Source organism: Marmota flaviventris, chromosome 18 (genome assembly GCF_047511675.1).
Source record: "Marmota flaviventris isolate mMarFla1 chromosome 18, mMarFla1.hap1, whole genome shotgun sequence".
Taxonomy (NCBI): Eukaryota; Metazoa; Chordata; class Mammalia; order Rodentia; family Sciuridae; genus Marmota; species Marmota flaviventris.
The window spans coordinates 25829599-25973777 of NC_092515.1; positions in this window are offsets into that span (position 1 = coordinate 25829599).

Consider the following 144179-nt stretch of genomic DNA (forward strand, 5'->3'; position numbering starts at 1 on the left):
GAGTATGGATACTCCTGCTTGTTTCCGAAGTCCATATGAGTGATATGATTTTTCCCAACCTTTCACCTTCAGCCTATGTATGTCTTTTCCTATCAAATGCGTCTCCTGTAGGCAGCATATTGTTGGGTCTTGTTTTGTGATCCATTCTACTAGCCTGTGTCTCTTGATTGGTGAGTTTAAGCCATTAACATTTAGGGTTATTATTGAGATATGGGTTGTTCTTCCAGCCATATTTGTTTATTTATGTTACTAAACATGGTTTGTTTTCCACTTTGATTATTTTCCCCCCTTTAGTGTCCTACCTCCCACTGTTGGTTTTCATTGTTATTTTCCATTTCGTCTTCCTGTAATGTTTTGCCAAGGATGTTTTGAAGAGATGGTTTTCTAGCTGCAAATTCTTTTAACTTTTGTTTATCGTGGAAGGTTTTAATTTCATCTTCCATCCTGAAGCTTAATTTCGCTGGAAACACAATTCTTGGTTGGAACCCATTTTCTTTCAGTGTTTGAAATATGTTATTCCAGGATCTTCTAGCTTTCAGAGTCTGTGTTGAAAGATCAGCTGTTATCCTCATTGGCTTACCCCTAAATGTGATCTGCTTCCTTTCTCTTGTAGCTTTTAAAATTCTCTCCTTATTCTGTATGTTGGGCATCTTCATTATAATGTGTCTAGGTGTGGGTCTCTTATGATTTTGCACATTCGGCGTCCTGTAGGCTTCTAGGATTTGGGGTTCTGTCTCATTCTTCAAGTCTGGGAAGTTTTCTCGAATTATTTCATTGAATAGATTGCTCATTCCTTTGGTTTGAAACTCTGTTCCTTCCTGTATCCCAATGACTCTTAAATTTGGTCTCTTGATGTTATCCCATATTTCTTGGATGTTCTGCTCATGGTTTCTTAACAGTCTTGCTGAGGTGTCTATGTTCTTTTCAAGTTGAAATACTTTATCTTCATTGTCTGATGTTCTGTCTTCTAAGTGTTCTACTCTGCTGGTAGTATTCTCAATTGAGTTTTTAAGTTGGCTTATTGCTTCCTGCATTTCTAGGATTTCTGTTTGTTTGTTTTTTATAACCTCTATTTCCCTGTATAGTTGATCTTTTGCTTCTTGGATTTGTTTATGTAATTCATTGTTGAAGTGATCTTTCATTGTCTGATTTTGCTGTCTGATGTCTTCCTTGAGACTCCAGATCATCTGAAGCATGTATATCCTGAATTCTTTATCTGACATTCCATCAGCTGCAGCTATTACCTCTTCTAACGTTGAGTTGACCTGCAATGCTTGTGGTCCTTTCTTTCCTTGTCTCTTCATACTGTTTGCATTCCTTTCTTCTTGGTGAAACTGTTGTGCTATTGAATTTTCCCCCTATATATTTATATTGGTCTTGTATAGTTGCAAAGTCTCCCTCGCAGGCGCGGGCGGCGGCTCTGCCCCTCCTCCAATTGGGGCAATGTGCCTACCATGCCGGCAGGCCGATGGGCCTGCTATGCCAGTCGGTAGCAGGTCCGCCGACCTTGCAGGCGCGGGCGGCGGCTCTGTCCCTCTGCGGGCCGCTAGGCTTGTTCTGTCGGTGGTCGCAGTTCTGCCTACTTTGCAGGCGCAGGCAGCGGCACTGCCCCTCTGCAGGCCTCTGGGGCTGTAGTGCCAGTGGGTCGCAGGTCCGCCTACTTTGCAGGCGTGGGGGGGTGGGCGGCTCTACCCTTCCTCAGGCCACTGGGCCTGTTCTGTCTCTCGGTTGCAGGTCTGACCTGTTCTGATGGTGGTCTCAGTTCCGACTACCTTGCAGGTGCGGGGGGCAGTGGGCGGCTCTGCCTCTCAGCAGGCCGCTGCTCCTCTTCTGCTGGTGGGTCGCAGGCCCGCCTACCTTGCAGGAGTGATTGGAAGCTCTGTCCCGCCGCGGGCCACTGGGCCTTTTCTGTCGGTGGTCACAGTTCCCCTACCTGGCAGGCGCGGGGGGTGGGGGGCGGCTCTGCCCCTCAGCAGGCCGCTGGGCCTGCTCTGTGTTTGGTCCCAGTTCCCTCTACTATGCTGGCGCAGGGGGAGGGGGCGGCTCAGCCTCTCAGCAGGCGGCTGCTCCTCTTCTGCTGGTGGGTCGCAGGCCCGCCTACCTTGCAGGAGTGATTGGAAGCTCTGTCCTGCCGCGGGCCACTGGGCCTTTTCTGTCGGTGGTCACCCTTCCCCTACCTGGCAGGCGAGGGGGGTGGGGGGCGGCTCTGCCCCTCAGCAGGCCGCTGGGCCTGCTCTGTGTTTGGTCCCAGTTCCCTCTACTATGCCGGCGCAGGGGGAGGGGGCGGCTCAGCCTCTCAGCAGGCGGCTGCTCCTCTTCTGCCGGTGGGTCGCAGGCCCGCCTACCTTGCAGGAGTGATTGGAAGCTCTGTCCTGCCGCGGGCCACTGGGCCTTTTCTGTCGGTGGTCACCCTTCCCCTACCTGGCAGGCGAGGGGGGTGGGGGGCGGCTCTGCCCCTCAGCAGGCCGCTGGGCCTGCTCTGTGTTTGGTCCCAGTTCCCTCTACTATGCCGGCGCAGGGGGAGGGGGCGGCTCAGCCTCCCGTATCCCTAATTCTTACCCTAACCCTATCACAAAACCTAACCCACACCTAGACTTAATCCTAGCTCTAATTTGAATCCTATCCCTAACCTTATCATTAACACTGATCCTGACTCTGACCCTAACACTAACCCTATATCTAATCATCTTCCTAAACCTAAACCTAATCTAAACACTAGACCTTGACCTAGACCTAATGCTGTCTCTAAAACTAACCTTAATCTTAACTCTAGTTCTTACAACAGCCATAGTCCTTTCTTATCCTTAACCTAACCCAAAACCTAGCCCTAATCTGAACCCTAACCCCAGCTTTAACCCTACCCCTAACCCTAAACCTAACACCAACACTTAACCCAAACCTAACCCCAAAACTAAACCTTAAACTAACCCAAACCATGGCCCTAATCCTAACCATAAGTCTAGCTAAACCCAAGCTCTAATCTTATTTTGTACCCTAACCATAATCCTAAATGAATTCTAACCCTAGGCCTAAAACTAACCATAGCACTTATCTAACAATAAACCCAGCCTTAACTGTAGCTCTAATCCTATCCATTACCCTAACCATAACCCTAACTGAATTCTATCCGTAGGCCTAACCTTAACACTATCCCAAATCCTAAGGCAGTCCATTATCCTAAACCTAAATTGAACCCTAAACCTAACCATATCCATTACCCTAACCCTAATACTAAACCTAATGCTAATTTGAGCCCTAACACTAAACCTTAACCTAACTCATACCCTAAACCTGATTCCAAACCTAATAATACCCTAGCTGCAAAGCTGACCGTAACACTCACCCTAATGCTTACAATACATGTGGATATTAACCTAACCCTAATTTTTTTCCTAACCATAACCCTAGACCTGACATTAGCCCAAGTCCTAATCCTAGCCCTAACCCTAACACAAATCCTAGACTTAATCCTAGCACTAAGCCTAGCCTTAATCCTATCCATAACTTTAAGCCTAGCCCTATTCATAATATTATCCTTTGACCTAGATGAAAATGTAGCTATAACATCATACCTTACCCTAACCCTAGCACTAAATCTAGGCCTAAACCTAACACTAACCCAAGCACTAATCCTAGCCCTAATTTAGCCCTAAGCCTAAACCTAACCCTATCTCTAGCCCTAAGACTAACTAACTCTCACCCTCACCCTATCCCTTGTTCTAAACTTATCCCTTATCATAACGCAAACTCTAGCCCTATCCCTAGCCCCAACCTTAGCCCTAACATTTGCCCTATCCCTAAATGTGAATCTAACCCTAAAGTTAAGCCTAATTCTTAACCTAACACTAGCCCTGAACTTAATGCTAATTGGAAAACTAGCCCTAACACTAACCCAGGGCTAAAAAAAAAAAAAAAGACTGAGCCATAAATCTAACCATCACCCTTAACATAAATGAAACACTAACCCTAAACCTAGCCCTAAAACTTGCCATAATTTCATAATTTGAGTGCTAACCCTAACCCTAGAAGTATCCCTGACAGTGACTCGGATCCTAACAATAACCCTAGCTCTATTCATTGCCCAAATGCTAACCTTAGAATTAGCCCTAATCAGAAACAATTTTTTTTTCATTAGCCATAGTCCTAAAGCTAACACAAATCCTAGTGCTAAACCAAGCTCTAACCCTATGTTTAATCCTAAGACTAACCCTAACCTTAACCTTAATTCTAGCCCTAAACCTATCCCTAACCCTAATCCTACCTCTAAACCCATCCCTGTCCCTAAGTCAAACCCTCACTCTAATGTTACCTAGTCCTAACACTAAACTTTAGCCTACCCTAATCCCCAACTCTATTACTAGTTCTAACCCTAGCCCTCATTCTAGCTGTAACACTAACCCAAAACCTGACCCTTATTCTGACTCTAACACTAACCCTAGAACTAAACCTCACACTAACCCTAAACTGGACCCTACCCCTAACCCTACTAGTAAACCTATACCTAAACCTAACAGTAACACTAGCACTAGACCAAACCTAATCCTAAATATAGTCATAAATCTAGCCCTATCCATAAACAAAAACTTTGCACTAGCCCTAAAAATAACCCTTAACCTAAGCTAAAGACTAACCCTTTTCCTTGATCCAACACTAGTCCTAAATTTGGCCCTAACTCTAACCCTAACCCTAACTCTAACCAATAGCCCTAATGCTAGCCATAAACACCACACAAACCTAGCCTTATCCTAGCCCTTAACCTAGCCCTAATCATAACCCTAAACATAACCCTAGCCCTAACTCTAAACCTAACCATCTCCCTAGCACTAACACTAGCTCATACCCTAACACTTACCCTAAACCTAACCCTAGCCCTAATCCTAACCTTAACCCTAGCACTAACATTAGCTCTAACCCTATCCATTACGCTAAAGAAAAGCCAAACCCAAATGCTAACCCTAGGCCTAATGATAACCCTAACACTAATACTAACCCTATCCAATACTCTAAACCTAACCAGAACCATAAACCTAATTCTATCCATTACTTAAGCCTAACCCGAACCCACCACAAATTCAAGCATTAACCCTAAATCTTAACCTAAACCAAACCCTACCTGGACCCTGATCCTAATAATACACCTAGGTCTAAACTTGACCCTTACCCTACACCTAAACCTTACAAAAGATATAGCCATAACCAAACACTAAAACTAATACTAACCATAAACCTATACCTGACATTAGCCCTAGCCATAGCCATAACACAAACGCACAGCCTTGCCCTAAACCTAGCCTTAATCAAACCCCAAAACCTACATTAGCCCTAACCCTAATTTTAACTCTCGCCCTGTGCTTAAATCTAGGTATAACCCCATCCCTTTCCCTAAACCTAACCCTATCCCTAACACTAACACTAACCCTAACCCTAGCCCTAACCCTAACCCTAACCATAACCATAGCACTAATCCTAGCCCTAATTTAGCCATAACCTTGAACTGACCCCTAACCCTAGCCTTAAGACTAACTCTAACTCTCGCCCTAGCCTATTTCTAGTTCTAACCCTATCTGTTATCATAACCATAAAACTAGCCCCAACTTTAGCCCTAACCATAGCCCTAGCCCTAAACATAGATCTAACCATAAAAATTAATATAAGATTTAATCTCACCTTACTACTAGCCCTAACATTATCACTAATCCCAAAACTAGCCCGAACCCTAGCCCTAGATCTAAAACAAAACTGAGCCATAGCCCCAACCCTAATGCTAACCTAAACATAACCCTAGACCTGACATTAGCCCTATCCCTAATTCTTACCCTAACTCTATCACAAATCCTAACGCTACACCTAGTCTTAACCTTTGCCCTAATTTGAGTCTTTTACCTAATCCTAAAAGTAACACTGATCCTGACTCTGACCCTAACACTAACCCTATCTCTAATCATCCCCCTAAACCTAAAACTAATATAAACACTAGACCTGGTCCTAATGCTAACCCTAATACTATCCCTAATCGTAACCCTAATTCTTACATTAGCCATAGTCCTACACTAGCCCTAACCTAACCCAAAACATAGTCCTAATCTGAGCCCTAACTCTAGATTTAATCATACCCTAACCCTACCCCTAGTCCTAACACTTAACCTAAACCTAACCCTAAACATAGACCTTCTCCTAACCCAAAACCTAAACCAAAACATAGCCCTAATCCTGACCATAACACTAGCCCTCAAGCTAGATATAATTTTATCCATTACTCTAACCATAACCCTAAGCAAATTCCAACCCTAGGCCTAACCCTAACCATACCCCTAAACTAACCATAACCCTAGTCCTAACTGTAGCTCTAATCCTATCCATTACCTGAACCATATCTTTAACCAAATCCTATCCCTAGGACTAAATCTAACCCTATGCCTTACCCTAACCCTGTCCATTACACTAAACCTAACCTGAACCTGAAACTTAACCATATCCATTACCCTAACTCTAATGCTACTTTTAGCCCTAACCCTAAACCTTAACCTAACCCATACCCTAACTCTGACTCTGACCCTAATAATATCCCTACCTGTAAATCTAACCCTAATGCTCAATGTAACACTTACAATAGAACTGGCCATAAACCTAAACCTAAAATTATCCCTAATCATAACCCTAGAACTAATCCTAGCCCTAACACTAACACAAACCCTACCCCTAAACCTAGTCCTAAGCCTAGTCATAATCTTAATCCTAACCTTAAAAGGAGCCCTAACCTTAATTTTATCCCATACCCTAGCCCAAAATGTAGCTGTAACATCATACCTTACCCTAACACTAATGCTAACCCTAACCCTAGACCTAACTCTATGCCAAAACCTAACACCAACCCTAGGTCTAATCCTAGCCCTAACTTAAACCTAATTTTAAACCTAATACTCTCCTTAGGCCTAAGACTAACTCTAACTCTCGCCCTAGCCCTATCCAAAGTTCAAAACCTATCCCTTACCATAACCAAACCTAGCTTTATCCCTAGCCCCAACCCTAACTCTAGCCAACACCCTAGCCCTAAACCTTGTTGTAAACCATAACCTTAAGCCGAAACCTTACCCTAACACTAGCCCTAACCTAATGTAATTGGAAAACTAGCCCTAACATTACCCTAGCCCTAAAAGAAAACTGAGCCATAATCCTAACCCTAAACCTAAATGAAACACTAACCTTACACCTATCCCTAAACTTAGCCCTAATTTGAGTCCTAACCATAACCATAGAAATAACGCTGACTCTGAGTCGGACTCTAACAGTACCCCCAGCTCTAAACATTGCCATAACGCTAATCCTAGAACTAGCCCTAATCAGAATACTAGTTCTTTCATTAGCCGTAGCCCTAATGCTAACACAAATCCTAGCCTTAATTCAAGCCCTGACTCTAACCCTAACCCTAACCGTACCTCTAAGCCTATCCCTTACCCTAAGCCAAATCCTCTCGCTAATACTACTTTATTCCTAAACTTAATCCTTAGTCCACCCAAAACCTAACTCTATTACTAGTCCTAAACCTAGCCCTCATTCTAGCTTGAACCCTAATCCTAACCCTGACCCTTATTCTGACCCAAACACTAACCCTAGATCTAAAACTGACCCTAACCCTAAACCGAACCCTAACACTACCTCTACCAGTAAACCTATACCTAAACCTAACAGTAACATTAGCAATAGACCAAACCTAATCCTAAATATAGTCATAAATCTAGCCTTAACCCTAAACAAAATCCTAGCACTAGCCCTAACAATAACCCTAAATCTAACATAAAAATTAAATCTATCACTAGACCAAACACTAGTTTTAATTGTGGCCCTAACGATAATGCAAACAATAACCCAACAATGACACTTAACCTAATAGAAACCTATGCCTTATCATAAACCAAAACCTAACCCTAAAACTAGGCTTATCCATAACCCTGACCCTAACACTAGCCATAACCATATACCAAGCTCTTACATTACCCATAGCACTAATTTTAGCCCTAAACATCACACAAAACATAGCCCTTATTCTAGCCCTAAACCTAGCCCTAATCATAACCTTAACCATAACCCTAGACCTAAACATAATGCTAAACCTCACCCTAGCCCTAACACTATCTCAAACTCTAATCCTTAGTCTAAACATAACCCTAAACCAAAACCTAACACTAGCCCTGACTCACACCCTAACCCTCGCCCTAGCCCTAATCATAGCTCAAATGCCTAGACTTACCCTAAACCTAATCCTAAGTGTAACCCTAGCCCTAACCTTAGCTCTAACCCTATCCATTATTTTAAAGATAAGCCTAACCTAAATGCTCTCCCTAGGCCTAATGATAACCCTATCGCTAACACTAACACTATGCATTACTCTAAACCTAACCGGAACCATAAACCTAATCCTATCCATTACCCTATCCCTAACCCTAACCCTAAAGGTAATTCAATCCTTAACCCTAAAACTTATCCTAAACCAAACCCTACCTGGACCCTGACCCAAATAATACACGTAGCTCTAAGCCTGACCCCTACCCTAAACCTAACCCTTATACTAGACATAGCCATAACCTAACACTAAACATAATACTGAACATAAACCTAGACCAAACATAGACCTAATCCTAGCCCTAAACCTAACACAAACCTTCAGCTTAACCCTAAAACTAGCCTGAATACAAACCCAAACCCTAACCTTACTCCTAACCCTAATTTTAACCCTAGCCCTAACCCTAATTTTATCACTTGTCCTAGCACTAAACATAGCTGTATCATCATACCTTACCCTAACCCTAATGCAAACCCTAACCCTAGCCCTAAACCTAGGCCTAAATCTAACACTACCCCTAGCACTATTCCTAGCCCTAATTCAGCCCTAACAGTAAACCAAAACCTATCCCCATCCCTAAGACTAACTCTAACTCTCACCCTAGCTTTAACCCAAATGCTAGCCCTATCCCTAGCCCCAAACTTAGCCCTAACCTTCGCCCAAGGCTTGAACCTGAATCTAAAACTACACTTAAGTATAAACATCACCCTAACACTAGCCGTAACCCTAATACTAATTAGAAAACTAGCCCTAAATCTACCCTAAACCTAAAACAAAACTGAGCCATAACCCTACACCTTAAACTAAAACAAATTCTAAAGCTACATCTAGCCCTGAACCTAGCCCTAATGTGAGTCCTAACCCTAACCCTAGGAATAACCCTGACACTGGTTCAGCCCCTAACACTAACCGTAGCTCTAAACATTGCCCTAACACCAATGCTAGAACTAACCCTAAGCAGAAATCTAGTTTTTTCATTAACCTTTATCATTAGTTCTTATCATAGCCCTAATAATAACACAAATCCTAGCCCAAATCCAAGACCTAACTCTGTTTTTTAACTCTAACCCTAACCCTAACTCTAGTCCTAAACCTAACCCTACCTTAAACCCTATCTTTTTCCCTAAATCAAACCCTCACTCTAATGCTACCCTAGTCCTAAACTTAATCCTTAGCCTAACTCAAACCCTAACTCCATTACTAGTTCTATTCTAGCCCTCATACTAGCTTTAAACCTAACTGTAACAATGACCCTTATTCTGACCCTAACACTAACCCTAAGTCTAAACCTGACCCTAACCCTAAACCGAAAACTAACACTTCACATAACAGTAATCCTATATTTAAACGTAACAGTAACACTAGCACTAAAGGAAACCTAATCCTAAATATATTCATAAATCTAGTCCTAGCCCTAAACAAAAACCTAACACTAGCCCTGACAATAACCATTAACCTAACTTAAAGACTAAGCCAATTCCTAGACTCAATGCTAGTCATAATTCTGGCACTCACCCTAAATCTAACCCTATCCTGAACAATGACCCTTAACCCTAAACAATCTCTAACTCTAAACCTTATCATAACTCAAAACCAAACCATAACACTAGACATATTCATAAACCTGACCATAAAATTAGCCATAAACATATTCCTAACTCTTATATTTCTCATAGCTCTAATGTTAGCACTAAACCTCACACAAAACCTAGCCCTTATCCTAGCCCTAAACCTAGCCCTAATAATAACCCTAACCATAACCGTAGACCTAAGCCTAATCCTAGGCTCACCCAAGATCTAAACCTAGCTCAAACTCTAACCCTCACCCTAAACATAACCTTAACCCTAACCCTAGACCTGACTCTAAACCTAACCCTCGCCCAAGACCTAACCCTAGCTCAAATGCTAATACCTAAACTAAAACTATCCCTGACACTAACCCTAGGCCTCACCCTAACCCTAGACCTAATCGTAACCTTATCCCTAGCCTTAGCCTTAGCTCTAACACTATCCATTACCCTAAAGATGAGCCTAACTTATGCTAATCCTAGGCACAACGCCAACCCTATCGCTAACACTAACCCTATTCATTACTTTAAATCTAACTTGAACCCTAAACCTAATCCTATCCATTGCCCTATCTGTAACCCTAACCCTAAAGCTAATTCAATCCATAACCCTAAAACTTAACCTAAAACAAACCCTACCTGGACTCTGACCCTAATAATACACCTAGCTTTCAACCTGACCCTTACCTAAATCTAACCCTTACACTAGACCTAGCCATAACCTAACCCTAAAACTAACACTAACCATAAATCTAGACCTGACATTAGCCCTATCCCTAATCCTAGCCCAAGCCCTAACACAAACCCTCATTCTAGCACTAAACATAGCCTTAATCCTAACTCTAGCCCTAACCCTAATTCTCACACTCGCCCTAGCCCTAAACCTAGATATAACCCCATCCCTTCCCCTTCCCCTAACCCTAAACATAGCCCTAAATATTGCACTAATTTAGCCCTAACCCTAGTCCTAAGACTAACTCTAACTCTCGCCATAGCCCTATCTAGTTCTAACTCTATCCGTTAATAACCATAACACTAGCCCTAATCATAGCCCTAAACATATCCATAGCCCTAAACCTAGATGTAAGCATAAGAATATTTCTAAGCCAAAACCTCAGAAAACCACTAGCAGTAACACTATTGTTAATACCAAAAGTAGCCCTATCTGTAAAATAAAGCTGTGACAAAGCCCTAACCTTAACCCTAATCAAACCATAATCCTAGACTTGGCATTAGACCTACCCCTAATTCTTACCCTAAACCTTACACAAATCCTAACTCTAAACCTAGCCTTAACCCTAGCCCTAATTTGAGTCTACCCCTAACTCTGATCAGTAACACTGATCCTGAGTCTGACAGCAACACTAACCCTATTTCTAATCATCACCATAAACCTAAAACTAATCTACACACTATATTTAGACATAATGCTAAACTTAACAGTAGCCCTAATCATAACCCTAGTTCTAACATTAGCCCTAGTCATAAATAGCCCTAACCTAACTCAAAACCTAGACCTAATCAGAGCCCTTACCTTAAGTTTTACACTACTCCTAACCCTAACTCTAGCCCTAACACTTAACCTAAACCTAACCATAAATAAAACCTTGTTCTAACCCAAACCCTAGCTCTAATTCTAACCATAATCCTAGCCCTATCCCTAGTTCTAATCTTATCCATTACGCTAACCATAAACCTAACCAAATTTTAAACCTAGGCCTAACCCTATCCATTGCTCTAACCTAACCATAACACTAGTTCTAACTGTAGCTCTAATCCAATCTATTACTCTAAACATAACCCTAACAGAATTCAATTCCTAGGACTACAACTAACCTTATCCATAACCCTAAACCTGTTTATTGCTCCAAATCTAACCTTAACCCTAAACATAACCCTATCCATTACCCTAACCCTAATACTAACCCTAAAGCTAATTTAGCCCTAAGCCTAATCCTTAACCTAACACATACCCTAACCCTGGCTCTTACCCTAATAATACCCCTAGCTGTAAACCTGATCCTAACCTTCAACCTAACACAATAGATCTGGCCATAATCCTTACCCTAAAACTATCCCTAACCATAAGCCTAGACCTTATATTAGCCCTATCCGTAATCCTTGCCCTAACCCTAAAACAAATCCCAACCCTTAACCTATCCCTAAGCCTAGCCTTAATCCTAACCCTAACATTAACCCTAGCCCTTACTCTAATTTTATGCTTTGCCCTAGCCCTAAATGTAGCTGTAACATCATACTTTACCCTATCCCTAATGCTAAACCTAACCCTAGCCCTAAACATAGGCTAAACCTACCACTAACCGTAGCTCTAATCTAGCCCTAATTTAGCCCTAACCCTAAACCTAACACTATCCCTAGCCCTAAGACTAACTCTAACTCTCACCCTATCCCTATCCCTATTTCTAAACCTATCTGTTACCATAACCCAAAACCTATCCCTATCCTTAGCCCCAACAATAGCCCTAACCTTCCCTCTAGCCCTTAACCTGGATCTAACCCTAACTTTTAGCCTAAAGCTCACTCTAATACTAGCCCTAACTCTAATGCTAATAAGAAAATTAGCCCTAACAGTACCTTAGCCCTAAAACAAAATCAAGCCATAACCCTAACCCTAACCCTTAACCTAAACAAACACTAACCCTACAATTACCCCTAATTTGAGTCCTAATGCTAACCCTTGAAGTAACCCTGAACGTTACTCGGACCCTAACAGTAACCCTAGCTCTAAACATTGACCTAACACTAACCCTAGAACCAGCCCTTATCAGAATCCTAGTTTTTCATTAGCTGTAGCCCTAAAGCTAACACAAATCCTAGCCTTATTTCGAGCCCTAAACCTAGGTTTAACCCTAAACATAACCCTAACCCTAACCCTAACCCTAACTCTACATCTAACCCTATACCTTACCCAATGGCAAACCCTCACCCTAATGCTCCCCTAGTCCTAAACATAATCCTTAGCCTACCTGAAACCCTATCTCTATTATTAGTCCTAACCCTAGCCCTCATTCTAGCTCTAACCTTAACTCTAACCCTGACACTTATTCGGACCCTAACACTAAACCCAGGTCTAAACCTAACACTAACCATGAAGTGAATGGTAACCCTACCCCTACCGGTAAACCTATACTTAAACCTCACAGTAATACTAGCACTAGACCAAACCTAATCCTAAATAGAGTCATAAATATAGCCTTAGCCCTAAACAAGAACCTAGCACTAGCCCTAACAATAAATGTTAACCTTAAGTAAAGACTACCTCTATGCCTAGAACCAATGCTAGTCCTAAATCTGGCCCTCACTCTAAACCTAACCCTAACCCGAACAATGACCATTACCCTAAAACAAACCCTAGCTCTAAATATTATCCTAACCCAAAACCTAACTAGAACACTAGACTTATCCATAACCCTAACCCTAAAACTAGCCATAACCATATTCCTAGCTCTTACATTGCCCATAGCCCTAATGCTAGCCATAAACCTCACACAAAACATAGCCCTTATCCTAGCCCTAAACCTAGCCCTTATTGTAACCCTAACAATAAGCCTAGACCTAACCCTAAACCTAACCCTATCCCTAAACCTAATTCTAGCTAGAACTCTAACCTAAATCTAAACATAACCCTAACCCTAACTTAGCCCTGACTCTAACCCTAACCCTATCCCTTGCCATGAATCAAAACTAAACCTATCACTGAACCTAAATTTAACCATAACCTAAAATTAATCCTAAACTTAATCTTACATCTAATCCAGTACATTACTCTAAAAATCACCTTAACCCTAATGAAAACTCTAGCCCTAACCCCAAACCTAACCCTAACCATAACCATAACCCTAACCTAGACATAACATTAATCCTAACAGTCCTCTTAGCCCTACCCTTAGCTTAAATCCTAACCCGTACCCTGACCCTAACCCTAGCCCTAGCCCTAATCATAACCCGAACTCTAGCCCTAACCCTAATATTAAACCTTGCCCTAATACTAGCCCTAGTAAAGCCCTATATCTAACCCAAACCCTAACCTTAGAATTAAGACTAATTATAATTCTAACACAAGACCTATCCCTACTTCTAACCCTATCCCTTATCATAACCCTAACCCAAGCACTAACCCTAGTCAAAACCCTTGCCCTAGCACTAACTCTAGATCGAAACCTATCACTAAAACTAACCCTATTTCTTCCCATAACCCTAACCAAGCCCTAACCCTAGTCATAATTCTTAGCACTAGTACTAACTCTAGATTGAAACCTATCTCTAAAACTAACCCTAAACTGAAGTCTCAGCCTAAACCTGAAACTAGCTCTAACCCTAATGCTATTCCAAAAATTAGTCCTAACCCTAGCCCTAGCACTAAAACAAAACTGAGCCATAACCCCTAACACTAACTCTTACCCTAGAACAACCCCTAATCCTACACCAGTCCTAACCCTTGCCCTAATTTGAAACCTAACCATAATACTAAACCTAACCGTGACACTGACTCATATCCAAACACCTAGCTCTAAACATCACCCTAACCATAAACCTAACACTAACACTAGACCTACCCCTACACTTAACCCTAAAACTAACCCTAATCATAACCCAATTTCTTACAATAGCCATAACCATAACACTAGCCCTAACCCTAATACAAAACTAGCCTTAATCCAAGCCCAAACACGAGCTTTAACCCTAAACCTAACCCTAAACCTTGTCCTAACCTTAGCTCTAACCCTATCCCTTGCCCTAAGCCAAACCCTCATACTAATGATAACCATATTCTTAGCACTAATCCTTAGCCTAACCAAACCTAATTCTATAACTAGTCCTAAACCTAGCCTTCATTCTAGATCTAACCATAATCCAAACCCTAACCCTATCCCTGATCATTATTCTGACCCTAACACTAATATTAGGACGAAATCTAAACCTAATCCTAAGCTGAACCCTAATACTAGCCCTATTGGTAACCTTATCCCTAAACCTAACCCTAATATTAGCCCTAGACCTAAACCTAATCTTAAATATAGCCATAAATATAGCCATAAATATAGCTCTAGACGTAAAGACAAACTAGACCTATCCTTAACAATAACCCTTAACCTAACCCAAACTCTAACCCTTCCCCTAGACCTAACCCTAGACCTAATTCTGGTTTTACCCCTAACCATTACCCTACCCGAACACTGTCCCTGACACAAAACTAACCCTAGGTCTAAACTTAACCTTAACCCTAAAACTAACCCTAAAAATACACCTAGCCCTGACATTAACCATAAAAGTAATCTTAATCATTACACTAGTTCTTCCATTAGCCATAGCCCTAAACTATCACAAAACCTAACCCTAATACAAGCACTACTTTAGTTTTAACCCTGAAGCTAACGCTAACAATAACCCTAGTTCTAACTATAACCCTAAGCCTAACCCGAGACCTAATCCTAACCATAAACATAGACCTAACCCTAGCTCTAACCCTATTCATTACCATTAGATAACTATAGTTCTTATGCTAATCCTAGGCGGAACCCTAATCCTAGCACTAGCCTTAACCCTATCCATTAACCTACACCTAACCTGAACCCTAAACCTAACTGTGTCATTACTGATCCCTAAACATAAGACTAATTTGAGCCCTAAACCTAAACCTTAACCTAAACTTAACCCTAACCTTGACACTGTCTCTAATAATACCATAACTCTAAACCTGACTCTAACAAGAAACCTAAACTTTACAATAGACCTAGCCATTAACCTAACCCTAAAACTATACCTAACCATACCCTAGACCTGACATTAGCCCTAGCTCTAATCCTAGCCTTAACCCTAATACAAACTTAGCCCACATCCTAGCCATGAATTTCTCCTTAATCATAACCCTAACAATAACTTTAACCCTAACCTTAACCCTGAAACTCACCCTAGTCCAAAAATTAGCTATATTCTCTTCCCTTACCCTAAACCAAACCCTAACCCTTAACCTTACACTAAACTAGCCCTAACCCTAGGCTTAAACCTAACACTAACCCTAGCCCTAATCTAAGCCCTAATGTAGCACTATCCCTAACCCTAATCCTAGTCCTAAGACAACCTCTAACTCTCACACTAGCCCTATACCTAGTTCTAAACCTATCCCTTACCATCACCATAAACCTAGCCCTAAACCTATCCTTATCTAAAAACCTAGATCTAAACCTGACTCTATATCTAACCTTAACCCTAAGACTAAATTTAGCCATAACTCCTATCCCTAACTCTTAACCTAAGCCTAAATCTCACACTTACACTATCCCTAACCTAAAACTAATCTTAATACTAGTCCTAACCCTAATCTCAGCCCTAAAACAAAACTGAGTCATAGCCCTAACCTTAACCCTTAACCTAAGCCAAACCCTAACACTACAACTAGCCCTAAACCTATCCCTAATTATAGTCTAACCATAACCCAAAAACTAACCCTGACCCTGACTCTGATCCTAATACTAACCCTGGCTCTAAACATCATCATCTCCATAAACCTAACCTTAACACTAGAACTAGACCTAACTCTAACCCTATTAATAGCTGTAATCATAAACCTTCTTCATACATTAGTGGTAGCCTTAACCCTAGCCCTAACCTAACCCCAAACCTAGCCTTAATTCTATTCATAAAGCTAGCTTTAACCCTAAATTAAACCTAACCCTAACCCAAACACTAGCCTTAATCCTGTACAAAGCCCGAGCCCTAAACTTAGGGCCAACCCTATCCATTACCCTAATGATAACCCTAACCCTTCTGATAACCCTAGGCCTAACCCTAACACTATACATTACACTAAACCAAACCTGAACCCTAAACCTAACCCTATCATTAATCTAACCCTACATCTAAAACTAGTTTGAGCCATGCACCTAAACACTAACTTAAGCCAAACCCTAAACCTGATGTTGATTATAAAAATAACCCTAGATCTAAACATGACCCTAACCAAAAACCTAACCCTTACACTGGTCCAATCCATAAACATAACACTAAATACATCCCTAAATGTAACCCTAGACCTGACATTAGTCATAGCCCTGATACTATCACTAACCCTAAAACAAAACCTAGTCCTCATCGTAGCCCTAAACATAGCCTTAATCATAACCCTAACCCTAACTCTAGTTCTAACCCTAATTCTAACCCTCACCCTTGCCCTAAACCTAGCTATAAACACATCCCTTACCCTAAACTAAACTGTAACTCTAACCCTAGCCCTAGTAATAAAGCTTGCCTTATCCTTATCCCTAGCACTAACCCTAGATTGAAACTTAACTCTAAATCTAACACTAACTCGATGCCTAAGCCTAATCATGAAACTAGCCCTAACTCTAGTCCTAACATAACTCTTGCCGAAATTTAGCCCTATATTTAAACCTAACCCTAATCCTACTCCTAGGACTAACTCCCTGTCACTCATTCTAACCCAATCCCTTTTCATAACCCTAAACCTAGTCCTAACTCTAGTGCTAACCCTTTCCCTATCTTTATCCCTAGAACTAATCTTAGGCAAAATGTAACTCTAAATCTAGTCCTAACCAGAAGCTAAGCCTAACTCTAACACTAGCCCAAACCATAACACTAATCCTAAAATGAGTCCTAACTCTAGCCCTATTCCTAAAACTAAACCGAGTCATAGCTCTAACCCTAACCATTAAAGTAAACCAAATCCTAACCTTACACTTAGACATAACCCTAGCCCTCATTCGAATTGGAAGCCGAAGCTTAAACGAACCCTGAACCTGACACTGACTCTAATACTTCTAGCTCTAAACATCACCCTAAGTGTAAACCTAACCCTAACACTAAACCTAGCACTAAAACCCTAAAACTAGCCCTAATTGTAAACCTAGTACTTGCATTAGCTGTAACCCTAACCCTACCACTAACATAACCAAAAAACTAGCCATAATCCGAGCCCTAACCCTAACTTTAAACCTAACCTAAACATAACACTAGCCCTAATTGTAACCATAACTCTAGCCTTAAACTGATCTCTAAATCTATCCATTACCATAACCATAACCCTAACCATAATGATAACCCTAGGCATAAACCTAACCCTATCCGGAATCCTAACACTTCCTTTACCCTAAACCTAACCTGAATCCTAAAACTAACCCTATCATTACCCTAACCCTAATTCTAAAACTAATTCCAGCCCAAACTTGAAACCTTAACCTATCCAAAACCCTAACCCAGAACTTTACCTTAATAATGCCCCTAGCTCTAAACTTAACTGTAACCCAACACCTAACCCTTAGCCTAGACATAGCCTTAAACCTAATCCTAAAACTATCTTAAACCATAATTCTGAACCTGAAAATTTCCCTATCCCTAATCCTAGTTCTAAACCTAAAAACAAACCTAGCCCACATCCTAGCCTTAAACCTAACTTAATCATAACCCTAAGTCTAGCCCTACACCTAAACCTAATTCTAACCCTCACCCTGCCTCTAAACCTAGTTATAATATCATCCCTTGCTAATTTTAAACCTAACCCTAACCCTAGGCTTAAGCTAAACACAAAACCTAGCCCTAATTCTAGCCCCCTATTTATCTCTATCACTAACCCTATCCTAACCCTAGCCCTAAGACTAACTCTAACTCTTGCCCTAGCTTCATCCCTATCCCTAGTTCTATCTCTATCTGCTACCATAAGCCAAACACTAGCCTTAAAATTTGCCTAAAAGTTAGTCTCAGCTCTAACCCTAACCCTAATTTAACATTAAACCTAAGCCTAAGCCTAACAGTAACACTAGCCCTAACCCCAATGATAATGGTAAAACTATCCCTAACCCTAATCCTAGCAGTAAACCAAAACTGAGCAATAGCCCTAACCCTAAACCTTAACTTAAACCCAAAAATAACACTACACCTAGACCTAAACCTAGCCCTAATTCGAGTCTTAAGCCTCACTTTAAAACTAATCCTGACCCAGACACATATCCTAACACTCACTCTAGCTTTAAACACCACCCTAAACTCAAACCAAGAACAAACAAGAACAATAGCCCTAATTTGAGTCTTAACGCTAACCCTAAAACTAACCCTGATCCTGACTCCTATCCTAACAAGAACTGTAGCTATAAATATAACCCTAACATTAAACCTAACCCTAGCACTCAAACTACCCCTAACCCTAACTCCAAACCTAACCCAATGGTAACCCTAGTTCTTACATTAGCCATTACCCTAATCCTAGCCCTAAACCTTACACAAAAACTAGCCTTAAACCAAGCCCTAAACCTAGTTTTAACTCTGATTATATCCCTAAACATAGCCCTAACCCTACATGTAAATCAATCCCTTACCCTAAGGGAAACCCTAAATCTAAGAGTAAACCTAGACCTATCGCTTGTCCTTAGACTAAATAAAACCTATCCCTATTAATAATCCTAACCCTAGCCTTCATTTTAGATCTAACACTATCCCAAAACCTAACCCTAACCCTGACCCTTATTCTGACCCTAACACTAAACTTAGGTCTAACCCTAACCCCAACCATAACCCAAAATTTACCATATTCCTATCCCTAGACCTAACACTGAACCTAAATCTCAGCCTACCCAAAGCCATAGCTCAGAACCTGACCCTTACCCTAAACATAACCCTAAACCTAATCATAGTTCTAACCCTCACCTTAACCCTAACACAAGACCTAATTCTAACTATAACTCTAGCCCTAACCTTAACTCTAACAGTATCCATTACCCTAAACATAACCATTACTATAATGCTAACCCTAGGCTTAAATCTAACCCTATTGCTTTCCCCAAACCTATCAATTACCCTAAACCTAAACCTATCATTACACTAACACTAAACCTAATGTAAATTCGAGCCCTAAACCTAAACTCAAACCTAAACCAAACCCTAAATTGACCATGACCCTAATAATTCCCCTAACTATAAACCTGGTTCTTACCCTACCTAACCCTTACACTATACCTAGCCATTAAATTAACCTTAAAACTATTCCTAACCTTAACCCTAGACCTGATATTAACCCTGGCCATAATCATAGTCCTAATGCTAACACAAACCCTAGCCGTTATCCTAGCCCTAAATATGGCCTTAATTTTATCCCTAACCCAAACCCTAGGCCTGACCCTAACACTAATCCTAGCCCTAATCTTAGCCCTAATTTAGCCCTATCCCTAACCCTAACCCTAACCTTAACCCTAGCCCAAATACTAACTCTAACTCTCACCCTAACCCTAACTCTAGTTCTAACCCTATCCCTTACTAGAACCCTAATCCAAGCCCTAAGGATTGGTTTAACCCTAGCCCTAATCATAGCCCTGGCCATAACCCTAAATATAACCTTAACTCTAAATCTAACATTAATCCTAAGCCTAAACCTAAACGTAAACCTAACACTAGCCCTAATGCTAATGCTAATCCTAAAACTAGGCCTAACACTAGCCCTAGCCCTAAAACAAATGGAGCCATAGCCGTAACCCTAAAGCTTAACTTAAACCAAACAGTAATCCTACACCTAGCCCTAACCATATCCCTAATTCTAGTCCTAACCCTAACCCCAAAACTAACCCTAACCCTGACTCTTACCTGGACACTATCCCTGGCTAGAAACATCATCAACGTAAACCTCAACCTAACACTAGACCTATCCCTATCCCTAACCCTATAACTACCAATAATTATAACTCTAATTCATACATTTGCAGTAGCCTTAACCCTAGCTCTAACCTAACCCAAAACCTAGCTTTAACTGAGTCCTAAACCTAGCTTTAACCCTAAACTTAAACCTAACCCTAACTCAAAACTAGGCCTAATCCTATACATAACCCTAGCCCTAACTTTATGTCTAAACCTATCCATTACTCTAACAATAACCCTAAACCTTAAGCTAACCCTAGGCCTAACCCTAATCCTATCCATTATACTAAACAAAAACAAAACCCTAAAACTAACCCTGTCATTACCCTAAACCTAAACTCTAACCTAACCCAAACTCTAACCATGATGCTGACCCTAAAAATAATCCTAGATATAAAACTGAATCTTACCCTAAACCTAATCCTTATACTGGACCAAGCCATAAACCTAACACTAAAACTAGCCCTAACTATAACCCTAGACCTGACATTAGCCCTAGACCTAATACTATCCCTAACCCTAACAAAAACCCTAAACCTAATCCTAGCCATAAACCTAGCCTTAATCATAACCCTAACTCTAATTAAGCCCTAAACCTAATACTAACCCTTACCCTAGCTCTGAACCTAGCCAAAACCACATCCTTTACCCTAAACGTAACCCTAACTCTAGCCCTAAAGCCCTTTCCATCACAATTGCCCTATCCTTAGTCCTAGGTTTATAACTAGATCGAAACCTAACTTTAAATCTAAACCTAACTCGATGCCTAAGCCTAAAACTAGCCCTAAACCTGATGCTAATTCTAAAACTAGCTCTAACCCTAGTCCTAACACTAACCCTAGCTGTAATTTATCCCTATCCCTAAACGTAACCCTAACCCTAGCCCTAAGAATAACTCTAACTCTCACATTGGCCCTATCACTTGTTCTAATCCTATCCCTTCCCCAAAACCTAACTCTATCCCAAATTCTAGTCCTAACCCTTGCCCTATACATAGCCCTAGCACTAGCCTTGGATAAAAACCTGACTCTAAATTTATCCCTAAACCGAAGCCTAAGCCTAAATCTAAAACTAGCCCTAACCCTAACACTAATCCTAAAAAAAATCACTAACCCTAACCCTAGCTCTAAAACCAAACAAAGCCAAAGCTCTAACCATAACCCTTAACTTAATCCAAGCCCTAACCTTACACCTAGCCCTAACCCCAGCAGTAATTCGAGTTTTACACCAAACCATAAAACTAACCTTGACCCTTACTCTGAAAATAACACTAACCCAAAATCTAAACATCACCCAACCCTAAATCTAAACCTAACATTAAACCTAGCCCTAAAATTAGCTGTAATCATAACCCCGTAGAGCTTACATTAGCTGTAACCCTAACACTAGCACTAACTTAACCCAAATTCTAGCCCTAATCATAACCATAACACTAGCCCTAAACTGATTTCTAACTCTATCCATTAACATAACCCTAACCCTAACCCTAATGCTAATTTGAGCACTAACTTTAAACCTTAACCTACCCCAATCCCTACCCCATAACTTGACCCTAATAATACCCCTAGCTCTATACCTGACACTAACCCTAAATATAACCATTACACTAGACGTACACATAATCATAATCCTACATCTATCTTTAACCATAATTCTGGACCTGAAATTAGCCCTAGGACTAATCCTAGACCTAACCCTAAAAAAAAAAAAAAAAAAAAAAAAAAAAAAAAAAAAAAAAAAAAAAAAAAAAAAAAACTGTCCTCATCCTAGCCCTAAACCAAGCCTTAATCATAACCCTAACACTAACCACAGCCCTAACCCTAATTATAACCCTCACCCTACCTTTAAACCTAGCTATAAAGCCTTCCCTTACCCCAAACTTTGCCCTAACTATAAACCTAAACTCTAAACTCTAATTCTAACCTCTAACCCTAACCCTAACCCTAACCCTAATCATAAACCTAATCCTAGGCTTAAACTAAACACTAAACCTAGCCCTAATGCTAGTACTAATTTAGCCCTGTATGTAACCCTAACCCTAACCCTAGCCCTAAGACTAACTATCTCCCTAGCCTTATCTCAATTCTAACCCTATTCCTTACCATAACCCTAAACCTAGGCATAACCCTTGCCCTATCCTTAGTTCTAGCCCTAACCCTAGATCTAAACCTAATTCCAAACTTAACCTAACACTAAGCCTAAGCCTAACACTAACACTAGCCTTAACCATAACCCTAGGACTAAAACAAAACCGAGCATAATCCCTAACCGAAAACCTTAACTTAAATTGAACACTAACAATACTACTAGACCCCAGCCCTAGTTCGAGTCCTAACCCTAAGCTTAAAACCAACCCTGACACTGACTCATATCCTAACACTCACCCTAGTTCTAAACACCGCCCTCTCCTTAAACTGAACCCTAACAGTAACCCTAGCCTTAATTTGAGTTCAAAATCTAACCCTAAAACTAAGCCTGACCCTGTTTCCTATCCTAACACGAACCCTAGCTATAAATATCACCCTAACCTTAAACATAACACTAACACTAAACCTAACTCATACCCTAACACTAAAACTAACCCTAATGGTAACCCTAGGTCTTACATTAGCCATTGCCCTAATCCTAGCCCTAAAACTAACAGAAAACGTAGGCCTACTCCGAGACCTAAACCTAGCTTTAACTCTAACTCTAACCATAACCATAGCCCTAACCCTAGCTTTAAATGAATCAATACCCAAAGCAAAACCCTAAACCTAAGGGTAACCTTAGACTTATCACTAATCCTTAGGATAACCAAAACACTAACCCTATTAATAGCCCTTACCATTGTCCTCATTCTAGATCTAACCCTATCAAAAACCCTAACACTAACCCTGACCCTTTTACTGACCCTACCACTAATCCTAGGTCTAATCCTAACTCTACCTCTAACCCAAAACCTACCATAATTCCATCCCTAGACCTAATCCTGAACCTAACTCTCAGCCTAGCCCTAACCATAGCTCAGAACCTAACACTTACACTAAACATAACCTTAAGCAAACCCTAGTTCCAACTCTCACCCTAACCCTGAATCAAGACCTAATTCTAACCATAACCCTAGCCCTAACCTTAAGTCTAACTGTATCATTACCCTAAACATAAACCATTACCCTAACTCTAAACCTAACCCTAATTATAATGCTATCCCTAACAATAAACCTAACTCTAACCATAAATGCAAACCTAGACCTAAACCTAAGCCAAAACCTTGCCCTATCCCTTACCCTAGCTCAAAAACTAACCCTTACCCTAACTAAACCATAACCCTATCTCTAAACCTAACTCTTACCCTAACACTAAAACTTATCCCAAATCACACCCTAGCGCTATCCCTAAACCTAGCCGTAATCTGACACTTAATCCAAACAATAACCTAGCCCTAACCCTAGCTCTAAACCTATCCATTACACTAAATATAACCCTACCCCTATTGCTAAACTTAACCCGATCGCTAAACCTAATCCATCCATTACCCTAAACCTTAACTAAAACCTAAACTAAATTCTATCCATTATGCTACCCCTAAAACTAACCCAAATGCTAATTCGAGCCCTAATCTTAAACCTTTAGCTAAACCAAGTGCTAATCCTGACCCTCACCCTGATCCTAATAATAACACTAGCCCTAAAGCTGACCTTTAATCTAAACCTAACTCTTACACTAGACCTAGCCATAGCCTAACCCTAAAACTATCCTTATCATTAACCCTAGACCTGATATTAGCCCTGGACCTGGTCCAAGCTATAACTCTAACAAAAACCCTAGCCCTTAACCTAGCCCTAAACCTAGCCTTAATCCTAAAATGAATGATAACCCTAGGCCTAATCCAAATTATGCACCTCACTCTAGGACTAAAGCTAGCTATAACCCCACTCATTCCCCTAAAATTAACGTTAACACCAATGCTAACCCTAACTGAAGCCCAAACCCTTGGTCTAACCCTAACACTAACCCTAGTTTTAATACTAGCCCTAATTAAGCCCTAACCTTAACACTAACCCTAGCCCTAATACTAGCCCTAATTTAGCTCTAACCTTAACTCTAACACTAGCCCTAATCCTAGCATAATAGAGCCCTAACCCTAACACTAACCCTAGCCCTAATCCTAGCCTTAATTTAGCCCTAACCCTAGCACTAACCCGAACCCTAATCCTAGCCCTAATTTAGCCCTAACCCTAAGTCTAAATCTAACCCTAACCCTAAGCCTATACCTCAACCTAACACCAGCCCTAACCCTGATGTAATCCATAATCTAGCCATAAACTTAGCCCTCGACCTAAAACAAAACCAACCTAAATCCCTAACCCTTAACCTAAACCAAACCCAAACAATAAACCTAGTACTAACTTTAGCCATAATGCGAGTTCTAACCCTAACCCTAAAACTATTCCTGACTCTGACACTGACCCTAACATAACCCTTGCTCTAAACATCACCATAACCCTAAACCTAACCGTAACACTAGACCTAGCCTTAACCCTAACCCTAATACTAGCACTAATTGCAACACTAGTTCATACATTACCCATATCCCTAACCCTAGACCTAACAAAATCCCAAACCAAGCTCTAATCTGAACCTTAACCCTAACCCTAAACCTAAACCTAACCCAGAACCTAGCCCTAAACCTTACCATAACACTAGCCAAAATTCTAACCATAACCCTAGCCATATCACTAGCTCTAACCCTAGTCATTACCCTAACCATAACTATAACTCTAATGGTAACCATAGGCCTAACCCTAAATTTATACCTAACCCTAACCTATTTTATTAACCTAAACCTAACCTGAACCTTAACCTAACCCTATCATTACCCTAACCCTAACCATAATGATAATTCAAGCCCTAAACCTAAACCTTAACCTAACATAAACCCTAACTCTGACCCTTCCCACGATAATATACCTAGCTCTAACCCTGACCCTAACCCTAAACCTAACCCTTATACTAGATCTAGAAATAAACATAACCCTAAAACTATCCCTAACCTTAACTGTAGACCTGACATTTGCCCTAGCAATAATTCTAGGCTTAATCTTAACAAAAAACAAACCCATCACCCTAACCCTAACCCTAGCTCTAACCTATCCATAACCCTATCCCTAAATTTATCTCTAACCCTATCAATTATCCTAAACATAACCTAATTATAATGCTAAACCTAGGCCTAAATCTAATCTTATCCCTAAATGTAACCCGATCCATTATGCTAAATCTAACCTGAAACCTAAAACAAACCTTATCATTACCCTAACCCAAACCCTAATGCTAATTCGAGCCCTAACCCTAAACTCTAACCTAAACAAAATCCTAAACCTGACCTGGACCCTAATAATACCCCTAGCTCTAAACTTGACCCTTACCCTACACCTAACACTTAGACTAAACATAGTCATAAACCTAACCCTAAAACTCTCCCTAACCATAACCATATACCTGACATTGGCCCTAACACTAATACTATCCCTAACCCTAACACAAACCCTAGCCCTCCTCCTAGCCCTACACCTAGCCTTAATCATAACTCTAATGAAACCCTAGCCCTAACCCCAATTCTAACATTCACCCTAGCCCTATCCCTAGCTCTAACCCCATCGATTACACTAAACCTAACTTGAAGCCTAAAACTAACTCTAGGCCTAAACATAACCATAAACCTAGCACTATTACTAGACCTAATTAAGCCCTATACCTAGCCAAACTCTAAGCTTAGCCGTAAGACTAACTCTCACTCTCACCTTTGCCCTATTCCTAGTTCTAACCCTATCCCTTACCATAAGCCTAATCCTAGCCATAAACCAAGACCTAACTGTAGCCCTATCCTTAGCCCTAGACCTAACCCTATATTTAATCCTAAATCCAAATCTAACTTTAATCTAAGCCTAAACCTAAAGCTAACAGTAGCCTTAAACCTAATGCTAAGCCTAAAACTAGCCCTAACAATAGCCCTAGCCCTAAAACAAAACTGAGCCACAGCCTGGACTTTATAACCTAAACCAAATCTTAACCCTTCACCTAACCCTAACCCTAGCCCTAATTCGAGTCCAAACCCTAACCCTAAAACTATTTTGTCCTTGAATTTGACCCTAACACTAACCCTAGCTCTAAAGGTTATACCTAACCCTACCACTAGACCTAGTCCTAACCCTAATCCTATAAATAGCCCAAATCATAACCCTAGTCCATAACTCTAAAACCAGCCCTAACTCTAACCAAAACCTAGTCTTAATGCAAGACCTAACCCTAGCTTTAACCCAAAACCTAAACCTAACACTAGCCCTAACCCTAACCCAAAACATAGCCCTAATCCTAACACTAATTCTATCACTTACCGTAATGCTAACCATAACTTTAATGGTAACCCTATGCCTAACCCTAATCCTTATCCTAACCCAAACCCTCACCCTATTACTAGTCCTAATCCTAGCCCTCATTCTAGTTCTAACCATAACCTAAACACTAAACCTAACCCTGACACTTATTCTAACCCTAACAGTGACCATATGTCTAAACCTGACCCTAACCATAAACCGAACCCTAACACTAGCACTGGCAACAAACCTATACGTAAACCTAACCATAACACTAGCCTTAGACCTAAACCTAATTCTAAATCTAGCCATATCTCTAGCCCTAGACCTAAAGAAAAACCTAACCCTAGCCCTAATGATAAACCTTAACCTAACACAAACAGTAACCCTACACCTAGACCTATCTCTAGTGATAATTCTGGGTTTAACCCTAACCCTAACTATAACCTGAACAATGACCCTGACCCTAACACTAACCCTAGCTCTAAACATCATGCTAATAGTAACCCTAACCCTAACACTTGATCTAGTCATAATCCTTACCCAAAAGAGCCCTAATCATAATCCTGGTTTATACTTTAGTTGTAGACCTACCACTAGCCCCAACCTAAGCCCAAACATGGCCCTAAGATGAGTGCTAAGCCTAGTTTTAACCCTAACCCTAAAACTAGTCCTAATCCATACCCTAATCCTAGATCTATTCCTAGCTTTTACCCTATCCATTACCTTAAGCTAAACCACAAACCTAAGGCTGACCCTACTCTTAACACTAAACCTTAGCCTAACCCAAACCCTAACCCTATTACTTGTCCTAACACTAACCTTCATTCTAGCTCTAACCCTAACCCAAACGCAAACACTAACCCTGACACTTATTCTGACCCTAACACTAACTGCAGGTATAAACCTAACCTTAACTCAAAACTAAACCTTTACATTAGCCCTACCAGTAAATGTATGCTTAAACCTAAACCTAACACTAGCCCTAGACTTAAACGTAATCCTAAATCTAGCCATAACTCTACCCTAGACCTGAACAACAAACTAGCCCTATCTCTAACAATAACCCTTAACCTAACCCAAACACTAACCCTACACCTAGACCTAACCCTAATCCTAATTCTGGCACTAACCACAACACTAACTATAACCTAAACACTGGCCCTGACCCTAACATAACCCTAGCTCCAAAGCTCACCCTAAACCACAACCCAATCCTAACACTAGACCTAGCCATAACCCTAACCCTAAAACTAGCTCTAATCATAACTCTAGCTCTTACATTACCCATGGCCCTAACCCTAGGCCTAAACTAACACAAAAACTATCCCTAATCCTAGGACTGAACATGGCCCTAAGTATAACCCTAAACTTTACCCTAGCCCTAACCCTAACCCTAAGTCACACTTTAGACCTAACCCTAGCTCAAAGCCTAACCTTTACCCTTAATATAACCCTAGCCTTATCCCAAACACTAATCCCAAACTAGTTCTAATCCTAACATTAACCATAGCCTGAACCATAGCTCTAATTATATCAACTACCCTAACACTAGCCCTAATCCTAACCATAAACCTAGCCATAACTCTAGCTCTAATTCTAACCATAATCCTAACCCTAATGCTAACCCTAGGCTTAACCCTAACCCTGTCACAATCCTTAAACCTATCCATTGCCCTAAAACTAACCTGAGCCCTAATCCTAAGCCTATTCATTACCCTAACCTTAACTCTAACACTAATACTAATTCGAGCCCTAAACCTAAAACTTAACCTAAACCAAACCTTAAGCCAAACAGTGACCCTAATTATACACATAGCTGTAAACTTGATCTTTACCCAAAATCTAACCCTTACACTAGACCTAACCATAAACATAACCTGAAACCTATCCCGAACCATAACCCGAGACCTGACATTAGCCCTATGCCTAGTCTAGCCCTAACCCTAACACGAACACTAGCTCTCATCCTAGCCCAAAACCTTGCCTTAATCATAACCCTAACCTTAATTCTAACCCTTTCCCTAGACCTAAACCTAGGTGTAACCTCATTACTTACCCTAAACCTAAACCAAATCCTATTCCTAACACTAAAACTAACCCTACCAGAACCCTAATACTAACCCTAACCCTAATCCTAAACCTAATCCTAAACCTAGCTTTAAGACTAACTGTAACTCTCGCCCTAGCTCTAGCCCTAATTCTAACCCTATCACTTACGGTAACCTTATTCAAAGCCATAGCCTAGAATAAACCTAGCCCTAGCCTTACAACTTGCTCTAACCCTAGATCTAAACCTAACTCTAAAACTAACACTAATTCTACACCTAAACCTTACCCTCACACTAGCCTAACCCTAATGCTAATCCTAAAACTAGCCCTAAACACAGGGTTAGCCCTAAAACAAAACTGAGCCATAATACTAACCCCAAACTTTTAAATAAACCAAAATCTAACCTTATATCCAACCCTAAGCCTAGCCCTAATTCCAGTCCTATTTTTAACCATAAAACTACCCGCAATCTGTCTCTATAATTAACACTAACTCTACCTCTAAACATCACCCTAAACATAAAACTTAACCTAACACTAGACCTGGTCCTAACCCTAATTCTAAAACTAGTTATAATAATAACCCTAGATCATACATTAGCCATAACCTTAAACCTAATGCTAACCAAAAACTAGCTCAAATCTGATACCTAACCCTACCTTTCACCCTAAACCTAACACTAACCCGAACCCTAGCTCTAACCCTAGCTCTAACCTTATACTTTACCCTAGCCAAAACCCAATCCTAATGCTAATCGTAGTCCTAAAACTAATCCTTAGTCTAACCCAAACACTAACCCTATTACTAGTCTTAAGCCTAGCCCTCATTCTTGTTATAACCATAACCCAAATTCTAACCCTAACCCTGACCATTATTCTGACCATGAATCTAAACCAAACCCTAACAATAGCCCTACCAATAACCCTATATCTAAACCTAACCCTAACACTAGCCCTAGGTTAAACCTAATCTTAAATTTAGCCATATCTTTAACCAAGACCTAAACAAAATCTAGCTCTAGCTCTAATAAAAACCCTTAATCTAATCCAAACACTAACAATACTCTAGACATAACCATTCCTAATTCTGTCTCTAGCCCTTAACCTAACCATAATCCAAACACAGACCCTGACACTAACACTTACCCTAGCTATAAAACTGACCCTAACCAAAAGCTAAACCTAAGACTAGACCTAGCCATAACCGTAAACATAACCCTTACATTACCATAGCACTTAAACTAGCTCTAAACCTAACAAAATCCTAGCCCTAATCCTAGGCCAATCTTTAGACTAAAGCGTAACCCTATCCCTAACCTAAACTTATCACTTACTCTAAGCCTAACCCTCACGCTCACCCTAACCCTCAACATAGACCTAACCTGAGATAAAACCCAAAACCAAACCCTAAACATAACCCTAGCCCTATCCCTAAACATAATCCTAATTCTAGCCCTAATCATAATGTTAACATTAGCCCTAATACTATCTCTAAAATTATCCTTTACCCTAAACTGAACCTTAACCCTAATGATAACACTAGCTATAATCCGAAATGTAAAAATAATCCTAGACCTAACCCTAAACCCAACCCTCATCTTAGCCTTAACCCTAGATAAAACCCTAACCATTACTCTAACACTAACCCTACCCCAAACCCTAAAACTAACCCTAAACCTAAAACTACCCCTAACCCTAACCTGACATCTAACCCTATCCATTACCCTAACTCAAATGATAATCTTAGACCAAACTTTAACACTAACCCTAAACCCAACACTACCCCTAACCCTAACCCAATATCTGACCCTATCCATTAACCTAACTCTAAAGATTACCTTAGCCCTAACCTTAACACTAACCCTAACCTTAATGGTAAATCTAACCCTAGATATAATCCTAAACCTAACCCTTACCCGAGGACAATCCCTAGCTCAAAATTAACCTGTACCCTAAACCGAAAGCAAACCCTAACCCTAGCACTAGCCCTAACCCTAACCCTAACACTAGCCCTAATCCTATCCAAAACCCTAGCCCTAACACTATCTCTAATGCTATTCATTACCCTAACAATAACCCTAACCCAAATGCTAACCCTAGGCCTAAGCCTAACCCTATCACTAACCCTAATCCTACGAATTACCCTAATTTTAACATGAATCCTAAACCTAAATCTGTCCATAAACCCAACACTAATTCTAACCCTAATGCTAATTTGAGCCATAATTCTAATAATTAACCTAACACAAACCCAAAACCTGACCCTGACCCTAAAAATACACCTTCCTTTTAACCTGGGTCTTACCCTAAACCTAACATTAGACCTAGCCATAAACCTAACCCTATAACTATCCCTAGCCATAGCCCTAAACCTGACATTATCCCTATCCCTAAAATTAACACTAATCCTAACACGAACCCTAGGCCTCATCCTAAGCCCAAATCTAGCCTTAATTCTAACACAAACCCAACCCTAGACCTAAACCTAATTCTAATCAATGCCCTAGAACTAAACCTACATATAACCCCATCCCATCCCCTAAACCTAACCCTAAACCTAATCTTAAACACAGCCCTAATAATAGGCCTAACCCTAACACCAATCCTAGACAAATTCCTAGCCCTAATTTAGCCCTAAACTTAACCCTAACCCTAGCCTTAAGACTAACTCTAACTATCGCCCTAGCTCTATTCCTAGTTCTAACCCTATCCCTTACTGTAATCCAAACACTAGATCTAACCTTATCCCTAACCCTAGCCATAGCCCTAACCCTAGAATTAACTATAACTCTAAATGTACCCCTAATCCTAAATTCACCCTATCACTAGCAATAACACTAACATTAATGGTAGAACTACGCTTAACTTTACCCTTAGCCCTAAAACATAATGAGCCATAGTACTAACCCTAAACTTTACCCTACACCAAATCCTAACCCTACATCTAGCCCTAAGCCTATCCCTATTTTGAGTCCTATCCCCAAACCTAAAACTAACCCTGACCCTGACTCTAAACCTAACACTAACCCTAGCTCAAAACATCACCCTGAACGTAAACCTAACCATAAAACTAGACTTAGCCCTAACAATAACCCTAAAATTAGCCCTAATTATAAACCTAGTTCTTACATTAGCTGTATCCCTAACACTAGCCCTAATGTAACCCTAAATCTAGCCCTAATGTGAGCCCCAACCCTAGCTTTAACCCTAACTCTAAACATAAACCAAGTCCTAACCCTTACCCTAAACCTAAAACTAACTTTAGTCCTTGCACTAACGCTAAAGCTAACACTAAACCTAACACTAACACTAACTATAACCCTAGCCCTAACCCTACCTCTAACCCTATCCATTACACTAACCCTAACCCTAATGCTAACGCTTGGCCTAACACTAACACATTTTCTAACCCTAACCTATCCATTACCCTAAACATAACCCTAACCCTAAACCTAACCAAATACTAAACCTAGACAAAACACTAACCCTAAAACTAGCCCTAATTGTAACCGTAATTCTTACATTAGCCATAGCCCTAGAGCTAACACAAAACCTAGCCTAGCCCTAATCCAAGCTCTAACCCTAGCCCTAACCCCTACCCAAAACCTAACCCTAAACGTAACCCATGACATAACCTAAAACCTAACCCCAAGAATAGCCTTAATCCTAACCATAAACCTAGCTCTAACCCAAGTTTTAACTCTATCCATTACTGTAATCCTAATCCTAAACCTAATGCTAACCGTGGGATAACCCTAAACCTATTCCTATCCCTAAACTTATACATTAACTTAAACCTAACCTGAACCCTAAACCTAACCATATCCATCAATCTAATCCTAACCTTAATAATATTAACCCTAAAATTATCTCTAAACATAACCCTAGACCTGGCATTAGCCCTAGCCCTAATGAAGCCCTAACCCTAAAACAACTCTAGCCCTAATCCTAGCCCTAATCTTAGCCTTAATCTTAACTCTAACCCTAACTATAGACCTAACCCTAATTTTAACACTCTCCCTGGTTCTAAAGCTAGCTAAAACATCATACCTAACCATAAGCATAAACATAACCCTATCCATAAACCTAGGCTCAGCCTTAATAAAAACCATAGCTCTAATCCTAGCTCTAATTAAGCCCTGATTCTAACCCTAAATCTAACCCTGACAAAATAACTCTAACTCTCACCTTAGCCCTATCCCTAGTTCTAACCCTAAGCCTTATGAAAACTCAAACCCTAGCCCTACCATCACTGTAGCGCTAAACTTAGGTCTAACCCTAACTCTAAGCCTAAACCACATCTTAACACTAGCTCGAACTCTAACACTAACTTGAAAACTAGCCCTAACCCAAGCCCTAGCTCTCAAGAAAAACCGAGCCATTTCACTGACCCTAACACTTAACCTAAACAAAACCCTAACCCTACACCTATCCCTAACCCTAGCCCTAATTCGAGTCCTAACCCTAACCCTAGAACTAATACTAACCCTGACTCTGACCTTAATACTAACCCTAGCTGTACACATCACCCTGTCCCTAAACCTAATCTTAACACTAGACCTCACCCTAAACCTAACCCTAAAACTAGCCCTAATCCTAATGCCAGTTCTTAAATTAGCCATAGCACTAAACCTAACACAAAATATAGTTCTAATCCAATGCCTAACCCTAGCTTTAACCTTAACCCTAACCCTGGCCCTAACTCTAACCCTTATCCCTAGTCCTAATCCTAGCTCTAACCCTATTTCTTACACTTATTCAAACCCTCACCCTATTGCTACCCTAGTCCTAACCTTAATTCTATGCCTACACCAAACCCTAACTCTATTACTAGTCCTAACCGTAACCCTCATTCTAGCTCTTAACCTAACCCAAATCCTAAACCTACTGCTGACCCTTATTCTGACCCTAACACTAAACCTAGGTTTAAACCTGACAAGAACCCTCATCCAAAACCTAACACTAGCCCTAACATTAACGCTAAATCTAAACCTAACAATATCACTAGTCCTAGACCTAAACCTAATCCTAAATACAGCCATATCCCTACCCTTAGCCCTAACAATAACCCTTAAAGTAAACCAAACACTAACTCAAAACCTAGACTTAACCTTAGTCTTAATTCTGGACCTAACCCTAAACCTAATCCTAACCTGAACCCTGATACTTACCCTAACAAAAATCCTAGCTCTAAACCTTATCCTAACCCAAAAACTAACCCTAACATTAGACAAACTCTAAATCTAGCCATAACCATAACTCTATCTCTTACATTACCCATGTACCTAATACTAGACCTAAACCTCATACAAAACCTAGCCCTAATTAAAGCCCTAAACATAAACCCAAGCATAACTCTAACCCTAAACCTAACCGTCATTCTAGCCCTAACCCTAGCTCAAACCCTAAAACATACCCTAAAAACCCTAAAACTTAGCCTAAAATAACCCTAGCCCAAACCCTAAACCTCACCCTAAGTCTAGCCCTAATCCTAACTGTAACTGTAACCCAAATTCTAACACTAATTCTATCCATTACAATAACAATAACCCTAAAACTACTGCTAACTCTAGCCCTAAACCTAACCTTAACCCTACCCTAGCTCAGACTGTAAGCCTAACCCTCGTCCTAGCCCTAAACCTAGCTCAATACCTAACCCTTACACTTAACCTAACCCTAACACTAACACAAGGCCTAACCCTAAATCTAATCCCAGACCTAATCCTAACCTTAACCTTAGCCCTAACCATAGCTCGAACCCTAACCATTACTCTAACCATAAACATAACCCTAATGATAACACTAGACCTAAAGCTACACCCACACTAACCCTAAACATAAACCTAACCATAGAAATATCAGTGAACCTAACCCTAACCCTAAACCTAAGATAGCTCAAAAGCTAAACCTAATCCTAAACCTAAACCTACCGCTAACCTAAATCTAAACCTATCTTTAACTTGACACCTAAACCTACTACCCTAACCCAATGATAACCCTAGCCCTAACCATTACACTAACTGTGACCATAACGGTAGACCAAACCCTAAATTAATCTTAGCCATAGCAAAATTCCTAGCTCAAACCCTAAACCATACCATAAACCTAATCCTAAGTGTAAGCCCCGCCCTAACCTTGACCCTAAACCTAACTGTAGCCCTAATCCTAACCATTATCCTAGCCCTAACCCTAGGTCTAACCCTATAAATTACCCTAACGATAACCATAACCCTAATACTAACCCTAGGCCTAACCCTAAACCTATAACAAACCCTAACCATATCCATTACCTTAAACCTAACCTAACCCTAAACCTAACACTATCCATTACCCTAACCCTAATTCTCACCTTAATGCTAATTTGAGCCTTAACACTAAACCTTAACCTAAACCAAACCTGAAGTCTGACCCTGACCCTAATAATACCCCAGATCTTAATGTGACCATTTACCTAAGCATAACACTTTAATTTGACCTACCCATAAATCTAACCCTAAAATTATCACTAACTATAAACCTAGACCTGACATTAATCCTAGCCCTTTTTCTTGACCTAAACCTAACACAAAACCTAGCCCTAATTATAGACATATATCTAGCCCTAATCCTAAACCTAACCATAACACTAGCCCTAACCCTAAAGCTAATCATAAAACTATCCCTAACCCTAACCATAGCACTAAATCAAGACTGAGCAACAGGCCTAACACTAACCTTAACTTAAACCAAACCCCAGTACTACACCTAGATCTAACCCCAGCCCTAATTCGAGTCCTAATCATAACTTTAAAAATAACCCTGAACCTGACTTATATCCTAACACTCATCCTAGCTCTAAACACCACCCTAAACCTAAATCTACCTTAATCATATCCCTAGACCTAACCCTAAACCTAGCCCTAATTCTAGCTCAAAACCTAACCTTTATGCTAAACATAACCCTAAACCTAAACCTAACCCTAGTTCTAAGTCTAACTCTAATCCTAACTCAAGGTATATTCCTAAGCATAACTCTAGTTCTAACCCTATAAATTACCCTAACCATAACCCTTACCCTAATGCTCACCCTAAGCCTAACCTTAGCCCTATCACTAATGCTAACCATATCAATTACCCTAAACCAAACCTGAACCTTAAAACAAATCCTAACTATACCGTAAACCTAACCCTAATTCTAATTTAAGCCATAAATCTAAATCCTAACCTAAGCCAAATCCTAATAATTCCCTGAGCTCTAAAACTGACCCTTATCCTAAACCTAACCCTTACACTAGACATAGCCATAAGCCTAACCCTAAAACTATCTGTAACCATAACCCTAGACCTGATATTAGCCTTAGCACTAATCCTAGCCCCGAATCTAAAACAAACACTAGCCCTCATCCTAGCCCTAAACCTAGACTTAATCCTAACCGTAACTCCAACCCTAGCCCTAACCCTAACTCTAACCTTCACCCTACATCTAAACCCAGCTATAACACCATTCTTTATGCTAAACTTAAATGTACACCATCCCTACCACTAGGCCTAAGATAAAGACTAACCCTAGCCTTAATCCTAGCACTAATTTAAACCTATTCCAAACCCAATCACTAACTCTAACTCTAACACTAACCCTATCACTAGTTCTAGACCTATCCCTTATCATAACACTAACCCTGGCCCTAACCCTTGCCCTATCCTTAATCCTAGCCTAATCCTAAATCTAAACCTAACTAGAAATGTAACTCTAACCCTAAGTCTAAGCCTAACTCTAACACTAGCCCTAACCCTAATACTAATTGTAAAACTAGACCTGACCCTAACCCTAGGACTAAAACAACACTGAGCAATACATGTAACCCTAAACCTTAACTTAAACCAAACCCTAAACTACTACAAGAACTAATCCTAGCCCTAATCAAGTCCTAACCCTAACCTTAAAACTAACCCTGACCCTGACTCATATCCTAACACTCACTCTAGCTCTAAACATGATGCTAATCTTAAACAGAACCCTAACAGTAAACCTAGCCATAATTTGAGTCCTAACTCAAATCCTAAAACTAACCCTTACCCTGACTCCTATCCTAAAAATAATCTAGCTCTAAATATCAACCTAATCTTAAATCTAACACTACCACTAACCCTAACACTAAAGCTAACCCTAATTGTAACCCTTGTTCTTACATTAACTGTTTCCCTAAACCTAGCCCTAACACTAACACAAAAACTAGCCCTAATCTGAGCCCTACACGTAGCTTTAACCCTAATCCTAACCCTACCCCTACCCCTAACACTAGCTCTAACCATATTCCTAACCCTAAGCAAAACCCTAACACTAATGGTAACACTAGACCTATCCGTAACCCTCAGTCTAATCAAAACTCTCACCATATTAATAGTCCTAACCCTAGCCCTCATTCTAGTTCTAACCTGATCCCAAAACTTAACACTAACCCTGACCCCTATTCTGAGCATAACACTAACCTAGATCTAAACCTGACCCTAACGCTAGACCAAACCATAACACCAGCCCTACCAGTAACCTTATACCTAAATCAGAACCTATCACTAGCCCTAGACCTAAACCTAATCTTAAATCTAGCCTTAACTCTAGCTCTACACCTAAACAAAATCCTAACCTTAGCCCTAATAATAACCCTTAACTTAATGCAAAGACTAACCCTAGCCCTAGACATAAACCTAGTCCAAATTCTGGCTTTAACCTTAACTCTAACTCTAACCTGAACACTGACCCTACTTTTAACACTAAATCTATCACTTAACCTGACCCTAACCGAAAACCTGAACCTAACACTAGACATAGTCATTACCCTAACCTACAACTAGCCCTAATAATAATCCTAGCTCTTACATTACCCATAGCCCTAACTCTATGCCTTAACCTAACACAAAACCTAGAGTGAATTCTAGGCCTACATCTAGCTCTAAGTGTAACCCCAACCCTAACCCTAAACCTAACCCTAGCCTTAGTCTTAAAAGTTACTCAAAGCCTAACACTTACCATAAATATAAACTTAGACCTATGTCTTATCTAAACCTTAACTGAAGCCCTAACCCTAAACTTAACCCTATCCCTAAACCTAGATCTAATCCTACATGATACCCAAACCTACACATAACTGTACTGATAACCCTAGCCTTAAGCCTAACCATAACAATAACCCTAACCGGAAATCTAATGATATACCTTATCCTAAAACTAACACTCTCCATAGACCTAACCCTAGCTCAAAACCTAACCCGTACCATATACCTAAACATAACCCTTGACTTAACATTAAACCTAAAACTAAATCTAACCCTGAATCTAAACTTAAACCTACATCTAACCATATTCATTACTGTAACCCTTATCCTAACCCTAATGATAACCCTAGCCGTAACCTTCACCCTAACCCTAAACCTAACATAATCCTGTCCTAAGGCCTAAGGCTGAACCTAATCCTCGACCTAGCCCTAGCACTAACACTAGCTAAAACCCTAGGCCTTACCATAAACATAACCCTAGCCCAAATCCTAACCCCAATCCTAGCCCTAATCCTAACCCTAACCATAACACAAACCCTATCTCTAACTCTATCCATTGCCCTAACCATAACCCTAAACCTAAGGCTAAGCCTAGCAATAAACTTAACTCTAACCCTAACTCTATCACTAGCCCTGATTCTAAACTGAACCCTCAACCTAGTCCTAATACTTACTCAATCCCTGTACCTTACCCTTAATTTAACCATAAGAAAATGATAAGCCTAAACCTAACCCTAGCCCTAATCCTAAAATTAAAACTAGGCTTAACCTTAGATCTAACCCACTCATTACCCTAACCCTAACTATAAACCTCATGATAACCCTCGCCCTAAACCTAAGCCTAATATAACCCTAACTGTAAACCTAACTCTAGACCTAACCATAAACCTAGCCCTTGCTGTAGTCCTAACCCTAGCTCAAACTCTAACAATTATGCTAAACTTAAAACTAAACCTAGTCCTAAAACTAAACCTAACCCTAACCCTAACCCAACATCTAAACCTGTTCATTACCTTAACCCTAATGATAACCCTAATCCTAACCCTAGATGTAATCCTAAACCTAACCCTATCCTTAGAACTAACCCTAGTTCAAACACTAACCCATACCCTAAACGTAACCCTAGCCTTAACACTAACCCTAACCCTAAATCTAGCACTAATTCTAAACATAACCCTAGCCTAAACCTAGCTATACACCTATCTATTACCCTAATGATAACCATAAACCTAATGCTAACCCTAGGCCTAACAATAACCCTATCCATTATCCTAAACCTAACCTAAGCCCTGAACCTAACCCAAAGCCTAAACCTAACCTTATGTATTACCCTAACGCTAAATCAAACCTAATGCTAATTTGAGCCATAAACCTAAACCTTAACCTAACCCAAACCCAAAACCTGATTTTGACTATTATAATACCCCTGGCTCTCAACGTGAAAATCACCATAAAACTAACTCTGGTTCTTATTTTTAAGTCTATTGATGTGGTGAATAACATTTATTGATTTCCGAATATTGAACCAGCCTTGCATTACAGGGATGAATCCTACTTGATCATGGTGCACAATTTTTTTGATATGTTTTTGTATCCGATTCGCCAGAATTTTATTGAGGATTTTTGCATCTAGGTTCATTAGAGATATTGGTCTGTAGTTTTCTTTCTTTGAAGTGTCTTTGTCTGGTTTAGGTATCAGGGTGATGTTGGCCTCATAGAATGAATTTGGAAGTTCTCCCTCTTTTTCTATTTCCTGAAGTAGCTTGAAAAGTATTGGTATTAGTTCCTCTTTAAAGGTTTTGTAAAACTCTGCTGTATACCCATCCGGTCCTGGGCTTTTCTTAGTTGGTAGTCTTTTGATGGTTTCTTCTATTTCCTCAATTGATATTGGTCTGTTTAGGTTGTCTATATCCTCCTGACTCAATCTGGGCAGATCATATGACTTAAGAAATTTATAGATGCCTTCACTATCTTCTAATTTATTGGAGTATAAGGATTCAAAATAATTTTTGATTATCTTCTGTATTTCTGAAGTGTCTGTTGTGATATTGCCTTTTTCATCCCGTATGCTAGTAATTTCAGTTCTCTCTCTTCTCTTTGCTAGCATGGCTAAGGGTCTGTCGATTTTGTTTATTTTTTCAAAGAACCAACTTTTAGTTTTGTCAATTTTTTCAATTGTTTCTTTTGTTTTGATTTCATTAATTTCAGCTCTGATTTTAATTATTTATTGCCTTCTACTTCTTTTGCTATTGTTTTGCTCTTCTTTTTCTAGGATTTTGAGATGAAGTATGAGATCATTTGTTTATTTTTTTTTCTTTTCTTTTTTTAAGGAATGAACTCCAAGCAATGAATTTTCCTCTTAGAACTACTTTCAATGTGTCCCATAGATTCCAATATGTTGTGTCTGTGTTTTCATTTATCTCTAAGAATTTTTTTAATTTCCTCCTTGATGTCTTCTATAACCCATTGAACCATATGATCATCTTGATAGATGTGGAAAAAGCATTCGACAAAGTACAGCATTCCTTTATGTTCAAAACTCTAGAAAAACTAGGGATAACAGGAACATACCTCAATATTGTAAAAGCAATCTATGCTAAGTCTCAGGCTAGCATCATTCTGAATGGAGAAAACTTGAAGGCATTCCCTCTAAAATCTGGAACAAGACAGGGATGCCTTCTCTCTCCACTTCTGTTCAACATAGTTCTCGAAACAATGGCCAGAGCAATTAGACAGATGAAAGAAATTAAAGGCATAAAAATAGGAAAAGAAGAACTTAAATTATCACAATTTGCAGATGACATGATTCTATACCTAGCAGACCCAAAAGGATCTACAAAGAAACTATTAGAGCTAATAAGTGAATTCAGCAAAGTGGCAGGATATAAAATCAACACGCATAAATCAAAGGCATTCCTGTATATCAGCGACAAATCCTCTGAAATGGAAATGAGGACAACCACTCCATTCACAATATTAAAAAAAATAATAAAATACTTGGGAATCAACCTAACAAAAGAGGTTAAAGACTTATACAGTGAAAACTACAGAACCCTAAAGAGAGAAATAGAAGAAGATCTTAGAAGATGGAAAAATATACCCTGTTCATGGATAGGCAGAACTAACATCATCAAAATGGCGATATTACCAAAAGTTCTCTATAGGTTTAATGCAATGCCAATCAAAATCCCAACAGCATTTCTTGTAGAAATAGAGAAAGCAATCATGAAATTCATATGGAAAAATAAAAGACCCAGAATAGCAAAAACAATGCTAAGCAGGAAGTGTGAATCAGGCGGTATAGCGATACCAGACTTCAAACTATACTACAGAGCAATAGTAACAAAAACAGCATGGTACTGGTACCAAAACAGGCTGGTGGACCAATGGTACAGTGTTGAGAGCCACAGCCGAAGGGGCCCCAGCAAACTTCCAGCTGCCAGCAATCCAGCTGCCGGCTGATGATTGGCTCACAGCGGCCCCAGCAACATCTAGCTGATTGGCTCCTTGGCCCCAGCAACATCTAGCTGATTGGCTCCTCTGCGGTGATGCTCATTGGACTGTTTCCCTGCCCTTTCAGACCACGGAGCTGCTCATTGGGGGACTTTTTGGCTCTGCCCACGTGACCCAGCCAATCGGCCTCAAGAGCAGGAGGATTGTGGGAGGTGGAGAGAAGCTTGTGGGGGGGAGAGACAGGCTTGTGGAAAGCCGGTGGTGGCAGTTGAGGCTCTGAGGGGTTTTTCCTGAGAGGCTGTTTGTTTGGCGTGTTTTGTTCTAAAAATAAAGTTAGTTTCTTTTGACAAGTGGCTCCTGATTGTGCCCAGCCAGACTGCGGCAGTACAGAATAGAGGACACAGAAACCAATCCACAAAACTCCAGCTATCTTATATTTGCTAAAGGGGCTAAAAGCATGCAGTGGAGGAAGGATAGCATCTTCAACAAATGGTGCTGGGAAAACTGGAAATCCATATGCAACAAAATGAAACTGAATCCCTTTCTCTCGCCATGCACAAAAGTTAATTCAAAATGGATCAAGGAGCTTGATATCAAATCAGAGACAGGCCGTCTGAGAGAAGAAAAAGTTGGCTCCGATCTACATATTGTGGGTTCGGGCTCCAAATTCCTCAATAGGACACCCATAGCACAAATGTTAATAACTAGAATCAACAAATGGGACTTACTCAAACTAAAAAGTTTTGGTTTTCTCAGCAAAAGAAACAATAAGAGAGGTAAATAGGGAGCCTACATCCTGGGAACAAATCTTTACTCCTCACACTTCAGATAGAGCCCTAATATCCAGAGTATACAAAGAACCCAAAAAATTAGACAATAAGAGAACAAACAACCCAATCAACAAATGGGCCAAGGACCTGAACAGACACTTCTCAGAGGAGGACATACAATCAATCAACAAGTACATGAAAAAATGCTCACCATCTCTAGCAGTCAGAGAAATGCAAATCAAAACCACCCTAAGATACCATCTCACTCCAGTAAGATTGGCAGCCAAACAACAATAAGTGCTGGAGAGGATGTGGGGAAAAGTGTACACTTGTACATTGCTGGTGGGACTGCAAATTGGTGCAGCCAATTTGGAAAGCAGTATGGAGATTTCTTGGAAAGCGTGGAATGGAGCCACCATTTGACCCAGCTATTCCCCTTCTCGGTCTACTCCCTAAAGACCTAAAAAGAGCATGCTACAGGGACACTGCTACATCAATGTGCATAGCAGCACAATTCACAATAGCAAGACTGTGGAACCAACCTAGATGCCCTTCAATAGACGAATAGATAAAAAATGTGGCATTTATAGACAATGGAGTATTACTCTGCATTAAAAAATGACAAAATCATAGAATTTGCAGGGAAATGGGTGACATTAGAGCAGATTATGCTAAGTGAAGCTAGCCAATCCCTAAAAAACAAATGCCAAATGTCTTCTTTGATGTAAGGAGAGTAACTAAGAACAGAGTAGGGACAAAGAGCAGGAGAAAAAGATTAGCATTAAATAGGGATGAGAGGTGCGAGGGAAAGGGAGAGAGAAGGGAAATTGTATGGAAATGGAAGGAGACCCTCAGGGTTATACAAAAGTACATACAAGAGGAAGTGAGGGGAAAGGGAAAAATAATACAAGGGGGACAAATGAATGACAGTAGAGGGGGTAGAGAGAGAAGAGGGGAGAGGAGGGGAGGTGAGGGGGGATAGTAGAGGATAGGAAAGGCAGCAGAACACAACAGACACTAGTATGGCAATATGTAAATCAATGCATGTGTAACTGATGTGATTCTGCAATCTGTATATGGGGTAAAAATGGGAGTTCATGACCCACTTGAATCAAAGTGTGAAATATGATATATCAAGAAATTTGTAATGTTTTGAACAAGCAACAATAAAAAAAAAAATAAAAAAACTAACTCTGACACTAGACCTAGACATAAATCTTACCCTAAAACTATCCCTAACCATAACCTTAGACCTGATATTAGCCCTAGCCATAATTCTTGCCATAACCCTAACACAAACCCTTGCCTTCATCCTAGCCCTAAACCTAGCCTTGATCCAAACCCGAACCCTAACTCTAGCCCTATCTGTAATTTTATCCCTCGCCCTAGTACTGACTTGCTACAACCTCATTCCTTCCCCCAAATATAACCCTAACTTTAACTCTAGACTTATCCTTTACACTAATTCTAGACCTGATCCTACCTCTAATTTAGTCCCAAACTTACCACTAGCACTAAGAGTAACTCTCTCACCCTAGCCCTATTCCTATATCGAACCCTATCCCTTACCATAACCTTAACACTTGCCCTAACCTTAGCCCTAACACTTGCCCTAGCCCTAATTTTAGAACTAACCATAACTCTATGTCCAAACCTAACCCTAAGCCTAAACCTCACACTAAAACTAGCTGCAACAATAACATTAATTCTAAAACTAGCCCTAATCTAGTTCAAGCCCTAAAACAAAACCGAGCCATATCCCTAATCCTAACCCTTAACCTAAATCAAAACCTAACCCTACACCTAGCCCTAATCTTAGCCCTTATTCCAGCCTAACTTAACCCTAAAACTAACCTTGAGCCTGACTCTGACTTTACACTAACCCTAGCTCTAACATCACCCTAACAGTATACCTAACCCTAAAACTAGAACTAGCCCTAACTGTAACCCTCAAAGTAGCCCTATCATAACTCTAGTTCTTACATTAGCTGTAGCGTGATCCTAGCCCTAACTTACCACAAAATCTAGCCATAAACTGAAACCTACATCTCGTTTATAAACATAAACCTAGCCCTAGCCATTATCCTAAACCTAAACCTAACCCTAAAACTGGTCCTAATCCTAAACCTAACCCTAGACTTAATCCTAACCATAATCATAGCCCTAACTGTAGCTCTAACCCTTGCCATTAACCTAAACATAACCCTAACGCTAATGCTAAACCTAGCCTTAAACTTAACCCTAATTCTAAACCTAGACCTGACACCCTAACCGTCGCCCCTGCCCTAACCATAGTTCAAACCCTAACACTTACCCTAAACCTAACCCTAACACTTACCCTAGGCCTAACCCTAACCCTAACCCTAGCCCTAATCCTAACCATAACACTAGATCTAAACCTATCCATTACCCTAAACAAAAGCCTAAACCAAACATAGCTCTAAACATAGCTCTAACACCACCCATTACGATAACCCTAACTATAAACGTCATGATAAAACTAGCCCTAACCCTAAACCTACTCTAACCCTAACTGTAAACTTATCCCTAGTCCTAACCCTAAACCTACTCTAACCCTAACAGTAAACCTAATCCTAGACCTAATCGTAAACCTAACCCTTGCCGTAGTCCTAATCCTAGCTCAAACACTAACAGTTATGCTAAACTTAACACTAAACCTAGATCTAAACCTAAATCTATCCCTACCCATTTAGGCCTATCTCTAAACCTATCACTAAAATTGCCCCTATCCATTACCTAAACGTAATCTAAACACCAAACCTAACCCTATCAATTATGCTAACCCTAACACTAAACCTAAACCTAATGCTAATTTGAGCCCTAAAACTAAACCAAAACCTAACCCAAACTCTGAACAAGACACTGACTTTAATAACACACCTAACTCTAAACCTGACCCTTACCCTAAACATAACCCATAAACTAGACCTAGCCATAAAACTAACCCTAACTCTTTCCCTAAACATAACTCTACACCTGACATTGGAACTCTACCTAATTCTTGCCTTAAACCTAACACAAACCTGCGCCCTCATCCTAGCCCTAAAAATAGCCTTAATCCTAACCCGAACACTATTTCTAACCCAAACCCTAATTTCAACCCTTGCCCTAGTTGTGAACCTAGGCATAACCATATCCCTTCCCTTAACCTGAACCCTAACCCTAACATTGTCAATAACAATAACCCTTGACCTAACCCCAGGCCTAATCCTAACACTAACCATACCTATAATCTTAGCCATAATTTATTGCTAACTCTAACCCTTACTCTAACACTAGCCCTAAGAATAACCCTAATTCTAGCCCTAGACCTATTTCTAGTACCAACCTTATCTATTCCCTAACTCTAACACTAGCCCTAACTTTATTCCTAACCCTAGCACTAGTCCTAAACCTAGAACTAAACCTAACTCTAAATCTAACCCTACCTCTAAACCTAAACCTCACCCTAACACTAGCCTAACCCTAATTCTAATTTGAAAACTAGCACTATCCCTAGTCATAGCCCACAAAAAAAAAAAAAAAAAAAAAAAAAAAAAAAACTGAGCTATAGCCCTAAACCTAATTTTTAACCTAAATCAAATCCTAACACTACCCTTAGATCTAACCCTATCCCTAAAACTAATATGGAACCTGACTCTGACACTAAAACTACTTCTAAACATCACCCTAACCCTAAACTTAAACCAAACACTAGACCTAGCCCTAATACTAACCCTAAAACTATCCCTAACCATAAAGTTAGTTCTTACATTAGCCATAGCCCTAACCCTAACACAAAAACTAGCCCTAATCTGAGCCTCAACCCTAGATTTAACCCTAACCCTAACCCTAACACTAACCCAAACCCTAGCTCTAAACCTATTCCTTACAGAAGCCAAACTCTCACCCTTATGTTACCCTAGTTCTAACCCTAATCCTTAGCTTACCCCAAACCCTAACTCTTTTACTAGTCCTAACCCTATCCCTCATTCCATCTTTAACCCTAACCTGAAGCCTAAGCCTAACCCTTACACTTAATCTGACCCTAACCCTAAACCTAATCCTAACACTAGCCCTACCAGTAAACCTATACCTAAACTTAACCATAACACTAGCACTAGACTTAAACTTAATCCTAAATATAGCCATAACTCTAGCCTTAGTCCTAAACAAAAACCTAGCCATAGCCCTAAAATAACCATTAACCTAATGCAAAGAACTAGGCCTAATCCTTATTCTAATTCTGGCACTAACCATGAACCCAATGCTAACCCAAACTCTGACGCTTACCCTAACACAAACCCTATCTCTAAACCTTATCCTAACCAAAAACCTAAACCTAACATTAGACATATCTATAACCCTAACCCCAAAAAAAAAAAAAAAAACTTGCCATAACCATAAACCTAGCTCTTACATTTTTCATAGCCCTAACACTAGCCATGAAACACACAAAACCTAGCCTTAATACAAGCCCTAAACCTCGACCTAAGCATAACCCTAATTCTAATCCTAGCACAAACCCTAAACATAATGCTTGCCCTAGCCCTAACCCTAGCTCAAAATCTAACGCTTACCCTAAACATAACCCTAGCTCTAACCCTAACCCTAACCCTAATCCTATCCCTAATCCTAACTGTAACCATAGCCTAAATCCTAGCTCTAACTTTATCCATTACCTTAAACATAACCCTAACCCTAATGTTAACCCTACCCCTACCAATACCCCTAACCCTAATCCTAACCCTAGCCCTAACTGTAGCCATGATTCTAATTCTAACACTCGCCCTAGCCCTAAATCTAGCTCAAACCCTAACACTTATCCTAAAGCTAAACTTAACACTAACCCTAGGAGTAACCCAAAATCTACCCCTAATTCTAACCTTAACCTAAGCCCTAACACTAGAAATAAACCTATCCATTAATCTAAACATAAGCCTAAAACAAATGATAACCCTAGGCCTAACCCTAACCCTATCACTAACACTAACCCTATACATTACTCTATACCTAACCTGAACTGTAAACCTAACTCTATCCATTAGTCTAATCTTAACCTTAACTCTAATGATAATTTGAGCACTCACCTTTAACCTTAACCCAACCAAACCCTAACCCAGAATCTGATCCTAATAATAACCTAGCTCTATACCTAACTACTACCCTAAACTTAACCTGGCCCTAAACCTAGACTTAATCCTAACTCTCACCCTCACCCTAGCCCTATCCCTAATTATAACCCTCGTCCTAGCACTGAACCTAGCTATATAACCTCAATCCTTCCCCTAAAACTAACCCTAATCCAAGCCCTAACCATAGGCATAACACTTTTCATAGCGCTAATCCAAGCTCTATTTGAACCCTTACCTTAACCCTACCCCTAAACCTAGCCCTAAGTCTAACTCTAACTCACACACTAGTCCTATTTCTATTCATAACCCTATTCATTACTGTAACCCTTACAATAGCCCTAACCCGAGCCTTAACCCAAGCCATAGCCCTAACCCTAGATCTAACCATAACTCTAAATCTAACCCTAATCTTAAGCCTAAACCTCCTTAGACCACTAACTCTAACACTATTGCTAATCCAAAAACTAGCCTTAATCCAAGAGCAAGCCCTAAAACAAAATAAGCCATTGCTCTAACCCTAAACCTTAACCTAAACCAAATTCTAACTCATAACTAGCCATAACCCGAGCTCTAATTCGAGTCCTAGGCCTAAAACTAACCCTCACCCTGACTCATATCCAAACACAAACCCAGCTCTAAATATCACCATAACCCTAAAACTAGTGCTAACACTAGACCTAGCTGAAACCCTAACCCTAAAATTAAACCGAATCAAAACGCCAGTTCTTACATTGGCCTTAACAAAACACTAGTCCTAACTCTAACACAAAAATAGCCCTTATCCGAGCCTAACACTAGATTTAACCATAACCTTAACCCTAAAACTAGCCTTAAACCTTACCCTAATCCTAGCCCTAACTCTAGCTCGAATCCTATCCATTACCCTAAGTCAAACCCTATACATAATGCTAACTCCAGTTCTAATCCTAATCCTTAGCCAAACCAAAAAAATAACCCTATTACTAGTCCTAAAACTAGCCCTCATTCTAGATCTAACCATAACCTCAAACCTCACCCTAACCTTCACCATTATTCTGAGGCTAACATTAATTATAGGTCTAAACCTGACCCTAAACCAAAACCGAAACCTGAAACTAGCCCTACCAGTAAACTTATACCTAAACCTAACCCTAACAATAGCCCTAGACCTAAACCTAATCATAAATCTAACTATTACTCTAGCCCTTCACCTAAAAAAATCTTAGTGCTAGCCCTAACAATAACCCTTAATCAAAACCAAACACTAACCCTACCCCTAGACCTAACCCTAGTCCTATTCTGGCTTTCACCGTAACCATAATTTTAACCAGAACACTTGCCCAGACACTAATATTAAACCTAGCTATAAACCTGACCCTAACCCATGACCTAAACCTAACACTAGACTTACCCATAACTCTAACCTAAAACTAGCTCTAATCAGAACCCTAGATCTTACATTACATATAGCACTAACCCTAGGCCTAAACATAACACAAAACTTAAATAACTCTAACCCTAATCGAGGCGTAAACCTACCCTAAGCATAACCCTCATCCTAACCCTAACCCCAGTTTTAACCCTAACCCTAACCCTCACCTGAGTCCTAACACTAGCTCAAAGCCTAACACTTAGCCTAAACATAACCCTAGCACTATCCGTAACCATAACCCTAATTGTAGCCCTAATCCTATCCTTAACACTAGACCTAACACTAGCTCTAACCCTAGCCATTACCCTAACTCTAACACTAACCCTAATGTTAACCATATCCCTAAAAATAAATGAAACCCTAACCCAAACCATAAACCTAATCCTAGAAGTAACCCTAAACCTAAACCTTAACTCTAACTCAAACCCTAACTCTTACCCTAAACCCAACAGTAAACTTAGCTTAAAAACTAAACTTAAACCTAAACCTAAACTTAACCATAAATCTAAACTTACATCTAACCCAATCTATTAACCTAAACCTAATCCTACACCTAATGAAAACCCTAGCTTTAAACTCAAACCTAACCCTGACCATAACACGAAACCTAACCTTCGTCTTTAACCTAACCCTGGCTCAAACCTTACCTTTACCCTAAATCTAACACTAACCCTACCCTAAGCTAGGGTTAATAGCCCTAACCCAAAACCTAACCTATCTCTAACCGTAATCCTAACCTAACCCTAGCCCTAAACATAGATCTAACCCTATATATTATCCTTATGATAACCCTAAACCTAATGCTAACCCCAGGCATAACCCTAATCCTTTTGCTAACCCTAAAGCTCTCCATTGCCCTAAACCTAACCTGAAACCTAAACCTAACCCAATCAATTACCCTAACCCTAACCTTAACCCTAATGCTCATTTGAGCACTATCCCTAAACCTGAACCTAAAACAAACCCTAACCCTTATCCTGACCCTAAAAATACCCAAGGCTCTAAACCTGACCCTCAGTGAAGCCTAACACTTTCACGAGACATAGACACAAATCTAATCCTAAATCTACCCCTAACTGTAACACAAGACCTTATATTAGCCCTATCCCTAATTCTAGACCTACCCCTACTACAAACCCTAGCTCTCATCCTAGCCCTAAACTTAGCCTTACTCATAACCCTAACCCTAACACTAACCCTAGCCCTAACCCTAATTCTAACCCTCACCCTACCTCTAAACCTAGCTATAACACCATACCTTACCCTAAAATTAACTATAACCCTAGCCCTAACACTAGGCCTAAGCTGAACACTAACCCTAACCCTAATCCTAGCCCTAACTTAGCCCTATCCCTAAAACTAACCAAAACCCAAGGCCTAAGACTAACTCTAACTCTCACCCTAGTCCTATCCCTAGTTCTACCCCTATCTGTTACCGTAACCATAACCCTAGCTCTAAGACTTGCCCTATAGTTAGACCTAGCCCTAATCCTAGATCTAATGCTAAATGAAAATTTAACCCTAACCCAAAGCCTAAGCCTAACACTGAAACTAGCCCTAACCCTAAACCTAGGACTAAAACAAAACTGAGCAATAGACCTAACCCTGAACCTTAACTTAAATCAAACCCTAACACTACACCTAGACATAACCCAAACCCTAATTCAAGTCCTAACCCTAACCTTAAAACTTACCCTGACCCTAACTCACATCCTAAAACTGACACTAGCTCTAAAGACAACCCTAAACTTAAACAAAACCCTAACAGTAACCCTAGCCCTAATTCAAGTCATAACCCAAACCTTAAAGTTAACCTTGACCTTGACTAACATCCTAACAGTTACCCTAGCTCTAAACAAAGCCCTCACCTTAAACCAAACACTAACAGTAACCCTAGTCTTATTTGAGTCCTAACCCTAAACCTAAAACTAACCAAGATGCTGACTCCTATCCAAACAATAAACCTAGCTCTAATTTTACCCTAACCTTAAACCTAAACCTAACACTAGACCTACCCATAACCCTAACCCTAAAACTAACCCTAATTGTAACCCTGGCTCTTACATTAGCCAATCCCCAAATATAGCCCTGACCCTAACACAAAAACTAGCCCTAATCCAAGCTCTAAACCTATATTTAACCCTAACACTAACTCTAGCATTAACCCTATCTCTAAGGATATCCCTTAACCTAAGAAAAACCCTAACCCTAATGGTAACCCTAGACATATCTCTAAGGGGGACACTATTGCTAGCCATAATCCTAGCCTTATTTTATCCTTATACCTAACCCTAAACCTAACCCTAGCCCTAAGAGTAAATCTAACTCTCACACTAGCCCTATCCCTACTTCTAACCCTATCCAATAGTGTAATCCTAAACCTAGCCCTAACCCTAGCCTTAAATCCAGCCATAACCATAGTCAAATCCTCTTCCTAGTCCTAACCCTAGATCTAACCCTAATTCTAAATCTAACCCTAACCCTAAGCCTAAGCTGAACATTAACATTAGCCGTAGCCCTAATGCTAATCATAAAACTAGCCCTAACACTAAACATTGAAGTAAAACAAAACTGAGAATAGCCCTAACCGTAAACCTCAACTTAAACCAAACCTGAACACTACACCTAGACCTAAACCTAGCACTAATTAGAGTCCTAATTTTAATCTTAATACTAACCCTAACTCTGACTCATATCTTAACACTCACCCAAGCTCTAAACACCACCCAAAAATTAAATCAAACCCTTACAGTGACCCTAGCCTTAATTTGAGTCCTAACCCTAACCCTAAAACTAAATCTGAACCTCTTAACCTAACACTAAAACTAGCTATAAATTTTATCCTTACTTTAAACCTAATCCTAACACTAGAGGTTTAACCCCTAATCATAACCGTAAAACTAACCATAAAAACTCTAGTTCTTACAATAGCCATTGATCTAACCCTAGCCATAACCCTAACACAAAAACTAGCCCTAATGTGAGCACTAAACCTAGCTTTAACCTTAACCCCAGCCCTAAACCTAGCTCTAACCCTATCCCTTACTCTATGCCAAATCCTAAAGCTAATCCTAATCCGAATCCTAATGCTAATCCTTAACCTAACCCAAAATCTAAACCTATTAGTAGTCCTAATCCTAGTCCTTAGTCTAGCTCTAACCATAACCCAAACTCTAACCCTAACCCTGACCCTTATTCTGATCCTAACACTAATCACATGTTTAAACCTGAACCTAACCCTAAGCCGAACCCTAACACTAGCCGTACTGGTAATCTTATACCTAAACCTAAACCTAACATTAGCCCTAGACCTAAGCCTAATCCTAATATATCCATAACTCTAGCCCTAGACCTAAAGAAAAACCCAGCACTAATTTTAACAATAACACTTAGCCTAAAGCCAAACACTAACCCTTCCCCTAGACTTAACCCTAGTTCTAATTCTGGTTTTCACATTAACCATAACCCTAAAGTGAACACAGACCATTACAATAACACAAACCCTAGCTCTAAACATTACCCTAACCCTAAACCTAACCCTAAAATTGTACTTAGCTCTAACATTAACCCTATAACTAGCCCTAATCAAAACAAAGTTCATACATTTGCCCTAACCTATCACAAAATCTAGCCCTAACACAAGCCCTATCCTAGCTTTAACCCTAAAGCTAACCATAATCCTAACCTTAGCCCTAACCTTAAACCTAAACCTAACCCTAGACTTAATACTAAGCATAACACTAGCCCTATCACTAGCTCTAACACTATCCATTATTCTAATGATAACACTAATGCTTCTGCTACCTTAGGCCGAAACCTAATCCTATCCCTAACACTAACCCTATCCATTACCCTACACCTACCCTGAACTCTAAACCTAAAACTATCATTAACCTGTCCCTAACCATAATGATAATTTGAGCCCTAAACCTAAACCTTAATCTAATAAAAACTCAAACCCTGACTCTGACCCTAATAATACCCATAGCTCTAAACCTGACCATAACAAGAAACCTAACCCTTACAATAGACTTAGATATAAACTAACTGTAAAACTCTCTCTAACTGCAACCCTAGACCTAATATTAGCCCTAGCTCTACTTCTAGTTCTAATCCTAACACAAACCTTAGCCCACATCCTAGCCATAATCCTCACTTTAATCATAAACCTAACCCTAATCATAACCCTAATTCTAACCCTCACCCTAGTCCTAAAAGTAGCTATAATCCCATCCCTTTACCTAACCCTAACACTAACACTAACTCTAGCCCTAAACCTAGGATTAATGCTAACATTAACTCTAGTCTTAATCTCAGCCCTAATTTAGCAGTATAATTAACCCAACCCTAACCCTAGCCCTAAGACTACCTCAAACTCTCGCCCTAGACGTATACCTAGTTGTAAACTTATCCATCACCATCACCTTAAACCTAGACCTAAAGTTAGCCCTAATCCTAGCCCTATCCTTACCCGTAGCTCAAAGCCTAGATCTAAGCCTAACTCTAAATCTAGCCCTAAAACTAAGCCTAAACATCACACTAACACTAGCCCTAAACCTAACATTAATCCTAAATCTATCCCTAATTCTACCCCTAGCCCTAAAACAAAACCGAATCATAAACCTAGCCCTAACACTTAACCTAAACCAAACCCTAACCCTACACCTAGCCCTAATCCTATCTCTAATTCTAGTCCTAACCCTAACCTGAATACTAATCCGGGCCCTGACTCTGACCCCAACATTAAACCTAGCTCTAAACATCATCGTAACCGTAAAATTAAACCTAACACTAGATGTAGCCCTAACCCTGACCCTATCACTAGCTCTAATCAAGACACTACTTTGTACATTAACCATAGCCTTAACTCTAGCCCTAACCTAACTCAAAACCTAGCCTTAATCCAAGTCCTAAACCTAGTTTATTTTTATATTTATTTTTTAGTTTTCGGTGGACACAACATCATTATTTTATTGATATGTGGTGCTAAGGATCAAACCCAGTGACCCGTGCATGCAAGGTGAGCACGCTACTTTTGGAGCCACATCCCCAGCCCCTAAAACCTAGTTTTAACCCTAAATTTAAACCTAACATTAACCCAAACAAAAGCACTAATCCTGTACATAAACCTAACCCTAATCTTATGTCTAACCCTATTCATTACCCTAATGATAACCCAACTCTTATGCTAACCCTAGGCCTAACCCTAACCCTATCCATTACACTAAACCACACCTAAACCCTAAACCTATCATTTTCATTACCTTAACGCTAAACCTAGTGATAATTCAAGCCCTAAACTTAAACCATAACCTAACCCAAATCCTCACCTTGATCCTAACCCTAATAAAAATCCTAGCAGCTAAAAGTGAACCTTAGTATAAACCTAACCCCTACACTGGACCAAGCCATAAACCTAACACTATCCCTAACTGTAACCTTAGACCTGACATTAGCCCTATCCCTAATACTAGCCCTAACCCTAACACAAATATTAGCCTTCATCCTAGCCCTAAACCTAGTTTTAATCAAAACCCTAAACCTAACCATAGACCTAACCCTAATACTATTCCTTGCCCTAGCACTCAACTGAGCTATAACCCAATAACTTACCATAAATGTAACCCTAAATATAACCCTAACCTAAAGTCTAAACCTAACCCTAACCCTAGCTCTAATTTAGCCCTATTCCTAACTCTAACCCTAAACCTAGCCATAAGACTAACTCTAACTCTCATACTAGCCCTATCGCTAGTTCTAACTCTAAAACTTACCATAATCCTAAACCTAACCAAAACCCTAGTCCTAACCCTTGCCCTATCCTTAGCCCTAGCCCTAACCATAGATCAAAACCTAACTCTAAATCTAACCCTAACCTGAAGCCTAAGCCTAACCATTATAAATACATTTATATTTAGACTCTGTGTCTACAGATGTTGGCTTCAATTATTATTTAGAATATATTCATTAGTTTCATAAAAGGCATATCATTTCTGGTGGTGTATAGAGAACTGAGAGTTAGGGGTAGGATGCTATGTTAAGGGGAAAAGGAGTGAGGGTATGTGATGATTTTAACTTAGCAACTTTGGAGGAGAACTCTAATGAATAGACAGGGGGAATTTATGGCAGAATGTATAAATTGAAACTCCTTATCTGTATTTATAAAATGACCCTATATATAAATAGTAAAAGTTAGGAGGCTGAAAGTGGGATATAGGGAGAAAAAAAGAAAGAAAAATAACAAGAAAAAAAGAAAGAGAGGGAGAAAAAAATAAGAACAAATAAAGGGGTAGTGAGTTGTGGCCAATGCAATTCCTCTATATTATACTATTCTAGTTATTCAGTTCTCAAAGTCCAATTTCATGGAAAGTTCTTGGTTTCACATATGTTGTAGTTGTGAGGACGAGAGGGGGGAAAGGTAGAGGAGAATGGATGAGAAGACCAAGAAAAAAAAAAGTAAGAGAAAAAAGTGTTTCAGAACTCTGTTTTCTTTTCTTGCAGTAGGCGGAGTTGTCTATTCCTATCTTGAGTCTCTGTGCTCAGAGTGGTGGAGGTAGCCAGGGTGAGAGGGCTTGAGCTTTAACCTTGAGCCTCCCTACTGTTAGTCTCCAAATAGGAAACCAGGTGCCTGTACAGTTGCTGTTCTGCATTGATAGCTACAACCCCAAAAGCTTGTGAGAAAAATCTTGAGTTATCACAGTTGGAGGTAGGGGAGTTGGAAACCAGGTATTTGATTAGCTGCAGAATCAAGCTGGTAGCCACACCCACCAATAGATGGCGAGAAAGGTTTTGCAAGATGGATTCAATATATTACCCATGTATGGTGTTTGGTGAGGTGGGTGGTTCTTGAGTGACCTTGTGCTGTGTCCAGAACTCATTCTGGTGACCCGCAAGCAAACCCTCTGTGTTCTGTGCTGCCTTCCATTTGCACAGAGAGCACCTATGCAGCTGAGACTGTTGTCTGCGCCCAGAGAAACTGTGCAGCTGAGCCTTCCATCTGTGCTGAGTGCACACATGGGGCTTTTTTTTTTTTTTTTCAAATTTCTATGATGCTGGGCAGGATTCATTTCTTACTTAGCCTTACCTTGCTGCAAAGGATTGGGCCTTATCAGTTGAATGGTTTGCTGTCAGGAACAGTTTGTATTTTAAGGTTTCCCTTCATCATGGCTTATTAATGTGAATGAAAATTGAGCAGGAAATCAAACAGGGTTGGCAGGAGGTGCTTGAAACTTCACACAATCAGTTCTCAGTGGGCACTCTCTGGTTTTATTCTTTTGAAGGTAGGCCAAATTTAAAGCATACAAAAGCAACTATATCTGAGAGCCCTTAAGGAGAAAACAGAAAAACATGTATGTACTGAAATAAGTCTCTCAACAATTTGATCAGACTTCTTTGATGCTGTGCAGTATTCATCTTTTAGCTTGCTCCACTAGGCTCCCCAAGGTTGGGACTTCTAGGATCAATGGTTCACTAAACAGGTAAGGGTTAGTGTTACAGTGAGGGCTAGCTTTAGAGCTAGTGTTAGGTTTAGAGTTTGTTTTGTTCAAATTTTTTTGATACTTGGAAGATTTATCTTTAACCTAGCCTTACTATGTGCCCCAGTTTTGGGTCTTCTTGATTCAATGGTTCGCTGTTGGGAATAGTTTGTTTTTAATGTCTCAATTCATTTTGACCTATAAGGGTAAATGCAAATGGAGCTGGAAATCAGAGGGTTGGTGCTAGCTGGTTGAAACTTCACATACTTAATCAGTTGTTTGTGGCCACTCTCTGATTTCTTCCTTGTAAAAGTACCCATAAGCTGAAGCATGGAAAACAACTCTATCTAAGAGCACATTAGGAGAAAACAGGGCAATATGCATGTAGAGAAATGCCTCCCCCAATTATTTGGTCAAATTTCTTTGATCCTGTGCAGCATTCATCTGTAGCTTCCCCTTTAGTCTCCCCAATTTTAAAACTTTTACTATCAAAGTTTCCCTTAATAGGTTAAGCTTAGGGTTAGGTTAGAGTTAGGGCAAGTGTTAAAACTTGTGTTAGGGTTAGAGTTAGTTTTTTTCAAATTTTTGGATACTGGGCAGGATTTATCTTTTTCCTATTCTTAGTATGCTCCCCACATTTGGGCCTCCTAGTAAAAGGGTTTGCTCTCAGGAGCAGTTTTAATTTTCATGTTTCACTTCATTTTGCCCTATAGGGATGAATGGAAATGGAGCTGGACTCCAACAGTGTTTTTGCTAGCTGCTTGAAATTTCACACACCCAATAAGTTCTTAGGGCACATTCTCTCATTTTTTCTTGTGAAAGTAGCCCAAAGCTGAATTAGAAAGAAACAGCCTTATCTGTGAGCACTTTATAAGCAAGCATCATTTATTTTACATGAATTACTTTGATATTATACAGGATTCATCCTTTTCCTAGTTTTAGTAGTATCCCCAAGTTTGGGTTTTCAAGGTTTGCCAGTTCACTGTCAGGAAAAGACTGATTTTTTAGGTTTGACTTTATTATGGCCTATAGATGTGAATGAAAATTGAGTGGAAATCAAACAGAGTTAGTACTAGCTGCTTGAAACTTCACACATTCAATCAGTTCTCTGTGAGCACTCTCTGGTTGTTTCTTGTGAAAGTACCTTAAACTGAAGCATGAAAAAAATAATTTATCCAAGAGCACATTAGGAGAAAACAGAGAACTATGCTTGTACTGAAATACCTCCCCCAATTATTTGGTCAGATTTCTTTGATATTGTGAAAGATTCAACTGTTAGCCTATCCAACATGGCTCCCCAATTATGGAACTTCTAGGATCAAAGGGACTCTAAACAGGCTAAGGTTAGTGTTAGGGTTAGAGTTGGGACTAGGATTAGACCTAGTTTTAAGGTAAGAGTTAGTTTTGTTTTCCAATTTCTATGATACTCTGCAGGATCCACCTTTTTCCTATTTTGACTATACTCCAAATGTTTGGGCCTCCTACATAAAGGGTTTGCTTTCAAGAACAGTTTCAATTTTCATGTTTCTCTTCTTTTTGCCCTATAGGGATGAATGTAAATAAAGCTGGAAATCAAACATGGTTTGGGCTAGCTGCTTGAAGCTTTCACACACTCCATCAATTTTCAGTGAGCATAATCTAGTGTTTACCGTGGAAGTAGACCTAAGATTCAGTAGAAAGAAACAGCTTTATCTCTGAGTACTTTAGAAGCAAGCAGAACACCCACGTACTGAAAGAGCTTCATTTTGTTTAGTTGGATTAATTTGATACTGTACAGGATTCATCCTTGACCTACCTTAGTAGGCTCCCCAAGTTTGGACCTTCAAGCATCAATAGTTCAGTGTCGGGAACAGTTTAAATTTTCAGGTTTCACTTCATAATGGCCTATAGGTGTGAATGGCAATGGAGCTGGAAATCAAACAGTGTTGGTGCTAGCTGCATGAAACTTCACACTCTCAATCAGCTCTCTGTGGGCACTCTTTGGTTTTTCATTGTGAAAGTACCTTAAGCTGAAGCATGGGAAACAATTTATCCATGTTCCCTCTAAGAAAAAAAAAAAAAAAAAAAACAGGGAAATATAAATGTACTTCCCAAATTTTTCATCAAATTTCTTTGATACTGCACACGATTCATCTGTGACGTTGTGCTGCTAGGCTCCCCAAGTTTGGGACTTCTAACCTCATAGGTACTTTAAACAGGTTAGAATTAGTTTAGGGTTGGGTTAGATCTAGTGTTAGAGTGAGTTTTCTTCAAATTCATTGATACTTGGCATAATTCATCTTTTACCTAGCCTTACTATTTTCCTCAGGTTCGGGCCTTATCCATTAAATGGTTTGCTGTCAGGAGCAGTTTGTATTTTAAGGTTTCCTTCATTTTGACCTATACGGGCAAATGGAAATTGAACTTGAAATCAAACAGGATTGGTGCTCGCTGCTTAAAACTGCACACACTCAGTCAGTTCTATGTGGGCACTCTCTGATTTCTTCCTTGTGAAAATTTCCCAAGGATGAAGCATGCAAAAACCGCTTTATGTGAAAGTACTGTAGGAGACAACAGGGAAATATACATGTACTGAACTACCTCCCCACATTATTTGGTCAGATTTATTTGATACTGCACAAGATTTATCTGTTAACTTTCCCCACTAGACTTCCTTAATTTGGGACTTCTATGATAAAAGGTTTTCTAAACAGATTAGGGTTAGCTTTATAGTTAGGGTAAGGTCTAAGTTTAAACTTGGTGTTAGCATTAGTCAGTTTTGTTCATGTATCTTTGAACTGTGCAGGATTCATCTTTTATCTAGCCTCACAAAGTTCCCTGGTTTGGGCCTTATCGGTTTAATGGTTCGCTGTCAGGAACAGTTTGTATTTTATGGTTTCACTTTATTTTGAACTATTTTGTTGAAGAGAATTGGAGCACAAAATCAAACAGGGTTGGTGCTAGCTGCTTGAAACTACACAAACTCAATCAGTTCTCTGTGGGAACTCTCTGGTTTGTTCCTTGTGAATGTTGCACTCAACTGAAACATGCAAAGCAACTTTATTCCAGAGCACTTTTAGAGAAATCAAGGAAGTATGCATATACTGAAACACTTCCCCCAATTATTTGCTCAGATTTCTTTGATACTGTGCAGGATTTATCTGTTAGCTTTCCCCACTAGGCTCCCTTACTTTGGGACTTCTATTATCAAAGGTTCTCTATACAGGCTAGGGTGAGCTATAGGGTTAGGATTAAGGATAGATCTAGAGTTAGGTTTACAGTTGTTTTGTTCAAATTTCTTTGATACCTAGCAGGATTTATCTTTTACCTAGCTTTACTATGTTCTCCAGGTTTGGGCCTTCTAGGTTCACTGGTTTGCTGTCAGTATTTCAGTTTTTATTTTATGGTTTCACTTCATTTTGACCTATATGGGTAAAAGGAAATGGAGCTGGAAACCAAACAGGGTTTTCACTAGGTGCTTGAATCTTCACACTCACAATCAGTTCTCTGTGAGGACACTCTGGTTTTATCCTTGTTAAATTTTCCCAAAGATGAAGTATGCAAAAACAACAGTATTCGAGAGCCATTTAGGAGACAACAGGAAAATGTGCATGTACTGAACTACCTCCCCCAATCATTTGGTCATATTTCTTTGATACTTGGCAGGATTCATCTATTAGCTTGCCTCACTGGGCTCCTCAACTTTGAGACTCCTATGATCAAAGGTTCTTTAAACAGGTTAAGGTTAGCCTTATGGTTAGAGTTAGGTCTAGTGTTAGGGTTCGAGTTTGTCTTGTTCATATTTCTTTGATACTGGGCAAGATATATTTTACCTAGCTTTTCTATGTTCCCTAGGTTTCGTCCTTCTCATTTCAATTATTTGCTGACAGGAACAATTTGTATTTTATGGATTCACTTCATTTTGACCTGCATGGGTAAATGGACATGGAGCTGGAAATCAAACAATGTTGCCACTAACTTCTTGAAACTTCACACACTCAATCAGTTCTCTGTGGGCACTCTGTGTTTTGTTTCTTGTGAAATTAGTAATAAGCTGAAGCATGCAATACAAATTTATCTGAGAACACTTTAGGAGAAAACAAGGAAATATGTATGTACTGAAATAGCTCCCCCAATTATTTTGTCAGATTTCTTTGAAACTGCCCATGATTCATCTGTAAGCTTTCCCCACTAGACTCTTCAATTTTGAAACTTCTATGATCAAAGTCCCTCTAAACAGATTAGGTTTAGTTTTAGACTTAGTGTTAGGACTAAGTTTAGACCTAGTGTTAGGGTTAGAGTCTTTTTTTTTTTTTAATTCTATCATACTGGGCAGGATTCATCTTTTTTCTATTTTGACTATACTCCAAATGTTTGGGCCTCCTATGTAGAAGGGATTTCTCTCAGGAAAAGTTTCAATTTTCATGTTTCTCTTCTTTTTGCCCTATAGGAGTGAATGGAAGTGAAGTTGGAAATCAAACAGGATTTGTGCTAGCTGCTTGAAACTTCACACACTCAATCAGTTCTCAGTGAGCATTATCTGGTTTGTTTCCTGTGAAGTATCCCTAAGTGGAAGTAGAAAGAAACAGCTTTATCTCTGAATGCTTTAGGAGCAAGCAAAATACACATGTATTAAAAGAGCTTCAAGTTGTTTTTTTTTTTTTTTTTTTTTTTTTTTTTTTGGTCGGATTATTTTGATACTGTACAGGATTCATCTTTGACCAATGTTAGTAGGGTCCCCAAGTTTAGGCCTTCAAGGTTCAATGGTTCAGTGTCAGGAACAGTTTGAGTTTTTGGTTTTCACTACATTTTGTCCTATAGATGTGAATGGAAATGGAGCTGGAAATCAAACAGGGTTGGTGCTAGCTTCATGAAACTTCACACATTCAATCACTTCACTGTGGGAATACTCTGGTTTCTTCCTTGTGAAAGTACCATAAGATGAAGCATGAAAAATAAATTTATCCAAGAGCACTCTTGGAGAAAACAGGGGAAATAGGCATGTACTGAACACCTCCCCAAATTATTGGTAAGATTTATTTTTATACTGGGCAGGACTCATCTGTTACCTTGCCCTACTAGGCACCCCAAGTTTTGGATTTTTATGATCAAGCTCTATGAAGAGGAAAGGCTTAGTTTTATGATTAGGGTTAGTGCTAGTTTTAGAACTAATGTTCAGGTTAGTTTTGCTCAAATTTCTTTGATTCTGGTCAGGATTCATTTTTTTTACCTAGCATCACCATGTTTCCCAAGTTGGACATTCTCAGTTCAAGGCTCACTGTCAGTAACAGTTTGTGTTTTAAGGTTTTACTTCGTATTGACTTCTATGGGTTAGGGTTAGAGTTAGGGCTATGGCTCGGTTTTGTTTTAGGGCTAGGACTAGGGTTAGCACTAGATTTTGAATTAGTGTTAGGGTTAGGGCTAGAGTTAGGGTGAGGTTTAGGTTCAGGTTTAGTGTTAAATTTAGAGAGTGTTAGATCCAGGGTTAGGGTTAGGGCTAGGGTTAGTGTTACAGTTAAGGATAGGGTCAGAACTAGGGAAACTGCCAGGACAATAGTTAGATTTAGATTTAGAACTAGGCTTAGGGTTAGAGTTAGCATTGAAGATAAATTAGGGCTACGATTAGGGCTAGGGTTAGTGTTAGGGTCAGGCCTAGTAGAAGGGCTAGGTTTGGGATTAGAATTGGTTTTATGATTAAGTTTAGGGGAATGGGTGGGATTATAGCTAGCTTTAGGTCTAGGGTGAGTGTTAGAATTAGGATTAGTGGTAGGGTTAGTGTTTGGGTTAAGATTAAGGCTAGGTTTAGGGCTAGAGTTTCTCTTAGGTTCAGAGCTAGAAATAGGGCTAGGGCTATGTTTAGGGTAAGGGTCAGGTTTACAGTTAGGGGTACTATTAGGGTTAAGGTCAGGGTTAGCATTTGTTTAAGGTGAATGTTTAGGATTAGGACTTGAATTAATGTTAGTTTTAGGCTTATGGTTAGGATAATAGATAGGGCTAGGTTATTATTTTTTAAGTCTAGTATTAGAGTTAAATTTAGGGATAGGGCTAGGGTATGGTTTGCAATAAGTGTTAGGTTTAGGGCTAGGATTATGGTTAGGCTAGGGTAAGTGTTAGTGTTTGAGCTAGGTTTAGGGCTAGGGTGAAGGTTACGTTTATATTTAGGTCTAAGAATATGTTTATGTTTAGGTTTTGGTTTAGGGTTCGGGTTATGGCTAGAGATTTCATTACAGTTAGGGTTGGGTTAGGGTAATGGATAATGTTAGATTTAGGGTTAGGTTTAGGGTATACATTAGGGCTAGTTTTAGGATTAGGTTTAGTGTAAGGCTTAATGTTTCTGCTAGGGTTAGGGCTATGGTGAGGTTTAGGTTTATGGTTAGGTCTTGGGATACATTTATGTTTAGGGTTAGGTTTAGTTTTAGGAATAGGAAATTAGGGTTAGGGTTAGGGTTAGGGTATTTGACAGGCTGAGAACTAAAGTTTGAGCTAGGATTAAGGTTAGGATAAGAGCTAGGGTTAAGGTTATGGTTTAGGATAGGGCTAGGGTAATGGTTTGGCTTTGAACTAGGGTTAGGTCTAAAGCAAGAGTTAGTGTTAAGGTTAGTGTTAGGGCTAGGGTTAGGGTTAGCGTTATGCTTAGGGCTAATTTTAGGCCTAGATTTATAGCTAGGTTTTGTGTTAGGTTTAGGGCTATGGTTAGGACTGTGGTTAGGGTTAGGGATACTGTTAAAGTTAAGATTAGGATTAATTATAGGGTTAGGGCTAGGGTTATGTTTAGGGCTAGTATGAGTGTTAGGGTTATGGCTAGGTCTAGTGTTAGGATTAAGTTTTGGGTTATGGTCAGCTTTAGAGATAGGTTAAAGTTAGGGTCAGGGACTCTGTTCTGGATATTATTAGGGTTAGGTTTAAAGCCAGAATTAGGACTATTGTTAGGTCTAGGGGTAGAGTAAGTGTTTAGTTTAGGTTAAGGGTTATTGTTAGGGCTAGAGATAGGATTTTGTTTGTGTATATGGCTAGAATTATAGTTATATTCAGGATTAATTTTGGATCTAGATTTAGTGTTAAGGTTTGGTATAGTAATAGCTTTACCTGTAGGGCTAGTGTTAGGGTTTGCTTTAGGGTTAGATTCAGGTTTAGACCTAGGGTTACAGTTAAGATCAGAATAAGGATCAGGGTTTTGGTTAGAACTAGAATGAGGGCTAGGACTAGTAATACTGTTAGTGTTTAAGTTAGACTAAGGATTAGGGTTAGGACCACGTTTAGCATTAGGTTTAGGGTTTGGTTTAGTGTAAGGGATAGGGTTAGAGCTAAGGATAGGGCTATTGTTAGGGTTACTGTTAGGGATAGTGTTAGTGATAAGATTAGGGATTAAGCTTGGGTTAGTACTAAAATTAGGGGTAGGATTTATGTTAGGGTTAGGGCTAGGGTTATGACAACGACTAATGTATGAAGTAGGGGTATGATTAGGGCTAGTTTTACAGTTAGGGTTAAGGCTAGGTCTAGAGTTAGGATTAATTTAATTTAGGGTGATGTTTAGAGCTAGGGTTAGTGTTACGATCAGTGTCAGCATCAGGGTAATTTTTAGAGTTATGGTTAGCCTAGGTGGAGGTTTATGGTTTGGTTTAGGTTAAGGGTTAGGTTGAAGGATATGGCTTCGTTTTGTTTTATGGCTAGGGGTAGGGGTAAGGGCAGTTTTAGGATTAGCATTATTGTTTGGGCTAGTGTTAGAGTTTGGATTAGGATTATGGTTATGATTAAATTTTGAGTTAGGTTTTAATTTAGAGTTAGGTTTAAATCCAGGGTTGGGCTAGGGCTAAGGATAGAACTAGGGATAGGCCTAGGGCAAGAGTTAGAGTTAGTCTTAAGGCTAGGTTAAGGGTTAGGTTAGGACAAAATTAGGATTAATGCTAGGCTTAGTGTTAGTGTTAGGCCTATGGTTAAGGCAAGGATTCTGGTAAGGTTTAAGATTATGGGTAGGGTTATGGTTATGGTTAGGTTTAGGGTAAGGGATGTGGTTACAGCTAGGTTTAGGGCTAGGGCGAGGGTTAGAATTAGGGTTAAACCGTGGGTTATGGTTTGGGTTAGGACTAAGGCTAGGTTTAGGATTAGGATTAGGGGTAGGGCTAATTTCAGGTCCAGCTTTACAGTTAAAGACAGTTTTAGAATTAGGTTAGATGTAGTGTAAGGGTTAGGTTTAGGGTTAGAGTCAGGTTTAGAGCTAAGTGGATTGTTTGGTCATGGAAGTGATTAGTGTTTGGGATAGGTTAAGATTTAAATTTAGGGCTCGAATTAGCATAGGGTTAGGATTAGGGTAATGATATAGTTAGATTCATGTTTCAAGTTAGGTTTAAGGTAATGGATAGGGTTATGATTAGGGATATGGTAAGGTTGAAGCCTGGGGTAGCATTTGGGTTAGGATTATGGTTAGGGTAATTGATAGGTTTAGAGCTAGGGTTAGAGCTGAGGTTATGATTATTCTTAGTGCTAGGTTTAGGGTTAAGGTTAGGGTTAGGGTTAAAGCTTGTTTTAGGACTCAGATTAGGCTAGGTTTTGGGTTAAGTTAGGGCTAGGTTTAGGGTTATGGGTAATGTATGTACTAGGGTTACAATTAGGGCTAGTTTTAGGGTTAGAGTTAGGGCAATGTCTAGTGTTATATTTAGGGTTATATTTAGGGTGATGTTTAAAGCTAGGGTTAGTGTGCTAAGGGTTACGGTTAGTTTTAGAGTCCTTCTTAAAACTCGAATTAGGTCTAGGGTTAGGGATAAGTGTAGGGTTAGGGTTTGGTTTAGGTTAAGGGTTAGGCTTACAGCTATGGCTCTATTTTGTATTCGGGCTAGGACTAGGGTTCGGGCTTGTTATAGGAGTAGCACTAGGGTTAGGATTAGGTATAGCGTTAGTTTTAAGCTTAGTCTTTGCATTAGATTTAGAGTTAAGTTTAGATCTGGGGTAAGGGCTAGGGCTAAGGAAATGACTAGGGTTAGGCCTAGGGTTAGGTCTAGGTTTAGTGTTCCAGAAAGGAATAGGGTTAGAACTAGTTTGAGGACTAGGGAGAGAATTAGACTTAGTTTTAGGGCTAGGTTTAGTATTAGAGTTAGGGTTAGGGATAGGGCTAAGGAGGGTTTAAGATTAGGGATAGGGTTGGTTTTAAGTTACGCCTAGGTTTAAGGTTAGGGTTATGATTAAGGCTATGTTTAGGGCTAATATGGGCTAGGGTTTGTGTTTGGGTTAGGGCTAGGAATATATCTAGGGCTATTGTCAGGTCTAGGGTTAAGTTTATGGATAGTTTTAGGGTTAGATTTTGGCTAGGTCTAATGTAAGGATTAGGTTTAGGGTAAGGGTTAGGTTAGAGCTAGGGGAATTATTAGGGTCAGGGTTATGGTTAGGGTTTCTTTTAGGTTTGAGTTTAGGGTTAGGGCTCAAATTAACATTAGGGTTACAGTTAGGGTAATGATAAGTAGATTTGGGTTCAGGTTAGCTTTAGGGTAACTGATAGTGTTGGATTTAATGCTAGGTTTATGGTTAGGCCTAGGGTTAGCATTAGGGAAAGGGTTATGATAAGGTAATAGTTATAGTTAGAGTTAAGGTTAGGGCTAGGGTTATGGTTCAGATTAGGTCTTGAGATAAGATTAGGCCTAGAGTTAGCATTAGGGTATGGGTTAGGATTAGGGTAATGGATACAGTTAGAGCTAAGTTTATAGCTAGACTTATGGTTAAGATTAGGTCTTGAGTTAGTGTTAGGGTATGGGTTAGAACTGGGGTTAGGGTTAGTATTATGTTTAGTGTAAGAGTTAGGTTCTGAGCTATGATTAGGGTTAGAACAAGGGTTAGGTTCAGGGTTATGTTTAGGGATAGGATTATGGTAGTTTTAGGGTTAGGGTAAGGGTTAGGGAATGGTTATAATTAAGTTTAGTGTTAGGGTTAGGGTAATAAATACGGTTAAATGTAGGTTTAGGTTTAAGGATAGTGTTAGATTTAAGTTTAAGGTTAGGTCTATGGTTATGTTTAGGTTTATGAGTAAGGGTTAGTTTTGATCAATGGGTAGGGCTATAGTGAGTATTAGTTTAGGGTTAGGTCTAGGGTTAGTTTTCTGTTTATTTTTGAGATTATGGTTAGGGTTAAGGCTAGGGTTACAATTAGGGTTAGGGTTAGGTTTAGGATAATGTGTTTAGACCCAGTATTAGGGATAGGTTTAAGGTTAGGATTAGGACTAGTTTTAGGATTTGATTCAGGGATAGTTCTAGGTTTATGTTTATAGTAAGGGTTAGATTTTGACAAAGATTTAGGACTTAGGTGAGGGTTAGGTTTGGGTTAGGGCTAGGGTTAGGGTTACGGTTATGCTTAGGGCTAGTTTAAGGCTTAGGATTAGCTCTACGTTTTGTGTTAGGTTTAGGCGTAGGATTATAGCTGTGGGTAATGTAAGAGCTAGGATTATGATTAGGGCTAGTTTTAGGGTTAGGGTTATGCCAAGATCTAGTGTTAGGTTTAGATTTTCAGTTAGGTCAGGTTTAGAAGTAGGTTTACTGTTAAATGCAGAGTCAATGTTTGGGTTAGTGTTCAAGTTAGGGTTACAGCCAGAATTAGGATTAGGTTTAGGTCTAGGGGTAGGGTTAGTGTTTGTCTTAGGATAAGGGTTATTGTTAGGCCTAGGACTAGGTTTTTGTTTAGGTCTATGGCTAGAGTTAAGGCTAGATATAGGATTAAGTTTAGGTCCAGGGCTAGTGTTATGTTTTAGTCTATTGTTAGGTTCAGGTTTAGAAGTAGGTTTTTTGTTAGGGTCAGGATAAATGGCAGGGTTAGCATTTGGGTTTGGGATAAGATTAGAGCTAGAATGAAGGCTAAGTTCAGGACTATTAATAAGGTTAGCATTTTGGTTAGCCTAAGGATTAGGCATAGGTCTAGGGCTACCATTAGGGTTAGGGTTATTCATAGGGTAAAGGATAGTCTTAGAGCTAGGGTTAGGGCTAGAGTTAGAGTTAGGTTAAATCTAGGTTTAGGGCTCATATTAGGACTAGTTTTTGTGTTAGGGTTAGGGCTAATGTTAAGGCAATGGCTAATGTAAGAACTACGGTTACAATGAGGGTTAGTTTTAGGGTAAGAGTTAGAGGTAGGTCTATTGTTACGGTTAGGTTTAAGTTTAGGATGATATTTAGAGCTAGGTTTAGTGTTAGGATATGAGTCAGGGTCAGGGTTAGGATTAGGCCTTGAATTAGGAATAGGTTTAATTTTAGGTTTCAGTTTAAGGTGAGGAGCGTGTTTAGAGCTAGGGTCAGTGTTAGGATATGAGTCAAGATTAGATTTAAGGTTAGGGTTAGGACTCGAATTAAGTGTATTGTCAGGTCTAGGTGTAGTGTTAGGGTTTGGTTTAAGTTAAAGTTTAGGGTTAGCGCTATTGCTCAGTTTGTTTTACTGCTACGGTTAGGGTTAGGGCTAGTTTTACAATTACTATTAGGGTTATGGCTCTTGTTAGTCTTAGGTTTAGGGTTAGGGTTAGATTTCGAGATAGGGTTAGATCTAGGTTTAGGGCTAGGACTAAGGATAGGCCAAGGGTTAGGGCTAAGGTTAAGGCTAGGGTTAGGGTTACTGTAGTGTATCGAGTTGGAACTAAGGATAAGGCTAGTGTGAGAATTAGAGTTAGTCTTAGGGCTAGGGTTAGGGTTAGGTTTAGGTATAAAGTTATCTGTAGGGCCAGTTTTAGGGTTTGCCATAGTGTTATGGTCAGGTTTAGACCTAGGGTTTTTGTTAGAGTGAGAATAAGGGTCAGGATTAGCATTAGGGTTTGGGGTAGAATTAAAGCTACAATGAGGGCTAGGGTCAAGACTATTAATATTGTTAGGATTTTGGTTAGCATAAGGATTAGGTATAGGTGTATGGTTACCATTAAGTTTAAGGTTTCACTTAGGTAAAGTATACATTTAGAGCTAGAGTTAGGGCTAAGGTTAGTGTTGAGAGTCAGAATGATGCCTAGCATATTGCCTGAGGGAATGGTTGAAAGGTGATGCCAGTGAACAATTGAGATGATGATTTGAGTTAAGCTGTGTATAATTGCTGTGATGCTGGATTGATTGAGTTGTATATGTACTCTGCTCCGGGAATAGGATGACTCTGGGAATCTGCCTTGGGCACCCACTACTTTGGAGTTCCCATGCAGTTCTTGCGGGTTTCAGGGAGATTGGGCGCGCGGTGTGCGGTGTGTTCCTGAGTAGTGTGCGTGCAGTGCTGGTGAGAATTGGGGAATAAAGAATTGCTGTTTGAACCTACAAGGCTTTGTTGTAGCTCAGTTATTTGTGCCCAGCCAGACTGCGACAGGTTAGGGTTAGGCTTAAATCTAGGTTTAGGGCTCAGAGTAGAGTTAGTTTTTGTGTTAGAGTTAGGGCAAGGGTTAGGGCAATTGCTACTGTAAGAACTAGGGTTTGGGCCTGGGGATGAGGCTCAAGTGGTAGCATGCTAGCCTGGAATGCGTGCGACCTGGGTTCGATCCTCAGCAATACATACAAACAAATTCTACAGAAAATTAAAAAATAAATAAATAAATATTAAAAATTCTCTCTCTCTCTCTCTCTCTCTCTCTCTCTCTCTCTCTCTCTCTCTCTCTCTCCTCTCTCTCTCTAACAAAAAAAAGAACTAGGGTTACAATTAGGTTTAGTTTTAGGTTTAGTGTTAGGATAATTTCAGTGTTAGGGTTAGGTTTAAGGTTAGGGTGATAATTAGAGCTAGGGTTAGTGTTAGGATATGAGTAAGTTTCAATGTTAGGGTTAGGACTCAAATAAAGGCTAGGGTTACTTTTAGGTTTTGGTTTAAGGTTAGGATGGTGTTTAGAGGTAGGGTGAGTTTAAGATATTAGTCAGGGTCAGGGTTAGTTTTAAGGTTACTGTTAGGACTTGAATTAAGGCTAGGGTTAATTCTAGGTGTAGTTTTAGTGTTTGTTTTAAGTTAAAGTTTAGGGTTAGGGCTATTGCTAGGTTTTTGTTTTACTGCTAGGGTTAGGGTTAGGGCCATTTTTACAACTAGCATTAGGGTTAGTATTAGTGTTAGTGTTAGCTTTAGGCATAGGTTTAAGGTTAGATTTAGGTTTAAGGTTAGATTTAGATTTAGGGTTAGATATAGGCTTAGGGTTAGGACTAAGGATAAGGCTAGGGTTAGGGCCAGGGTTAGTGTTATGGTAAGAGATAGGGCTATAATTAGCAGTAGGGCTAGTGCAAGAATTAGAGTTAGTCTTTGAGCTAAAGTTAGGGTTAGGATTAGAGATAGGGCTAGAATCAGGGCTAGAATTAGGGTTAGGTTTAGTGTTCAGCTTAAGCATAGAGTTAGGGTTAGATTTAGGATTAAGTTTTGGGTAAGAGATGGTGTTATAGCTAGGATGAGAGGTAATGTGATGTTTAGAATTAGGGTTAGGGCTATGATTAGGGTTAGGGTATTGATTAAGTTTAGGTTTAGGGAAATATAAGGGCTAGGTTTTGTTTTACGGTTAGGCCTAGGATTAGAAGTATGGCTAATTTCAGGTCTAAAATTATGTTTAAAGATAGTTTCAGATTTAGGAATATGACTACATTTAGTGTAAGGTTTAGGTTAGCGTCAGGTTTACGGATAGGCCAATTACTAAGGTCAAGGTCTGGGTTAGGTTTTGGGATAGGTTAAGGCTTATAGTTAGGCATACAATTAGCTATAGGGTTAGGGTTAAGATAATGTTAAGCTTAATATTAGGATTCATGTTAGGTTTAGGGAAATGGATAGAGATAGGTTTAGAGATAGGGTTAGGTTTAGGCCTAGGGTTAGAATTAGGGTTAGGGTTAGGGTTATTATAATGGATAGAGTTAGAGCTAGGGTTAGGGCTAGGCTTATGGCTATGATTAGGGCTAGAGTTAGGGTTAGGGTTAGGTTTAGGTTTAAAGCTCAGGTTAGGGCTCAAGATTAGGGCTAGGTTTTGTGTTAAGTTAGTGCTAGGGTTAGGGTTATGGCTTATGTAAGTAACAGGGTTACGATTAGGGCTAATTTGAGGATTGAGATTAGGGCTAGGTTTCATGTTAGGGTTAGGTTTAGGGTTAGGGTAATGTTTAGAGCTGGGTTATTGTTAGTGTCAGAGTCAGGGTCAGGGTTAGTTTTAGTGTTTGGCTTAAACTCAAATTAGGACTAGGGTTAGGGGTAGGTGTATGGTTAGGGTTTGGTTTAGTTTAAGGGTTAGTGTTAGTGCTATGGCTCTGTTTTGGTTGAGGACTAGCGCTAGGATTAGCGCTAGTTTTAGGATTAGTGTTAGGCTTAGGGCTAGTGTTAGGGTTAGGCTTAGGCTTCGTGTTAGGGTTAGATTTAGAGTTAGAGTTTGATCTAAGGTTTGTGCTAGGGCTATGTATAGAGCAAGGGTTAGGACTAGGTATAGGGCTTGGTTTAGGTTTATGATAAGGGATAGGTTTAGAACTAGTGATAGGAGAGTGTGAGAGTTAGAGTTAGTCTTAGGTCTAGGGTTAGGGTTAGGAATATGGCGGAGTTAGGGCTAAGATTAGTGCTAGGGTTAGTATTATGTTTAGGGCTAGTGTTAGGGTTAGGGTTAGGGTTAGGATTACGGCTATTTTTAGGGCTAGGATAAGGACTAGAGTTTTTGTTATATTTAGGGCTAGGATTAGGGCTAGGGCTAATGTCAGGTTTAGGGTTAAAGTTGAGAATAGTATTAGGGTTATTTGTGGCTAGGTCTAATGTAGGGGTTAGGTTAGGGTAAGGTTCAGGTTTAGAGCTAGGAAAATTATTAGGGTCAGGGTCAGGGTTAGAATTTGGTTGACTTTAGGGTTTAGAGTTAGGGCTCAAATTAGCATTAGGGTCAGGGTTACGGTAATGATAGTGTTTTTTTTTAGGGTTCAGGTTAGGTTTAGGGAAATTGATAGGGTTTGGTTTAGCTGTAGGCTTAGTGTTAGGCCTAGGGTTAGCATTAGGGTAGGAGTAATGGTTAGGATAATGTATAGTGTTAGAGCTAAGGTTAGGGGTAGGGTTATGGTTAGGAATAGGTCTTGAGTTAGGGTTAGGGTTAGGGTTAGAACTACGGTTAATTTTAGTGTTATGTTTAGCATAAGGGTTAGGTTTTGAGCTAGGTTAGGCCTATGTTGAGTGTTAGGTGTAGAATTAGATCTAGGGATAAGATTACAGCACAGTTATGGCTAGAGTTAGGATTAGGGCTAGTGTCGTCATTAGGGGGTAGGTTTAGGATTAGAGTAATGGATATGGCTAGATGTAGGTATAGGGTTATGGGTAGTGTTAGATTGAGGTTTAGGTTTATGGTTAGGGCTATGGTTATGTTTAGGTTTATGGAAAGGGTTAGGGTTTGAGCTAGAGTTAGGTCTATGTAGAGTGAGGTTTAGGGTAAGGTCTAGGGTTAGTTTTCCGGTTAGGTTTAGAGTTATGTTTAGGCCTAGGTTTATCAATAAGTTTAGGGTTAGGTTTAGGGTAATGAGTAGGTTTAGAGCTAGGTTTAGGACTAGGGTTAAGTTTAGGATTAGGACTAATGTTAGGGGTATATTTAGGGATAGGTGTGTTTAAGGTAAGGTTTAGGCTTTGAGCTAGGTTTAGGACTAATCGAGTGTTAGGTTAGGGTTAGGGTTAGGGTTACTCTCAGGGCTAGGTTTAGGCCTAGGATTAGCTCTAGGTTTTGTGTTTGGTTTAGGCCTAGGGTTAGGGCTGTGGGCAATGTAAGAGTTAGGGTAATGATTATGGCTAGTTTTAGGGTTAGGGTTATGGCTAGATCTAGTGTTAGGCTTAGATATTCAGTTAGGGTCAGGTTTAGAGGTAGGTTTACTTTTAAAGGCATGGTCAGTATTTGGGATAGTTAGAGTTAGGGTTACAGCCAGAATTAAGACTAGGTTTAGGTCTAGGTGTACGGTTAGTGTTTGTGTTAGGTTAAGGTTTATCCTAAGGGTTTTGGATAGGTTTTGTTCAGTCTAGGGCTAGAGTTAAGGGTAGATTTAGGAGTAGGTTTAGGTCTATGGCTAGTGTTAGAGTTTTGTCTAGGGTTAGGCTCAGGTTTAGACCTCGGATTAGTGTTAGGGTCAGAATAAGGGTTAAGGTTAGAATTAGGGTTTGGGATAGGGTTACAGCTTGAGTGAGGGCTAGGTTTAGGACTATTAATAGGGTTAGGGTTTTGGTTGGGCTAAGTATTAGAGATAGGTCTAGGGTTACCATTATTTTTAGGGTTTTGCTTACGATAAGGGATAGACTTAGAGCTAGGGTTAGGGCTAGAGTTACAATTAAGGCTAGGGTTAAATATAGGTTGAGGTCTCAGATTAGGGCTAGTTTTTTGTGTTAGGGTTAGGACTAGGGTTAGGCAATGGCTAATATAAGAACTAGGGTTACAATTAGAGTTAGGGTTAGGGGTAGGTCTAGTGTTATAGTTAGATTTATAGTTAAGGTGATATTTATAGCTAGGGATAGTGTTAGGATATGAGTCAGGGACAGTGTTATTTTTAGGGTTAGGGTTAGGACTCAAATTTCTGTTAGGATTTGGTTTAAGTTGAGGTTAGAGCTAGGGTGATTGTTAGGATATGGGTTGGGTCAGGGTTACTTTTAAGGTTAGTGTTAGGACTCAAACTAATGCTAGGGTTACTGTTAGGGTTATGTTTAAGTTTAGTCTATTGTTTAGAGCTAGGGTGAGTGTTAGGATATGAGTCAGGGTCAGGGTTAATTTAAGGTTAGCGTTATGACTCCAATTAGGATTAGGGTTAAGTCTAGTTGTGTGTTAGGGTATAGATTAAGTTAAGGTTTAAGGTTAGGGCTATTGCTCAATTTTGCTTTAGTCTTAGGTTTAGGGTTAGGGCTAGTTATAAAATTAGTACTAGGGTTAGGTGTAGTGTTAGTCTTAGGCTTAGGCATAGGCTTAGGTTAAGATTTGAAGTAAGGGTTAGATCTAGGTCAAAGGGTTAGGTTTAGGGTAATGGATATGGTTAGTTTTAGGGTTAAGTGTAGGTTTAGGGTAATGGAGAGATGTAGGGTTTGCAATAGGGTTAGGGTTAGGCCTAGGGTTAGCATTAGGAATAGGGTTATCATAGGGGTAATGTATAGGGTTAGAGCTAGGGTTATGGTTAGGATTAGGGCTAGAGTTAAGGTTAGAAATTGGATTAGGGCTAGTAACCCTAGCTTAGAGTAGGGTTGTAATTAGGTTTAGGGTAAACATAAGGTTTGGAGCTAGGGTTAGTTCTTGGGTGAGAGTTAGATTTAGTGTTTGGTCTAGTGTTAGTTTTAGGGTTAGGGCTAGGGTTTTCATTAGAGTTAGATTTTTTAGGATTAGGGTAATAGATTGGATTAGATGTAAGGTTAGCTTTAGGGTTGAGTTTAGTTTTAGGACTAGGTTTACTATTAGGTTTAGGGTAAAGGTTAGGATTTGAGTTAGGGAGAGAGTTATGGCAAGGATTAGGTTTAGGTTTAAGTCTAGGGTTAGGTTTATGGTTTGGATTAGGGTTTCGGTTAGGGTGAGGGCTAGGGTTATCATTAGGGTTAGGGATAGAGTTAAGGTAATTCTTAGGGTTAGGGTTAGGGTTAAGGTTAGGATTAGGACTAGGGTTAGGGTTATTGTTAGTGATAGGGCTAGGGTTTTGTTTAGGCTAAGGTTTAGGCTTAGACCTAGGTTGAGGACTAAGATGAGGGTTAGGGTTAGGGTAGGTCTATGGTTAGAGTTAGGGTTAATCTTAGGGTAGGTTTAGGCCTCTGATTAGGACTAGGTTATATGTTAGGTTTAGGCCTAAGTTTAGTGCTATGGGTAATGTAAGATCTAGGGTTCTAATTGTGGTTGTTTTAGGGATAGTGTTATTGTTAAGGCTAGGACTAAGTATTTGTTTAGGGCTAGGGCTAGTTTTATTGCTAGATTTAGCAATTGGTTTAGGTCTAGGGCTAGTTTTAGGCTTAGGTTTAGGTAAAAGTTTACTGGTAGGGCTAGATTCAGTTTAGGGTAAGGGTAAGGTTTAGACCTATAATTAGTGTAAGGGTCAGAAGAAGGGTGAAAGTTAGGGTTAGTTTTTGGCTTAGGGTTAGAGCTAGAATGAGGGCTAGGGTTAGAACTAGTAATAGGGTTAGTGTTTGGTTTAGGCTAAGGATTAGGAGTAGGACTAGGACTAGCATTGTGGATAGGGTTTGGCTTAGGTTAAGGGATAGGGTTAGAGCTAGGGTTAGGGCTAGTGTCACAGTTAGGTTTAGGGATAGTGTTAGGGTTGGGTTTAGAGTTAAATCTAGTGTTAGTGCTCAGATTATGGCTATTTTCATGTTAGGGTTAGAGCTAGGGTTAAGGCTAGTGTTACGGTTAAGTTTAGGGCTAAGGTTAGGGTTAGGTTTAGAGTTAAATCTAGTGTTAGGGCTCAGATTAGGGCTATTTTTATGTTAGTGCTAGATTTTGGGTTAGGGTTATGACTAATGTAAGAACTAGGGTTATGTTTAGGGTTAGTTTTAGGGTTAGGAATTGGGGTAGGTATAGTGTTAGCATTAACTTTAGGGTTAGGATGATATTTAGAGCTAGGGTTAGTGTTTGGATATGAGTCTGGGTCAGGGTTAGTTTTAGTCCTAGGACTCAAATTTGAGATAGTGTTATGGATAGTTGCAGGGTATGTGTTTGATTTAAGTTAAGGTTTATGGTTAGAGCAATGGCTTGGTTTTGTTTAATGGTTAGGACTAAGGTTAGAACTAGTTGTAGGTTTAGCAATAGGGTTCAGCTGTTGGCATGATGAAGTTTAGGCTTAAGATCAAGGTTAGATTAAGAGTTATGGTTAGATCTAGGGTTAGGGCTATGCCTGAGGTTAGGGCAAAGTTTAGGCCTAATTTTAGGGTTACAGTAATGGATAGGGTTAGAAATAGGGCTGGGTTAAGAGTTAGAGTTAGTCTTAGGGCTAGGGTTGGGAGTTCACTTAGGGTTAGTGCTAAATTAGGGCTAGGATTAGTGCTAGCTTTAGTGTTAGGGTTAGGCCTATGCTTAGGGCTATGGTTAGGGTTACAGTTAATGTTAGTTTTAGGATTAGTTTTAGGTGAAGGATGGGGTTATAGCTAAGTTCATGGCTAGATCTAGAGTTAAAATTAAGGATAGGGCTAGGGTGAGTTTTTGGGTTAGGATTAAGGCTAGGTTTAGGACTAGAATGAGGGCTAGGGTTTATGTTAGAGTTAGGCCTATATTCGGGCTAGGGCTAATATGAGATCTAAGGTTATTATGGTTAGGGATAGTTTCAGGTTTAGGTTTATGGCTAGGTATAATGTAATAATTAGGTTGAGGGATAGGGTCACTTTCAGAACTAGGGTATTGTTAGGGTCAGGGTCAGGATAAGGGTTTGTTTAGGTTCAGGTTTAGTGTTAGGGCTCAAATTAGCATTAGGGCTAGGTTTAGGGTTAGGGTAATGGATATGGTTAGGTTTAGGGTTCAGATTAGGTTTAGGGCAATGGATAGGGTTAGGGTTATAGATAATGTTAGGGTTATCTTAGGGTTAGCATTAGGGTTAGGGTTAGGGTTAAGGTAATGGATAGGATTAGAGGTAGGTTTAGGGTCAGGATTACATAATGTAAGAGCTAGGATTATGTTTATGACTAGGTTAGTATTAAGGCTAGGTTTAGGATTACATTTAGGGTTAGGGTTAAAGCTTATATTAAAGCTCGGATTAGGGCTAAGGCTTAGATTACGTAAGGACTAGGGTTAGGGCTATGGCTAATGTAAGATCTAGGGTTATTATTTGGGTTAAATTTAAGGTTAGTGTTTGGCCTAGGTCTAGTGTTAGCATTATATTTAGGGTTAGTGTGATATTTATCGCTAGGGTTAGTGTTAGGATATAAGTCAGGATCAGGGTTAGTTTTAGGCCTAGGACCCAAATTAGAGTAAGGAGGTTATGGCTAGGTGTAGGTTTACAGTTTATGTTGAGTTGTAGGGTTAGAGCAATGGCTCTGTTTTGTCTTAGGGCTAAGGCTAGGGTTAGGACTAGTTTTAGGTTAGTGATAGTGTTAGGTCTAGTGGTAGGGTGAGGGTTACACTTAGGCTTAGGGTTAAATTTACAGTTATATTTAGGTCTAGGGATTGGTCTGGGGCTAGGATTAGGGCTAAGGTTATGGCTTTTGTTAGGGTTATGATTACTGATATGTTTAGAACTGGAAATAGGGCTAGGGCGAATGTTAGAGTTAGTTTTAGGCCTGGTGTTAGGGGTAGGGGTAGGGCTAAATTAGGGCTAGGATTAGCGCTAGGTTTAGTGTTAGGGTTAAGCCTATGATTAAGGCTAAAGTTAGGGTTAGTTTTAGGGTAAGGGTTCGGGTTAGAGTTCGAGGAAAGGATGGGTTTATAGCTAGATTTAGGGCTAATGCCAGGGTTAAAATTAGGGGTAAGTCTAGGATTAGGGTTCAGGTTAAGTTTAAGGCTAGGATGACTGCTAGGGTTTGTATTAGGGTTAGGGCTAGTATTAAGGCTAGGGCTAATGTCAGGTCTAGGTATATGGTTAGGGTTAATTTTTGGGTTCGGTTGTGGCTAGGCCTAGTGTAAGGGTTAGGTTTGGGATAAAGATCAGTTTTAGAGCTAGGCATATTATTAGAGTCAGGATCTGGTAGAGTTTGGTTTAGGTTAATGTTTAGGGTTAAGGCTTGATTTAGTGTTAGGGTTAGGGTTCACGTTAGGTTAGAGTAATGAAAAAGGTTAGAGTTAGGAATAGGGTTAGTGTTAGGCCTTGGGTTAGCATTTAATTTAGGCTTATCTTAAGGGTAATGGATAGGGTTAGAGCTAAGGTTAGGGCTAGGGTTAAGATTAGGATTAGAGCTAGTATAGGGTTAGGCCTAGGGTTAATGTTAGAGTTAGGTTTAGGGTAAGTGTTAGCATTAGAGCTACGGTTAGGGGTAGGGCAAGTGTTAGGGTTAGGGTTAGGTCTAGGGTTACAGTTAGGGTTACAATTAGGGCTAGGTTTAGGGCTAGGATAATGGTTAGGTATTGTTGGAGTTTTATGGCTAGCATTAGGGCTATGGGTAATGTAAGAGCTAGGATTATGTTTATGACTAGTTTAGGGTTAGGGTTATGGATAAGTCTAGTGTTAGGGTTATGTTTTGGGTTAGAATAAGATTTACAGCTAGGGTTTTGGCTATGGTAAGGATCACTGTTTGGGTTAGAGTTAGGTTTAGGGTTAGGACCAGAATTAGGACTAGCATTGATTCCAGGGATAGGGTTACTCTTTGCATTAGGTTAAGGGTTATTGTTAGGGCTAGTGCTAGAATTATTTTAGGGCTAGGGCTAGATTTATGACTCTATTTAGGATTAGGTTTGGTCCAGTGTTAATGTTATGGTTAGATTTCAGTATAGATTTACCGGTAGGGGTACTGTTAGGTTTCCATTTAGGGTTGGTGTCTGGTTAAACCTAGGTTTAGTGTTAGTGTCAAAAAAGGGTTAGAGTAAGGGTTTGGATTTAGGTTAGGATTGGAGCTATAATGAGCAACAGGATTAGGACTAGTAATAGAGTTAGTGTTTTGGGTAGGCTAAGGATTAGTGTTAGGACTAGGGTAGAATTAGGGTGAGGTTTCAGCTTAGGGTAAGGGATAGTTGTAGAGGTAGGGTTAGGGTTTGTGTTAGGGTTAGGTTTAGGGCTACGGTTAGGTTTAAGGTTAGGGTTAAGGCTTGAATTTGGGCTAGGATTTGTGTTAGCATTAGGGCTATGGCTAACGTAAGAACTAGGTTTATAATTAGAGCTAGTTTTAGGGTTAGCATTAGGACGATGTTTAGAGCTAGGGTTAGTGTTAGGGTCTGAGTCAGAGACAGCATTATTTCTAGGGTTAATATTAGGGTTCAAATTAAAGCTAAGTTTAGGTCTAGGTGTAGGGTTAGGATTTGGTTTAGGTTAAGGTTTAAGGTTATGGTTATGGCTAGCTTTTTTTTTTTTAGGGCTAGGGTAGGGTTAGGGCTATTTTTCCAATCAGTATTTGGGTTTGGGCTAGTGTTAGGGTGAGGTTCATGCTTAATGTTAGGGTTAGATCCATGTTTAGGGCTAGGGTGAAGGTTAGAGCTAGGGTTGGGGCTAGGGATAGGGATAAATTTTGGTTTATGGTAACGGATAAGTTTAGAACTAGGACTAGGGCTAGGGTGAGAAAAAGACTTAGTCTTAAGACTAGGGCTAGGTTTAGGTTTAGGGTTAGGCTAAATAATGGCTAGGATTAGCGCTAGGGTATTGTTAGGTTTAGGCATAGGTTTAGGGCTAGTGTTAGGTCTAGTGATAGGGTTAAGGTAAGGTATGATGTTACAGCTAAGGTTAGAGTTTAGGCAAGGATAAAATTAAGGTTATGTATAGGGTTAAGATTAGAATTAGAATGAAGGCTAGGCTCACAGCTAAAATTAGATCTAGGGTTTGTTTTAGGTTTAGAGCTAGGGCTAAGACAGGTCTAGTGTTATGGTTAGGAATAGGTTTATGGTTATGTTAATGGCTAGGTCTATTGTAATGGTGAGGTTGGGGCTTGGGGTCAGGTATACAGCTAGCATATTATTAGGCGCAGAGTCAGGTTTAGGGTATGGTTTAGGTTCACGTTTAGGATTAGGGCTCAAATTAGCATTAGCCTTGGGGTTAGCAAAATGGTTATGGTTAGGTTTAGGATTCAGGTTAGTTTTATGGTTATGGATAGGTTTAGGGTTAGTGTTAGAGTTAGGGTTAGGACTAGGGATAGAATTCAGTTAGGGTTATGGTTAGGCTAATGGGTAGGATTAGAGCTAGATTTAGGGCTAGGGTTATGGTTAGATTATGGCTATTATTACAGTTAGGCCTTGGGTTAGAATTTGGTTGGGGTTATGGTTTGGGAAATGGAAAGTATTCAAGGTAGCATTAGGGCGAGGCTTATGGTTAAAATTAGGGCTATGGTACAGGTTAGGTCATGGTTAATGTAAGGAATAGGATTATAACTGCAGCTAGAGCTAGGTTTATGGTTCGGTTAAGGCTATGATTAAGGTTAGGCATTGGATTAGAATTCAGTTAGGTTATGGTTAGAGTAATGGATAGGATTCGAGCTAGGGTTAGGGCTAGGGTTATGGTTAATATTAGGGCTATGGTTCAGGTTAGGTTTTAGGTTAGGACAGGTTTAAGTTTAGGGTTAAGTTTAGGTTAAGTGTTAAGGCCCGAGTTAGGGTTAGGGTTAATATTAAAGCTAAGGTGAGGGCTCGGATTAGGGCTAGGTTTTGGGTTAGGTTAGGGCTAGTGTAGCACTATATCTAATGTAAGATTTAAGGTTCCAAATAGGGCTAGTTTTAGAGTTACCATTAAGTCTAGGTCTAGTGTTAGGTTTAGGTTTAGGTTCAGGGTGATGATTAGAGACAGGGTTAGTGTTAGGGTCAGAGAGAGGATCAATGTTACCTTTAGGTTTAGGGATAGGACTCGAATTAGGGCTAGGGTTATGGCTAGGTGTAGGGCTAGGTTTTGTGTTAGGGTTAGGGTAAGAATTAGAAATATCACTAATGTCAGGTCTAGGGTTATGGTTATTGCTGTGGCTCACTTTTCTTTTAGAACTACGGCTAAGTTTAGGGATAGCATTAGGATTATCAATAGTGTTAAGTCTAGTGGTAGGTTGAGGTTTAGGCTTAGAATTTTTGTTATGGTTAGTTCTAGGTTTTTGGGCTAGGGCTAGGATTAGGTATAAGGTTAAGATTAGTGTTACGGTTATGGTAATGCTAGGGTTAGAACTAGAAATATGGCTATGGCTAAAGGTGGAGTTATTCTTTGGCTAGGGTTAATAGTAGGTTTAGGGTTAGGGCTAAATTATGGCTAGGATTAGCGCTAGGGATAGTGTTAGGGTAAGGCATAGCATTAGGGCTAGGGTTAGGGTTAATGTTAGGGTAAGGGTTTGGTTTAGAGTATGGCAAAATAAGGTTATAGCTAGGTTTATGACTAGGGCGAGGGTTATACATAGGGTTAGAGCTAGGGTTAGGGTACAGATTAGGATAAAGGCTAGGTTTAGGGCTAGAACGAGGATTTGTGTTAGGGATAGGGCTAGGATTAGGGCTGGGGCTAATGCCAGGCCTAGCATTATGGTTAAGTATAGTTTTAGGGTTAGGTTATGGCTGGTCTAACATAAGGGTAAAGTTTAGGGTAAAGGTAGGTTCAGATCTAGATGTATTATTACGGTCAGGGTCAGGGTAGGGATTGGTTTAGGTTAAGGTCTAGGGTTAAGGCTCAAATTAACATTAGGTTTTGGGTAATTGATCGGTTTAGATTTAGGGTTCAGGTTAGGTTTAGGGTTTGAATAGCATTAGGTAGGGATAGCAATACAATTAGGATTAGACCTATTGTTAGCATTTGGGTTAGGCTTATGTTTAGGGTAATGGATAGGATTACAGCTAGTGTTGGGGCTAGTTTTATGGTTAGGATTAGGACTACAGTTAGAGTTAGGGTTAGAGTTAGGCTTAGGGTTAGGGGTGGATTTAGGGTAAGTGTTCGGGTTTGAGCTAGGTTTAGGTCTAGGACAGGGTTAGGGTTAGAGCAGGTATAAGGTAAAAGTTAAGGTTATGGCTATGGTTACCATTAGGTTTAGGGTTAGGATTATGGTAATGGATAGAGTTAGAGCTAGGGTTTGGGCAATGGTTACAGTTAAAATTAGGGTTAAAATTATAGTTAGGTATAGGTCTATGTTAATGTTTAGGGTTAGGATTAGGGCTAAGTTTAGAGGTAGTGATAAGGTTAGAGTTACTTAATTCAAATTTCTTTGATACAATCCAGGATTCATCTTTAACTAAACCTTACTCTCTTCCCCAGGTTTAGGTCTTTTGGTCCAACTGTTTGGTATCAGGAACAGTTAACATTTTCATTTTACTTCATTTTTACCTATACGAGTAAATAGAAATAGACATGGAAATCAAACAGGGCTTATTCTAGTTGCTTGAAACTGCACACACACCCTCAATTCTTTGTGGGGACACTGTGGTATGTTCCTTGTGAGTGTAGGCCTAAGCTGAATCATGTAAAAACAACTTTATCCGAGAAGCCCTTTAGAAGAAAGCAGGGAAATATGCAAGCACTGAAATTCCTCCCATAATTATTTGGTCAGATTTGTTTAATACTGCATAAGATTCATTATTTAACTTGCCCAACAAAGCTCTCCAAGTGTGGAACTTCTCGGATCAATGGTTCTCTAATCAGGTTAGGGTTAGTGTTTGGTTGAGGTTTAGGGCTAGGGTTAGATATGGTGTTAGTGTGAGAGTTACTTTTGTTCAAATTTCTTTGATACTTGGAAGGAGTCATCTTTTACCTAGCCTTAATATGCTCCCCAGGTTTGGGCCTTCTTGTTTCTATGGTTCACTACCAGGAGCACTCTATATTTTAAGGTTTCACTTCATATTGACCCATATACGTAAATGAAAATGGAGGTTGAAATTAAACCGGGTTGGTGCTAGCTGCTTAAAACTTCAGACACTTAATCAGTTCTCTGTGGGAACTCTCTGGTTTGTTCCTTGTGAAAGTAGCCTTAAGATGAAGATGGCAAAAACAACTTTATCTGAGAGCCCTTTTGCAGAAAACAGAGAAATATGCATGAACTGAAATACCACCTCAATTATTTGGTCATATTTCTTTGACACTGCATAGGATTCATCTGATAGCTTAGCCCATTAGACTCCCCAAGTTTGGGCCTTCTAGCATCACCATCTTTTTAAACAGGTTAAAGATTGTGTTAAGGTTAATGTTAGGGCTAGTGTTAGAGCTAGTATTAGGGTTAGAGTTAGTTTTGTTCAAATTTTTTGATACATGGAAGGATTCTTTTTCTTCTGTTCTTACTATACTCCACATGTTTAGGCCTCCTAAGTTCAATGGTTCTCTGTAAGGAACAGTTTGTATTTTAAAGTTTCAGTTCATTTCGTTCTATATAGGTAAAAGGAAATGGAGCTGGAAATCAAACAGTGTTGGTGCTAGCTGCTTGAAACTTCACACTCCATCAATTCTCTGTGGGCAATCTCTGGTTTGTTCTTGTGAAAGTAGGCCTAAGCTAAAGCATGTAAATACAACTTTATCCAAGAGTCCTTTAGGAGATAACAGGGAAATATGCATGTACTGATATAATCCATCAATTATTTGGTCAGATTTCTTTGATACTGCACAGAATTCATCACTTAGCTTGCCCTATTAGGCTGCCCAGGTTTGGAAATTCTATGGTCAATGGTTCCATAAAATGTTAAGGTTAGGGGAACAGTTAGGGTTAGAGCTAGTATTAGGTTTAGAGTTAGTTTTATTCAAAATTCTTTGATACTTAGCAGGATTTATCTTTTAGCTAGATTTACTCTGTTCCGTAGGTTTAGGCCTTCTCCATTCACAGGTTTGCTGTCAGGAACAATTTGTATTTTAAGATTTCACTTCATTTTGACCTATACGGGAAAGTTAAAGGAGCTGAAAATCAAACAGGGTTTGTGCTGCTTGAAACTTCGCACACTCCATCAGTTAACTGTAGGGACTCTGGTATGTTCCTTATGAAAGTAGGCCTAAGCTTAAGCATGCAAAAACAACAATATCCAAGGGCCCTTTAGTAGAAAACAGGGAAACATGTATGTACTGAAATACTTCACATAATTATTTGGTCCGATTTACTTGATGCTGCAAAGAATTCATTACTTAGCTTACTCCAAAAGGCTCCCCAAGTGTGGGACTTCTAGGATCAATGGTTCTCTAATCAAACTAGAGTTAGTGTTAGGTTTAGGGCTAGGGCTAGGGCTAGGATTAGAGACAATGTTAGGCTGGGAGTTAGTTTTGTGCTAATTTCTTTGATACTGGGCAGGATTCATCTTTTATGTACCCTTAGTATGCTCCCAAGTTTTGGGCCTTCTCGAATCAATGGTTCGTTATCATGAACACTTTGTATTTTAAGGTTTCACTTCATTTTGACCTATATGAGTAAATGGAAATGGAGGTGGAACTCCAACAGGCATCCCTTCCCCTAAACCTAACCATAACCCTCGCCCTAAGACTAACTCTCATTCTCGCCCTAGCCCTATTCGTAATTCTAACCCTATGCCTGATCATAACCCAAACACTATCCCTAACCTTAGCCATAAACCTAGCCATAGCCCTAATCCTAGAATTAAATATAACTCTAAATCTACCCCCAAACCTAAACTTACACTATCATTAGCAATATCACTAATGCTAACTACCCTTTACTTTATCCTTAGCCCAAAAGTAAAACTGAGCCATAGCACTTACCCTAAACCTTTACCTAAACCAAATCATTATCCCTCATCTAGCCCTAAGCCTACCCTTAATTTGAGTCCCATCCCTGACCCTAAATTGAACCCTGATCCTGATTCTGAACCTAACACTAACCCTCTTTCAAAACATCAACCTAAATCTAAACCTAATTCTAAAACTAGACTTAGCCCTAATGGTAACTCTAAAAGTAGCCCAAATCATAACCCTAGTTCTTACATTAGCCGAATCCCTAACACTAGCCCTAACATTACCCCAAACCTAGCCCTAATCTGAGATCCAACCGTACCTTTAACCCTAACACTAACCCTAAACCTAGCCCTAACACTTACCCTAAAGCTAACCCTAATTTGAACCCTTGCCCTCTCTTTAAACCTAATTCTAAACCTAGCCCTAATCTTAACCATAATCCTAGCCCTAACCCTAGCTCTAACCCTATCCATTACCTTAACCCTAACCCTAAACCTAATGCTAAACTCCGACCCAAATCTAGCACTGTCCCTAACCCTAACCTATTCATTACCATAAACTTAACCTGAACCCTAAACCAAACGATATCCATTACACTAACTATAACCTTAACCCTAATCCTAATTTGAGCCCTAACCCTCAATCTTAACCTAAACCAAACCCTAACCATGAACCTGACCCTAATAATACCCTACATCTAAAGCTAACTCTAACTCACATACTAACCCTTACACTATACCTAGCCATTAACCTATCCCTAACCATAACCAGAGACCTAATATTAAAACTAGCACTAATGATAGCCTTAACAATAAACAAACTGTAGCACTAATCCTAGGCCTAACACTAGCTTTAATCCTAACCCTAAACTTAACCATAGTGATAACCCTAATTTTAATGTTCTCCTTAGCCTAAATCTAGCTGTAACAACATAACTTAGCCTACCCTAACCCTCAAACTAATCCTAGGCCTAAATCTTGCCCTAACCCTAACACTAACCCTAGCCCTATTCCTAGCCCTAATTTAGCCCTAACCTTAACTGTAACCCTAACTCTAGCCCTAAGGCCTACTTTAACTCCCACACTAGTTCTATTAATAGTTCCAAAACTATCACTTATCATAACCCAAAACCTAGCCCTAATCCTACCCCAAACCCGAAACCTAACCTTTGCCCTAGCCCTAACTCTAGATCTAAACCTAACTCTAAAACTAATCCTAAACCTAAACCTAAACCTCACCCTAACACTGGCCATAACCCTAATGCTAATCCTAAAACTAGCCCTAACCTTACACTTAACGCTAACCCTAGGCCAAACCCTAACCCTATTGCAACCCCCAAACCTATCCATTACCCTAACCCCAACCCTAAACCTAACCTAAACGTAGCTCAAACCGTAAACATTACCTTAAAACTAATCCTAACCCTAACCTAACCTGACATTTAACCCTAGCCATAACACTAACAGTAATCCAGACCCTAACTGTAACCCTAACATAGACATAAACCTAAAGCTAACCCTTGTCTTAGTGCAAACTAACCCTAGCTCAAAACCTAAACTGTACACTAACCCTAAACATAACCCTTTCCTAAGCCTAACTCTAAACCTAACTCTAGGCCCAATAGTAACAATAACCCTAGCCCTAAACCTAGCTCTAACCCTATCCATTACTCTAATCATAATGTTAACCTAATACTAACCCTAGGCCTATCCCTGACCCTATCGCTAACTCTATCCCTATTAATTACCCTAAAACTAACCTAAAACTTAAACCTAACAGTCTCATTACCTTAAACCTAACCTAATGCTAGTTAAAGCCCTAACCCTAAATCCTAACCTAAAATAAACCCTAAACCTGAAGCCCTAATAATACACCTGGATCTAAACCTGACCCTTACTGTAAACCTAATCCTTACACTAGACCTAGGAATAAAGCTAACCCTAAATCTGTCCCTAGCCATAACCGTAGACTGGACACTAGCCCTAGCCCCAATTCTTGCTATAACCCTAAAGCAAACCTTAGCCCTCAACCAAGCCCTAAACCTAGCCTTATAAACAACCAAAACCATAACCCTAGCCCTAACCATAATTCTAATTTTCTTTTTTTTCATTGTACACAAATGGAGCACAACTTTTTATTTACAATACCTTTTTATGTATTTATTTTTATGTGGTGCTGAGGATGGAACCCAGTGCCAACATGTGTGTGAGGCAAGTGCTCTGCCACTGAGAGCTACAGGCCCAGCCCTCATTATCTTCTTCTTACTGACATTATCTTTCCTTACATATCATTTTGCAGATAACCATCATCACCACCACCACCACCATCATCCAATAATGACCATATTTTGTCTATTCTTTCCCCTGGTTCTTCTCAGTTGACTCTTCTACTTTCACCTGCCACCTTCTCATGCATTCCATTCCTATAAGCTTCTTTATACCTCTGCATAGTTCTACAAGGCAGCTAACTGTCTTTATGCTTTCAAGGATCTTTGGCGTTTTCTTCTTGCTCTAGATCATATTTTTAGCCTTTTCTTGATTCACAGCATGCCAGTCATTTAATCACTCAACTGGGGATATTCACTGAGTGGGGTTTGTGTGTCAGCTGGATGTGACTCTTTGGAGATGCAGTGATGAGCAAGCGAGAAATGAGTCACGCTCTCAGGGAGCTCTTAGTCTGATGGAGTTAAATGATGGAGACATTAAACAAACAATTACAATAGTAGATGATAAATGCCTCAGGAGGGCAAGTGTCCTCTGTGTGCTCCAGGGCTCTATCCCAGGTCCTCCTTTGCTGCTGTGTGTTACCAGGTCCCTTCATTCACTCTTTTGCTTTCAGCTAATGACTCTCTAATAGAGAGCCCCAGGTCAAGTCTCTCTAAACATGCCCCGGCAATGACCACTGGATCTCTCTTCTGGGGAGTTTCACAGTCACCCTCAAAATCAACATGATAAAAATCAAACCAATCACCGCCCTCATCCTCCAACACACAGAGAAGCCCTGGTGTTCCTGTGTCCTGGTCACCATGATGTCATCATGGTGTCATGAAGCCAGCGGCCACCCACACACGGGAGCTCTGGCCTGGGCGTCCTGGTCAATCTCATCCCATTTTTTTTTTTAGCAACTGTCCCTAGTTCATATTATGTTCATTTTCTCAATTTCTTTTGCATTCTTAACTTTGGATTCTTTTCTCTTTAAATTCTAAAGTAATGGTGTAAGCAATAATGTGTATATTTATAGAGCGTCATGTGATTTAAAAAAAAAAAAATATGTGCAGACATTGTGGGAATGACTCAGTCGAGCTAATTATCCTAGTCATCCTTTCACGCTTTTGTGATAAAACATTGAAAATTTCCTCTCTTGGCAATTTTCAAATGTATAACACATTGCTATTAATTATAGCCACCCTGCTGTGCAGCAGAGCTCTGTAACTTTGTCTTCCTAACTGGGACTTCATACCTTTGGCCAGCCTCCCCAACCCTGTTCTACCCACCTCCAGGTCGTCACCATTCTTACTCTCTGCTTGAGTGAGTTGGATTCTTTTAGATTCCCCATATAAGTAAGGTCATGTGGTATTTGTCTTCCTGTGCCTCGCTGGTTTCATTCAGCACAGGGTCTTCCTTGTGGTCCATTTTGTCACAGGTGACAGGATTTTCTTCTTCTAGGCCACCTTCTCCAGGGCATCCCATTATGTGTACATACCACACTTTCTTGACACATTTATCTGTGGATGGACATGTAGGTTGCTTCCCCAGCTTCTTGGAAATTATGAATAAAAATGCAATGAGGAGGAGAGTGCAGGTTTCTCTTCAAGATCCTGATTTCATTTTCTTTGGAAGTGAAATGTATTTCCCAATAGTGGGGTCTGCTGCATCATATGATAATACAATTTTCACTATTTTAAAAGACTCTCTGTACTGTTTACCATAATGGCCAACCAACAACCAACAGCAGGTAAGGGCTTCCTATTTTCTAAATGCTTTGCACTATTCATCTTTTGATAATCATCATGCTCACAGGTGTGAGGGGATAACTCATAGCTGTTTAAATTTGCATTTCCCTGACAATAGTGATATTGAGCATTTTAAAAATATACCCATTTGAATGTTTTTATATCTTCTTTTGAGAAAAGTATATTCAGGTACTTTACCCATTTTTAATTGGGTCCTTGTTTCTTTCTGTTAAATTCTTTGGATTCCTTATATACTTCAGATAAGAACCATTTGTCAGAGGTACACTTTGCAAATAGATTCTCTCAAATACGTCAACTCTTCGTTCTGTTAATTGTTTTCTTTGCTATGCAGAAGCTTTGCAGTTTGCTGTGGCTCAATTGGTTTATTTTTGCTTTTGGTTCCTGTGCTATTGAGTTTATATCTTAAAAATTATTGCCCAGAGCAATTTTTTTCGTCTGTGTTTTTTTTTTTTATAGTTGTACAGATTCAGGTATTATGAATATTCTTTTTTTTTTAAATTTTTATTGTTGGTTGTTCAAAACATTACATAGTTCTTGATATATCAACTTTCACACTTTGATTCAAGTGGGTTATGAACTCCCATTTTTATCCCGTATACAGATTGCAGAATCACATCAGTTACACATTCATTGATTTACATATTGCCATACTAGTGCCTATTGTATTCTGCTGCCTTTCCTATCCTCTGCTATCCCCTCTCCCCTCCCCTCCCCTCTTCTCCCTCTACCCCCTCTACTATCATTCATTTCTACCCCTTGTATTATTTTTCCCTTTCCCCTCACTTCCTCTTGTATGTAATTTTGTATAACCCTGAGTGTCTGCTTCCATTTCCATGCAATTTCCCTTCTCTCTCCCTTTCCCTCCCACCACTCATCTCTGTTTAATGTTAATCTTCTTCTCATGCTCTTCGTCCCTACTCTGTTCTTAGTTACTCTCCTTATATCAAGGAAGACATTTGGCATTTGTTTTTTAGGGATTGGCTAGCTTCACTTAGCATAATCTGCTCTAATGCCATCCATTTCCCTGCAAATTCTATGATTTTGTCATTTTTTAATGCAGAGTAATACTCCATTGTGTATAAATGCCACATTTTTTTTTATCCATTCGTCTATTGAAGGGCATCTAGGTTGGTTCCAGTCTTGCTATTGTGAATTGTGCTGCTATGAACATCGATGTAGCAGTGTCCCTGTAGCATGCTCTCTTTAGGGCTTTAGGGAATAGACCAAAAAGGGGAATAGCTGGGTCAAATGGTGGTTCCATTCCACGCTTTCCAAGAAATCTCCATACTGCTTTCCAAATTGGCTGCACCAATTTTCAGTCACACCAGCAATGTACAAGTATACCCTTTTCCCCATATCCTCCCCAGCACTTGTCGTTTGACTTCATAATGGCTGCCAATCTTACTGGAGTGAGATGGTATCTTAGGGTGGTTTTTATTTGCATTTCTCTGACTGCTAGAGATGGTGAGCATTTTTTCATGTACTTGTTGATTGACTGTATGTCCTCCTCTGAGAATTGTCTGTTCAGGTCCTTGGCCCATTTGTTGATTGGGTTATTTGTTATCCTATTGTCTAATTTTTGAGTTATTTGTATACTCTGGATATTAGGGCTCTATCTGAAGTGTGAGGAGTAAAGATTTGTTCCCAGGGTGTAGGCTGCCTACTTACCTCTCTTATTGTTTCTTTTGCTTAGAAAAAAACTTTTTAGTTTGAGTAAGTCCCATTTGTTAATTCTAGTTATTAACATTTGTGCTATGGGTGTCCTATTGAGGAATTTGGAGCCCGACCCCACAGTATGTAGATCATAGCCAAATTTTTCTTCTATCAGACGGCCTGTCTCTGATTTGATATCAAGCTCCTTGATCCATTTTGAATTAACTTTTGTGCATGGCGAGAGAAAGGGATTCAGTTTCATTTTGTTGCATATGGATTTCCAGTTTTCCCAGCACCATTTGTTGAAGATGCTATCCTTCCTCCACTGCATGCTTTTAGCCCCTTTAGCAAATATAAGACAGCTGTAGTTTCGTGGATTGGTTTCTGTGTCCTCTATTCTGTACCATTGGTCCACCCGCCTGTTTTGGTACCAGTACCATGCTGTTTTTGTTACTATTGCTCTGTAGTATAGTTTGAAGTCTGGTATCGCTATACCGCCTGATTCACACTTCCTGCTTAGCATTGTTTTTGCTATTCTGGGTCGTTTATTTTTCCATATGAATTTCATGATTGCTTTCTCTATTTCTACAAGAAATGCCGTTGGGATTTTGATTGGCATTGCATTAAACCTATAGAGAACTTTTGGTAATATCGCCATTTTGATGATGTTAGTTCTGCCTATCCATGAACAGGGTATATTTTTCCATCTTCTAAGATCTTCTTCTATTTCTCTCTTTAGGGTTCTGTAGTTTTCATTGTGTAAGTCTTTAACCTCTTCTGTTAGGTTGATTCCCAAGTATTTTATTTTTGGGGGGGATATTGTGAATGCATTGGTTGTCCTCATTTCCATTTCAGAGGATTTGTCGCTAATATACAGGAATGTCTTTGATTTATGTGTGTTGATTTTATAGCCTGCCACTTTGCTGAATTCATTTATTAGCTCTAATAGTTTATTTGTAGACCCTTTTGGGTCTGCTAGGTTTAGAATCATGTCACCTGCAAATAGTGATAATTTAAGTTCTTCTTTTTCTATTTTTATGCCTTTAATTTCTTTCGTCTGTCTAATTGCTCTGGCCAGTGTTTCGAGAAATATGTTGAAGAGAAGTGGTGAGAGAGGGCATCCCTGTCTTGTTCCAGATTTTAGAGGGAATGCCTTCAATTTTTATCCATTCAGAATGATGCTATCCTGAGGCTTAGCATAGATTGCTTTTACAATATTGAGGTATGTTCCTGTTATCCCTAGTTTTTCCAGAGTTTTGAACATAAAGAGATGCTGTACTTTGTCAAATGCTTTTTCCGCATCTATCGTGATGATCATATGGTTCTTATTTTTAAGTCTATTGATGTGGTGAATAACATTTATTGATTTCCGTATATTGAACCATCCTTGCATCCCAGGCATGAATCCTACTTGATCATGGTGCACAATTTTATTGATATGTTTTTGTATCCAATTTGCCAGAATTTTGTTGAGGATTTTTGCATCTAGGTTCATTAGAGATATTGGTCTATAGTTTTCTTTCTTTGAAGTGTCTTTTTCTGGTTTAGGAATCAGAGTGATGTTGGCCTCATAGAATGAATTTGGAAGTTCTCCCTCTTTTTCTATTTCCTGAAATAACTTGAAAAGTATTGGTATTAGTTCCTCTTTAAAGGTTTTGTAAAACTCTGCTGTGTACCCATCCGGTCCTGGGCTTTTCTTAGTTGGTAGTCTTTCGATGGTTTCTTCTATTTCCTCAATTGATATTGGTCTGTTTAGGTTGTCTATATCCTCCTGACTCAATCTGGGCAGATCATATGACTTAAGAAATTTATAGATGCCTTCACTATCTTCTAATTTATTGGAGTATAAGGATTCAAAATAATTTCTGATTAGCTTCTGTATTTCTGAAGTGGCTGTTGTGATATTGCCTTTTTCATCCCATATGCTAGTAATTTGAGTTCTCTCTCTTCTTCTCTTCATTAGCATGGCTAAGGGTCTGTTGATTTTATTTATTTTTTCAAAGAACCAACTTTTAGTTTTGTCAATTTTTTCAATTGTTTCTTTTGTTTCGATTTCATTAATTTCAGCTATGATTTTAATTATTTCTTGCCTTCTACTTCATTTGCTGTTGTTTTGCTCTTCTTTTTCTAGGATTTTGAGAGGAAGTATGAGATCATTTATTTGTTGTTTTTTTTTTCTTTTTTTAAGTAATGATCTCCAAGCAATGAATTTTCCTCTTAGAACTGCTTTCAATGTGTCCCATAGATTCCGATATGTTGTGTCTGTGTTTTCATTTATCTCTAAGAATTTTTTTTAATTTCCTCCTTAATGTCTTCTATAACCCATTGATCAATTGGTAACCTATTGTTCATTCTCCAAGTGATGCATGATTTTTCCTTCCTTCTTTTATCGTTGATTTTCAGTTTCATTCCATTATGATCAGATAAGATGCATGGTATTATCTCTACTTCTTTATATTGTCTAAGAGTTGCCCTGTGACATAATATATGATCTATTTTTGAGAAGGATCCATGTGCTGCTGAGAAAAAAGTGTAACTGCTTGATGTTGGGTGGTATATTCTATATATGTCAATTAAGTCTTGGTTATTAATTGTGTTATTGAGTTCTACAGTTTCCTTATTCAACTTTTGTTTGGGAGATCTGTCCAGTGGTGAGATAGGTATGTTGAAGTCTCCCATGATTATTGTATGGTGGTCTATTAGACTCTTGAAATTGAGAAGAGTTTGTTTGATGTACATAGCTAATTTTCTACCTAGCCCTAAACCTAGCTATAATACCATCCCTTCCCCAAAACCTAACCCTATCCCTAAATATAAACCTAAGCCTAACAAAAGGCCTTAAAATAACACAGACCCTATACCTATTTCTAGCCCCAAACAAGCACTAATCAGAGACTTAACACTACCTTTATCCCTAACCATAACCCTAACCCTAGCCATAACCCTTACCCTAAACCTAACCCTAACCCCAAAACTTGTGCTAACCCTAAACCTTTCCTTAGCCCTAATCCTAACCATAACCCTAGCCCTAACCCTAGCTCTAATCTTATCCATTACCCTACCCTAACCATACCCTATGCTAACCTTAGGATAACCCTAAACCTATTCCTAACCCTAAACCTATCTATTACCCTAAACCTAACGTGAACCCTAAAACTAACTATGTCCATAACCCTCACCCTAAACCTAAATCTAATTTGAGCCCTAAACTTAATCATTAACCTAACCCAAACCATAACCCTGAATCTGAGCCTAATAATATCCCTAGCTCTAAACCATACCCTAAACCTAAACCTAACCCTTACACTATACCTAGCCATAATCATAACCCTGAATCTATCCCTAAATCTAACCCTAGACCTGACATTAGACATAAACATAGACTTAATCCTAACCCTAACCATAACCCTAGCCCTAACCCTATCCCTGGTGCTAGCCCTAGCTCTAATCCTATCTTTTACACTAAGTCCAACCTTCACCCTATTGCTACCCTAGTCCTAACCTTAATTCTTAGTCTACTCCAAACCCTAACTCTATTACTAATCCTAACCCTAGCCCTCATTCTAGCTCTAAACTTAATCCAACCCTAACTCTTACCATGACCCTTATTCTGACCCTAACACTAACCCTTGGTTTAAACCTGACCCTAATCCTAACCTGAAACTTAACACTAGCCCTACAGGTAAACCTATACCTAGCCCTAGACTAAATCTAATCCAAAATATAGCCATAACACTAGCCCTCTACCTAACAATATCCCTTTACCTAACCCAAACCCTAACTCACCCTAGACTTAACCCTAGTCCTAATTATGGCCGTAACCCTAAAACTACCTCTAATCCGAACACTGACCCTTACCCTAACATAAACCCTAATGCTAAACCTTATCCTAACCCCAAAACTAACCCTGACACTAGACTAACCCTAAAACTTGCCATAATTCTAACCCTAGCTCTTAGATTACCCATAAACCTAACACTAGTCCTAAACTTCACACAAAACCTAGCCATAATTGTAGCACTAAACCTAACCCTAAGCATAACCATACACTTAAACCTAGCCCTAACCCTAACCCTACCCTAACCTTTGCAATAGCCCTAAACCAAGCTCAAACCCTAAACCTTAACATAAACATAACCCTAGCCCCAAACCTAAATGTCACCCTAACCCTAGCTCTAACTCTATCCATTACCCTAACCATAACCCTAAACCTCACACTTTCCCTAACCCTAGCTTGATCCCTAATACTTACACTTAACCTAACCATAACACTAACCCAAGGCCTAACTCTAAACCTAACCCTAGCCCTAATCCTAAACTTAACCCTAACCCTAACACTAGATCGAACCCTACCCATAAACCTAAACCTAAACCTAACCCTAATGATAAACCTAGACATAAACCTAAACCTAACCTAACCCTAAACATAAACCTAACCCTAGAACTAACTGAAACCTAACCCTAACCCTAACCCTAAACCTACATCAAACTTAACCCTTTTTTTAAACCTAACCCTACCCTAAGACTAAAACTAACCCTAACTCTAACCTGAAATCTAACCCTATCAATTACCCTAAAACTAATGTTAACCCAAGCCCTAACTCTAACACTAACCATAACAATAACCATAAACCTAACCCTAGCCCTAGAACTAACCCTAGCTCAAACCATAAACTGTACCCTTATCCCAATCCTAACCCTAAGCCTAGCCCTAAACTTGACCCTAACCCTAACTCTAGCCCTAATCCTAATCCTAACCCTAGCCCTAACACTAGCTCTAACTCTATAAATTACCCTTAATGACAACCTTAAACCTAATGCTAACCCTCGGCCTAACCCTAAACCTATCGCAAAACCTAACCATATCTATTACTCTAAAACTAACCTGAATCCTAAACCTAACCCATATCCATTACCCTAACCCTAACACTAACCTTAATATTAATTTGAGCCCGAAACCTAAACCTTAACCTAACCCAAACGAAACCTGACCCTGACTCTAATAATATCCCTAGCTCTCAACCTGACCCTTTCTCTAAACCTAACCCTAAAATTATCCCTAACTGTAACATTAGACCAGATATTAGCCCTAGCCCTAATTCTTGCCCTAAACCTGACACAAAACCTAGACCTAAACCTAACCTTAAACCTAGCCTTAATCCTAACCCAAACCAAAGCACTAACCCTAACACTAATGCTAATCATAAAACAATCCTAACCCTAACGCTAGCACTAAAACAAAACCAAGCAAGAGGCCAAAACATAAACCTTAACTTAAACAAAATACTAACACTACACCTAGACCAAACCCTAGCCCTAATTCGAGTCCTAATTCTTACCTTAAAAATAACCCTGACTCTGACTCATATCCTAACACTCACCCAATCTCTACACAACCCTAAATTAAAATCAAACCCTAACAGTAACCCTAGCCCTAATTCGAGTCCTAATCCTAACCCTAAAACTAACCTTGACCATGACTCATATCCTAACACTATCCATAGCTATAAATATCACACAAACCCTAACACTAGTACTACCACTACCCCTAACCTTAATATTAACCATAATTGTAATGCTAGTTTTACATAAGTCATTCCCTAAGCTTAGCCTCAACCCTAAAACAAAAACTAGCCCTAATCCGAGACCTAAACCTAGCTAAGCCCTAACCCTAAACCTAAATCTAACCTCACAATAGCTCAAAGCCGAAAACTTACCTTAAACATAGACCTAGACCTATCACTAACTTTAACCCTAACCTTAGCCCTAACCCTATACTTAACCTTATGCCTAAACCTAGCTCTAAACCTACCCATTACCCTAACTCTAACACTAAACCTATTGATAATTCTAGCCCAAACCCTAACGCTAACCTTAACACTAACTGGAAAACTACCCTTAGACATAACCCTAAATGTAACACTCAACCTAGCCCTAACCCTAGCCCAAACCCTAACCCTTACAATACCTAAACATAACCATAGCCATAACCCTAACCCTAAACTGAAATATAACCCTAACCTTAACCCTATATCTATCTGTATTCATTACTCGAAACCTAAACTTAAAGATAACCCTAACCCTATCCCTAACCTTAACCCTACCAAAATCCTATCCCTAGACCTAACCCTAACCGTAAACCTACCATAATCGTATCCCTAGACCTAAACCTAACCCTAACCCTACAATAATTATATCCCTAGACCTAACACTAAACCTAACCCTGGTGCTAGCCCTAACTCTAGCTCAATACCTAACCCTTATGCTAAACTTAACACTAAACCTAAACCCAGTTCTAACAGTAACCCTAACCCTAACTCAAGACTATTCCTAACCATAACCGTAGCTCTAAAATTAGCTCTAGCCCTATCTATTATCCTAAACATAACTTTTACCCCAATGCTAACCCTAGACCTAATCCTAACCCTATCGCTAACCCAAACCCTATGAATTACCCTAAACCTAACCTGAACCCTAAACCAAACCCTATAATTACCCTAACCCTAACACAAATGCTAGTTTGAGCCCTAAACCTAAATCCTAACCTAAACCAAACTCTAACCAGGACTCTAACCCAAATAATTCCCCTAGCTCTAAACTTGACCTTATTCTAAACCTAACACTTACACTAGGCATAGCCAGAAACCTAACCCTAAAACTATCTTTAACCATAACCCTAGACCTGATGTTAGCCCTAGCCCTAATCCTAGCCCTAACACTAAAACAAACACTAGCCCTTATTCTAGCCCTAAAACTAGCCTTAATCATAACCTTAACACTAACCCTACCCCAACCCTAACTCTAACCACAACCCTACCTCTAAACCTAGCTACAACGCCATCCCTAATCCTAAAATTAACCATAACCATAATGGTAATGATAGGGCTAGGCTGAACACTAACCCTAGCCCTAATTCTAGCCCTAATTTAACTATATTCCTAACCATAAACCTAACCCTAGCCCTAAGACTAACTCTAATTTTCACACTAACACTATCCCTAGATCTAAACCTATTTCTTACAATCACCCTAACCCTAGCCATAACCCTTGCCCTATCCTTAGTCCTAGCCCTAAACCCAGGTATAATCCTAACTCTAAATGTAACCCTAACACTAAGCCTAATCCTAACACTAATACTAGCCCTAACCCTAATGCTAATCGTAAAATGGCCCTAACCCTAACACTAGGAATAAAACAAAACTGAGTAGTAGCCCTAACCCTAAACTTTAACTTAAACCAAACCGTAACACTACAACTAGACCTTACCCTATCCCAAATTAGAGTCATAATCATAACCTTAAACTAACCCTGATCATGACTCATACCCTAACACTCACCCAGGATCTAAACACCACTCTAAACCTAAACCGAAACCTAACAATAACCCTAGCCCTTATTTGAGTTCTAACCCTAACCCTAAAACTAACTCTGACCATGAATCCTATTGTAATACTAATCCTAGCTCTAAATATCAACATAACCTTAAAACTAACCCTAACACTAGAGGTCTAACCCCTAAAACTAACCCTAAATAGAACCCTAATTATAACCCTCATTCTTAAATTAGCCATTTCCCTAACCTTAGTTCTAACCCTAACAGAAAAAAGAGCCTTAACTGAGCCCTAAACCTAGCTTCAGCCCTACCCCAAAAGCAACCCCTAACACTAGCTCTAACACTATCCCTAACCGTAAGCAAAATGCTGACTCTAATGGTAACCCTAGACCTATCCCTAATCCTAAGGCTAACAAAAACCCTAACTCAATCAATAGTCCTAAACCTAGCTCTCATTCTAGCTCTAACCCTATCTCAAACCCTAACCCTAACCCTAACCCTGACCCTTATTCTGACCATAAAACTAACCCTAGGTCTAAACCTGACCCTAACCCTAGACCAGACCCTAACAGTAGCTCTACCAATACTTACACCTAAGCCTAACCCTATCACAAGCCCTAGACCTAAACATAATCCTAAATCAGTCTTAACTCTATCCCTAGACCTAAGAAAAAATCCTAGCCCTAGCCCTAACAATACCACTTAACCTAATGCAAAGACTAAACCTAATCCTAGACTAATTCTGCCTTTAACCTTAACTCTATCTCTGATCCGAACACTGACCCTCCCTTTAACACTAAACCTATCTCTAAACCTGACCCTAAATGAAAATCTGAACCTAACACTACACCTAGCTATAACCATAACCCTATAACTAGCCCTAATTATAACCCTAGCTCTTACATTACACATAGTCTTAACTTTATGCCTTAACCTAACACAAAATGTAGAGCAAATCCTAGGCCTAAATCTAGCCCTAAGCATAACCCTAGCCCTAACCCTAATCCTAACCCTAGCCTTAGTCCTAATCCTAGCTCAAAGCCTCATCCTTACCCTAAATATAAACTTAGACCTATTCCTAAATCTGAAGCTAACCCTAGTCCTAATTCTAATCTTAATCCTATCCCTAAACTTAGCTCTAAACCTACCCATTACACTAACCCTAACACTAAGCCCATTGATAGTCCTAACCATAGCCCTCACTCTAGCTCTTACTCTATCCCAAACCCTGATGTTAACCCTGACCCTTATTCTGACCCTAACGCTAATCCTAGGTTTAATCCTGACCCTAAATCTTGACCAAACCCTAACACTAACTGTAGACATAAACCTAATTCTAAATCTAGCCTTAACTCTAGCCCTAGACCTAAACAAAAACCTAGCCCTAGCAATAACCCTTAACCTAACCCAAACACGAAACCTACTCCTAGACCTAAACCTAGTCCTAATTCTGGTTCTAAACCTAATTCTAAGTCTAACTCGAACACTGATCCTGCCTTTAACAGTAAATCTACTTCTAAACATGACCCTAACCGAAAACATAAACCTAACACTAGACATAGCCATAACCCTAACCCTACAACGAGCCCAAATCATAACTCTAGCTCTCACATTATTCATAGCCCTATCCTTTCACCTTAACCTAACACAAAACCTCGAGCAAATCCTAGGCCTAACCTAGCCCTAAGCCTACCCATAACTCTAACTCTAGCCCTAATCTTAATCCTAACCCTAGCCTTAGTCCTAAACCTAACTTGAAGCCTAACCCTTACACTACATATAAACTTAGACCTATCCCTAAATCTAAAATTAACACTAGCCCTAATCCTAACCTTAATCCTAGACTTAAACCTAGCTCTAAACCACCCATTACCCTAACGCTAAACCTAACTCTATTGATAACCCTAGCCATAACCCTAACCTAACCCTAACAAAAAACTTAATCCTGGTCCTAACCCTAAAACTAACACTCACCATAGCCCTAACACTAGATCAAACTGTAACCCATACCATAATCCTAAACATAATCATAGCCTTAACCCTAACCTTAAAACTAAGTCTAACCCTAACCCTACACCTAAATCTATATATAACCATATCCATTACCCTAACCCTAATTCTAATCCTAATGATAACCCCAGGCATAACCCTAACCCTAACTCTAAATCTACCATAATCCTATTCCCAGACCTAACGCTGAACCTAACCCTTGACCTAGCCCTAGCCTTAACTCTAGCTCAAACCCTCACCTTTACCCTAAACATAACCCTAGCCCAAACCCTAACCCAAATCCTAGCCTAACACTTACCCTACCTCTATCCCTATCCTGATTCTAACCCAAAACCTCAACCTAGCCCTAACACTTACTCAATCCCTGTCTCTTACTCATAACCTAACTATAAGACTTACCCTAAGCCTAAGCCTAACCTTAACCCTATCCCTAATCCTAAACATAATCCTAGCCTTAACCCTACCTCTAACTTCACTCATTACCCTAATCCTAACCATTAACCTCATGATGACCATAGCCCTAACCAAAAACCTATTCTAATCCTAATCATAAATCTAATTCTAGATCTAACTTTAAACATAATCCTTGCTGTAATCCTAACTTTAGCTCAAACCTAACCATCCCTAAATCTAATCCTACACCTAGTTCGAAACCTAACGCTAAACCTAACCAGACATCTTACCCTGTCCATTACCCTAAACCTAATGAAACTCTAGACCTAACCATAATACTAACCCTAAACCTAAACATAACCTTAACCCTAGTCCTAAACCTAAACCTAACCCTAGCCTTAGGACTAACACTAGCTTACACCCTAAAGCGTACCCTAAACCTAACCCTAACCCAAGTCTTAACCCTAAACCTAACCCTAACTCTAGCCATAATCCTAAAGATAACTCTAACCCTAATACTAGCTCTAACCCTATCAATTACACTAAAGATAACTATAAACATAATGCTAACCCTAGTCCTAAACCTAACCCTATCCATTACCCTGAACCTAATCTGAATTCTAAACCTAACCTGAAGCATAAACCTAACACTATCCATTACCCTAACCCTAACTCTAACCATAATGCTAATTTGAATCCTAACCCTAAATCTTAACCTACCCAAACCCAAAACCCTGACCATTTTAATAACCTTAGCTCTAAACCTGAACCTTACCCTAATCTTAACTCTGACACTAGACCTAGCCATAAACCTTACCCTAAAACTATCCCTAAAGGTAAACCTAGACATGATATTACCCCTAGCCCTAATACTTGCCATAACCCTAACACAAACGCTAGCCCTCATCCTAGCCCTAAGCCTAGCCTTCATCCTAACCTGTACCCTAAATTAGCCCTATCCCTAATGTTACCCCTCGCCCTAGTTCTGAATCAAGTGATAACCCATCCCTTCCCCTAAAACTAAACCTAACCCTAATCCCAACCTTAGCCTTAATCCTAAGCATAAACCTAGACCTAATCCTAGCTCTAGTCCTAACCATAACCCTAAACCTAATGCTATCTCTATGATAACCCTAACGCTATAACTAACCCTAAATTTATGCATTACTCTAAATCTAAACTGAACCCTAAACCTAACCATATCCATTACCCTAACATTAGCCTTAACCCTAATGCTAATTAGAGCCCAAACCCTTAACCTAACCCAAACCATAACTGTTACCATGAACCTAATAATAACCCTATCTCTAAAACTGACCCTACACTCAACCTAACACTTACACTAGAACTAGCCATAAACCTCACCCTAAAACTAACAATAACCATAAACCTACACCTGACATTAGCCCTAGCTTTAATGCTAGCCCTAAACCTAATACAAAACCTAGCCCTAATCTGAGCATTTAACCTAGTGTAATCTTAATCCTAACCCTAACCCTAGCCCTAAAACTAAGCCTAGCCCTAACAATAATCCTAGCGCTAATCCTAGTACTAATTTTGACCTAACACTAACCCTACCCCTAAGACTAACTCAAATTCTCACTGTAGGCCTATCCCTAGTTTTAAACTTATCCCTTAAAATAACCCAAACCCTAGCCCTAAATTTAGCTCCAACCCTAGCCCTAACTTTTGCCCTAGCCGTAAACCTAGATCTAATCCTAACTATAAATCTAACCCTAACTCTAAGTCTAAACCTCACCATAACACTAGCCCTATGCCTAATGCTAATTAGAAAACTAGCCCTAACCCTAGACCAGGCACTCAAATAAAACTGAGTCATAGGCTTACCCCTAAACCTTACCATAAATCAAACACTAACCCTATACCCAGCCCTAAACCTAGCACTTATTAGAGTCCTAAACCTAACTCTAGAACTTACGCTGACCCTGACTCGGACCCTAACACTAAACCTAGCTCTAAACATCACCATAGCCCTCAACATCACTCTAATCCTAAATCCTAAACCTAACCCTAAAAATAATCTAATTGGAACTCTAGTTCTTAAATTAGCCATGGCCCTGCCCTAACAGAAAACTTAGCCCTAATCTGAGACCTAAACCTAGCTTTAAACCTAACCCTAACCTTAACCCTATCCCTATCCCTAACCCTAATACTATCCCCAAACCTAGCTCTAAACATGTCCCTTACCCTAAGCCAAGCCCTCACCCTAATGCTACCCTAGTCTTAACCCTAAACCTTAGCCTACCCCAAACCATAACTCTAATACTCATCCTATCCCTAGCCCTCATAATAGCTCTTACTCTTACCCTGACCCTAATCCTTACCCTAAATAAACCTTAGGTTTAAACCTGACCCTATCCCTAAACCAAACCCTAACACTAGCCCTACGGGTAACCATATACCTAAACCTAACCCTAACACCAGACCTAGAAAAAAGCATAATCCTAAATCTAACCATAACTCTAGCATTAGCCCTAAACAAAAATCTAGCCCTAGGCCTAAAAATAACCCTTAACCTAAGTCAAACACTAACCCTACACCTAGACCTAAACCTATCCCTAATTCTGGCCCTAACCTTAAACTAAAATTGACCCCAAACAATGACCCTTACCCTAACACAAACTTAGCTCTAAACTTTATGCTAACCCAAAATCTAGCCATAACCCTAACACTAGACCTAGCCATAACCCTAACATTAGCTCATTCACTACCCATAGCCCTAAGGCTAGTCCTGAACCTCACAAAAAACCTAGCCCTAAACTTAGCCCTAACCCTAGCCCTAAGCCTACGCCTAATCCTAACCCTAACCATCACCCTAGCCTTAACACTATATGAAACACAAACACTCAACATAAACATAACCCTAGCCCTAACCCTAACCCCAATCCTAGCCCTAATCCTACCCATAATCCAAGCCCTAATTCTAGCTCTAACCATATCCATTACCCTAAACATAACCCTAACCCTAATGATAAACCTAGCCTTAAACTTAACCCTAATCTTGAACCTAGGCCTGACACTAACCCTAACCTTCTCCCTGGACCTGACCATAGGTCAAAACCTAACACTTACCCTAAACCTAACCCTAACACTAACCCTAGTCCTAACCCTAACCCCAACTTAACCCTAGCCCTAATTGTAACCATAACCCTAGCCCTAAACCTATCCATTACCCTAAACATAAGCCTAACCCAAATGCTAACCCTAGGCCTAAACTTAAACGTATCACTAACACTAACCCTATTCATTACCTAAACCTAACCTGAGCATTAAACTTAACCCTATCAATTACTCTAACCCTAACCCTAACACTAACACTAATACTAATTCAAGAACTAAACCTAAATCATAATCTAAACCAAACTCTGAACAACACACTGACTATAATAATACACATAGCTCTAATCCTGACCCTTACCCTAAACCTAACCCTTACACTAGACCTAGATATAAAAGTAACCATAGCACTAGCCTTACCCAAACCATAGACCTGACATTAGCACTCTACCTAATTCTCGCCCTAAACCTAACACAAATCCTATCCTTCATCCGAACCCTAAACCTAGACTTAATCCTAATTTGAACCCTAATCCTAGCCCAAACCCTACTTTCAACCCTCGCCCTAGTTCTGAACCTAAGTATAACCACATCCTTTCCCCTAACCCTAACCCTCACCCTAACACTATCACTAACCTTAACCCTAAATCTAGCCCTAACACTAGGCCTAACCATAACAGTAAACCTAGATCGAATCCTAGCCCTAATTTATCACTAAATATAACCCTTAAACTTACCCTAGCCCTAATACTAACTCTAACTCTCGAGCTAGACCTACTTCTAGTACTAACCTTATCTGTTACTGTATCCCTAATTCTAGCCCTAACCTTAGCCCTAACCCTTGCCCTAACCCTAGATCCAAACATAATTCTAAATCTACCCCTTAACCTAAGCCTAAACCTCAACCTACCACTACCCCTAACACTACCACTAATCCAAAAACTAGCCCTAACCCAAGCCCTACACCTAAAACAAAACGGAGCCATAGCCCTAATGCTAATCGTAACCTAACTGTAACCGTATAGCTGACATTAGCCCTAGCCCTAATTCTTGTTCTAACCTTAACACAAAACCTAAACCTACACCTACCCTTAACCCTAGCTCTAATTCGAATGTTATCCCTAACCCTAAAACTGACACTGACCCTGACTCTTACCCTATCACTTACCCTATCTCAAAATATCACCCTAAATCTAAACCTAATCCTAACACTAGACCTAGCCCTAACTCTAAACCTAAGTATAGCCCTAATTATAATGCTAGTTCTTACATTAGCCATAGCCCTATCTTAGCCCTAAAATAATCTAAAACCTAGCCCTAATATGAGACCTAAACCTAGCTTTAACACTAACCCTATACCTTACTCTAAACCTAATCCTAACCCTGGCCTTAATCCTAAACATAACCCTAGCCCCAACCCTAGCTCTAATCCTATCCATTACCTTGACCTAAACCTAACCCTAATGCTAACCCTAGGATAACCCTAACCCTATCCATTACTCTAACACTATTACCTAAACCTAACCTGAACCCTAAACCTAACCATATCCATGACCCTAACCCTAAAACTACCCCTAATGCTAATTTGAGCCCTAAACTTAAAACTGAATCTAAACAAACCCTAACCCTTTTCCTGACCCCAATAATACCCCTATCTAAAACTGAACCTATCCCTTACCCTAACCCTTACACTATACATAACCATAAACTTAACCCTAAAACTATCCCTAACCATAACACTAGACCTGACCTTAACCCTAGTCCTAATGCTAGACCTAACCCTAACAAAAACCATAGCTCTAATCCTGGCCATAAACTTAGCCTTAATCCTAACTCTAACACGAACTCTATCCCTAACCTTAAATTGAACCTTCACCCTAGGCCTAAACCTAGCTATAACATCATACCACACCCTAAGCGTAATCCTAACATAGCGCTAAACCAAGGCCTATCTCTAATACTAAACCTTCCTCTAATTCTATCCATAATTTAGCCCTAATACTAAACCTAACCATATCTCTAGCCCTAAAACTAATTCTCACTATCGCCCTAGCCCTATCCCTAGTTCTAAACTTATACCTTTCTATAAGCCAAAGCCTAGTTCTAACCCTAGCCAAAACCTAGCCCCCAAATTAGGCCTAGCCATAAACCTAGATCTAACCCTAATCTAAATCTAACCCTAACCCTAAACTTAAACCTCACCCTAACAGGAGCCCTAATCCTAATGCTAATTTGAAAACTTGACCTAAGCCTAGCTATAGCCCTCAAACAAAACTGAGCTTTAGCCCTAAGCTTAACCCTTAACCTAAATCAAATCCTAAAGAAATACCTAGACCTAACCCTAACCCTACAACTAATATTGACCCTGACTCTGAACCTAAAACTAACCCAAGATCTAAATATCATCCTAACACTAAACCTAACCCAGACACTACATCAAGCCCTAATCTGAACCAGAAAACTAGCCCTAATCCTAAAACCAGTTCTTAGACATAGCCCTAATCCTAAAACAAAACCTAGCACTAATCTGAGCCCTGACTCTAGCTTTAACCCTATACTTAACCCTAACCCTAACTGTAGCTCTAAACTTATCCCTTACCTAAAGTCAAACCCTCACCCTAATGCTACCATAGTTCTAACCCTAATCGTTATCCTGCCCCAAACTTTAACTCTATTACTAGTCCTAACTCTAGACCTCATTCTATCTCTAACCCTAACCCAAAGCCTAACGCTAACTTTGACCCTTATTCTGAACCTAACACTACCCTAGGAATAAGCCTGACCCTAATCCTAAACCAAACCCTAACAGTAGCCCTACCGGTAAACCTATATCTAAACCTAAGAGTAACACTAGCACTAGATCTAAACTTAATCCTAAATATAGCTATAACTCTAGCACTAGCCCTAAACAAAAACGTAGCCCTAGCTTTAACAATAACCATTAACTTAACACAAAGACTAACCCAACCCCTAGACCTAAACCTAGTTCTAATTCTGGCCCTAACACTAAATCCAATACAAACCTGAACACTGACCCTTACCCTAACAAAACCCCTAGCTCTAAACCTTATCCTAACACAAAACCTAACCCTAACACAGTATTTATACTTAACCCTAACCCTCATACTAGCCATAACCATAACTCTAGCTCTTATATTACCCATAGTCCTAATGCTAGCCATAAAATTCACAAAAAACATAGCCCTAAACATAGTCCTAAGCATATCCCTAACATTAACCTAACCAAAACATACCATAATGCTTGCTTGTAGCCCTTATCCTAGCTCAAACTCCAACCCTTACCCTAAGCCTAACCCTAGCCCTATCCCTAACCCTAATCCTAGCCCGGAATCCTAACTGTAACCATATTCCAAATGCTATATCTAAATTTATCCACTACTTTAAACACAACCCTAACCCTAATGCTAACCCTAGCCCTAATCCTAACTCTAACCCTAAAAATAGCATGACTCTAACCCTAAACCTTACACTAGCCTTACACCTAGCTCAAACTCTAACACTTACCCTAAACCTAACCCTAACACTAACCCTAAGCATAACCCTAATCCTAGCCCTAATCCTAACCTTAACCCAATCCCTAACACTAGCACTAACCCTATCCATTACCCTAAACATAAGCCTAACCCAAATGTTGACACTAGGCCTAACTTTAACCCTAGCCCTAATATTAACCCTATACATTACTCTAAACCTAAATTGAAACCTAAACCTAACCCTATCCATTACGCTAACCCGTACCCTAACCCTAACACTAATTCGAGCCCTCACCATAAACTGTAAGCCAAACCAACCCTAACTCGGAATCTGACCCTAATAATACACCTAGCTCTAAACCTGACCCCTACCTTAATCCTAACACTTACATTAGAGTTATCCATAAACCAAACCCTAAAACTATCCCTAATTTTAACCCTAGACCTGATATTACCTTAGCCCTAATCTTAACCCTAACCCTAATACAAACCCTAGCCCTCATCCTAGCCCTAAACCTAGCCTTAATTCCTAACCAGAACCCTCACCCTATCCCTATCCATAATTATAACCCTTTCGCTAGCCATGAAACAAGCTATGAAACCCCATCATTACCCCTAAAACTAACCTTAACCCTTGCCCTAACCATCGGTCTAACCCTAACACTTATCCTAGTGCTAATTCTAGCCCGACTTTAGCCCTAACCTTAACCCTACCCCTATCCCTAGCACTAAGACTAACACTAACTCTCAAATCTAGCCCTATTTCTAACCCTGTCTGTTACTGTAACCCTCACACTAGCCCTAACTTTAGCCCTAACCCTACCCATAGCCCTAACCCTAGTTCTAACCATAATGTTAAATCTAAACCTAAGCTTAAGACTAAACCTCACTCTATCACTAGCGCTAACACTATTGCTAATCCTAAAACTAGCTGTAACGCTAGCCCTAGCCCTAAAACAAAGCCGAGCCTTTGCTCTAACCCTAATATATATATATATATATATATATATATATATATATATATATATATATATATATATATATATCCCTACCACTATAACTAGCAATAACCCAAGCCTAAAATTAACCTAGCCCTAAAATTAACCCTGACCCAACTTTTATCCAAACACTACCCCTAGCTCTATATATCACTCTAACCCTAAAGCTAATACTAATAATTGCCCAAGCCCAAACCTGAACCCTAAAACTAACCCTAATCGTAACCCTAGTTCTTACATTGGAAATAGCCCTAACCCTAACACAAAATACCCCTAATCTGATCCCTAATTAGATTTAACCCTAACTCTAACTCTAACCCTAGCCCTAAATCTAACCCTAAACATAGCTCTAACCCTAAGTCTAACTCTATCCTTTGCGCTAAGCCAAAACTTATCCATATTGCTAAACCTAGTCCTAATCCTAATACTTTGTGTAAACCAAACACTATCTCTATTACTAGTCCTAACCCTAGCCCTCATTCTTCCTCGAACCCTAACCCAAAACCTAACTATAAAATTCACACTTATTCTGACCCTAACACTAATTATAAGTCTAAACCTGACCCTAACCCTAAATCAAACCTGAAATGAGCCCTACATGTAACCTTATACCTAAACCTAACCCTAACACTAGTCCTAGACCTAAATCTAATCTTAACTCTAGTGATAACTCTAGCCCTAGACCTAAACAAAATCTTAGTCCTAGCACTAACAATAACAATTAACCTAAAACAAACACTAATCCTACCTCTATACCTAACTCTATTCCTAATTTTGGCTTTCATCCTAACCCTAACACTTACTTGAACACTGACCCTGACACTAACACTCAACCTAGCTTTAAACCTGACCCTAAACCAAAATCTAAATTTAGCATTAGACCTAGCCATAGCCCTAACTCAAAAACTAGCCCTAATTAGAACCCTAGATCTTACATTAAACATAGCACTAACACTAGGCCCCAAACCTAACACAAAACCTAGCCCTAATCCAAGGCCTAAACCTACCCTAAGCATTACCCTCACCTTAGTTCTAACCCTAGCTCAAAGCCTAACCCTTATCCTAAATATAACCCAAGGACTATCCCTAACCATAACCCTAACCATAGCCCTAATCCTAAAATTAACCCTAGCCCTAACCCTAGATCTAACCCTAGCCATTAACTTAATCTAACCCTAACCCTAATGACAACACTAGCCCTAACCCTAACCAAAACCCTAATACAAACCATAAACCTAACGCTAGACCTAACCATAAACCTAACCCTTGCTGTAGACCTAACCCTAACTCAAACCCTAAACCTTAACCTAAACCCAAAAGTAACCTAGCCCTAAAACTAAACTTAACCCTAAATCTAACCTTAACACTAAAGCTAACTTTACATCTAACCGGATATATTACCCTAAACCTAATGAAAACCCTAGCCCTAACCCTAAATCTAACCCTGATCATAACCATAATCCTAACCCTAGACCTAACACTAAACCTAACCCTCACCCTAGGAATAACCCTAGCTCAAAACCTAAACTTTACCCTAAATTTAACCTTAACCCTACCCTAAGCTATGGTTACTAGCCCTAACCCAAACACTAAGCCTGACTCTAGACCTAATATTTACAATAACCTTAGCCCTAAACCTAGCTCTAACCCTACATATTATCCTTATGATAACCCTAATCCTAATGGTAACCCTAGGCCTAACCCTAACCGTTTTGCTAACCTGAAAATTCTCCATTTTCCTAAACCTATCCTGAACCCTATCCATTACTCTAACCCTAACCCTAATGCTCATTTGAGCCCTATCCTTAAACATTAAGCTAAAACAAAAACTAACTCGGATTCTGACCCTAAAAATACACCTGGCTCTAAACTTGACACTTACCCGAAGCCTAACACTTACACTAGACCTAGACACAAACCTAAACCTAAATCTACCCCTAACTGTTACACTAGACCTGATATTAGCCCTAGCCATAATTCTAGATCTAAACCTACAACAAACCCTAGCACTTATTCTAGCCCTAAACCTAGCCTTAATCATATCCCTAACCCTATCCCTATTACTAACCCTAATTCTAACACTCACCCTACCTCTAAATCTAGCTATAACGCCATCCCTTACGCTAAAGATAACCATAACCCTAGTCCTAATGCTAGGCCTAATCTGAACAATAAACCTAGCCCTAATCTTAGCCCTAATTTAGCCCTACCCCTAAAACTAACCATAAGCCTAGCTCTATGACTAACTCTAACTCTCGTCTTAGCCCTATCCCTATTTCTAAACCTATCCATTAACATAATCCTAACCATAGCCCTAACCCTTGCCCTATCCTTAGACCTATCCAGACCCTAGATCTAATGCTACTTTCAAATCTAACCCTAACCATAAGCATAGCCTAACACTAAACTAGTCCTAACACTAATGCTAATCATATAACTAGTGCTAACCCTCAACCTAGGACAAAAACCAAATTGAGCAATACCCCTAAACCTAAACCTTAACTTAAACCAAACCCTAACACTACACCTAGACCTAACCCTAGGCCTAATTGGAGTCCTAACCCTAACCTTAAACTTGCCCTGAACCTGACTCATATCCTAACAGTCACCCTAGCTCTAAACACCATGCTAAACTTAAACGAAACCCTAACAGTAACCCTAGCCCTAATTCATGTCATAACCCTAACCTTAAAACTAACCCTGACCCTAACTCATATCCTAACAGTCACCCTAGCTCTAAAAACAACCCTTACCTTAAACTGTACCCTAACAGTAACCCTATCCCTTATTTAGTCCTAACCCTAACCCAAAAACAAACTCTGATTCTTACTCAGATCCTAACAATAACCCTAGCTCTAAATATTACCCTAATCTTAAACCTAACACTTACAGTACACCTAGCCCTAACCCTAACCCTAAAACTAACACTAATTATAACCCTAGTTTTTACATTAGGCATTTACTTAACCCTAACATGAAAACTACCCCTAATCTAAGTCCAAAACATAGATTTAACCCTAAACCTAATCCTAAACCTAGCCCTAACCATAGCTCTAAGACTATCACTTACCCTACGCCAAACACTTACACTAATGGTAAACCTAGACCTACCCCTAATCTTTAGGCTAACCAAAACCTTAACACTATTAATAGTTCTAAACCAAACCATCACTCTAGCTCTAACCCTATCCCATATCCTAATATTAACGCTGATCCTTTTTCTGATCCTAACACTAACCCTAAGTCTAAACATGACCCTAAACCTAGACAAAACCCTAACTTTAGCCCTAGACCTAAACCTAATCCTAAATCTAGACTTAACTCTAGCCCTAGACATAAACAAAAACCTTGGACTAACCCGAACAATAACCCTGAATCTAACCCAAATACTAACCCTACCAGTAAACCTAAACCTACTCCTAATTCTGGCTGTAACCCTAACTCTAACTCTAACCTGAACACTGACCCTGCCTTTATAGTAAACCTATCTCTAAATTTGACCCTACCTGAAAATCTTAACATAACACTATACCTAACAATAATCCTACCATGAAACTAGCCCTAAATAGAACCCGAGCTCTTACATTACCTAGAGCTCTAACCTTAGGCCTAAACCTAACCCCAAACCTAGAGCTAATCCCAGGCCTAAACCTAGGCTTAAGCATAACCCTAAACCTAACCCTCACCATAACCCTAACCTAACCCTCACCATAGTCTTAAGCCTAGCTCAAAGTCCAACCCTTACCCTAAACACAAACTTGCATCTATCCCTAAAAATAACCCTAACCCCAGTCCTGAACCTAACCTAACCCTAGCTCTTAACCTACCCTTTACCCTAAACCTAACCCTAACCCTATTGATAATCCTAGGCCTAAATTTAATGCTATAACTAACCAAAAAACTAACCCTAGACCTAAACCTCAACCTCACATCACCACAGATTTAACCCTAGCTCAAACCATAAACCTTATCATAAACCTAAACATAACCAAAGCTCTAACCCTAAGCCTAAAACTCTATCTAACCCTAAACTCTAAACCTACATCTAAACCTATCCATTACCCTTGCCTTAACCCTACCCCTAATGATGACCTAGCCATAATCCTAACCCTAATCTTAACCATACTATAATCTTATCCCTAGACTTAACCCTAAACCTAACCCTCACCTTAGGCATTACCTTAGCTAAAAACCTAACCATTATGCTAAACATAACCCTGACCCTAACCCTAGTTCTAAAACTAAACCTAACCATAACTCAAGGCCTATTCCTTACCATAAACCTAGCCCAAAACGTAGCCCTAAACTGTCCATTATACTAACCCTAACCCTTATCATAATGCGAACCCTAGACCTAACTCTAACCCTAACAATTAGCTAAACCTAACATGAACCCTAAACAAAACCCTATCATTACCCTAACTCACACCCATATGCTAACTCGAGCCCTAACCTTAAACTCTAACTTTAACCAAACTCTAACTCTGACACTGACCCTAATAAATCCCCTAGCTCTAGACCTAGCTCTAAAGCTGACCCTTACCTTAAACCTAACACTTACACTAGACCTAGCCATAACCATAATCCTAAAACTATCCCCAACCATAAGCCTAGACATAACATTAGCCCTAGCCCTAATCTTAGTCCTAAACTTAACACAAATCACATCCCTTATCATAGAACTAAACATACCCTTACTCCTAAACCTAACCCTAACATTAGCCCTAACGTTAACACTAACCTAGACCTAATCTTAGCGCTAATTTAGCCATATTCCTAAACCTAGCTCTAACCCTAGCCATAAAACTAACTCTAACTCTCACCCTAGCCACATCCCTTGTTCTAACCCAAACTTTTACCAGAACCCTAAACCTAGCCTTAACCCTAGCCCTATCCTTAGCCCTAGCCCTAACTAGATTTAACTTTAACACTAAATCTAATAATAACCCTAAACTTAACACTAACCACAACTCTAAATTTAACTTTAACCCTAAGGCTAAACCTACACCTAACACTAGCCCTAACCCTAATGCTAATCCTAAAACTAGCCCTAACTCTAGCCCTAGCCCTAAAATAAAACTTAATCATAGTCCTAACCCTAACCCTTAACCTAAACCAAACCCTAACCCTAGTGCTAATTTGAGTTTTAATCTGAACCCTAAAACTAACCCTAACCCTGACTCTGACAATAACACTTACCCTAGCTCTAAACATAACCCTAACCCTAAACCGAAACCTAACACTAGACATAGCCCTAACCCTAACCTTAAATTTATCCCTAAACATAACTCTGGTACTTACATTAGCCATAACCCTAAATCTAGCACTAACTTAACACAAAACCTAGCCCTAATCCAAGACGTAACCCTAGTTTTAAACCTAATCCTAACCCTAACCAAAGCCCTAATAGTAAACATAATTCTAGCCCTAACCATAGTTTTAACCATATACATTGCCATAAACATAACCCTAACCCTAATGCTTAATCTAGTCCTAAGCCTAAACCTATCCCTAATCCTAACCCTATCCATTACCTTAATCAAAACCTAGACTCTGAACCTCACCCTATCATTAACCTAACATTAACCCTAATGCTAATTAGAGCCCTAATTTTAATACTTTACCTATCCCAAACCCTAAACCAGACCCTGACTGTAAAAATACTCCTAGCTCTAAACCTGACCCTAACCCTAAAACTAACCATTACACTACATGTAGCCATAAACCTAACACTAAAAATATCTTTAACCATAACCAAAGACGTGATATTATCCCTAGCCCTAATCCTAGCCCTAAATTTAAAAAAAAACCCTTAGCCCTCATCCTAGCCCTAAACCTAGCCTTAATTATAACCCTAACCTTAACCATAGCCCTAACCTAATTCTAACCCTCACCCTCAAACTAAACCTAGCTATAACACCATTCATTACCAAAAACTTAATCCTAACCCTAACCCTAACACTAGACCTAAGCTGCACACCAATGTTAGCCCTAATCCTAGCCCTAATTTAACCCTATCCCTAATTCTAACACTAACCATAGCCCTAAGACTAACTCTAATTCTCACACGACCCCTATCCTTAGTTCTAACCCTATCCCTTAACTTAACCCTAACCCTAGCCCTAAACATAGCCAAAAACCTAGCCATAACACTTGTCTAATCCTTATTCCTAGTCCTAACCCTAGATCTAACTCTAACACTAACCCTAAGCCTAAGCCTAACATTAACACTAGCACTAACCCTAACAGTAATCATGAAACTAACCCTAACCCTAACCCTACCAGTAAAACAAAACCGAGTAATAGCCCTAACACTAAACCTTAACTTAACCAAATCCTAATACTACACCTAGACCTAACCCTAGCCCTAAATTGAGACCTAACCTTAACCTTAATACTAACCCTGACTCTGATTCATATCCTAACACTCACCCAAGCTCTAAACACCACCCTAACCTTAAACCAAACCCTTATTGTAACCCTAGCCTTAATTTGAGTCCTAACCCTAACCCTAATACTAACTCTGACCCTGACTATTAACCTAACACTAACACTCGCTCTAAATATCACCCTAACCTTAAACCTAATTCTAAGAATAGAGGTTTAACTCCTAACCATAACACAAAAATTTACCCTAGTTCTTACATTAGCCATTGCCTAGCCATAAATCTAACACAAAACTATCCCTAATCTGAGCCCTAAACCTAGCTTTAACCCTAACCCTTGCCCTAATCCTAGCTCTGACCCTATCCCTTATCCTAAGCCAAACCCTAACCCTAATGCTAAACCTAATCCTTAACCAAACCAAAACCCAAACCGTATTACTAGTTCTAACCCTAGCACAAATTCTAGCTCTAACCATAACCCAAACCCTAACCCTAAACCTGACCCCTATTCTGACCCTAACACTAATCATAGGTCTAAACCTGAACCTAACCCTAAACTGAACCCTGACATTAGCCCTTCTGGTAACCTTATATCTAAACCTAACCCTAACACTAGCCCTAGACCTAAACCTAATCCTAAATCTAGCCATAACTCGAATCCTAGACCTAATGAAAAACCTAGACATAGCCCAAATATAAGCCATAGCCTAAGCCAAACACTAGCTCTCCCCCTAGACCTAATTCTGGCTTTAATTCTAACAATAACCCTAATCTGAACACTGACCCTGACACTAACAGTAACCCTAGGTCTAAACGCAACCCCAACCCTAAACCTAACCGTAAAACCATACCTAGCCCTAACATTATCCGTAAAACTAGCCTGAATCATAACAAGTTCTTACATTAGCTGTAGCCCTAACCTGTTGCAAAACCTATCCCTATTTCAAGGCCTACCCTAGCTTTAACCCTGAAGCTAATCCAAATCCTAACCCTAAACCTAACACTAACACTAACCCTAAGCCTAGACATAATCCTTACCATAACTCTTGACCTAACCCTAGCTCTAACCTATGCATTACTCTAAAGATAACCCTAAACTTATGCTAACCCTAGGCCAAAACCTAATCCTATAACCAACCCTAACCCTATCCATTATGCTACACTTAACCTGAACCCTAAACCTAAAACTATTATTACCTTATCCTTAACAATAATGCTAATTCGAGCCCTAAACCTAAACCTTAACCTAAAAAAAAAAATAAACCTGACCCTAACCCTAATAATACCCCTAACTCTAAACTTGACCCTAACCATAAACCTAACCCTTAAAATTGACCTAGCTATAAACCTAACTATAAAATATCCCTAACTGTAAACCTAGATCTGACTTTTGCCCAAGATGTAATCCTAGTCCTAACCCTAACACAAAACTTAGCCCACAACCTAGTCATAAACTGCACCTTAATCATAAACCTAACCTAGCCCTAATTATAACCATCACCCTAGCCATAAAACTAGCTACAATCTCAACCCTTACCCTAAACCTAACCCTAACCCTAAACCTAACACTAACCCCAGCCCTAACTGGGGGCCTAACCTGAACACTAACCCTTGCCCTAAAACTAACTCTAACTCTTGCCCTAGCCCTATACTGAGTTCTAACGCAATCCCTTGCCATCACCCTAAATCTAGCCCTAAACTTAGCCCTAACCCTAGCCCTATTCTTATTCCTAGCTCAAATCCTAGATCTAAACCTAACTCTAAATCTCACCCTAAACCTAAGCCTAAACCTCACAATAACACTAGCCCTAACCCTAACACTAATCCTAAAAATAGCCCAAACACTACCTCTAAGCCTAAAACAAATTTGAGTCATCACCCTAACCCTAACCCTTAACCTAAACCAAACCCTAAGCTTACACCTAGCCCTACACCTATCTCTAATTATAGTACTAAATCTAACCTGAAAAGTAATCTGGACACTGACACTGAACCTAACACTAACTCTAGCTCTAAATATTGTCATAACCATAAACCTAACCCTAACACTAGACCTAGCCCTAACCCTAACCCTATAACTAGCACTAATCATAACGCTACTTCGTACATGACCCGTAGCCTTAACCCTAGCCCTAACCTAACAAAAAACTTAGCCTTAATCCGAGTCCTAAACCTAGCTTTAACCCTAAACTTAAACCTAACCCTAACCCAAACAAAAACCCTAATCCTGTACATATCCCTAGCCCTAATCTTAGGTCTAACACTATCCATTACCCTAATGATAATCCTAACCCTTATGCTAAACATTAAGCCTAACCTTAACCCTATCCATTACACTAAACCACATTTAAACGCTAAACATAACCCTGTCATTAACACTAAACCTAAACCTAATGCTAATTCGAACCCTAAACCTTACCTCTAACCTCAATCATACCCTTACCTTGAACCTGACACTAATAATTATCCTAGCTCTAAACCTGACCCTTACCCTAAACCTAACTTTTACACTGGACCAAGCCATAAACCTAACACTAAATCTCTCCCTAACTGTAACCCTAGACCTGGCATTAGCCCTAGTCCTAATACTAGCCCTACCCCTAACACAAACACTAGCTTTCATTCTAGCCCTAATCCTAGCCTTAATCATAACCCTAAACCTAACCCTAGCCCTAACCCTAATATTAACCCTCGCCCTAGCCCTCAACTTAGGTATAACCCACTCCCTTACCCTACATGTAACCCTAACTCTAAACCTAGCCTGAGTCCTAAACCTAAAACTAACCCTTGCCCTAATTTAGCCCTATCCCTAAACATAACCCTAGCCCTAGCTATATGATTAACTTTAACTCTCACACTAGCCTGTCACTAGTTCTAACCCTATCCCTTACCAAAACCTTAAACCTAGCCTTAACCTTAGTCCTAACCCTTGCCCTATCCTTAGTCCTAGCCCTAACCATAGATCAAATCCTAACTCTAAATCTAACCCTAACCCAAAGCCTAAGCCTAGCCATTATAAATACATTTATATTTAGATTCTATGTCTATAGATGTTGACTTCAATTACTATTTAGAATATAGTCATTAGTTTCATAAAAGTCATACCATTTCTGGTGGTATATAGAGAACTGATGGTAAGGGGTAGGATGCTCTGTTAAGGGAGAAAGGAGTGAGGGTATGAGATTAATCTATCTTAGCAAATTGGAGGAGAACTGTAATGAATAGACAGGGGTAATTTATGGAAGAATGTATAAATTGAAATTCCTTATCTGTATTCATAAAATTGCCCTATGTATAAATAGTAAAATATAGGAGGTTGAAGGTGGGAGAGGGAGGAAGAAAAAAAGAAAAAAAATAATAACAAGGAAAGAAAGAAAGAGAGGGAGAATTAAAATAAGAGAAAAAAAAGTGGGAGGGGAGTTAGTTGGGCCTATGCAATTCCTCTATATTATACTAATATGGTGATTCAGTTCTTAAAGTCCAATTTCATGCAAAGTTCTTGGTTTCACGAACGTTGAGATTGTGAGGGCCAGAGGGGTAGAGGAGAATAGATGATAAGAGCGAGAATAGAAACGTGTCTCAGAACTCTGTTTTCTTCCAGTAGGTTGAGTTGTCTATTCCTAGCTTGAGTCTCTGTGCTCAGGGTAGTGGAGGTAGCCAGTTTGAGAGGGCTTGAGCTTCTACCTGGAGCCTCCCTACTCTTAGTCTCTGAGTTGGAAACCAGGTACCTGTACAGTTGCCATTCTGCATTGATAGATATGCCCCCCCAAAAAAAAGCTTGTGAGAAAAATCTTGAGTTATCTTAGCAGGAGGTAGGAGAGTTGGAAACCGGCTACCTGAGCAGCCACAGAACTAAGCTGGTAGCCACGGCCACCGATAGATTGTGAGTAAGGTTTTCCAAGATGGCTTCCATCTGTTACCTGTATAGGGTGTTTGGTAAGGTGGGTGGTTCTGGGGTGACCTTTGACCATGTCCAGAGCTTGGTTTGGTGACCCACAAGCAAAGCCTCTGTGTTCTGTGCTACCTATTTCCTGTGCCAAAAGTGCCTGCATGGCCGAGACTTCTGTCTGGGCCAAGAGAGAACCCGAGGCCAAGACTTCCTTCCATCTGCGCCAGGAGCTCACACGCGGCTGAGACTTCCGTCTGAGCTGAGAGCACATGCGCAGCCGACACTTCCTTCTGTGCAGAGAGCTCATGCACGTCCACAGAGAGCTCCAACGTGGCCCTAGTTTTCTTCAAATTTCTATGATATTGGGCAAGATTTATCTTTTACTTAGTCTTACTATGCTCCACAGGTTTGGGCCTTCTTGGTTCAATGGTTCGCTGTCAGGAACAGTTTGTATTTTAAGATTTTCCTTCATTATGGCTTATTGATGTGAATGAAAATTGAGCTGGAAATCAAACAGGGTTGGTAGGAGGTGACTGAAACTTCACAAATCAGTTCTCAGTGGGCACTTTCTGGTTTCTTTCTTTGGAAAGAAGGCCAAAGCTGAAGCATACAAAAGCAACTGTATCTGAGCCCTTAAGGAGAAAACACAGAAATATGTATTGAAATAAGTCTCCCAATGATTTGATCAGATTTCTTTGATACTGTGCAGTATTCATCTTTAACTTCCCCCACTAGGTTTCAAAGTTTGGGACATATAGGGGTGAATGGAAATGAAGCTGGAAATCAAAAAGGGTTTGGGCTAGCTGCTTGAATCATCACACACTCAATCAGTTCTCAGTGAGTATTCTCTGTTTTTTTTTTTTGTTTTTTTTTTGTGTGTGTGTGTGTGTGTGTTTGTGTGTGGAAGTAGCCCTAAGCTGAAGTACAAAGAAACAGCTTTATCTCTGAGTGCTTTAGGGGCAAGCAGAATACACATGTACTGAAAGAGTTTCAAATGTTTTTGGTCGGATAACTTTGATACTGTACAGGATTCATCCTTGACCTAGTCTTAGTAGGCGGCCCAAGTTTGGGCCTTCAATTTTCAATGGTTCACTTTCAGGAACAGTTTCTATTTTAAGGTTTCACTTCATTTGAAATGAAATTCCTGAATGAAAGTGGAGCTAGAAATCAAACAGTGTTGGTGCTAACTGCTTCAAACTTCACACACTCAATCAGTTCTCTGTGGGCACTCTCTTGTTTGTTTCTTGTGAATGTAGTTCTAACCTGAAGCATGCAAAGCAAGTTCATCCAAGAGCACAAAAAAGACGGAAATATAAATATATTGAAATACCTTCCCCAATTATTTGGTCATATTTCTTTGATACTGTGCAGGATTCATCTACTAGCTTGTCCCTTAAGATCCCCAATTTTGGGACTTCTATGATCATAAGTTCTCTAAACAACTTAAGGTTAGGGTTGGGGATATAGTCAAATCTAGCATTAGTGTTACAATTAGCTTTGTTCAAATTTATTTGATACTGGGCAGTATTTATCTTTATCTTACCCTTGTTAAGTTCCCCAGTTTTGGACCTTCTCAGTTCAAGTGTTCACTGTCAGGAACACTGTATATTTTAAGGGTTCACTTCATTTTGATCTCTATGGGTAAATGGAAATGGAGCTCAAAATCAAACAGTGTTTGTGCTAGCTGCTTGAAACTTCACATACTCAATCAATTCCCTTTCAGTACTCTCTGATTTCTTCCTTGTGAAAGTATCCCAAAGCTGAAGCATGCAAAAAGAACTTTATCTGAGAACGCTTTAGGAGACAACAGGAAAATATGCATGTACTGAAATATGTCCCCCAATCATTTGGTCAGATCTCTTTGATACTGCACAGGATTCATCTGTGAGCTTTCCCCACTAGTCTCCACAAGTTTGGAACATCTATGATAAAGGTTCTCTAAACAGGTTAGGGTTAGTTTTAGGGTTAGGGTTAGGGCTAGTGTTAGAGCGAGTGTTAAGGTTAGAGTTAGTTTTGTTCAAATTTCTTTGATATTGGGCATGAGTCATCTTTTACCTAGCCTTACTATGTTCACTAGTTTTGGGCCTTCTTTGTTCAAGGTTCACTGTCAGGAACAGTGTGAGTTTTAATGTTTCACTTCATTTGAACCTATACAGATAAATGGAAATGGATCTAGAAATCAAACAGCGTTTGTGCTAGCTGCTTGAAACTTCACACACTCAATCTGTTCTCTGCAGGCACCCTGTGGTTTCTTCCTTGTAAAAGTAGCTCTAAGCACAAAGCATGCAAAAACAACTTTATCCAAGAGCACTTTATGAGAAATCAGGGAAATATGCATGTCCTGAACTACCTCCCCCCAATTATTTGGTCAGATTTGTTTGATACTGCACAGGTTTCATCTGCTAGCTTCCTGCCCTGGGTTCCCCAAGTTAGGGACTTGTATGATCAAATCTCTATAAACAGGATAGGTTTAGGGTTAGTGTTAGATTTAGGACTAGAGTTAGAACTAGTGTTAGGGTTAGATTTATTTTTGTTCAAATTTCTTTGATACTGGAAAGGATTTCTCTTTTACCTAGCCTTATTATGTTCCCCAGTTTTGGGCCTTCTAATATCAATTGTTCACTGTAAGGAACAGTTTATATTTTAAAGTTTTACTTCAAGTTGTCATATATGGGTAAATGGAAATGGAGCTGTTATTCAAACAGGGTTGGTGCTAGCTGCTTGAAATTTCACACACTCAATCAGTTCTCTGTGGGCACTCTCTGGCTTCTTGCTAGTGAAAGTTTCCTAAAGCTATGGCAATGAAAAGAACATTATCCAAGAGCACTTTAGGAAAAAGACAGGGGAAATAGGCATGTACAGAAACACATCCCACAATTAGTTTGTCAGAATTTTTTTTTTTTTTATACTTTGCAGGATTCATCTGTTACCGTGCCCTACTTGGTACCCCAAGTTTGAGTCTTCTATGATCAAAGGTTCTCTAAACAGGTTAGGATTAGGGTTAGGGTTACATTTAGTTCTAGGGTTAGAATTAGTGTTGGGGTTAGAGTTAGTTTGGTTCAAATTTCTTTGATACCAGGGAGGATTCATCTTTTACCTAGCCTTACTCTATTCACCATGTTTGGGCCTTCTCGGTTCATGGTTTGCTCTCAGGAACAGTTTGTGTTATAAGCTTTGACTTCATCATGACTTATATGTGTAATTGGAAATGGAGCTGAATAACAAACAGGGTTGGTGTTAGCTGCTTTAAACTTCAGACACTCAATCAGTTCTCTGTGGGCACTTTCTGATTTGTTCCTTGTAAATGTAGCCCTATGCGGAAGCATGTAAAGCGTAGGTTTAGGGTGAGGGCGATATATAGGGCTAGGTTAGCGTCAGAGTCAGGGTAAGTGTTAGTTTTAGGGTTAGGGTTAGGACTCTATTTAGGGCTAAAATTAGGGATAGGTGTAGGGTTAGGGTTTGATTTAAGTGAAGGTTTAGTGTTAGGGCTATGTCTCAGTTTTGTTTTAGGGCTAGGGCTAGTGTTAGGGCTAGATTTTGGATTAGTATTAGAGTTACAGCTAGTGTTAGGATGAGATTTAGGATTACGGTTAGGGTTAGATTTAGATTTAGAGTTATATCAAGGACTAGGTTTATAAGTAGGTTAAGGTTCTGGAAGGGATAGGGTTAGAACTAGGGATACGACTAGAAAGAGAGTTAGTTTTAGACTTAGTACCAGGCTTAGGTTAGGGTTAGGGTTACAGCTAAATCAAGGCTAGGATTAGTGCTAGGGTTAGTGTTAGGCTTAGGCCTATGGGTAGGGCTATTTTTAGGGTTAGCATTAGGGTCAAGGTTAAGTTTAGGGGAATGGGTGTTGTTATAGCTAGCTTTAGTTCTAGGATGAGGGTTAGAATTAGGATTAGGGTTATGGTTAGTGTTCAGGTTATGATTAAGGTAGGTTTAGGGCTAGAATGATGGCTAGGGTTTCTGTTAGGCTTAGGGATAGGACTAGGGCTAGGACTAATTCAGGTCTAGGGTCATGGTTAAGGATAATTTTAGGATTACGTTATGCCTAGTTCTAGTGAGTTATGTTTAGTGTAACGGTCAAGTTTAGAGGTAGGTGTTTTATTAGGTTCAGAGTCAGGGTTGGCATTTGTTTTAGGTTAAAGTTTATGGTTAAGGCTTGAGTTAGTGGTAGGTTTAGGGTTAGGGTTAGGGTAATGGATAGGGTTAGGTTTCGGTTTCAGTTAAGGTTTAGGGTAAAGAATGGGTTAGGTTTATTGATATGGTTAGGGTTAGCAGAAGGGATAGGGTTATGTTTAGTTTAATGAATAGGTTTAGAGCTCGGTTTAGGGCTAGGTTATGGTTTGGATTAATCTGGGATTAGTGTTAGGTTTAGGGGTAGGGCTAGGGTTTGGTTTAGGGTAAATATTATGGTTAGGGTAAGTGTTAGGTTTAGGGCTAGGGTCATGGTTAGATTAGAGTAAAGGTTAGTGTTTGAGCTAGGGTTAGAGCTAGGACGAGGGTTAGCTTTAAGTTTAGGCCTAGGGTTATGCTTAAGGTTATGGTTTGGTTTAGGGTTAGGGTTATGGCTAGGGTTTTAATTAGGGTTAGGGTTAAGTTTAGGGTAATGGATAATATTAAATATAGGGTTAAGGTTAGAGATAGGTTATGGTCCGGGCTAGTGTTAGGATTAAGTGTAGTGTAAGGCTTAATGTTTCAGCTATGGTTAGGGCTATTTTAAGGGTTAGGTTTTTTATTAGGTTCTGGGATACATTTATGTTTAAGGTTTGGTTTATTGTTAGGGATAGGGTTATAATTAGGTTTAGTGTAAGGGTAATGGATAGGGTTAGAGCTAAAGTTTGGGCTATGATTAAATTAGATATGATTAGCATTAGAGCTGGGATTAGGGTTAGGGATGAGGATGGGGCCAGTGCTATGTTTAGTGAAACGGTTTTCCTTTAGCTAGGGTTATGTCTAAGATATGGAATAGGTTTAGGGTTAGTGTTAGTGCTGGGATTTGGGTTAGGGTTATGCTTAGGGCTAATTTTAGGCTTAGAATTAGGGCTATGTTTTATGTTAGGTTTAGGGCTAGAACTATGGATAATGTAAGAGCTAGGGTTATGTTTAGGGCTAGTTTTAGGGTTAGGGTTATGGCTAGGGTTTTAATTAGGGTTAGGTTTAAGTTTAGGGTAATGGATAATATTTGAGGTAGGGTTAGGGTTAGAGTTAGGTTTTGGATTAGGGCTACTGTTGGGATTAGGTTTAGTGTAAGGCTTAATATTTCAGCTAAGGTTAGGCTATTTCAATGTTAAGTTTCGGGTTAGGTCTAGGGTTACATTTATGTTTAAGGATCGGTTTATTGTTAGGGATAGGGTTATAATCAGGGTTAAAGTAAGGGTAATGGATAGGGATAGAGCTAAAGTTTGGGCTAGGACTAAAGTTAGGATTAAAGTTAGGATTTGGGTTAGGGTTTAGGATGAGGCTAGTGTTTTGTTTAGTGAAAGGGATTTCCTTGAGCTAGGGTTAGGTCCAAGGCATGGGTAAGGGTTTAAGGTGAGTGTTAGGGCTATGATTAGGGTTAAGGTTATGCTTAGGACTAAGTTTAGGCCTAGCATTAGGGCTAGGTTTTAAGTTAGGTTTAGGGCTAGGGTTAGAACTATGGGTAATGTAAAAGCTAGGGTTATGTTTAGGGCTAGTGTTAGGGTTAGGGTTATGTCTAGATTTAGTGTTCGGTCTAGGTTTTGGGTTAAGTTCAGGTCAAGCTCGGATTAGTGTTAGGGTAAAGGTCAGTGTTCGAGATAGGGTTAGGGTTAGGGTTATAGCCCAAATTAGGACTAGGTTTAGGTCTAGGCGTAGGGTTAGTGTTTGTTTTAGGTTAAGAGCTATTGTTAGCGCTATGGTTATGTTTTTGTATAGGTCTAGGGCTAGAATTATAGCTATTTTTAGGATTAGCTTTAGGTCTAGGGCTAGTGATAGGGTAAAGTATAGATATAGGGTTACCGGTAGGGCTAGAGTTAGGGTTTGGTTTAGGGATAGGGTCAGATTTAGACCAAGGGTTAGTGTTAGGTTCAGAATAAGTGTCAGGGTTAGGGTTAGAGCTAGAATGAGGACTAGGTTTAGGACTAGTAATGTTGTTAGAGTATAAGTTGGGCTAAGAATTAGTGTCAGTTCTAGGGTTAGCATATGGTTTAGGGTTTGACTTTGGGTAAGGGAAAGTTTTAGGGCTAAGGTTAGGATTAGGACTAGTGTGAGGGTTAAGATTTGGGTTAAATCTAGGGTTAGGGCTCAGATTATGGGTATAATTTGTGTTAGGGTTAGGGCAGGGTTAGGACAACAACTAATGTATGAACTAGGGTTATGATTAGGGCTAGTTTTATGGTTAGGGTTAAAGCTAGGTCTAGTGCTAGGCTTAATTTAAGGCTAGGGTAATGTTTAGAGCTAGTATTAGTGTTAGGGTCAGGGTCAGGTTCAGGATTAGTTTTAGAGTTAGGGTTAGGGCTAATTGTAGGTTTAGAGTTTGGTTTAGAATAAGGGTTAATGTTAGGGCGATGGCTTAGTTTGGTTTTATAAGTAGGCCTAGGGGTAGTTTAAATTTTAGAATTAACTTTATTGTTAGGACTATGTTAGGGTATGGTTTAGGCTTATGGTTACAGTTAAATTTAGAGTTAGGTTTATATTTAGAGTTAGGATTAGGGCTAGGACTAAGGAGAGAACTAGGGTTATGGCTAGGGTAAGAGTTAATCTTAGGGCTAAGGTTAAGGTTTGGATAGGACTAAATTAGGGCTAGGATTAGTGCTAGGCTTAGTGTTATTGTTAGGCCTAGGGTTAGGGTGATGAGTTAGGTTATGTTTAGGGTTATGGTTAGGTTTAGGGTAAGGGATGGGATTATAGCTAGGTTTAAGGCTAAGGCAAGGGTTAGAATTAGGGTTAAAACTTGAGTTATGTTTTGGGTTAGGGCTAGGGCTAAATTCAAGTCCACCATTATGGTTAAAGATAGTTTTACAGTTAGGTTTTTGGCTACATCTAGTGTAATGGTAGGTTTAAGGTTATGGTCAGGTGTAGAGGTAAGGGTATTATTAGTGTCAGGGTCATTATTAGTGTTTGGGATAGGTTAAGGTTTTAAGTCAGGACTCAAATTAGCATTGGGATTAAAATTAGAGTAATAATATGTTTAGGTTTAGGTTTCAGGTTAGGTTTAGGGTGATGAATAGGGTTTTGAGTAGGGATAGGGTTAGTTTTAAGCCTAGGGTTAGCATTAGGGTTAGGGTTAGGGTTAGGGTAATGGATAGGGTTAGAGCTAAGGTTATGGCTAGGGTTATGGTTACAATTAGTGCCAGTGTTAGGGATAAGGTTAGGGTTAGGGTTAAAGCTACATTTAGGGCAGAGATCTGGGCTAGGTTTTGGGTTAAGTTAAGTCTAGGGTTAGTGTTAGGTCTAATATAAGTACTAGAGTTACAATTAAAGCTAGTTTTATGGTTAGGGTTAGGACTAAGTCTAGAGTAAGATTTAGGGTTAGGGTTAGAGTGGTGTTTAGAGCTAGGTTTAGGGTTAGGTCAGGTTCAGGGTTAGTTTTAATTTTCTGCTTAATACTCAAATTAGGGCTAAGGTTAGGGCTAGGTGTAGGTTTAAGTTTTGGTTTAGGTTAAGGTTCATGGTTAGGGCTATGGCTTGGCTCTGTATTAGGGCTAGGGCTAGAGTTAGGACTGGTTTTAAGATTAGCATTGGGGTTAGGTTTAGGGCAAGTGTTAGGTTTAGGTTTAGGCTTATGATTAGGGTTAGATTTAGATTTAAGTTTAGATCTATGGTTAGGTCTAAGGATAAGAAAAGGTCTAGGGTTAGGCCTAGGGTCAGAGCTAGGATTATTGTTCCTGTAAGGGATAGGATAGAACTAGTTTTAGGTCAAGGGTGAGAGTTAGACTTAGTCTTAGTGCTAGGTTAGCATTAGGGTTAGGGATACTGCTAAATTAGGGCTAAGATTAGGTCTAGGTTTAGTGTTAGGTTTAGGCCTAGGTTAGGGTTAGGGTTATGATTAAGGCTATGTTTAGGGCTAAGATAAGGGCTAGGGTTTGTTTTAGGGTTAGGGCTAGGATTATGGCTAGGACTAATGTCAGGTCTAGGGTTACCATTAGGGATAATTTGAAGCTTAGGTTTTTGGCTAGGTCTGGTGTAAGGATTAGGTTTAGGGTAAGGGTCAGGTTTAGAGCTAGGGGAATTATTAGGTTCATGTTCAGAGTTAGGGTTTGGTTTAGGTTTGAGTTTAGGGTTAGTGTTTGAATTGGCATTAGGGTTAGGGTTATTGTAATAATAGGTTAGGTTTAGATTTCAGGTTAGGTTTCAGATAATTGATAGGGTTGTGGTTAGTGATAGGGTTAGTGTTAGGCCTAGGGTTAGCAGTGTGGTAAGGTTTATGTTTAGGGAAATGTGTACAGTTAGAGTTAAGTTTAGGGCCAGGGTTATGGTTACGATTAGGTCTTGAGTTTGGGTTAGGGTGAGGGTTAAAACTAGGGTTATGTTTAGGGTTATGTTTAGCATAAGGGTTAGGTTATGAGCTATGGGTAGGGCTAGAGTAAGGGTTAGGTTAAAGGTTAGGTCTAGGGATAGAATTATGACAGTTTTAGGGTTAGAGTTAGGGTTAGGGCTAGGATTATCATTAGGGTTAGGGTTAGGTTTAGTGTAATAGATACGGTTAGATTTAGGTTTAGGTTTAGGGTTAGGATTAGATTTAAGTTTAGGGTTAAGTTTAGGGCTACCGTTATGTTTAGGTTTATGGTAAGGGTTAGATTTTGAGCTAGGGTTAGGTTTATAGCGAGAGTTAGGTTTACAGTTAGGTCTAGGTTTAGTTTTCTGGTTAGGGTTAGAGTTATGTTTAGGGTTAAGGCTAGGGTTACCAATAGGTTCAGGGTTAGGTTTAGTGTATTTTCTAGGTTTAGAGCTAGGGTTAGGACTAGGGTTAAGGTTAGGATTAGGGCTTGGGTTAGGGTTAGATTTACATATAGTTCTTGGTTTATGTTTATGGTAAGTGTTAGGTTTTGAGCTAGCTTTGGGACTAAGGCTATGGTTAAGTTAGGATTAGGGTTAGTGTTAGGGTTAGGGTTCTGCTTAGGGCTAGGTTAAGGCCTAGGATTATCTCTAGGTTTTGTGTTAGGTTTAGGACTAGGGTTAGGGCTGTGGGTAATGTAAGAACTAGGGTTATGAGTAGGGCTAATTTTAGGGTTAGGTTTATGGCTAGGTCTAGTGTTAGGTTTATATTTTCGGTTATGGTCAGGTTTAGAGGTAGGTTTACTGTTAAATGCTGGTCAGTGTTTCGGTTAGAGTTAGAGATAGGGTTATAGCCAGAATTAGGACTACGTTTAGTTCTAAGGGTAGGTGTAGTGTTTGGGTTTGTGTAAGGGTTATTGTTAGGGCTAGGAATAGGTTTTTGTTTAGGTCTAGGTCTAGAGTTATGGATAGTTTTAGGATTAGATTTATGTCTAAGCTAGTGGTAGAGTTAGGTTTAGGAATAAGTTTATTGGTATTGCCAGTGTTAGAGTTTGGTCTAGGGTTAGGGTCAGGTTTAGACCTAAGTTAAGTGTTAGGGTCAGAATAAGGGTCAGGGTTAGCATTAGAGTTTGGGATAGGATTAGAACTAAAATGAGGGCTAGGGTCAGAACTATTAATGGGGTTAGGATTTTGGTTAGCATAAGGATTAGGGATAGGTCTAGGGTTACCATTAGGGTTAGGGTTTTGCTTAGGGTAATGGATAAGGTTAGAGCTAGGATTAGGGTTAGAGTTAGCATTAGGTTTAAAGCTAGATTTAGAGCTTGGATTAGGGCTTGTTTTTGTTGTAGGGTTAGGGATAGGGTGAGGTCATTGGCTAATGTTAGATCTACGGTTACAATTAGAGTATTTCTGGGGTTAGAGTTGGGGTAGGTCTAGTATTAGGGTTAGGTTTAAGTTTAGGGTGATATTTAGAGCTAGGGTTAGTGATAGGATATGAGTCAGGGTCAGGGTTAGGGTTACGACTCGAATTAGTGAGAGGGTTACTGGTATAGTTTTGTTTAAGGTTAGGATTGGGTTTAGAGCTAGTATGAGCATTAGGATACAAGTCTGTTTCAGGGTTAGATTTAAGGTTAGGGTTAGGAGTCGAATTTAGGGCTAGGGATAGGTCTAGATGTAGTTTTAGAGTGGTTTAAGTTAAGGTTTAGGTTTAGGGCCATTGCTCAGTTTTGTTTCACTGCTAGGGTTAGGGTTAGGTCTAATTTTATGATTAACATTAGAGTTAGTGCTAGTTTTAGTGATAGGCTTAGGCTTAGGTGTAGGGTTAGGGTTAGAAATAGGGTTAAGGCAAGGACTAAGGAGAGAGCAAGCATTAGTGCTAGGTTTAGGGCTAGGTTAGGGGTTACGTTAAGGAATAGGGTTAGAATTATGGATAGGGCTAGTGTGAGAGCTAGAGTTAGTCTTAATGCTAGGGTTAGGGTTAGGTTTAATTATAAGGTTACCAGTAGGGCCAGTGTTAGGGTTTGCTCTATGCTTAGGTTCAGGTTTAGACCTAGGGTTATTGTTTGTATCAGAATAAGGGTCAGGGTTAGTGTTAGGGTTTGGGATAAGATTAGAGCTAGAATGAGGGCTAGAGTCAGGACTATTAAAAGGGTTCAAATTTTGGTTAGCCTAATATTTAGGAATAGTTCTAGGTTTACCATTAGGGTTAGAGTTTTGCTTAGGGTAAGGGATATGGATAGAGCTAGGTTTAGGTTAAGTGTTAGGGTTAAAGCTGGGTTTAGGGCTTGAGTTAGGGCAATTTTTTTGTTGTGGGGTTAGGGCTAGTGTTAGGGCAATGGCTAGTGTAAGAACTAGGGTTACTGTTATGGTTATTTTTATGGTTAGGATAAAAGGTAGGTCTAGAGTTAGGGTTAGGTTTAAGGTTAGAGTGACATTTAGAGCTAGGGTTAGTGTTAGGATATAAATGAGGGTCAGAGATAGGGTTAGGACTTCAATTAGGGAGAGGGTTACTGGTGGGTTTTGGTTTAAAGTTAGGATGGGGTCTAGAGCTAGGGTGATCGTTAGGATACAATTCTGTTTCAGGGTTACTGTTAAGGTTAGGGTTAGGAGTCGAATTTAGGGTGAGGGTTAGGTCTAGATGTAGTGTTTGGGTGGTTTAAGTTAAGGTTTAGGGTTGGGGATATGGCTTGATTTTGTTTTACTGCTAGGGTAAGGGTTAGTGCTAATTTTATGATTAGCATTAGGGTTAGGGCTAGTGTTAGTGTTAGGCTTAAGCTTAGGGTTAGGGTTAGATTTATATTTAGGGTTAGATCTGGGTTTAGGGTTAGGACTGAGGATAGGGCAAGGGTTAGGGCTAGGGTTAGATTATGGTATGTAATAAGGTTAGAACTAAAGATAGGGATAGTGTGAGTTAGAGTTAGTCTTAGGGCTTGGGTTAGGGAAATGGATAAATTATGGCTAGGATTAGGGCTATGGTTAGTGTTCAGCTTAAATATATAGTAGGGTTTGAGTTAGTATTAAGTTTAGGGTAAGGGGTAAAGTTATAGCTAGGTTTAGGGGTAGGGTGATATTTAGAATTAGGGTTAGAGCTTTGGTTACAGTTAGGGTTATATATAACCCTGACCCTACAACTAGCCCTAATCATAATCCTAGCTCTTACATTACCAATAGCCCTAACTATATTCCTTAACTTAATACAAAACCTAGAGCAAATTTAGCCCGAAGCATAACACCAACCCTAACCCTAGCGCTAACCCTAACCCTAAACCTAAACCCAGCCTTAGTCTTAAACCTTACTAAAAGCATAACCTTTAAAATAAATATAAACTTAGAACTATGCCTTATTCTAAACCCTAACCCTAGCCATAATCCTGAACTTAAACCTATCCCTAAACCTAGATCTAAACCTACACCTTACCTAACCCAACACCTAACTCTATTGATAACGTAGCCTTAACCCTAACCGTAACCATAACCCTAACCAGAAAACTAACAATAAACCTAACCCTAAAACTAACACTCGCCATAGCCCTAAACCTAGCTCAAAATCTAACCCGTACCATACATAAACCTAAACATAACCGTAGCCTTAATATTGACCCTAAAACTAAATCTAACCCTAAACCTAAACCTAAACCTACATCTAACCATACCCATTACACTAACCCTTATCCTAACCCTAATGATAACCCTAGCCATAAACTTAACCCTAACTTTAAACCTACCATAACCCTTACCCTAGATTTATGGCTGAACCTAATCCTTGACCTAGCCCTAGCACTAACTACCAGCTCAAACCCTAGCCCTTAACCTAAACATAACCCTAGCCCAAAACCTAACCACAATCCTATACCTAATCCTAAATATAACCATAGCCCAAACCCTAGCTCTAAATCTATAAATTACCCTAACCATAACCATAAACCTAATGTGAAACCTAGACCTAAACCTAACCCTAACCCTAACTCTATCCCTAACCCTGATTCTAACCTGAAGCCTCAACCTAGACCTAACAATTACTCAGTCCCTGACCCTTACCCTTAACCTAATCATAAGAAAATGATAAGCCTAACCCTAACCCTAACCCTAGCCCTAATCCTAAACTTAAAACTAGACTTCACCTTAGCTCTAACACGACCAATTTCCCTAACCCTAAACATAAACCTCATGATAACCCTAGCCCTAACCCTAAACCTACTCTAACCCTAACTGTAAATCTAACCCTAGACCTAACCATAAACCTAACCCTTGCTGAAGTCCTAATCCTAGCTCAAACTCTAACAACTATTCTAAACTTAACACTAACACTAGAGGTAAACCTAAATCTAATGCTAACGCTAACCCGACATCTAAACCTGTCCATTACCTTAACCCTAATGGTAACCATAATCCTAAACCTAGACCTAATACTAAACCTAACCCTGTCCTTAGCACTAACCCTAGCTCAACCTTAACCCATACCCTAAAATTAACCCTAGCCTTTACCCTAACTCTAGTCCTAATCCTAAACATACCCTTAGCTCTAACCCTAGCTCCAAACCTATCCATTACCCTATTGATAACCATAAACCTAATGCTAACCCTAGGCCTAACCCTAACCCAATCCATTACCCTAAATCCAACCTGAGCCCTAAACTAACCTGAAGCCTAATACTATACTTATCCATTAACCTAACCCGCCCTCAAACCTAGTGCTAATTTGAGCCATCAACCTAAACCTCAACCTAACCCAAACCCAAAACCTGACTCTGACTATTATTATACCCATAGCTTTCAACTTGAATCTCATCCTAAACCTAACTCTGAAACTAGACCTAGTCATAAATCTTACTCCAAAACTATCCCTAACCATAACCCTAGACCTGATATTAGCCCTAGCACTAGTTCTTGTCATAACCCTAACAAATGCTAAGCCTCATCCTAGCCCTAATCCTAGCCTTGATCCTAACCCAAATCCTAACTCTAGCCCTATCCCTAATTTTATCCCTCGCCCTAGTTCTGAACCTTGCTATAACCCCATCCCTTCCCTCAAAACTAACCCTAACTGTAACTCTAGAGTTAACCCGTACACTAATCCTAGACTTGATCCTAGCCCTAATTTAGCCCTAATACTACCACTAGCACTAAGACTAATTCTAACTCTCACCCTAGCCCTTTTCCTAGATCTACCCTATCCATTAACATAACCCTAACACTTGCCTAACTTTAGCCCAAACACTAACCCTAGCCCTAACCCTAGAACTAAACATAACTCTAAGTTTAATCCTAACTCTAAGCCTAAACCTGACACTAACACTAGCCCTAACACTAACACTAATCCTACAACTAGCCCTAATCTAGTTCAAGCCCTAAAACAAAACCGAGCCATAGCCCTAACCTTAGCCCTTAACCTAAACCAAAACCTAACCCTACACCTAGCCCTAACCTTAGCCCTAATTCCAGTCTTAACCGAACCCTAAAACTATCCTTAAGCCTGACTCTGACCTTACACTAACTCTAGCTCTAACATCACCCTAAAAGTATTCCTAAATCTAAAACTAGTACTAGCCATAACCATAACCCTAAAAGTAGCCCTAAACATAACCCTAGTTCTTATATTAGTCGTAGCCCTAACCTAACCCAAAACCTATCCCTAAACTGAGCCCTACACCTCATTTTAACACCAACCCTAACCCTAGCCCTAACCATTACTCTAAACCTAACCCTAACCCTAAACCTAACCCTAGACTTAATCCTAACCATAATCCTAGACCTAACTCTAACTCTAACCCTATCCATTACCTTATACATGACCCTAACCCTAATGATAACCCTACCTTAAACTTAACCCTAATCCTAAACCTAAATCTAACTCTAAACTTAACTCTAACCCTAATATTATTCCTAACCCTAAACCTAATGCAAAATTTAACACTGACACTAATCCTAATCCTAACTTAACCCTAATGCTAACACGAACCCTAACCCTAATCCTAACTAAAATTTTAAACCAAACTCTAAAACTAAACTAACCATAAGCCAAACCCTAACCCTAACCGATACCCTTACACTAAATTTAACCCTAACCCTAACCCTAACACTAGCAATAACCTTAAACATAACCATAACCCTAAACCAAACAATAATGCCAAGCCTTACCCTAACCATAACCCTAACCCAAACTCTAAACCTAAACCTAATACAAAACCTAAGCCTAAACATAACACCAACCCTAACCCTAACCCTAATCTAACCCTAACTGTAACCCTAACCGTAACATAAACCTAACTCTAACCCTAATCCTAACAATAACAATAACTTTAACACTAACCCTAACCTACCCTAAACCTATCCCTAATCCTAACCCTAATCCTAACGTAACCGTAAACCTATATGTAAACCTATTAGTAACCCTATCACAAACCCTAACTCTAACCCTAACCCTAACATTACACTAACTAATTCTAACCATAACCCTAAACCTAACCCTAAACCTTAACTTGACCCTAATTCTAACCCTAACACTAACGTTAACCCTAACCCTAAAACTAACCTTAACCTTTATGCTAACCGTAACATAAACTCCAACCCTCACCATAATCCAAACTTTTACCTAACCCTAACCCTAACTCTAACCTAACACTAACCCTAACCCTAATCCTAACCTTATCACTAATCCTAACCCTAACCATAACACTAAGACTAATCCTACACTAACACTAACCCTAATCATAACCCTAACTCTAACCCTAACCCTAACCATACCATGAACACTAACACTTATCGTAACCCTAACACTAACTGTAACTCTAACCCTAACACAAATCCTAATCCAACCCTAAAAATAACCCTAATCTAAACCTAACCCTCACCCTTACCTAACCCTAAACGTAACCCTAAAACAAACAATAACCCTAATCCTATACCAAATCCTAACACTAACCTGAAACCTAACACTAACCCTAAACTGAATACTAACCCTAAGCTAATCATAACACTAACTCTAACCTTAAACCTAACTCTAAGCCTCACACTTACCCTAACCATAACACTAACCCTAAATGTAACTATAAGCATAACACTAACTCAAAACCTATCCCTAAACCTAACACTATAATTAACCCTATCCCTAATCCTAAAACAAATACTAACACTAAACCTACCTCTAACCATAACCAGGGTAACACTAACCCTAAACCTAATACTGACACTCACCCTAAATCTAAGAATAACCCTATCCCAAGCACTAATGCTAAAATAAACACTAACCTTAACCCTAACACTAATTCTAACCCTAACCCAAACCCTAAACCTAAACCTAACACTAACCCTAACCCTAAACCTAACATGAACCGTAATCCTTTCACTAATCCTAACTAAACAGTAACCAAAACACTAACCCTAACCCTAACACTAACCCTAAACCTAATATTAACTCTAACTCTCACATTAACCCTAACGCTAACCCTAATACAAATTGTGACTGTAACTCTAAACATAACCCTAATGGTCACCTTAACAGAAACCCTAAACCTAACCCTACAACTAAACCTAACCCTAAATCTAACACAAACCCTAACCCTAATTTTACCATAACACGAATTTGAAGCATAATCCTTAACCTAATCCTAACCCTTAACCTAATCCTAACCCTGAACCTAAACCTAATCCTAACACTAACTTTAACCCTAACAGTAACACTAACCCCAACACTAAACCTAACCGCAACACAAACTCTAACTATAATCCTAACCTTAACCTAACCTAACCCTAACCCTAAACTAACACTAAACCTAAATCTAACCCTAACCCTATCACTAACCCTAACTTTTATCCTAAACCTAACACTAACTTTAACCCTAATCCTAACACAAAACCTAAACTTAACTCTTATCCTAACTCTAACGCTAACAGTAACCCTAAACCTAAACCAAATTCTAAACCTATCACTAACCCTAACCCTAACCCTACACTTAACCCTAACCCTAACCCTAACCCAAACCCCAAAACTAACTCTAACCCTAACACTAACCCTTAACCTAAACCTAACCTAAAACTATCCCAAAATTAACCCTAACCCTAACACTAACCCTAACCCTAACCCCAACATTTAGGATTAGGGTTAAAGTTAAACCTTATCCTAAATATAACCCTAGACCTAATCAAACACTAACCCTAACACTAACCCTAACACTAAACATCAGCTTAACCCTATATCTAACCATAAACCTAAACCTCAACCTATCACTTATCCTAACCCTCAGCTTAAATCTAACCCTCAACCTATACCTAAACCTAACACTAATACTAAACTAAAAGTAACACTAACAAAAACCCTAACCCAAATCATAATGTAACACTAATCCTAACCCTATTCTAAACCTAATCCTAACTTTAACCATAACGGTAACCATAACCACAACCCTTAGTGTAACCCTAACACAAACCCTAACCTTAACTGTAACACGAAACATAACCCTAACACTAACTCTAACCCTAACACCAACACTAAAACAAATTGTAAACATATCCCTAATCCAAACCCAAACCCTGACCCTAACCCTAACCATAACCATAACCATAACCCTAAACCTAACCCTAACACTAACCCTAACCCTAACCCAAAACCTAACCCTAACACTAACTCAAAACCTAAACCTTACCCTAACACTAACTCGAAGCATTAACCTTACCCTAACCCTTACATAACCCTAACCCTAAACCTAAAACTAAACCTAAGACTAACCCTATCCCAAATGTTAACACTAACTCGTACCCCAATGCTAACCCTATCACTAACCCTTACCCTAAATCTAACTCTAAACTTAACACTAACATTAACCCTAACTGTAACCCTAACACTAACCATAACCCTAACGCTAAATGTAACGTTAAAACTAACCCTAACACTAATCCTAACCCTCATTATAACCCTAATTCTAACCATAACCCTAACACTAAACCTAATGCTAAATCTAAACCCACGACTAACCCTAACCCTAAAGCTAACCCTAATCCTAACCATAACTCTAACCCTAACTCTTAATCTAAAACTAAACATAATCCTAAATATAACCCTAACACTAAGCCTAACCCTAATGATAAAACTAATCTAAACATAACTATAACCCTAACCAAAACTAACAATTATGCTAACCTTAACCTTAACTCTAACCCTCACCGTAAACCTAACCTAAAACTAACCCTAATCCTAACCCTAACAAGAACCAAAATCCTAACCCTAACCTGAATCTAACACTAACACTAAACTTCACTGTAACCCTAACTCTAACACTAACACTAAACCTAAACCAAAACTCACCTTAATCTAACCCTAAACATATCCCTTACCCCAACACTAACCCTAACCTTAAAGCAAACCCTAATCTTAACATTAACCCTAAAACTCACCCTAACCATAAACCATTACCTAACACTAACCCTAACGTAATATTAACTCTAACTAATTCTATCCCTAACCCTAAACTTAACACTAACCCTAACCCAAACAAGAACTCTAACCTTAAACCTAACCCTAACACTTACCCTAACCCTAACACAAACTTTAACCCTAACCCTAACCTAACACTAATTCTAACACTAATACTTACCCTAAACCTAATCCAAATTCTATACCTAAACCTAATTGTAACCCTAACCCTGTCCCTAAGCCTCACCCTAACCCTAGCCTTAAACCTATAACTAACCCTAACACTAACAATAACAGTAAACATAAATCTAACTATAACCGTAACCCAAACCCTAACACTAACCTTAAACCTAACCCTATCCTAACACTAGCCTTAACTTTATCCGTAACCCCAAACCTAAACCTAACACGAATGCTAACCCTAACACAAACCCTAACTCTAACCTTATCTCTAACACTAATCCTAACACAAACACTAATCCTAACCCTAACCCTAACCCTAACCCTAACATAACTCTAACCCTAATCTTAACCCTTACTGTAACTCAAACTATATCACCAACCATAACCCCAACACAAATAACAACACTAAATCTAACACTAACCCTAAACATAGCACTACCACTAAAACTAACAGTAATTGTAATGACAACCCAAACCCTAACCCTAAAACTGACGCTAACCCTAATTCAAACCCTAACCCTAACATTAATCCTAACCCTAATTATAAAACTAATGCTAACCCTAACCCTAACCCAAATTCTAACCCCAACTCTAACCCTAACCCTGACCATAACACAAATTTTAACCCTAACATTAACCCTAATTCTAAACCAAACCTAACCCTAACCAAAACCTAAAACTAACCCAAACCCTTACCCTATCCCTAACACTAAACCTAATTCCTAACACTAACCCTAATCCCTAAGCCTATCCCTAATGCTAACTATACCGTAATTCTAACCCTAATGGTAAGAAATACCTTGATCTCTAAATTAATCATAATACTAACCTTAAAACTCTCCCTAACCCTAACACTGAACTTAACCTTAAACTTAACCCAAACACAAACAATAACCCTAAACCTAACGAAAACACAAACCCTAAACGTAACCCTAGCCCTAACACTAAATCTAACCCTTACACTAACCCTGCCCTAACACTAACCTTAAGCCTCACCCTAAGCCTAATCCTAACATTAATTCTAACCTTAATTCTAAAACTATCCATAAACCTAACACTAACACTAACACAAACACTAATCCTAACCCTAACCATAACCCTAAATGAAACACTAACCCTAAACATAAACCTAACACTAACCCTAACACTAACACTAAACCTAACCCTAACACAAACCCTAACCCTAACCCTAAAACTGACACTAACCATAACACTAAACTTAACCCAAAACACTTAACCTAATTCTAACCCTAACACTAACCCTAAAAGTAACCCTAACCCTAACACTAAACCTATCTTTAACCCTAACACTAACCCTAACACTAAACTTAAGCCTAACCCAAAGCCTAAAGTAACCCTAATCCTGACCATAACCATAAGCGTAACCATAACCCTAACACAAACCTTAACCCAAAACATAACCTTAACCCTAACAAAACACTAACCCTAACCATTTCCTAACTTTAATTCTAAACCTAACACTAGCACTAAACCTAATCCTAATCCTATCAATAACCTTAACCCCAACCATATCCCTATCAATAACCTTAACCCTAAACCTAACACTAAACGTAACACTAACCCAATCCCTAACCCTAACCTTAACCCTAACACTAACACTAACCCTAACACTATTCCTAACACTAAACCTAACCTACCCATAACCCTAAAACTAACCATAACCCTAACCCTATGCCTCTCTTTAAACCTCTTACTAACCATAACCCAAAATATAAATCTTACTTTAACCCTAACAAAAACCCTAATCATAACACTTACCCTAATTCAAATCATAACTCTAACCCTAATACTAACCCTAACACTAACCCTAACCCAAATCCTAAACCCAAATCTAAAACTAAACCTAACCATAACCCAAACCCTAACTCTAACTCTAATTCTAACAAAAAAAAACTAACCCTAAACATAACTCTAAATATAATCCTAAAACTAACCCTGACCTTAACTTTAACCCTAACCATAACACTAACCTTAACACTAATCCTAACGCAGAATTAACTGTTACCTATCCTGGAACCTAAACCTAACCCTAACTAAGACCCTAATTCTAACCCTAACCATAGGCCTAACACTAACCCAAACCTAACCCTAATCGTTAAACTAACACTTACCCAAATCATAACACTAACCCTAAAGCTAAACATAACATAAAATTAAACATAAATCTAACCGTCACTCTAACGCTAACCTTAATCCTAACCCTCACCCTAATGTAACCGTAATCCTAACCCTAACCCTAACCTTAGGAAAAACCCTAACCTAAACCATAACAATAATCCTAACCTAACTCTAACACTAACCCTAAAACTTACATAACTATAACAGTAACCCTAACCCTAACACTAACCCTAACACTAATTCAAACCCAAATTTTAACACTAACCATTACTCCAACCCTAATTTATACTAACCCTAACCCTAAATCTAACACTAATTTTAACCCTAACTATACCCTAATCCTAACACTAACCCTAACCCTAACACTAACACTAATTCTAACACTAAAACTAAACATTAGCCTCACTCTAACCTAATACTAACCATAAAACTTTCCCTAACCCTAACCCTAACACAAAACCTAAACCTAAACCTAACCCTATCACAAATGATAACCCTAATGCTAACACTAATACTAACACTAAACCTAACGCTAAAACTAATCCTAAGACCAACCCTAACCCTCATTTAAACCTAACCCTGATTCTAACTGTAACCCTAACCCAAAACCTAACCCTTACCTAAACATAACACTAACCTTAACACTAACCCGAATCCTAACCCTAATCCTCACCCTAACCCTATCCCTTATGTAACCCTAACCGTAACCATAACCCTAATTCTAAAACAAACCCAAACCCAAACTATAAGCCTAAACCTAACCTAAACCTAACCCCAACCATTCCCCAAACTCTAAATCTAACTCACTCGCTAACCCTAATGCTAAACCTAATACTAACCCTAATTCAAACCCTAACAATAACCATAAACCTAACTATAATGCAAAAGTATCACTAATGCTAAACCTAATCCTAAACCTAACCTTAACACTAACCCTAACACTAACCCTAACCTAATGCTAACCACAACCCTAAACCTAACACTAAACCTAATTCTAACACGAAACCTAACCCTAACACTAACTCTAACACTAACTTTAACCCTAACACTAAACCTAAGCCCCACCCTAAACCTTACCCTAACCCTAAACCTAACCCTAACCCTGACCCAAACACAAATCCTAACCCTAACCTAACCCAAACCCTAGCACTAACACTAACACAAATTGTAACCGTTACCCTAACTCAAACCCTAAACCTCATCCTAACCCAAAACATAACCTTAAATCTAAAACTAACCCTAACATTAATCCTTATTTTAACTCTAACACTAACCCTAACCCTAAACCTTACACTAACAATGACCCTAACCCTAAACCTAACACTAACCCTAAGCCTCACCATAACCTTCACTCTAACCCTAACACTAACCTAACCCTATTTAATACTAACACTAACCCTAAACCTAAACCAAAAACTAATCCTAACCCTAAACCTAACACTAACCATAAACCTAACAAAAAACCTAATAATAACCCTAACACTAACTCTAACTCTAACACAAACCCTAACCCAAACACTGACCCTAACCCTAACTCTTACCTAAACCAAACCGTAAACCTATCACTAATCCTAATTTAACCCTAACCCTAAACCTAAACCTAACACAAATGCTTATGCTTACACGAACCCTAACCCTAACCCTAACCCTTATTTTACCCTAACAGTAACCCTAACACAAACAGCAATCCTAACCCTAACCCTAACAATAACCCTAATGCTAACCCTAACCCTAAACCTTACCTAACTCTAACCCTAATCCTAACCCTTGTCCTAATCCAAACTATAAGAGTAACCATAATCCCAATACAAACCCTAACCCTAAACCTAACACTAAAACTAACACTAATTGTAACCATAAGCCTAATCCTAATCGTAAAATTTACTCTAATCCTAATTCCAAACTTAATTCTAAAATTAAACCTAACCCTAAACTTAACATTAACCCTAACCCTACCAAAAATTCTAAACACTACCCTAACACTAACCCTAACCGTAACATAAACCCTAACCCTAACCTTAACCAAAACCTAAAAAAAAACAAAACCCTTACCCTATCCCTAATACTAACCCTAATCCTATCCCTAACACTAACCCTAACCTAATCCTAACCCTAACGGTAAGAATAATCTCAAAACTAAATCTAACTATAACACTAACCCTAATCCTAAACCTAACCCTAAGCCTAAAGTAAACCTAACCCTAAACAAAACCATAACCCTATAGAAACCCTAACCCAAGATGTAAACTTAACCCTAACATAACACTAACTCTGTTTCCTAAATTTAAACCTAAAACTAATCCTAACACTAACCCTAACCACAACCCTACCCCTAAAACTAACCTAACCCTAACCCTAACCCTAAAACTAACATTAATCCTTCCCTAACCTTAACCTTAACCCAAACACTATTACTAACAATAACCCTAACCCTAACCCTAATATTAACACTAACTCTAACCAACCCATAACCATAAAACTAAGCCCAAACCTATGCATATGCCTCATTTTAAACGTCCTGCTAACCATAACCCAAAACCTAAATCTAACTTTAACCCTAACACAAACCCTAAGCATAACACTTACCTTAACACAAATCATATATCTAACTCTAATACTAACCCCAACACTAATCCTAAACCTAATCCTAACCCTAACTCTGAAACTAACCCTAAACATAACCCAAACACTAATCTAACTCTAATTCTAATCCCAAAACTAACCTTAACCATAACCCTATATGTAATCCTAAAACTAACCCTAAACTTTACCCTAACCCTAATCATAACACTAACCTTAACCCTAATCCTAACCTAAAACATAATCCTAACCTATCACGAAACGTAAACCTAATTCTAACTTGAACTCTAAAACTAACCTTCACCCTAAGCCTAACATCAACCCCAAACCTAACCCTAAACCTTAAACTAACACTTACCATAACCGTAACATGTACCCTAAACCTAACCATAACCTGACATTAAACATAACCCGAACTCTATCCCTAACACTAACCCTAACCCTAATCCTAATCCTAACTCTAACCCTAACCCTAATGTAACCCTAATCTTAACCCTAAAAAAACCCTAATCCAAACCATAACCCTAACCTAACCCTAACCCTAAACCTTACATAACCCTAATCCAAACTCTAAACCTCACACTTATTGAAACCCAAATTTTAACACTAACCCTTACCCCAACCCTAACCCTATACTAACCCTAACCCTTACCCTAAAGCTAACACTAACCTTAACCCTAAATATACCCAACCCTAAAACTAACCCTAACCCTAACACTAAACCTAAACCTAAACATGACTCTAAAACTAAACTGAAGCCTCACTCTAACGCAAAGCCTACCACTAACCTTAACACTAACCCTAATCCTAAGCCTAACTCTAACCCTCACCCTAATTCTAACTGTAAGCTAACCCTAAACCCAACACTAATCCTAACACTAACCCTAAAACTAACTATAACCTTAACCCTAACCCTAACCCTAACCCTAAACTTAAAACTAACCATAACTCTAATAGTAAAACTAAACCTAACCCTAACCCTAAACCTAACACTAACCCTAATGTTAACCTAACCCTAACCCTAACTCTAACCATAAACATAACTTTATGCTAATCCTAATCCTAACCATAAACCTAACAAAAACCGTATAGCAAAACACAACACTAACCATAACCTAACTGTAACCCTAACATTTACCTAACCGTAACCCTAACCCTAACACAAATACTAACCCTACCACTAACCCTAATGCTAATCTAACCTTAACCCTAACCCCAACACTAACATGTCACTAACCCTAACCCTCACCCTAACACTAACATTAACATTAACCCTAACCCTAACACTACACCTATCTTACCCGTAACCGTAAAAATAACCAGAAACTTACGCCTCACTCTAACCCTCTTCCTAACCATAACCCTAACTGTAACTCTAACCCTAAATCTAACACTAACACTAACCTTAAATCTAAGTATAAAACTAACCCAAACACAAATCCTAAACCTAAACATAACCCTAAACATAACACTAACCCTAAATCTAACACTACCACTAAACCTATTTTTAACCATAACCCTTAGAGACAACCTAAGCCTAAACCTTACCCTAACACAAACCATAATTCTTACCCTAACACTAACCCTAACCCTAACCCTATAGCTAATTCTAAAAGTAATTATAACCCTAACCCGAACCCTAACCATAACACTAACCCCAAAACTACCTTAACCTTAACCCTAACCCTAACCATAACATTAAAAAAACTCTACCCTCCAGTAACACTAATTCTAGCCCTAACCCTAACACTAAAAGTAACCCTAAACATATCCCTAATCCTAACACTATACCTAAATTTAACCCTAACACTAACACTAACTCATACAATAAACCTAACTCTAACCCTAACCCTTACACTAAACCTAACCCTAAAAAAATCTGTAAACTTAACCAAAACACTAACCCTAACTGTAACACTAACACTAACCCTATTCTACCTGTAACCCTAAAACTAACCCTAAACCTAATCCTAAATCTCATTCTAACTGTAATCCTAACCATATCCCTAACACTAACCCTATCACTAACCCTAACAGAAACTCTAAACCTAAACCTTACCCTAAGACAAAATATATCCCTGAACCTAACCCTAATATTAACAATAACCCTAACCCTAAAGCAAACTCTAAAACTAAACCTAAACCTAACCCAAACGCTAAACCTAACCCTAATCCTAAAACTAACCCTAAACATAACCCTAATCCTAATTCTAAAACTAACCCTAACACTAACCCTAACTGTAACAATGACCCTAACCCTAACCCTAGCACTGAAGCTAAACCTATCTCTAAACCTAACATTATCCTAACCCTAAACATAACACTAACACTAAATCTAACCCAGAACCTAATCCTAACCTAACACTAACCCTAACCCTATTTCTAATCCTAAGCTTAAACCTAACCCTAAACCTAACCCTTACACTAACAATAACCCTAACAGTAACCCTAAACCTAAACCTAACCCTAACCCTAACACTAACCTCAACCCTAACCTTAAGCCTAACAATAACCCTAAATCTAACACTAACTCTAACCCTAATACTAACTGTAACACTAAACCTAAACATAACCCTAACAGAAAACCTAAAACTAACCCTAACACTAACACGAACCCTAGCCCTTATGCTAACACTAATACTAACCCTAACCCAAACCCTGATTCTAACCCTAACACTAACTCAAACCCTATACATAACCCTAACCCTAACCTTTACATTTAAACTAAACCTAAACCTAAACTTAAACATAACACTAATCCTAACATTAATCCTAAATGTAACACTAACCCTAACTTTAACCCTAACCCTAACACTATCCCTAACACTATTTTCGTAACCCTAACACTATTCCTAAACCTAAGCCTAACACTAATATTTAGCCTAACCCTAAACCTTACCCTAAACCTAAACCTAACCCTAACACTAACCCTAATCCTACTCCTAACACGAAGCCTAATCCTCTCTTTAACACTAACGATATCTCTACCCCTAAAGCTAACACTAACCCTAAACCTAACCCAAACCTAAAGGAAACCCTAACCCTAACCCTAACACTAACACTAACACTAACCCTAACCCTAAACTTAAAACTAAAACTAACACTAACTCTAACCCTAAATTCAACCCTAAAACAAACCCTAAACCTAACCCTAAACCTAACCATAACCATAACCTTAACACTACCTGTAACCCAACCATGATACTAAGTAAACCTAACACTAACCATATCCCTAACAGGAAACTTAAGCCAAACCCTAATTCTAAAACTAACACTAACCCTGACCCTAACCCTAACTTAATCCTAACCTTAAACAATACCTTAAACCTAATCCTAATCATAACAATAACCCTAACCATAACACTAAACCTAAGTATAAAACTAACCCTAACCCTAACAGTAACTCTAACTCTAATCATAACCCTACCCATAACACTAAACCTTAACTTAACCCTAACCCTAACACTAACACTAACCCTAACCCTAACTCTAACCCAAACACTAACCCTAAACCTAACTTATCTCTAAACATAACTCAAACCATAACTCTAACCCTAAGCCTAAGCCTAAACTTACCCTAACACTAACACTTACCTAACATTAACCCTAATCCTAACCCTAACCCTAACTATAACCATAATCTTAACCCTAAACCTAACCGAAAGACAAACTCTAAACCTAAAACTCACCCTAACCCTAACCCTAATCCTTACAGTAAACCTAACACTAACTCTAATCCTAACCTCAACCCTAACCCTAATCCTAACCCTAACACTAACTGTAACATAAACTGTAAACTTAACCCTAACCCTAATCCTAACATAACCCTAATCCTAACCTTAAATTTACACTAACCCTTATCCTAACACTAACCCTAATCCTAATCTTAACCGAAACACTAACAAAAACCCTGACACTAACGCAAATCCTAACCCTAAACCTAACACTAACCCTAACCCTAATTCTAACCCTAATTTTAAACCTAAACCTAACCCTAAACCCTAACAATAACCTTAAACCTAAACCAAACCCTAACCCTAACACAAACACTAACCATAAACCTAATGCTATCACTAACATTAACCCTAACTGTAATCCTCATCCTAATTCTAAACCTAACCCTAAATCTAAACCAAAAACTAACCCTTTCCCTACCCTATTATGAACCCAAACCATACCCTAACTTTAACCCTAACATGAAACCTAACCCTAACCCTAAACCTAACCCTAACTGTAAACCTATCCCTAACCTAAAGATAACACTAACCATGACAGTAACCCTAACCCTTAACACTAACACTAATCCTAATTCTAACAATAAAACAAACACTAATACTAACCTTAACACTAACCCTATTCTTAACACTAACCATAACTCTATTTCTTACACTAGCACTAACCCTAAACCTACCAGGAACCCTAACCCTAACCTTAACCCTATCACTAAGCCTAACCATAAACCTAACACAAACCCTAACCCAAACCATAATCCTAAACCTAACCAAACCATAACCTTAACCCTTACCTAATCCTAACCCTAACTTTAACAGTAACCCAAACACTAAACCTAACCCTAAACCTAAAGGTAACCCAAACCATAATCCTAACCCGTGTATCACTAACCCTAACCCTAAACCTAACACTAACCATAGTTTAACACTAACTCTAACTGTAATCCTACTCTAACCCTAACCCTAACACTAACCCTAAAACTACCCTTAACCCTAACACTAAAACTAACCTTAACCCTAACTCTAACTCTAACCATAATCCAACCATTACTTTAAACCTAATGCTAACACAAATCCTAACCCTAATCCTAAACCTAACACAAACTATAAACGTAAACCTAACACTAACCATAACAC